Below are 108,759 nucleotides of genomic sequence, written 5' to 3' on the forward strand. Positions count from 1 at the left end.
GTCTCCTTCCCCGCCGCTCGGTGCGACACCCGCAGCCGGCCCCTCACCCACTCGAGCTCCCGGGAGAGCCGGTGAGAAAAACGGCCAACTCCTAACGGCCGTCCCCCCGCGCGCCTCTCCCGACACAGGGCGCGTGCGCGAGGGCGGAACCATTCCCCGCCCTCCGCCGCGTTCGCAGCCAATGAGCAGCCGCCGTTCTGCAAACGCAGCGGGGGGGGCGGATCCTGCGCTGGGGTGGGAGGTGGTCGCGCAGGAAACGCTTCCCGGATGTGGGGGGGCAGGGGGGACTGTACCATTACGCGTCGAATGTGTGGGGGGGAGGCTGGACGGAACCACGCCAGCGTCCCGGTCGCTGCGGCTGGCCCGCGCGGGGGGGGGAGGCGTGGGCGGGGCCAGCTCGAGGCGGTGGCGCTCACGTGACTCCGGGGGCGGGGCGGGGCGGGGCGGCGGCGCTCCGAGGGTGCGCGGAGGCAGCGGGGCGAAGGGACCCGTTGAGGAGCGGGAATCGCTGCCGCCGCTACCATCACCCCATCTCTCGCTTCACCGCCGGATCGCCGCCATGGGCAGGACAGCAGCGCTCCCCCTCGCCGCCCTTTGCCTGGTCTGCTTCTACGGGCTGGCCGCGGGGCTCAGCGGCAACGCGACGGTTGGTGAGTTGCCTCGCGACCCCCTTCCCCCCCCCCCCCCGCCTCTTCCCCGACAGTTGCTGACGGGGCAGCCCCTCCCGCGCTCGCGCCCCGCCCGTTGTCCGGCCCTGAGGCGGGGGGGAACGGGACGGGCTTCGCGCACCGATGCCGGCCGGGCGGCCGACCCTCCGTGCCCGCCGGGGGCGGGGGGGGCACGCGTTGCCCCCCCCGCCCCCGGCGGGCACGGAGGGTCGGCCGCCCGGCTGGGGAGCCGCCCTGCGGCTCCCTCACAGCTCGGCCGCCAACGCCGCTCTCGGCGCCTTGGCCGCAGCCCGCTGAGCTTTTTGGCTCCCTTCTCTCCGCCGCCGTCTCTTCTCGCTTTCGTTTCTCCCCTCGAGGCGTTCGTTGTCCTGACGCTGTTGGACCCGCGGGTTCGCCTCATCTTTCTTGAGCTGTTCGCTAAAGCGTTTACGTGGCCGAGAGCCGCGAAACGTGCCCCACACCCCCCTAAAAAAAGAAACAAAAAAAAAAAAAACCACGAAGGAAAGAAGTTGTTCTGGAAGTGCTTGAGTGTTTTTTGGCCGCATTGCGTAATGGCGCAGGGCGCCGCTGTCCCGTAACCTCGGCTTCAGCCCTTCTAGATTTCCTCTTCGGCTCTACCAGCGGCAACGTGATGTAGGCCGATATCGGGCGCCCTATCGGAACCGTGAACTAACTGCTGCGAGGACTGCTGAGAGTCAGAGGTTAACAACCTCTCCCGTGCAGCGAGAGAGGGCACTGTTGGTCCAGCGGGACAGACTTCTGTTAGCGTTTCCAGGTTTCCTTCTCAAGTGTAAGGGGAATATCGGAATTTGCCCCATGTAAGGGCCAGTAAAGCAGACAGGTTTATTTTGGGAGCAGACGTGAGCTTGCCCACGCTTAGGAGCTGAGTTCATGGTACCAGAGTAATTTTTTCAGTGAAGAGTAGGCATTTTCTGGTAGAGAGCTGGGGAGCTTGCCGTTGCCGTTATCCCCTTTAAAGACCCTAAGAGAGCGTTTCACCGCAGGAGTAGCATTGGGAGAACATCTGACACCCTGAAGTTAAGAGCTCATTCTTGAAGCCGTTTGCTGTGATAAAAACGTCTCCTGATCCTTTACTCTTGCAAATCTGCTCCTCCCCCGTGCTAGTCTGGGGAAGATGTTTTGAAAGTAAACCAGAAGTTCTAGTGCACCTTGTATGAGCTGGCTGCACTGACTGTACTCCTGTCTGCACAGAAGTACTAATTTTTCTGATATGCTAATGAGAAAATTAGCTAATTTTTCTATGTACCAGCGAGGAATTTACAAAAGTGAACGTTGTTCATTTGTCAGAAGTGAGCGTTGTGTCTGCTATGATCGTTCTTCAGCTGTATACCCAGAATAATAAATTACCTTTTTTTTTTTTTCCTGAAGTCTGTTACCCAGAAACTGTCCTATAGGTCTTGAAGTGGTTTAAGTGCTGTATTTCTGAAGGGAACAAGGCAAGTCTGTTGCATACCTCACTGATGCTAACCGACAAAGGTCTCTTCGTATCTTCTTTTGTTTCTTGAAAGTGAAGAAACAGCACTGGTATTTCCAGCCTGATCCTACCCTAACTAAGAGAAAGGCCAGGGGGATGCAGGCTTAATTCAAATTATCAGAATACTGAAGTTAGGTAATGCATTTGTAGCTCTTATCTTGAGATGTAAATTACCACGCTGATTGCTAAAGATCTGTGAATAGCAGCGTTCCCTTCACTAGGGAGCAGAGCAGAGAAAAGTGAAAGGTCATCCAAAGGTGCCTGGAGTAGGTGGGTATGATGTGAAATGTGCTGGAGAGTGTGCGGCTTAAGGAGCTGTGGGTTGTATGTGGGTTTTCTGAGTATGATGGCTGTATGAGTAAGTCTTAATTAAAACTAATGCAGTAAAATTGTAGATTGGGAGAATATCTTGCTTGATCCAGGTAGTGGATGTGTTGTCACTGTGGTTTTAAGGCAGAAATGTTTGACAGGGATTGACATAAAAAAGCAATTGGACTGGTTAGGTTGCTGGCTTCTGCTGTGATCAAAATATGAATAGATTGATTTTTTTTTTCTGCTCTCCTCTATATGCATTTGTATACAAAGTCCTCTAGGTTTTTGTCTTTATTTCCCATACTTTGGTTGCTTTCTACTGTAGGGTTGTTTATAGCTGGCTTTATTACCTAAAGGAAAAATGTAATCAAAAGGAACAAAGCTCTTACCATCTATGGTTTCAATGAACTTCTGCAGAATTAATTTGGTGGACTTCAGTAGCATCACTTGGAGTAGTATATCCTCTATTATCTGATTTTACCGTATTTAGAGGTTGCATGAGACATAATCTTGGTGTACATGTCGGGTCTGGTGTTGGAGTATCAGTAGTGTCTGGAGGGAGATGTATTTGCATCTTGTCAAATGCATTCTAAAGTTGTAGCTTTCAGTTATAATTAGTTCAGTAAGGAGGATTGTGCCTTAACCTGGGAGATGCACATATGGGAAGGTACAGATCTAAGTTGTTTCTGTGGGTGAAGTTGCTCTTTTGACAGTGGTAATTTTGTCCTAATCAATGCTTTTTTTTTAGGCACCTGTGAAAGCCTTTCTAACTGCAGTTCGTGTATTGGTAGTGACGTAGATACATCAGGCTGCAAGTGGATCACATGTGATGAGGGTAAGGAGGACTACATAGTGCAGATTCTTACTGTGCCACGCAGAACCTTAAACCCAACTAGACCTACTTCATCTATATTAATGTTCATTACACAGGTGTACTGTTCTGTCTGGTAACCTAATGGAGTGTTAACTCATAAATTGTATCTGTTGTTAAACATTTCAAGTTCTTACATGGAGACAGATGACCATGTTCAAAATAATCCCAGATTTTTAAGGCTTCTGATTTAAATCTGTGCTGTTGATAAGCTAATGTGTCCCAGATGGTTCAGAATGTTTTTACAATAAACTAGTCACTTGTGTTTGCTGTTAAGGAGTCATGAGTAGATTTTGACATGCTGGCACGTCCCTTTTCCTCAGTCCCTTTTGAGGTTTTGTCATAGATGTGGTCACAACCACTATTGCTGAACTGAAGTGCAATAAGGAAGAGGTGTCCATTAAATAAGATTAGTTAAGAGTAGTTTTCCTAAAACTAAGAATTGCAGCCCACTGAAGGGAACATGACAGAGCCAAAGAAGCAATAGCTGTTCTCATTCAGAGCTTTGTTTTTCCCACTGTAGGAGAGTTGGATGTAAATACACTTAAGTGACCTCTGTTACTCAGTCCTGGAGGATATGAAGTTGCTTTTGACAAAGTCATACAAAGATGACATAAGTAGTCCTTAGGTGGATTATTTGTACTACTTATGTGAGGTGGAAAGAGAATAAGAGGACAGAATGGCTTGACTGTAATAGGGATTTTGATTGTAGTTGACCAAAAAAGTTATATGTGAAAGCTAAGATGCTTTGGAACTAATGAAAAGAATTTTGAATGTAACTTGTCCAGTACAAGAGTGTCCTTCAGGAAACTCTTTTTCTGAATTCCGTGCATGTTGTCTGACCAACAGGCGCATACTACAAACACCCAAGAGATCCGTGTAACTTGTTTGAGGGAGAGGTTGAAATTTGAGTCAAGGGAGAAAGGTGTGCAGGCAGAGAATAAAAAACTGATGCCTTCAACAATTTCAAGGTCAAGGGTCTCTTTGAAAATGTGGAACTAAATCTTGCTTGCATGTAGGAATTTTAAGACAGTAAGATTATTTTTTTTTTTATGATCCACCATACAGATGAAAAATGTTTAACTTGAAAAATGCTACAAATAGTAGAAACTGCCTAATTTTATAGGCTATGAAGAAAAGATACCAAGCTATACTGTTATTGCAAAATGGTGCATAACAATGTGTAAGTATTGCCTAAGTGTTGATTTGAGTGGTAGACTTAACCATAGTGAAAGAAAGCACTAAATCTTTTATAATTTCTAGTTATCAGTATACTGAAGTCCTGCATATTGAAGTAGCTTTAATATTAGCCTGGCTAGAAGATAGTGTTTAGCTCGTCCTGTGAACTAGTATTTAGGAACAATGTCTCAAGTGCTTTAAAGGTCTGCTGGTGTAAATATTCTTGTCTCTTCTTTTCTGATAGATGAAATGTGTGTAAATGAAACAGAAGGAGATTGGAAAAGTCGCAACTGTACAATTGAAGAACAGTGTTCTTGTAAGTATTTAGATATTCGGCTTTCACGTTGTTTAATGTGAAGCAGTTGCATTTAAAACTCCTTCATCTGTTGACCTTTGTTTATATGCCTTCTACAACTTACCTAAGCATGTACAAGTATGTAAATAAGCCCTTTGCTTCCAACTTAAGCCTACGTTATTTGATACTAAAATACACAATTGCATTGTGCGTTCAGTTAACTGTTTACTGTCACTGTTTCAAAAAGCCTGGCATATTTTACTAGACAAGTGCCTGGCTACTGCCTTGGTTTCTTAGATTAAAATGGGTGACGTTTCCTATTAGATATAGCAGATCCTAAGGAACTTGTCAGCATCCTCAGGACAGTAAGCTGTCACATTCGGGGAAAAAAAAAGTTTCACCTGCTAAGTCCATTGCTTCATCTGAGATGCAGTAAATAGCAAAAACTTAGGAACTTCCCAGTTTTAATTGTTAACTAGCACAGCTCTTCATGCAGTCCTGAAGTGCAGGATCTGGGTTATAGAATTGCATATAGAATTGGGTAAATCCTTCATGCTAGGAACATGCTCAGGTGCATATCTACTTCAGTCTTTTCATAAACTTATGCTTGCTGTGCAAAGCCAATTTGCAGAATATAAATAACTTAGACTAAACCTTGACTAAACCTAAACTTTTGTGAAAGTCCCCCAACTTTAGTTTTTTCTGAAAGGTAACAAGGAGTGGACTTTAAAATAGGATTTTCTGCTTTTAAGATCTAGAACAGCAAATGAAAATTCTTAATACTCTTGCCTAGATGCGTTCAACAGTGACGCTGAAGAGGCTGGCTCACGCCAACAAAGATGAAACTTCCATGCTGCTATGGGCTATCTTGTGGTAGTGGCAGCCAGTCAGAAATAATTCTGCTTGACTTAGACTTCTGTGTTATTTCTAAAATTGTGACAATCCCTTCTTAATCAGGAGTGTTAAAGGTACAATTTTTCAGTGTTTTCCAAAGAGAGCATGCTGTTACAATGCCTTGTTCGGTATCTAAGAGTAGAATTTCTGCAGTCTGTTCCTGTTAAACTTGTGGTGGTGTTACCAGGTTGTGTTTTAGCTTCTGCATATTTGAGGAAACTTAATTGTCACCTTCAGTAGAGGATCTTGGTTGGCGTGAGAGGAACCTGTATACCTTACCAGCTCTTACAGTGTCATGGCTCAGCAAGCACTATGTTTGGGGATTGACATGGACAAACATTAAGGTGGACCTAAACTGACTTGATGTGAGTGGGACCTGAGAGAATGTAGATTCTGATATATCCACCCTACCTCTGTGGAAACGGTTGACTCTGGTTTCCCACCATGCTGTATTGTTTCAAGATGTAAGTAAACACATGTAAAGGACCCTGGGCATTAAAGGCTTCAGGAAGTTTGCTGATGTATCAGTGTATGATTAAGCAACACTTTAGGTAAACTGTCCATGTGTGATTAATTCAGTTAATACAGTGCAGGAGGCTGCACATTTGTTGGTTTGTTTTGTTGGTTTCTGTTTTACAGCACATGCTAAAGCTGAAAGCAACAGCTCTCAGAGCAGAAAGATTTAGCTAAACTTCCAAATTCTTGAGGATGCCTGGGTTTTCTCCCTGTGCTGCTTCAGCTGTCTAACCGCTCTGATCTCTGGTTCAACTGGATAGGTTCAATTTTAGTTGCAGTGAGGCTGGGAAGCAGTACTGAATACCTAGCTTCCTATTGTGTAGAGCATGCACAGTTAATGCTTCTACAATAGGACTCTCCTCCCTTCTGTTTGCTTTGAGGAATCTTGAGTTGCCAGTTGAATGCTGGACTGATTGGGCTGCCTGTTCATGTATTCGCTCATGCAGCTTTTGCTGTTAGTGTGGTGAATTGGGCATTCAGCTGCTTTGCAATTTCAGTCCAAAACTACGATAGAACTTGGTGCTATATGAATTCCCTAAAACTCAGCCTGCTCGTGTTCCCTTTTTTTTTTAAGTTAAATACTGTCATTAATCTCTTTAATGTAACTCTCTTTTTTTTTCATAGCTCCTACAGTTGTTCTTTCCAATGCTACTACTGCGTCACCTTCCAATGCTACTACTACGCCGTCTTCCAATACTACTACGCCGTCTTCCAATACTACTACGCCGTCTTCCAATACTACTACGCCGTCTTCCAATACTACCACAGCCAGTTCTGTTACCACACCTCATCCTACTATAGGTAATATAGTACTGCTGAACATAGAATGGCAATAAACTAGGAACTGGTGAATAAAATAAAGGGCGAGGGCTTTTTCCACAGATCACTGCAGTGGCATGATTACTAAACATCTGATGTATGGGATAGATAAATGGTCCCAAGGTTTGGAAGAAGTGGATTTTATAAAACTCTAACAGAAAAAATGCTTTTTTCCTATATAACTAAGAATTGGCTCAGTGGTAGTTGTTTGAATTGGATTAGTCATTTCCACTAATCATGAGTTCTTAAGGGGTTGATTTTTTTTTTTTTTGTTGCCCAGTTCAAAAATGTCTGTTTTCACATGTGCTGCCATCTTAACAGTGAAGTTCTTAAAAAGGGGGGGAGGGTGGGGGAAATCTCATCACTAAAAGCATCTGCTGATGGGAGATAACGAGTTTGTACTTGATTAGGCTCAGAACAGCCTACTGTACAGGAGGATGATGTTTAGCTTTGAGTAAACTTACAAATCTTGGCACTTGTCCCAGGCACATAGTGGAACACAGATTAATTTTCAGTAATACTGATCTGGGGGGGGTGGTCAGAGACCCAATGTTCTGACTTGATAATGGAAGAGCTTTTAGGAGACAGTCTAGCTACAGGTGAGTATCTGCTTATTCCAATTATGTCATTCACAGTTAGTGTTTTGGGGATGGGGAGAAAGAAGATGTTTTGCTATCCTGTAAGTGTTTTATCTCCTGTCTAGAGATACTGCATTAAGTGCTTTTTTAGTACAATAAATACTGATTCTAAGGGCTGTTTAATGAAAGTCCTTTGCCTTGATGCATATTTTCAGTGGTCTTGAAGCAGCTGTCTTGATTCTTGTTCAAATACCAGCGTTTATATGAGTGCTTGAAAGAAAAGTGGGTTTGTCTGAATGAAGAATCACTGCCTGATCTGTGGAGAACCTTGAAGTATTTGGCTAACAATGGTATGCAAGTTTGATAAAAAAACCCTTATTGCAGAAACTTGGCTTCAAGCCATGCAGCTGAACATCTAAATTGTGTGGGGTACAGTCTGAGGTCAAAGTTTATCCTTGTTTAAGCAAAACAAGACAAATCATTTACATGAAAACTTCATTGCTTGCAAACTTTGCTCTTGAAGCTCATGGTATGTACATACTGTCTTCTCTCAAACAGCTAACATCACCAATGTAACTACACATGCTCCTCAACCTACAACTGCTGTAACTCCAGCTGCCAGAACAACCAGTATTCCAGGTAACTGCTACTACTAGCATAATTAAAGCATAAAATACTCAGAAAGTAGTGTAGCTTTAATAAGTGTTATCTTGAAAGACTTAATGAGTAACAAAATTGAAGTAGTATTGGTGTATCTGTTGTTGTCACTTTTAACTTGAAGGCCCATCTAATTTTGTTGAGGTTATGTATGTATGTGGCAAGGTAATACCCTGAGAAACAGAGCTAGATAGCGAGACATTAAAAGTCAGAAACCTGTTGGTGAAACAAAATCAGCTGGCCACTTTTAATAGTGTGGCTGGAAGTCACTTGTTAACTCGGTTATCTTTGGGAGGTGGTATTTTGTTTTTCAATTGCAGCATTATAATGGGATACCTATTGTAAAAAAAAAAAAAAAAAAAAAAAGTAATTGGGCTACAGTGATGGGAATAAGCTGTAGTATTTTATTTCAGCATCAGTCCTGAATGTGCTATTTCATGAAAAGCTCTTATGAAGTAAAGCCCTTTAAAACTAGCCATCAACAGATGGCTGTAACTTCCAGATTTATAAGTGTTGTGTCTTCAGCTGATTTCTTTAAGTGTAACTTGACTTTAAACAAAAAAAACTGGAGCAAGCAGCAAAGATTGGAAGATGTGTCTTGAATGTGAGCACATCAATAATACAGTTCTCTGTAAAGGAGGAAAGCTTTGGCTTTTTTAAGTACAAATAGTCCAGCTGGGACTTGTTCAGTAGTGAGATCCAGAGCAGTTTGGCTATAAATGACTCTAGCCTCGTACAAACAGTATTCAATGAGAATTTCAGTATCACCAATCTAAATGCAGCTGCTGACATGTCTTTACTTTTGATTATTTTTTATTTTCTTACTGGTGTTTGGATGTTTTGTGTAATCTTAATACAAGGAAGTCAATACTAAAGTCTGTAAAACTATTGGGAGCATTGTGCATTCACGAACTCTTATGTGGTGTTCAACAGGTACAAATGCTACTGTGACTCCTGCACCTTCTTCGCGCAAATCTACGTTTGATGCTGCGAGTTTCATAGGTGGAATTGTCCTTGTTCTGGGTCTGCAGGCTGTTGTTTTCTTTCTGTACAAATTCTGCAAGTCAAAAGACCGAAACTATCACACACTTTAGGACCTGCCACTTTATAATGGACTAGTAGCCCAACACGTGTAGTTCACTGAACCAAAATATTTTCTGTTGCTCATTGAAGACAGCAGTTCGTAATATCCTTTAAATCTCTAAAAGAAGACTTTAAAAGAATATTTTTGCAACATTATACTTGGCAAGAGGTGATACGAATCTCTTCAACAGGATTACTTGCAATATGCTGCATGGGTTCTAATGGCTGTCTTATTTTCCTTTAGTGGCTGCTGCTGTGGGACTTTTTTGTTTTTTGATATGCCAAATGTAGACTTTCAGAGATTCTTATTCAGTGGCAACACTGTCTTGAGTAGACAATCTCATGATGACTTATTGTGAAGGCTAATTTAATCAACATTTGATACAGTATCCCTTCAGTTTTATCAAGATGTGAATTATTGGTGACTGACTTCAGGGAGTGAAATACCATTTTACTAGCTTGTGGCTCTTACAGCGTGCTGCTAGAAAGATGAACAAAATTGTAGAAGTAGGTAATGTCTTAACAGAGTAACATAACCCATACGCTTTTTACACAAGAATAAAGGTTGGCTGGTAAAATATTGCATTCCAAACAGAAAACCTGTGCCCTTTCCAGTTAATGTTGAGGGTGGAGAGGGGTTGTAGGGGTAATCCTTTAAAAGGGGAAATGAAGACTAGTGCCTTAAAAGATTGAAAAACAGTAGGCTGCAAAAGCATCCCACCTATCTGAAAGATAAATAAAACTATTAAGTACTAGCTTTACATAGGAGAATGGAATACATGTGACTTGAGCATTCCGGTTTAAAAACTTTCTACACTAAATAACTGTCCCTTATTGACTTTGTTTGAGGGTGAGGGAGCATGGAACAGTAGTGTTCAGCTACAAACAGAAGCTTTAGGTTGTTTATCTCTTGTTCTGGCCTTCAAAGACCAACCATAGAACTAGTGATAAAATTCAGTTCACTCCCTGTATAAAGAGGCAACAATTTACACTTATACTTGAAATACTGGTGTTTGGTAAATCTTGAGGTTTTTCTTATTCAAATGGTTCTTAAACTTGTTGCAATTAATTTCAGGGGTTTGGTGGGTTTTTTTTTCATTTTTGCCCTCCTCTATCTGTGCTTGCTGAAGGAGCAATTAAGGATTCAGAGGGTCTGATTATTTGATCCTAGTCAGGGATTGCTGTACTTCTGGGGCTGCTAGGGCTACATCTTTTTTCTTTCCCCTCCCCCCTTCCTGGCATCAGCTTTGTGTCACCCTGCAGTTAACTGGTTAAGGAAATCTATTAGGCCCAATAGTTTTTTGGTTTTGTTTTTTTTTTTCCCTTGGCCAGATAAGTCATGTGATCTGAGTATCAAAGGTACGTCATATGCAGTGTAGATTGACTTAAGTGCCTGTGAAAATAAACCCACAGGAAAAATGGAAGTAAAGATAAAATCAAGTGGTGGATGTAGCACATAATACATAGTTTTTGATGATATCCCTTGATCATCAGTTTCAGGATAATCTGTAGTACTCTTACTAGCTCTGATTTGACTGGAATTTGGCACCCAATACAGAATGTTAGTATTAATGCAGATAATAGTCATGGCAGTGGAACTTAAATATGAAGCAAGTTAAGTGCACTTCAGTTGGAAACTTAAAAGTGCACAGCATTGCTTTTTTGTATTCTTCTAATTTGAATGACATTGTTTCCATTGTGCTGCATAGAAAACTCAAATTGCTGCAAAATACAGGTAGTCAATCAGCAGTACTGTATCTTTGAGTTCGTTAGCTTTTGGTTTTCTAAACAAAACTAAGACAATCAGCTCAGGTTTATTAAAACAGCAGAGTGAGCAGCCAGTTTCCAGCAACAGTGTGTGTGTGGGTTAGATGGTATATCCTTGGCCTTATTGTGAAGTCACTTAATCTGTCCTTTCCCTATCTGAGAACTATTTTATTACATTTATTTGTTTAAAAAGATATCCATGAGCTCGTATTCTGTACTTTGAAGTGAGCAAAACATTCTTCTAAAGTGTGACAGACTTCTCCTTCAGATCAGCAAAGCAAACTCTATGCCTAGTGTATACTTTTTTTTGGCCTCAGAGGGCTATCTTTTGGGAAACTTGCAGAAGAGTGCTACAGAACACTTCATAATGTGGAAGGCATTGCCACAAAAAAAGTTGTTGCTCTGTAAAATGTTGCTAAAATGCTTGTTCATGAGCTGTGCTGATCCCGATTTAGGTGGCTGATAAAGTATGCTGGTAAAGCAAACTAAAAAATAGTTTTTAAAGTGCCTTAAAGCTGCTTAATCTTTTGCCTCAAATTTTGTTTAAAAGGGTAGAAGGGATACCTTGCCTTAGTTACTAAATTTTTCTTGGTGCCAGCAATTGCTACTTTCAAAGACTTTAGGAAGCCCAGGATCTCTGACACATAGAGACACCGATCTGAAAAACTCAAGCTTGCACTATATCAATTTAGTCATGTTCTGGAAGGCCTGCACCACGCACCACTTTCTCGTTAGCCTTGCCAACAAGGTATAATCCACAGTTTGCGGAGTTGTGGCTGGGATTGTTTCCCTTTCAGTTGTTTGGGGGGAGGGGAGTCTGGGTTATACATCTTCACCGTGTGCTTGGCTGCCTCACTATAGAAAGTAATTACTCCTTTGTGAAATGGCAGTATCAGCTGATCTGTGCTGTGTACTAGCAAAAAAACCTGAAGTAACAACTTGCAGTTTTTCTTGGCCTTGTGTTTTGAAGTGGAAGGTAGCTCATAGATCTGTAGTTGTATTTGCCCCTAAATCAATTTTAGGCCCTGAACTGTAGTGACTCTTCAAGTTATCTGGCTTTTTCTTGAAGCCAACTTGTGCAAGTATCAAGCTGTTATCTTACGAATGTTCTCTGCAAGTGTTGCTGTAAAAGTTTGTATTTTGTCTTCAGTGGAAGAAAACTGAAACAGTTGTAATTGCAAAACCAAATGGATAAATAAAATCTGTTGAATGGGATTCTACTTGTAAACTTTCTTTAATGTGAGCAGTCCCTGAGGGGGCTGTCTGCTGACATTCTGGAGATAAGAGCTGCTTTCCATAGGAATTGGGAAACACTGTAGGGAAAGAAGGAGAATGAAAGGTATGAGGAGTTAAGTTATCTCTTCTAAAGAGGGTATTAACTTTGCTTTTAGTATGCATAACAATACTGATTCAGATTTAGAATTGTCTCCAAAATAATTCTTTTAGGTCATGTTTTCCATGTTTAACCCCTTTTCCCCTTAAAGCCAAAGAACAGCAAGGTATCTATTAAGTGTTCTACTTGCAACAACCTGTAAGGTGCAATGATCCTCTTTCCAATAGCAAAGCTTATAATACTGGGTGTCAGTCTATAGGGTGGAAGAGGGACTGCAATCTTGGTTCCAGGGAGGCTGTTAATAACCGCTACGTTGTAGCATCTTTTCACATTAAGATCTTTGACCTTCATGAAAAAGGTATTGCTCTGAGCCTAATTTCTTTCCTGATTGCATGAGAAAGCGGAGGATATTTGCTAGGGAATAACTGTCAGTATGCTTGAACAAGAGAAGAGAGGGTGTGCAATTCTGGGGTTGCAGACTGACTAAAACGATAACCAGCTCTAAAGGAAGTAATCTCAGCAGTTTCACATCATGATGTGGATGCTGTTGGAGGTAGTGAATTTGTCACTAGGTAGTAGTGACAGTCTCATATTATGGGAAATGGCAAAAACTTTAGTAGTGTTTCTGGAAAGGCTGTATGGAAATGAAGGAAATGGAGAGCTTCCTAATGTGCCTAAAATTGCTATGCCTTCCAGAAAATCATCTGTTTACTGCACGCAATCAAGGACTGAATTAAGTTTTTGTTACAATGCAGCACTGAAAGCCTCTGCACGATTGTTTCTCTCTATAGTACCAGTCTTGTGTTACTGCAGTTCTTTGAAGGTAGCTGTAGGTATAGCATTCATTCAAAAATCATCTTTGAATTTTGCTGTATTACATTGAGTAACACTTAAAGAAGTGTTTTATCAAGAAGCTGTAATGAGCCTGAGACAGCCCCTTTTTACTGTTGCAATGGCACATAAGTGCCTCATATTTATGATATTGTCCTACTTCCAAATTGGCATCTGTTTCCTGGAATGTGCTAGAATCACATTTCATGGCTTCTGTAGTGAGAGCTGACCTTGGATAGTTATCAGTCACCTTTTCAGTTGTTTAAGACATACCTTAAAAATAACTCATGTTATTTGATAACTGATTCCACAGCGTTCTGAGTATGTTGTGACTCGTTTTGATGTAGCAGCAAGCTTGAATGAAATAAAGCTTGTTTCAGGTTTCAGTAATGGTAAGGGATGTCAGCCTTATTCTAGGAATCCTCTGTCTCTAAATACTGCAGCATTTCTAACAGAAGTTAGAGTTCCTTTAGCTGGTGTTTAACCGATGCAATATTGTTAAGGGTTGCCCAAATTTAATTCTAGGACTTAATTATTTATAAAAAGAGTACTGAGGTATTTGATTATTCATGTTCACTAGCCTCTGGATGACGCTGAAAGGCACACCGGTTAGCATTCAAACTCATCAAAAGCTGCAATACAACTTGATGCATCTCTGAAAGACAACTTTGAGTCTTTTATTGGCCAAGCTACAAAAGCAAGCTTTCTTCCATGCAAGAGAAATATAGATAAATCTATGCTTCCCTCCACCCCATTTTCTTCTAGTTAGTGTAGTGTTGTGCAAGGAGCAGCCCTTCTTCCCTGTTCTAGGGGGAGGGGAGAGAAGGTACTAGGGAAGGTGGAGACACTGATGCGTTTGATGAGTCATCTTTAAACAGGCATGAAAAGTTCAGTGTACAGGCAGCAGCCTCTGGGGGTGAGAGCACTGCGGTGGGCAGGATGCAGTGGTGGTCAGGGCTTGTGCTAGGGAAGCAGTTAAAAAAAAAAACAACCACCAAAACACAGAACAAAAAAACCAACCCCAAACACCAGACCCGCTGCTTTTGCTCTTAGCACTTAGCTATGCTTTGCACCATCATGTTCCTAGGTTACCACAATAAAAGGAAGCCTTTTCGTTTTGACCAATATCCTTGCCTTTCTGTACTGTGTTGCAGTGTCAGTGAGGGGAGGATGTGCAGTGCTGCTCTTGCTCAGAAGGATCTGCATCACCCAGTACTTAAAATGGATTAGCAGATTAACTGACTGCAGCTGGTATTGGACACTGCATCCAAATTTGTTCAAGTACATATGCACAGCATGGAGTATTACTGCCTCCCTTTGATCTGTATATAAGTTGTCCTTCTCTTATTTCAAGGTTGCCAGTTCAGTGGCATTTTCTAAAATGCCCTGGACTGATTTAGGTTTACTTCTGGACCAGCCTTTGTTTCCGTAGCTGCATGAAGACAGTAAGAAGAGACTTTTCATTGAAGTGTGGTAATAGCCTATCTGCCATTCTCTCCTTCCATCTGCTAGGCACCTGAAAGCATAAGTAACACATAGAAAGAGTCACCAACCATGACATGGTACTTTTTTTTAAAAAAAAAAAAAAAGGAAAATCTTTCCTGGATCACTGCTAACTAAATACCTCCCTCCTGACCACTTTCTTTCATCAATTTTTGGGACATTGGGAACATTTTTTTTCCTGTTTGCTAGCCATACCTACTGTTCACCTTGCTCTTAAAGATAAATCTTCAAAGAGATTTGGCATCTTGTCCAGATGAAACCTGCCTGGGTATATATACAAACCACAGCTTGCAAACTGGCAAAGAAGTTGCTCCTTTTGCAACCGTATCAGCTTATTGCCAATGCCACTGTTACTTACTGTCTTTGGTCTTTGAGTGTTTCCTCCTCTTCCCTTGCTGCTTCTTGGGTCAAAATTCAAAGGATGCCGCTGGTAATCCCCATGCTGAGTGAGTGCTGAAAGCTTGTTACTCTGGACCTGAGCTGCAGAACCTGGAATGTTATCAACACCACAGAGTTAAAGCAGAACTCGAGTAGACGTAAGAGCTGTTGTTTCTGACCTCTAAGCAGAATGTTAGGGTGAAAAGAAAAAGAAACACACACCCAAAAAACCCAAACCAAATTGTAAACACTCAGCATATAGTACTAATAGAATAATAGATTGCTTAGTCTGGAAAAAGTGGTTCATGGATGATCTTGACACAAAATAGAACAAAAACTATTTGCAGATAGTTGCAACTATTGGCAAAAACTATTTGCACCTATCTGCAATTTTTGCAGCTCACCCCAGAGCCTTTTCATTCATAGTAATGAGTGTACCAGCACTCATTTCTCCAGCAGGAGACACCTCAGTAAAGCAGAAAATTCTTGCTGCCCCAAGTCTGCTTCATTATGCGTGACTATTTTCCCCACAACTTTCAAGATTAAAAGGTGTGTGGGAAGGCGGGTGTTAATGCTCTGTTCCCAGTGACACTAGCTTCCCTAGTGAGTTCCAGTCTTCGTCTTTGTAGATTTTGAAAAGCAGAGATGCAGCCACTTAATGCCAACCCTTCAGCCGCTAAAAAAATCCCCACTGAATCAAATGCTACGCTTGCTATTGGCCATAATGTGATTTAACCCTGATGTGCATCTGTGTACAATCTGGTGTTGCTATACCACTTCTTAACCCCATGTTAACCTTTCCCCACTAACTTCAGGTAAAAAGGTGAAGGTATTTTTGCTGTGTAGCCCTAATCCTGAACTTACTGAGCCAGTGTTCTTCCCGCTTCTCAGATACGATCCAAGATGTTTCAGACCACATTGGTTAGCTGTTTCTGGCATTATTTCAGGGTGCATGTCCAAGGGACTCTGGCCAGGAGAGCAGCTGGCAGCTGCCCAGAGTGCACAACTGCCCAATCTGGTCAGACCGCGCTCAGTGTCCATGCATCCTGAAGCAGAGGCTTGAGAGGCCCGACTACAAAAGCATCACATGAACCCAGAAAGAAGTGCAGCAACTGCTTTACATCACTGAGACAGGCCATGACTCTGCCTTTCAGAGAGAAGAGGAAGAAGATGTGAAGATAGAGGAGAAGGAATGGGGAAAAAGCTAGAGGATGTGGGTCAGGCTGCTAACCCACAGATTATTCTTACAAATTGATGAAATCCTGGTCTATGTGGGCAATTCCTGGAGTTGACATGACCCATTTAAAAAACACCTTCACCTTTACAGTCAAAACAGGCCTATTGCAAGTAACAGCTGCCACCCCTATACAAATAGTCTGGCCAAACACTAGTAGGTCTGAAGTCAGGTTAGTGACAGAGTGCAACTGAGATTAACAGAAAAGACATATCTTTACATGATACAAGTCTGGATTGCCGTATGAGAAGTACTAGTATTAATGCATCAAAAATGATAGCTATTTAATATTGACTTATTACCTGGAAAATGACTTCTTATACCTCTCGTACTATGGGACGACAGCTCTGCAGTCCTGCTTCTACATTTTTGAAAGAAAAAACAAAACAAAAAAACCAGCACCAAACCTCACAACATCGATTTACTATTACAGACATAGGAATAAAAAAAATCACAAGTAAAAAGATAGCTACAGTACATTGCAGAGTTCTAAAACCTAGTTTCAGACTAGGCGTGTATGGTTTGATGGAGCTCCTGTGCTGAGCGTAGAGAAATCCAAGCTCCACAGCCAGTTTTTCCAGCTCTGTATCACGTTTAACAATGGTAACTCACTGCAGGAAAATAAAATAATAATTCATCTCCTTTCTGTCACAGCTTCTTTCCTTGTGCTCAGTAGCATCGATGTGACTTACAAGTTTTGCACCAGCTTTTCCCCTGAACTTGATTGGTTTAAAGCCAGAGAAACCAAGTATATTTGTGCATTAATTAAAGATACCTCTCCGTTCTTTATTTCCCCATGTTTGGTTCAGCAGTGTGCTAATGAGCATTTCTCAGTTTTCTTTGGCAGGAATAACTAACATTTTCCAGCAGAAGGGAACTATAATTAAATTTGTAGTACTTTATATTCTTTATGGCATAGAAATGCACCTTGAAAGATCATCGGAGTTTTTTCCTGCTTACTTAATTTACTCGGAATTTATGTATCACCCGTCAATTTTGCTGCATGAGTTTGTCAGACTGACAGTAGGATTTTGATACCACAGAGAAAAGCAGCAACTTCAGGCAGGTAGGAGTAGAAATCCCTAATCAAGCTTTTTAAGCTACATGAATTACGTAAGCATTATGTTAAAAAGTTACCTAACAAACAGCTGAGAGGAAAGATTTTGTTTAAGGTTTAAGTTCCATCTAATTCAGTTAAGGGCTACAAAACTCTCACTGCTGTTTTGAGACCCTCTAAAGATACCTGCAATCATAGCCAGGTATCTAATCGAATTACAAGGGTACAGTCGTGTTCGGCTGCCCCACATGATCGGTAAGTAAGCTGTTCCAAGACGAGAGCCACTAATCAAGCCTGATTTCCTACCACTTGTGATCTTTTGTTTCCTAATTGCCTCCTCCCCTAAATGCAGCTCCCCTGATATTTCCCATGGTATCCCTACAAAGCAAAAGACAACGCGAGTTATGGTTTAAAGTTACTAAATTAGGAGTCAGTGTTTCTTGTGCTGCCTGAACAGCTGCAGTGGAAGAAGGCATATGGCTTTTGAGTTGTCTGACTTTTCTTCAAGACTGCTTTAGGTCTTTCTCCTCTACCTAAATGCTTTCACTACAGAGGAGGTCTTCTCCTTCATATCTGGCTTAATTGCCTATTGCTTCAAGGTTAAGGAGGGATTCAGAGACATGGACACATAGCAGAGAAGACTTATTTCCCCAAGAAAGCGGGTTGCAATGGACAACCTGTCTTTACCTGCAGTCGCATTCCTCTGGGAAACTGCAGCTTCCAAGTCATAAACTTGACACTGCAGTTCATCAGCCTGCTGGAAGGCCTCCCGTTTTAAACTGCACTCTTGGGTTAACTGGCTTCTTACCTAAAAGGTGGTAAAAGGATTAATGACAGCAACAAAAAATTCATCATCTGACAGATCGGCCTCAAAGCAGGAGCCTCGATTTAAAGGAAAATGTGTTGTTGCCCTGTGAGCTCTTGTGAATGAGAGGCCATCACTTCTTGCTGGTTGAAATAATCCATAATTACAGCTTTGCTTATATATTCCATTAGCTATAATAATCCGTTAGCTTTGCTAAACATATCCATAATCCCTCTGAATGCAAAATACAGCACAAATAGTGGAAATTGACATTCTCATTATTGTTTAATAATCTGCATTTCAGGCATTGCTGGAGGAAGATAAAAGCAACACAGAGGCCTTTTCTCACTGTTCTCTGCATGTAACCCTAATTCGACAAGACCCTACCTCCATTTTCAGGGTAGAAGTGTGTGGGAAAAGCAGCAGCTCTTCCCTCATCTCTCTCACGGACTTTGTAATTTGTTAACTAAGTTTAAATAATAGAGTTTGTTAGTGTCAATAACCATGTAGGTGCTAGCTGCAGCTGGAACTGTTGTGTGGCAATGAAAACCTACACACTCCAGTTGCCATTTTCCTTCCTGTTCTCCTTAAAGGCTGATCCAGATGTTGACATCTCTGATCTCTGAAGGGTTATTTTGTAAACACAGCAAAACAGTTCGGAGCCCCATCAAAGACAGATACCAATGAAATCAGTGGTCTTTTGTGTCTGCACCAACTGCTATAGCTGTGTTAAAGTCTCTCATATGATTTTGGTTAGAAAACATGCTAGCAGCCTGAGAAATTATTCCCAGCAAAATGGCATTTGTCATCTTGACTCTGGAAAACAAATGGCCCCTCTTTCACCTTGATGCTTTGGAAGCCTGAAGACAGAATATACTTTGCTTAGTTTATAGGAGAGGCATTCAGGTACATTTACGAAGCTTTTTTCTCTCCAGACGCAGAAAGCAAGGGCAAGGAGACTTCAGTGGCAGCAAAGTTGTCAGTTAGTAGATGGATTCATCTAGTTAAAGTCTAATCAAGTGGTTTCCAAACACTATTTTGTTCTGCAGGCTACACTACAAAAGCAGCACTGCACATTTCACAGCCAAGAGCCCGCTCTACCAGCTGTGCTAAACACAGAGACTGTATTTACCTGGCCAAATCAGTTTTTAAATTGAAGTGGTTAAATCTCTTTTACAGGAAGATAATCTTAAGAGCGGATCTGGTTACTCAGTTACACTAAATCAATGATTAGCAGTGCAGTAACAGATTTAAACTCAATATATCAGTTCAGTACAATGGCATCAGTTTAGTGAAAACTAATGCCATTTATGTGGCCAGACTGGATTAAAGCAGTTCCCTTCCCAATCCGTTCATTTAGTAGCCCAGAGTTTGGGAAACAGTGGTGCAATGTATGGGAAACAGAGGTGAGGGCAGAGGGTTTACGTCAAATGCAGAGTAGATGAAGCAAAAGGACAGCAGTTTGTCAGCTCTGCAGCACTGGTGTCAGAGCCCTGCCTGGGAAATGTCCCAGGGAGAGCCAGGAAAGCCACAAGCGCTGCAGACCTGGGAACAGCAGGGGGGCAGAACCTCGGCGGGGCTCCAAAGCTCCCCATTTAGTCTGGTGACAAGGATGGCAGTTACAGCAGAGGCCCAGGGCAGACCACTGGGAGACATCCCAACAGGGGATGCGTGGCTGGCCAAAGCCTCCGGAGCCACTGAGCCCAGCCACTTGCTGCTCTAGCTGCTGTGCCCCCTGATTGCCCAGGGGTGCAAGCATATTCTGTCAAGGACCGCACACCCATTCCCAGCACCAGCATCATACGTGAACCCTCAGGCAGTTTGCCTCTAAAATAAGGAGAATAATACTCATTTTCTAGAGCAAAGGTACCAAACCAGGCTCAACAGGAAGGTCCTGGGAAGCAGCAGAAATATGAGATGTCACCAAAAGGTGGAACATGGCCCTAAGCGCCCAGCAGGCAGGGCCCAGCACAGTGCTGAGGCTCATGCTGCAAGACCCTCATCCTGAGCACTTGGAGGGCTACAGTGAAGCTCTGTGAAGCACAGACAATGTTAAAACTTGAGACAACTCTCCAGAAGCACTACCATTTCTATTTTTCAAGTCTGCATTATGAGTTTACCTGCTGCATTTCTTTTGATGAAGATGGCATATTTTAGAAGATTTTTCAGCTTCCTTGGTTAAGCATTTCACTTTCTGCTCTTTTCTTTCATCTCTTCAAGCATCTTCTCTGTGGTTTTGGTTTTCATCACACTGAGTATTTGTTTCTTCTTGGCTTCTTGTGTCTTTCTCTGTACTACTTCCAACAGCATTTGTTTCTACAACATACAGCCATGAATGTTTCAGACTTGGACTACTTTCCTCCAATTCCCATACACATCTTTTTAGATTTCCTTTTAAACCCTGATGACCAGTCCTCAGAGGTCATGCCCAGCTGAGCTGAATGAGGAGAAACCCAATCTCACATGGCTTGGCACTGGAGATAATGAAGTGTTGGTAAACAAATCTCAATTATCCTATGATCTTATGAAAGGACCAGAGTCAGACCTAAACCGAAAGAAAATCTGGGTTGTGGGAACAGGGAGCGCAAGGGGAGGGTAAGGGGGAGAAAAATGCTGTATTTACATCATTGCTTGTTAGAGAGAGAAGCCTCAAAACAACATTCATGCGTAGAACTCATTCAATTGCAAATAAACAACAAGGCAGTTGCTTCCAATTTCCTCCGTCTGCTGTAATTTGCGTTCTGCAACCAGCCTCTGGTCTGCATGTGGAACTTGTTTTTAAAGCAACGTATGAACAAGGAAAGAGAGGGGGAAAATAAGCACAGCTTTTTCAGATGTTGCTGGTTATACTTGGTTTGTAGAGACAGCCAGTAAGTATGGCTACATTTTACTGCCTGTACCACGATTGAATGCAATGGTACGACAAGCCATGCGTATCAGGTCAAACCCTCCTCTACAGCAAAGGGTTGTGGAATAGAGTTTGCTGTTTGTAAACACTGTCATCACAATCTGTACCAAGGAATGAAGTTAGGAAGAAGAGAAAGAACCAGCAGCTGATGTCAGAAACTCAAGAAAAACAAAAACAACAACAACAACAGCTGCTAGAAAGATGGTAGATGCAGTGGGTCTTTTGGAAGTAAATTGACAGCTTGTCAGTGAAGAAAACCAATTTATCAGCCAAAGGCAACTCCACGCTGCTGAAAAATATGAACACAAATAGCTAAAAGCAGTCACAGCCCAAACATTTTCCATTCGGGAGCTCTCTAAGCCTTACTAAGGTTGGAGTTCCATAGACTGCCAAGCTCAGAATGGAGCAATTGAGCCATCGGATGTGACTTTTTAACATCACGTTTACCTGAATTACCCTTGTATTGGAATGGGCAAGTTGGTTTGGCTAAACCGTATTTCCCAGAAAGGCATCTGGTCTTGACGTGAAGATACTCAGTCATATTGTCATTTCCACGGTTAATCACATTTTGAAAACATTGTTTCTGATTTCCCATTTTCAGTTTGTCTCGCCTCAACTTCTAGGCACCACCTCTTGAAATACCTTTCCCTAAGAACCCTTTAATATCTGCTATTCTCTCCCAACAAAAATCTATGTAGACTGTAATCAAGTCACTCTTCTTTCATCTAGGCTAAACAAATTGAGCCTTTTAAGAGCCCTCTGCTAGAAAGCATTTCCTGCGGCTCCCAAATCATCTTCGTAATACTTCTCTGCACTCTCTTTTTTTTTCTTTGTCTTTTTAAAGTAGTACACCCTGGAATCAGCAGCAGTATTTCAGTGTGTTGAGATACAAACCCATTTTTAATGGATCTATCTGCACTATTCCCCTTTTTATAAACTAAAAAATTGCAGCATCCATCCTTGCAAGTACCACACTACGTGGCCAGTCACCTGCCTGTTACGATCCCTGTCCTGTCCAGGGATACATTCACCCTGTTCCGTAGGAGTCCTGCTTTCTTCTCGTTCTTCGTCTACTCAGGCACTGCAATACATCTCAGAGGGATAATAACCAAGTGACCGAGCTATCTGTATGATTCTGTACTCCTGCTCTGCCCGCATTGTTATTCACTAAATGTGCCTTATCAAATCCACTAACGTTCCTCCCCAAATATGTCATCGGCAAATTTTATAATCTATAATTTTATATTTATTTCCAAGCCACTGACAAAGATGTTCAATACTGATAGTTCTGCTACCAGCCCCTGCAGAAATCCATCAGAAACCATCTTCATTTAATGAAAATAGCACATCTTTACATGTCAAAAAAATCTAGCTCTCAATCCATTTAGCATTTTTATTGATATTGTGTAATACTAACATTTAAAATACGAAAGTTATGTGCTGCTAACTCAAGTGTTACAAGGCCCTTCCAAATATGCATTACATCTCTAGCATTATGCTTATCTATCTAACTTGTAATCTTATCAGGAGAATGAAATGAGGTTGGTTTGACAAGGCTTATTTTCCATACAATCGTGTTGCTTGGCATTAAGTATATTGCAAGTGAAGGGTGTGCTTTTCAGTTTGACTTTGAGGAATGGGCTATTTCAGCATGTGTAGCCATGTGTAGAAATGAAAGGGAACTTGCTGGGGCAGTGATATATCCATGAAGGTGTTCAGATGGGGAAAAAAACCAAATCAAACCATGTAATGAATTTGTTCTGGATTTAATGACAACACCCCTGAATGTCTCCTTGAAATTTAATGATTTGGTGGAAGACTAATAACCTCAAGATCTGCAATTTATTTTTTTTATCTGCAGAATAAAATATTAATACTGTCTTTTCCTCAACTCAAACATACATCCAGCCCTGTTGATCGTGTATATAAATGTAGTGCCTGTAGCTGTCATTTTGGTACGTGACTCAAACTTTATCCGAGATGCTACAGTTTTTTCCCTCGTTCTCTCTACCTCCAATGGTGAAAACACTCAGATGAACATGTTGTTTCAATGACGTAAAAAACGCATCCAGCTTCAGTAACTGTGTCATGTGGGCAGTTTTGAATCCATTTCTCTCCTAGAATAACAGCAGGCAAAATCCTCGTTAAAGCAAGTGAGATGGAAAGGAGAATTCTACTTGTTGCACTGATGAATCAGGACCTGTTGGATTCAGATGCCTGTTTCTGTAGCTGTTTCTTTAGCTTGTCATTGTCTGCTTGAGATTTTGCAAGAGCTTTCCTTACAGACGTGGGCTGACCCTGAAATGAAGTCACCTCTTGTTCTGCCATCATTTTAGCATTCAGACACTCTTTTTTGTTTTGACGAGCTTCCTGTAAACAGAAAGCACATAACAGAAACAGTGATGAGAGCAGTGATTTCTCTTTCTTTTATATAGCAGTAGTGGGGTTCATGAAGCATAAATCTCTCAGACATTCTTAGTAAAGTGGGGTTCAATTGTTCCTATTTTCTAATAAAGGCTGGACCCATTTTAAGGCGAAGTGGGGAACAGGATGGACAAGAGGGGTCCTCTACAGGGGAAAATGTCAGATAATGTTTCATATGGGTACAGCTGCCCATCTTTAATTATATCCACATGTCAACAATTCAAGTTCTTGCGTGCAAACAATGTCAGAACAATGTAAATCTTGATCTTTCCTATGCATTACAAAGACCTGTCCATCTGCTAATCCATTTATTCCTTCATTATCTCTAAAGTAAAAACGTGTGTGATGAAGCTTGTTTTCCTTCTGGGCAGGGTCTTTTTTGTTTGTTTTAAACACAAACACAAACATGTATACACGTGTTGCTATGTCAGGCATGGACTTAGCAGCCCTCTCTCTTTTCCAAGCCATTTAGACTGGAAAAAGCAAGGTCCATGATCCTCTGCACTTGGAGTGGAGGACAGTGAAATACAACTTCTTAGATCTTCAGGATCATTCCAAAGTCAGACACAAGAAAGCTCTGTCTGAGCAAGATGAGTTAGTTTCTAATTTTAAAAAGCCAAATTTTCCCATTAATTTTTCTGTTTCAGACTTCTCTTTTAAAGCCTGTGAAGATAGCTCTTATTTCTTATTCAAATCCACAAATTTGCAATAATTCAATCCATCTTTGACTGATCTGTTTAATAAAATATTCTAATGGTTTAGCATCTCGCTGATATAACTGAACTAAGTGTATGCACATCCAGATTTATTTGGGTTTAAAGCACACAAACCCCATTTCGTTTTTTCACTCTTTTTAAGTTAACAAGTATGATCCATTCTGCCTTTCCTTTGCTTGACATGTGCAGCTAATTAACCTATATAACAATCAATAACCTGTTTGTTCCATTCTAATCAGCCTCATTTAAAGCAGTGAGGCACTTTTCTTTCCATCCATCTTCACTTTAGTTTAATTTAGTCATTTTTGTGCTTCATCTTGTATTTCTGTAATTAAATTTATAACCTCATCCTGTGTTCTGCTTTGTTTAAGCAGATACCAATTGAAAAAAAAAAACCCTCAGCCACCTCCCAAGCCAACAGTCTAGTTCATTTTCACTTCATGTCTGCCTCTCTTTCGTATGTTTTGGTCAGTTGTGGAATAGTTGATTTTGATACAACGTCATAATTAGTCTTCTGAGTTAATAACAGAATTAAGAATACTATAGGCTACTTGTACTTCCTAGACTCTTGTTTCAAGGGATTTGTTTCACGCTCTTCACATTTAAAGACCACCCTTATACCCATAATATAGAGGAGAAAAATGTTTAGAATTTGTACCCAAAATCTGCGGTTACGATGAGATCCTGTAGACTCACTGAGTAATAGTGAGCCTGCCCAATCTGACCGTTAGCTTTGCAGAAAATTAGACACTAATAACAGATGAAATGGTAAGGAAATATCACCTTCTCAGCATCTCTAAGCTTTGCAGAGAGCTGTGCCTTCTGAGTGATTTGCTTCCAACAGTTCAGAGCCTTGAGCTTACAAACCAGCTTGCTTAGCCTGATGTTTTCATCCCGCGAGAGCTGCAGCTGTTCCTGCAAGGGAGACATCGGTAAGAGTAGACCTGCAAAGATTACTTTCCCCCAGGAAGAAACGTGTGGTTTGGAAGTAAATACAGTTGTAAAAGCATGCAACTATTTCTATTTCATTTTAATTATCAAATGCTCAAACTTTGCAATTTGAAACAGTGCAGCCTTTGGCAATAAATTTCTATTACTGTGTCTCCAGGGATACAGGAAATGTGACCATTGCCCAGAAACCAGGAAAAAAAATGGAAGAAATTTATTCCAAAACAGCAAGCAGGTGAACCCCTCTGAAACGAAGCACTGTTAGTGGTGATAAACACTATTATGCCAAATGGGGATTCTGGTTCATAACACATTCAGTAACCTGGTTCACCCTAATCACAATGTCCTTAATAATAACAAAATTAGTGGATTCATGAGAAGTATAGTCATCAGGTTTTCATCTTCTTTGTTCAAAATAGCAGACTTCCTCCTGAAAACTGTTCTTAAGGCAGAGGAAAGCAGTTTCATTATGCAAAAATCATAGAAACAAGGGTCACAGAGGACGGCTGGAGGTCCTGGCCCTCCTGGCAGAGGTGTCTCTGCACAGACGCTCTACCATTCAGTGTCAACTCACCTTCTTACCCTTGGTGTCCCATATTAGTTTTATCTGCAGCTGGGCTTTGGCCTTCCTGATTTCATCCCTATGGGTCTGAACGCTGGTACTCTACCTTTGTTGCCTGTCCACGTTTCCACTACTTGCAATTTCTCTTTTTGTATTTTAATCCTTTAAGAAGCTCCTTGCTGAGTCAAGCAAGGCCAAGTTTCTGCTAAATTCCCTGGTCTTCTTGCATAAGAGGGTAGTTGGTTTTGAAATCTCTTTAAAAATCAACCAGCTTTCCTCAGTACTTTTCCCCTCTTGGCAGTTTCCCAGGGATTCTGCCTAGCAATTCCCTAAATAAGTCCCAGCCTGCTCTGCTGAAGTCCCAAGTCATAGCTCTGCAGCATAATTTTGCAACCTTTCTCCTGATCCTGAAAAAATTTCATAGTCACTGCAGCCTCAGATGACATACATCTGTGATGATATTCCCCACCAGTTTTTCTCTGTTTGAGAGCAGCAGAAGTAGGGATTTACAGCAGCTGGCTCCTCTAGCATTTGTATTTAGGATGAGACTCCGCCTGGCGTACTGTGTCCATCTCTGGAGTCACCAACATAAGAAGGACATGGACCTGTTAGAGCGAGTCCAGAGGAGGGCCACAAAGATGATCAGAGGGCTGGAGCACCTCTACTATGAGGACAGGCTGAGAGAGTTGGGGTTGTTCAGCCTGGAGAAGAGAAGGCTCCAGGGAGACCTAGCAGCCTTCCAGTATCTGAAAGGGCCTACAAGAAAGCTGGAGAGGGACTTGTTACAAGGAAATGTAGTGATAGACCGAGTGATTGGCTTCAAACTGGAAAAGGGTAGATTTAGATTAGATATTAGGAAGAAATTCTTTAGTGTGAGGGTGGTGAGGCACTGGAACAGGTTGACAGGTTACCCAGAGAAGTTGTGGATGCCCCATCCCTGGAAGTGTTCAAGGCCAGGTTGGATGGGGCTTTGAGCAGCCTGGTCTAGTGGGAGGTGTCCCTGCCCACGGCAGTGGGGTTGGAACTAGATGATCTTTAAGGTCCCTTCCAACCCAAACCATTCTATGATTCTATGATTGCCTAGGAACTGCCTAGGCTTTCACAGTGCCGTGTTCCCCTTCCGTTAGATTTCCAGATGGATAAAATCTCCATGAACACCAAGGCCTCAAATCAAAACCACTTTTCTTAGCTCTCTATAGACAGTCCCATCCAATTTATCCTCTGGACCAGGTAATCTGTAACGGATCCCCACCACAGTCATCAATCACTAACATTCTTCCCTCCTCTGACCTTGACTGATAGGCTTTCAGTAGTACATCTCCATGTTCATACAAGAGCTCTGTGTGGGGAATGATCTCCTTAAACAGAGTGTAATTCTCACTCCTCTTCCGCGCTGATCCTTCTTAAACATCCTGTAACCACCCATGACCATGGTGTGCACCAACTCACTGAGTTTCCATGACTCTGCTCAAACCATAGCCCTTTGGCTGCACATGAGCTCCCTGCCCTCCTTGTTCATTGCCTCAACACACTGCCCTTTCCAAGTGGGGATTGGAAATCTCCCTGCAGCCTTCTCACACATGGACCTCTTCCGTTTCCACTGGTTCCTCATTTACTTCTGTCTTTCCCCCTCCCCCAGGTTCATTGGGGGTGTGGAAAGCCCTTCTCACTCTGTTAGTGTTAGATTTATATCCTGCCTCACAAGGTTCTCTGCTTGAGAGATCTGCAGGCATATTTGCTTTAGACAGAAGTATTTAGCCATTATCCATTTGATCTCATTTATATTCACTGACTGACTATCATAATTTTAGTACAAATTAAACTTTGCTGAGGAGGGATATGTTTGACTATGAAAGGGATTGATTTGGAAGTTGTAGCCTGGAAATTACTTTCCAGGTTTTAGTTTATAATTCCCAGAACATCAGTTTTGGGGACACTTTTTCAAAACATAAAGCTGAATAAATTTTTGATTCTAAGTAACTCCCAAGTGGAAAAAAGGATTCTGTCCCCGTTCTTTTATGTGACCAGTTTGCACAATAAGAAGATAAAACTCCCATCAACACATTTATCAGGGTCACTGAAACATCACTTTCTCTTTCCCCCACCCAAAAAAAGGGACAATGACAACACATGAGAATGCTGACATTGTAAGTTCAATGTAAGCATGGCCAGCAGGTCGAGGGAGGTGATTCTGCGCCTCTACTCTGCTCTCATGAGACCCCACCTGGAGTACTGCAACCAGCTCTGCAGTCCCCAACATAAGAAGGACATGAAACTGTTGGAATGGGTCCAGACGAGGGCCCCAAAGGTGATCAGAGGGCTGGAGCACCTCTCCTATGAAGACAGGCTGGGAGAGTTGGGGTTGTTCAGCCCGGAGAAAAGAAGGCTCCAGGGAGACCTTGTAGTGGCCTTCCAGTATCTGAAGGGGGCCTATAGGAGAGATGGGGAGGGACTCTTTATGAGGGAGTGGAGCGATAGGACAAGGGGTAATGGTTTTAAATTGAAAGAGGGTAGATTTAGATTAGATATTAGGAAGAAATTCTTTCCTGTGAGGGTGGTGAGGCACTGGAACAAGTTGCCCAGGGAAGCTGTGGATGCCCCATCCCTGGAGGTGTTCAAGACCAGGCTGGATGGGGCTTTGAGCAGCCTGGTCTAGTGGGAGGTGTCCCTGCCCATGGCAGGGGGGTTGGAACTACATGATCTTTAAGGTCCCTTCCAACCCAAACCATTCTGTGATTCTCTGATTCACATTTATACTTCTTCAGATCCAAGTTCAAGTCTCTGTTGTTCACCTGTGTAGAAAGCATGGTGTTAGTTTCAATCAGAACAGACTGAAAGCAGACTTCCTAAGTTTAGAAACAAATTCAGTTCAAATACATGCAGATAATCAGGGTCTAAGATCTGGGTTTGGTCCAAAATTTCTGCACTTGGAGCATAAACACACAGGCAAAAATGATTGATTCATGACAGCCTGACAAAAGAGTAGCTATTAACAGAGTCTAGTAATGGACCACCTCCATGCTCTTCACTTAACCAATGTCCCAGATAGAATGCAATAATTTGAGACATCTTCAGCAAGCTTAACCAGGGTATTATCCTTGTGTTCAGTTACTGAGACACATATGTATTTCCTTACTTTAAACAAATGTTCTTTCAAGTCACCATTATTTTTAGTGGAGCCAAAATTTTTCTTCAGATCAATCATATTGTCAGCTCCTTCTCTTCTCACTTCACTGATGATTTCAAACACTCGTTGCTCAATGCTAAGGCGATAGACATCCAACTTTCCCTGCAGTTACAAACAGAACCCATAAGAGATGGAGTGTGCACGTATGGGGTGACAACGTTCATATTTCAGAAGTCTTTCAACTACAACCAGATGGTCTTTCTTCATAATTATTTCCCAAGATTCGATGTATCGGGAAGTTAGAGCAATATTCTTCTTGCATCCAGGCACTACTAGAAGTGGAATTTCAGTTGCATCATTTGCAGGCAACTTATTGACAATCCTGGGAAGTATGTATCTAATGGAAGCAGCAGCACCATGGTGAAAAAAAAGGCTTTCAGTTGAAAACTGGACTCACCCTCAGGATTGGAAAAGATATCACAGTATTCGTCAAGTAACTATTGCTCTGGCCACAGACATTAATGGGCTTGTGGACCATCAATCAAAACCTTGGGGATCCAATGCAGGTAGTTGCTCTATAATACACGTGGTCACAATCAGCTCAGTTTTTTTTCAGGCTAGGTTGGGGTATCTTATTTTTGTAAGTAATGAAATATGTCACCCAAAAGAAATCAGTGGACCACTTGAAAACAAAGGCATTGTTAGAGTGAGCAATACAATTACACAGTGGACATAAAGTTTCCAAGAAAAATAATGCAGAATATTGCAAACTGAAGTATTATATCCAAAAAGTTCCCTCCACTGTAACTAAAAAGAGCTTCCATCACTCTCTCTAATGTGGTAGCTGTTCCATAGAGAATACGCCTCCTCTCTTGGAAAAGGTACACTATTTTTCTACCAGACATTTTTACAAGATGCTTCTAGCAGCAGGAGATAAATGATTCACTCATTCATCCACCTGGCACACTGCAGCAATTTATTCCTTTGAGTGCTACTCTTGTTGGCAAATTATACCGCAGCACAAAAGAGACCGATCAAGTACCCCCTCTTATTCTGTACCTACTTTTAGACAGACACAAGTCACAAATAGGTTCCGCGCTAATGATTCATATTCATCCTGTACTTATTTTCCAATCTTCTCTTTGAGACCAAGATTTTCTTCCTCTAAGTCAGCGAGCTGGGATCTGAGAGCAGTTATTTCCATAATCATCCCATGGCACTGCCCCACAATCTGTCACAGCAGAGAAAGTGAATGAGCAAAGCTAGGGACGAGCAAACACCATAGCCTAGGAGCAAACGATCCAGAGCTCTGAATATGTTGCGTGATACCTAATTATACAGAGCAAGAATATCTTCCTAACTGAGTGGCCTGATGAAAATAATCCATTGATGACAGGGAATAACTCACTTTGTACATCTCTGTTGGTTTTAGAAACACGTGTTCCCTGGAAACACTAGGAACAATTGTGGCAGTTCACAACCAATATTTGAAAGTTTCGTATATGACCTTAAACAGACTGGTTTTGGTCATCAGGAAAGAAACATCTTCTCACCAGTAGGTGTGAGAACTGACAGAAGGAAGTACATGCAGAGGGCAGAGGAGCAGAAGGATTAGGGAGCAGGATTAGGGAATCTGATTTTAGGAGAAGATCCCGTGCATGGCTCTGCTATGTCGGTGAGCCTGACCTCTCACAGCATGATCTCCCCTGCCTCCAGAGAGAAAGTCAGAAGAATCGTGACCAGGCTTTGTTCAGTAAGCTGTGAGGTAATGCATTTATCAGAGCAAATATGCTGTCCGCTGATAAGGTTGTACATACAGACCATTTAATATATGATAAAAACAATTATATGTTCCATTTCTTGATATTTGACAATTAACATACCCTCAGAAAGGGCACGCAGGTTAGCACAAACAGGAAGGTATATGGTAGAAGTTAAAAAGATTTAAATGACAGAATTTAAATTTCACATAGGTAGGTCATTGCTAGATATAAATGTTTGGTCATTTTCATACCACTAAACAGCATTTGCAACGAGATGAACACAACGGAGAAAAGCTAAAAATCATTCTCCGCGTATTACGTTATTCAGAGAAGAAATAGGCACAACTGCAGACCGTAGGCACAGCCAACAGCACAATCTGCTTTCAAGGTTGCCTGGCACCTCCGCATGCCAGATCCAAGTAGTAAATGCTAATAATGTCAATGGATTCTTGCTTAAATTTTCAGTGTCAATTTTTTTTTTTCTTACAGCAAACATTACTGAGACGCTTCTGAAAATGAATGCTGGGGAAAAACACGTGTATTTTAGCCCTGCTGAAAAATTCTGGTGATATTCATTCAGAGAAGTACTAGTTTTCCTCTGTTTTGTGTGTCTTTTTAGTAAAATCAGCAAAAAGTTTGTCAAATCCTAAGACTTCATTGGAGAAAAAGAAACATCATTCACGTACATTCCTTACAGACCTTTTCGTTTTCAAACTACCTGCCATCCCATTTTGGTTGATCATGCCTGAACCTTTCCCATGGTTTCTAACACCTCCACTGAGCAACTGACCTTTCTCTTCAGACTTGCAGTAGCCTCTGTTAATTGCTTTAGGCCAGTGAGAAGTGGAACTGGGAGGAACTTCTGAGGTTAAAGCAGAGCCCAGAGAGAGCAGGCAGCTGCCCGGGGTGGTTGGTCACAAGGGATGAGCTCTGTTGTACTCAAGGGAAGTGGCAGAAGAGACAGGGATTTGGTGGCAATGGGCTAGCAAGGTGGAGGTGGGGAGAGACTCCACTGCCCATAGGCTCCAGGAAAGTCCTACCGACTCCTCCTGTATCTTTCCACACAGCTGAAACCTTACACGTGTTTCTCATTGTCTCTCTCACTCCAGTCTTCCCAAACATATGGACAGGACAGTGAAATCAGGGAAGAAGGGAGGTTCCTGACAAGACACTGTACAGAAAAGGATATAGGGGCAAAAAAATGGAGAGAGCATGAGAAAGTGGGGCAAGAAACTGATAAGAAGCCCAGAGAAGAACTCAAATCTTGTAGTCAGTGATGAGGACAGATGAGAAAGGGAGCTCAGGAATGAAATACAAAATGCAGGTGTTCCAACACTGCTATGCAAACATCCCTGAAACCCAAGCAGTCTTCTCCGTAGTGTGGGTTTCTGTAGAAGCTGACAAGCCTCTAGCAGTGGAGTTTGTGTTGATGGTGCCAAGCCTTCAAGTCAGCTGATAGATGACATGGATATCACATGATTTCACAAGATGGCATTTCTGATTTATTGGCTGGGTTTACTTCTTTAAAAAATTCCACCCACACATACCAGCTATCCTAAAGAACGCAGCGGAAGCTGCGAAGTCAAATACTCAGAACTTAAGAAGAGTTGGTTATGCAGCCACGACATAGCATAGCTGGTACCTACATGGCAGTATGGCCTCCATGCCTGACGCACTTCTATTTCCTATCTCAATGGTTGAATTGCCATGGGAGAATGTCGTGTAGGAGGAGAGATCCATCAGTAGGAGTTTAAGTTAGAAAGTTACCAGTACGTCATCCATTGTGAACATGAACCACAGAACAGCAGGCCGCTACATTTGCCTTCAGGTTATCTTTGTTTTACAAGTCCTTCTGGCACGACTCCTGGCATTGAGTGCAGAAACAAGAGCCCCAGAGCCACCCTGCCTTTCTTCTCAAAGACTATCACCATGTGTCTGCACAGTGGGACTCTGTCCCAAATGAGACCACTAAGTACTACCAATCGATAGACCCTCATCACCAACCTGTGTCAGGGCCACATCGCTTTGGTTGCCACCTCCTTCCACTGCGCGCAGCTCCTGAAGCAAAGCACAAAGATGCACGGTGACTATGCTTGTGTAGCCCAACTCTACTTCAACAACTTCCCAGCCTGACAGCTTGACTTTATTTTTCATTTAGCAACTGCCTCCCATCCAGAGAAACCACCTTCCCCTCTTCTTGAAGAGCAGAATCAACGTTCTGAGCATACTTGTTCTTTTTGGTAAAGTAGACGGTGCTGTTGGCGCAGGATATTTTCATAAAACATGGAGCAGGTCTCAAAGTTGCTGCGCTCTCTGGCAAAGATGTCACAGCCCGGTATGGTGAGACAATGTTGTAAATGGCTTTTTTTAAAAGTAACCTAGAAAAAAAAAAACAAAATAAAAAACCTTGCAGGTCGCCTGAGTCATAACCGCTGCTATATACAGCATACATCAAAATGAAACATGGTCACCTTATTGTAAATTAAATACTTCTGCAATATCAAAATGAAGCAAAACCAAAATTATTCAATGTAACCGTTTTTGCCCAATCTGCAGTTTCACTGAACTGATGGAAAACAGATTTGTCATTTTTTTGACTGGTTCTAGCTGCAACTACATAAAGTACTTTTTTTCCATCTGAAGCTGAATTTTCAGTAGAGAAATGAAATCACCAGCTCAGCAACTGCCTGGATTGCAGTTGGGCCCCAACATCTCTTCTCTCAAAAAAACATGTTTTGTGTTTTTTAACCAGAAGTGGTCATATTTTCATAAATATTTTCTTTAAATTTCAGTGGAAAAAAAAGCCCTAAAAGTACTTCCTAACATGGTGGTGGACATTTGATTTAGCAATGACTCAGGAAGAAGAGTTCCCACTCCTGAATCCGTGAATAAAGTCCTGCAATCCTGCATTGCAGTTGCAGGTAAACCTCCCGCCCTAACTCATCTTCGCATTATTACAGTCCTGAGAGCTGACATAAACCTGTCAGAAGGCAGTAGGGCAATACACAAGTTTGCTGCCAACACTGCTGTTACAAACCAACATAATCTGAATCTAAGCTCTAAGCTTAAGAAATGTGTTTCTCTTTCAGGTCACTGATTAACAAGAGCCTTAATAAATAAAGCTGTAAACATGATTTAGCTGTTGCTTACATAGAAATGCAGAATATCTACCTCTGTATCTGATTCTTGGTAGTTTTCCATCAGCCTTTGAACAAATATTTCAACTATCTGTGGTCGTACAACTGAGAAATTTTCTTGCATTACCCTGTGTTTCCAGAGCTCTGCAGGAACAGAGGGAGGAAAAAAAAGGGAAAAAAAAAACCCCAACAGAATAAAACCACACATCAGTGGGTATCGCTACCACAAAATATTGATCCTTCAGCAATCCCTGGGATTTGACACTGGGTATGCTTTATAGCTTAGGGTTTCTCAGCTTTCCTAAAATGTTTACAACAAAAAGTAAATGTCACTGCAAATAGACTGCAAAGCCTGTGTTGAGCAGCAATATCAAATTCGTTCTGGTATCAAAACCAAAATGCAATTTCATTACAGACCAGTTCTGTCAATAATGACCTGGCCCACAATTGTGTATTAGAGTTTTCTGTAAATAATGAGTAAAGAATATGGCTTTTGTGTGAAATTTAACATTTCTGTGCATTAATTATTGCTGCCTGCAACCACAACCAGTGGCAGAAGGGCACATTTTTCTTCCCTTTTATTTCCACTTTTTCTTTGTTTTACTATTTGTGCCTGTGAATACCCAAATTGCCCAGATCCGTGCAGTAATTGTACCAAGTAACATCTAACATAGTAAAAAGTCTGACATTTAAATTGCACTGCTAGGCCTAAAATATTAACACTGCAACACAGAGGAGCAGAGAAGTAATTTCCTATAGTTTTTTTCAGGCTGGCTGAAAACTCCAGGATAATTAGTGTTCACCCTTGTTTGCACAATTGTTTTTGCAATGATTATGGCTAAACACTCACTTTGTAAAGAGAAAGGGAACTCTTAGATTTAGGGAATTTGAATCTGTTGAACAGACGGAATAAACAGGTCAATGCAGGAAGGCATATGGAGTGTCGGGACACAATTCTTCACGGCTTCCAGCTAGGTCTATTTCTGGAATTTCTCACAATGGGGTCTCCAAAGCAGATGAGAGTTTCCCGAGGGTAAGCTATTTTTCATCAGTGACACCTTCCCCATGATTCAGCTGATCCCTGGCCTCCAAAAGGATGCACAGGGCAGTGGGGAGCTGAGGGCAAATGTGCTGTCCCCTTCACACGCAGGACAAGTCTTTGCTGCCTTTAGGCACCGAGGCTACTTTTCCCACTCAAGACTGGGGCTCCCATATTTCTCAGGAAGGGTATTTTAATTCCCCTTACCAGCAGGGAGACTGCTCTCTTGTCTGGCTCTTTCTGATGTCACTAGAGTCGTCTCCTGGTTAATTTTCTTCTGCACATCATGGATCATGTGAATTTCTAGGCTTTCCAGAAGCTTTTGAAGCTAGAATCAAGTTTAATACTCAGCTCTTACTAAATCTCTATACTGCTTATAAAGCAACTCGCCAAATAGCAAAAGCTAGCAGACTAAACCAAAGCAATTCTCTTTCCCTTCTTCCCTAAAATACAGTACTCTTAGATACAGTACCAAGGTTAATATCATTTGGGGGTGACTGTGAGCCAAGTGCTGTGCCACAGATACTCCGGATAGAAGCAGGTTCCCTTGCTGCTTTGGGCTGTCCCAGGACCCAACCCGGCTCCACGCAGCAGAGGTGCCACTGCAGAGCCTCACAGGTCACCCACATCTGCCCAACTTCCCCCCACAACAGCCCCCACAAGCCTCCGCTGGGACTTCTTTTATCAGAAATTGCAGGAAAAAAAGACATTGTGTGGTCCCCCGCAAGGCCCATAATTGGCCTCTCCTTACATGCTCCTCTGGGGGGGAGTACATGCCGAGTGCTCTAACGGGCTCTCCAAACTCCTCCTCTGTGCCCGCTTGTCTGACTATGGCTTTCATGGCTGGGTACAGGATATCTGCACTAGAATCACCAAGACATGGGTATTTCAGACATTCTCTCACAAAATCACTGTGTTTGCATTCGCTGACCTTGGACCTTAACTTTCCTTTTTCTTTTTCTTCCCCTGCCCCTGCCCCTGTTCCTAACTCATGTAGAATATGATTAAGTCTCAGCTCACTGCATCAGCTGCACTTGACATATAAGCGGGTCAGGGCAGTCTCTTCTTCACTGGTCCTGCCTTGTTACATAGTTCGGTAATTTCTCCAAGTTCATAATAATATAGAACTAAAACCGAGGGGAAGGAACAAGGGGTTGACCAGACAAAGCAGGGAAATCTGGTCACTGGAAAGAACTTGTCTATGACAGTCACTCATAGACAATAGACCAAGAAACTCCCTCCACCTCCTCCCTCTGCTCTCCTTCCTATCTGATCATGGGTTTGCTAAGTGCCTCTGAGTGCTAAGTGCCAAGGCAGACACGCACTTTGCTCTTAGAAGCAGAGGAGCCATTAGCAAAGCTTATATACCTCGTTACATTTTATTGCTTTAATCACGCTGCCTTTTAAACCCTTGGTGGTGTGACACAAAGGTTAGGACAGAGCTCAGAGAGGGAAGCAGGGAGCTCTCAGCTGTGGAAGGGGAAGGGTGGAGATGTGGGAGAGGGAGACACGGTGGGATTTTTGGGTACGGTACGTCCCAGGTGCTTTAAAACAGCCCCCTCCTTACTGCAGGCAGATCTCCTGCTACGAAAGAGCTGTTACAGGTGCCACTAGAGAATCTTCTCCCGCTCAAAGGCCAGAGTAAGCAAAGCCAGGGAGCTCACCTCTCCTCCCAGGAAGCAGTAACTGCTAAGCCCGATCTCAGGCACCACCACAAGAAAGCTCGGGGTGCAGAAGGGCCGGGAGATGCTGAGGCCAGGGATCTCCAGCAGCTGCCCAGCCCCGTGGGTAGAAGCACAAGCTGTTGTTCGCTCTGCACAGAGAACTTGCACCCCTGGCTCCCAGCCCTCCTGCAACCCAGTCCTGCTCTGCCCCGGGGCTGCTCCTTCAGCAGAGTTTATAAATTAGTTAGAGGCAAAGACAGTGTGCCCCCAGCATTGGACTGTGCCCCTTCCCTATCTGGTGGTAATGCATGGGAGGTAACACTGGATATAGATAAATGGAGACCAGAATGGAGTAAATCTGATACCAACTCTTTACACACACATAAATTTTCTGTGATGGATTCCGATTTGTCGATCTAAAATGCCTTGGCCTTGTAGGGACAGGCACACTGAGCAATTGCTCCCTCCGCACTCCATTGCACAACAGTGTTTTCCAGTGCCTTCATGCACGGATTTCACCCTTACTGCATCATCTTGCTCCTTTCACTTCCTTTCTTGTGGTTTCCGGGGACAAGGCTTTTTAAAAAGCGATGTTCCATTTTCTGCTTTCAGAAGGGCCTCTCTGATGGAAATCTTCCAATATTTTATTCTTGACTGCTCAAAGTTGAGCCAAGTAGGAGGGTTAGGAAGAATTCTGCTACAATTCATCTAACAGGCTTCCAAAATTTCCATTTATTCAAGTACCGTATTTAACATTGTTTATGGAGCCTGAAATACAGAGGAAGGTCACACGACTGAGAAGAATGCGCTTGGAAAACATCATCAGCAAACAGTCTGAATAGAAATCGAAAGAGGGGAACAAACAACTGTACTGAAACAAAGAAGCAAAAGGTAGCTCTCAAGCCGTTCGAGAAAAGCAAAAATGCTAGGTTAATTATAAGCAAAAATAAAGAAAGATAGAAATTAAAAAAAAAAAAAAGGAAAGTGAAAGAGGGGGACAGGAGGAAAATGGATGGAGAAGGCAGAGACTTTTCTAATTTTTCCTCTTTTCAGTCACTCTGAGTATTCTTGCATCCAAGGTAACTTACCCATATTGCTCACAAAACTCTTTGTAGAGAGGAACTGTATTGATATCCTCAGTCCTCAGTTTGAGATGGCCCCATTCTGCCTTTAATATTTCTAGTTGCTTACATGGTATCAGAAAAGATCTCAGCAAGTTATGTGATATGACTGGATCATGATGCCTTAGCAAAAGTTTGCACATCTTTTTGCTGTTCTGCAACCAGTTAGCACTTGAGTCGACCATTTCTGCCAAATTCCGCTGGAGGTCACAGGGAAATGTTTTGCTTCAAAAAGCTATGACAAGCTTTTCACATGCTTTTCTTTGCTTAATCCAATATACAGTGGGACAAGACGCGTGACAGGCTATTGCACAATCAGAACTTGCAATGGGTCCTTACACCAGTGTTCTTCAGAGCATGGTGCAGGGAAACCCTGGGCTAGTTTTTGATTGCGGTGAGTACTCGCACACAGCAGAGATGGGGATAAAATCACACAGAAGTTAAATCCCTTTTTTTTTGTTGCTGCTTTCCTCAAGTGAATCGCTTTCAACAGCAACACACGCTGCTTGGTCTCTAACTAAAGTACTGTTACAGAAATCAAACCCTCAACTCAGATCTTGAGGGAAGCAGACCTTAAAATTACTAAATTTGTCCTTTCCATCCATTTGACCTTGCAAATCAATCAGTGTATCTGTTTTCCATCACAAACAGTTTGAAACTCTCCCCATTCCTTGAACCAAATCTTTGTGTAGTTTCTGGCAGGCTTTAGGAGCCCCCAGCAACCATTCCACACAAACGCAGCCACAATGCAAGTACTTGGAGAAGTACAGCCTGGAAGTACCTTGCCTCTCCTTGACTAGATTCAGTTTTAGACAGTGGCCAGGCTGTTCCTTTCCCCTTTGTACTGAGGAGCTCTTGATAAAGGAAGAGCTGGACCTTCAGTGGGGTGTAGGGAGACGTCAGGACAGTCTCTGTTTTCTCCAGAAGTCTGGTGCACAGGCCCACAAGGGGCATCACTCTCTAGGGATCTTGGGATCTATCTAGGGCTTCTCTCAAGAGCACACAGGATTTATAGGAGATGTTTTCCCCTTTGCTTCTCACCAGATGGACAGGAGTAGGTGAGGTTATTACAGCGTACCTCAGGTCTAGGTTGCTTATATGCACAGAGATTTGGTTGCAAAAACTAACGGGAGTCCTACACAGAAGCCAGTACAGTCCCAAACAAACTGAGTCGTCAGAGGTACCTGCTTGCTCTTAGCTAACGAAGCTTGACAGTCAGCGTGATCTTCCACAGCAGAGCTGTAGCTGCTCTGCCGTACATCCTCCATTAGAAACTGCATTGCCACCAGCTCCCCATGCGTAACTCTTCAGTCTGCATCACTCAGGCTGCACAGGCACAGCTGGAGAGGGAGGGAGAGTCTCTGAAGGTCTGCTGCGCGGAGCTCAACCAGTAACAGCAAATCTCAGATGACTGTCAGCACAGGGGGGTTTGTGTCATAAACACAAATAGATTTCAAACTTTTAGCACCATGGTCCTAAAGCACATATGCCTGTGCATAAAAATTATTTGATTCTCTAGTTCTAGCACACTAGGAAAATTATAAGCTTAGGTTCATTATCAATAAAAATGCTCTGCTCTCCTTGAAGAAAGATCAAATGTGAATTAATTGGTAAAATGGGCTTTTGGACAGAAAAGGGGGAGATGTTTTTTTTTCAATTCTATTCTTTACAAAACAAAGACAGGAAACAAGATAGTATTTGTTTTCCTCCTGCATCACAGATTCATCTTGTCTTTATTTCTTTGGACATAAGCACAAGGCTGCTGTCTCACTGTACCTGCATGTTGTAATTTATATTAATGGTGTTATTGATAGTGACTGGAAACAATCCTCCATCCATTAGGAATGTCCTCCAAGGAAAATGCATGAGTGTCTGAAAGAATAGAGATGACTGTTCATAAATAAGAACAACATTCAATTAGTTATGAGAGTCCCATCTAATTTGATCAGGAAAAGGCAACTCAGAGGCCAAGCTGCTATTTGATATGTGATACACTCGGCTCTGACTGAAAATAGGCCGTGTGCTGGAAAAGAGAGAAGCATCTATTATCACTCCTTGGGAAAGAAGCAATAAGTTTCATTCCAGAATACATTTCCCACAAAGATGCTCTGCTACTTCTGCCTCCACAGAATAGCTCCCACGTCCTTACCTACTTACTGTCAGTCATTTATTGCTGGTCCTATCTCAGAGGCATCAGGACATCTTATTCATCAAAGACATCTAGATTTTGCGTGCCAGTACAAATCCTGTTTCTCAGTTATGCTAAGGAGGTCCTATGTGTCGTTGTCACCTAAATCAAGGCAGGGGGAGCAAAAAATTGTATTCCTGTAACTCATTGCTTGGGAAAGGCATTATTAAAGGTGAAACAGTAGTATCTGATATTGGATAATTAGCAGGATGGAAGAAAATGAGCAAACATGAAGTTAGAATGATTATTTTAAACTGCTTATTACCTTGGAATACGCTAATATCATCAGCAAGACTCATCTTTACTTCCTTTACCATTACGCCAGCTTTCTTTTCCCGCGTCATTCAAGGTGCCTCTTTAGCACATGTGTATCTCATTCAACATTATTTAGCTCCATGTGACCCTATAGCTAAGAAACCACTAGACCTAAATATCATGCACACAACCATGACAGACACGTTGGGCAACTAAAACTGCTGCCAGGTGATGAGAGAACTCAGAAGGGTAATTGCCAAAACTGAAAGTTAGTAGAAACAGCAACATCTGTTATACAGAAGAATTCCATTTTGGTGACATGAGTGTGATTACATTCCATCTCAAATTTTTATTACTCACTCCTGTAGAGAACGTTTTGTAGAATTCCTAATGGTGAATCAAGTTAATAAGCTGTGATCATGGGATTCTTTTTTTAATTAGCTATTAGTGGTTCTTTACACTATGGTAGGGAAGGAGTAAGCACACCAGCAAGAACCACAGAGGACTTTGTTCTCCAAGGAGCTTGGTGCAAACAGAGGAAGAGCGCCTCGGGGGGGTGAGCTTTACTCACCCGGCAGCTTTGCCGGTCCAGAAGCTGTGGGAGCCTTAGCTGTGAAGCAAATGCACTCTGAATCGTAGAGTTACTCAACGGAGGCAGCGCATGGTGTATCCTGTCTGTAACACTCTGGTAGGCTGAAACATTCCCCGAGGACAAAAATCTCTCTCTGTAAAGGCAAAAAAAAATGTTTGTATTAAAAAAAAAGTAAGATGACTTCAAAATTCCCCAAATGGTTGATAACAAAATTAACTGCTCCTCATTATAATCCAACATGGGAGCGAGTGATAAGGATAGCAGCAGATATGGCAATTAAAACAAACAGACACAGGTGCATCTGACGGGGGACGTTTACAGCAAAACATATGCCTGTGCTAACGGAGAGGGATGCTCAGGTCGCTAATAGACTGGATAGTAATCCAGGAGCTCTACTACTTCCTATTCCAGATATTAGGATAATTTCCTATACAAAGTGGGAGAACCACTAAAGATTTTCCAAGTTTTCAAAAGTGCTTGTGAAGCTTTGGAACCTAAATTACAGGATGCTTGAAGTCCAGAGCTAGGTCTAGCAACAACGCTCCCCGCTGATTTTCATGAGACCTGTTCTCACCCAGCGAAGGCTGGGCCACACAGACGCACCAGAGCCCGGCTGAGCAGCAGGAGCTGCTAAACCAGCAGAGTGCTCTTCCAACCAGAGGTGTATGGCGCTTCTGGGGCCCAGCTGGCTCCTCACGCTTGGATTGCATTATGCTCTGCAACCCCACACATAAAACTACTTTTACTGCACTGTATTCATCATGTAAATAAGTTACTCAACCAAGCTTAGCTATGACTTTGTCATTTCATTGCAGTCTCTTTTTCACCCTCCATTCTCCTGTACTTCATTCACATGCTTTTAAAACAAAGAGCCCCTGATCAACTGGTTCTTGCAATATAAGAAGCAATCTAGGCTGCAGCTCTTTCTGTAGTTGAATGGCAACTCAAAGGCGGGGATCTTGTTCTTTTGTTTTCGTCAAACACTCACAAGCACTTCAAAAAATGACGCGCGGGTTCTGTCGGTTGCAGGACTAACAAAGGGATTACAGGCACAAATAACAGCTTCTGGGATCAAACTTGGCAGAGAAGTTCAGAAGAGATTAAATGTGATTTAGTGTCACAGTGGAAGCCCTGGTGTGGAGAAAATGGAAACTAATTGCACTGGCAATAAGGAAAAAGAAAGATGAAGATGAAAGAAAGATGAAAGATACAGCATTTCTCCTTACTTCCTGTTAACGCACAATTCCTTATCTGAGGAAAAATTTGCCCTCGCCAGTTGTCCCTATAGTATTTTAATCATGAAAACACAGAAATAAAAGCACAAGGTAGTTTGATCTTCTTGCGAGTCTCCAGAAGAATCTTCAGTCTACAAATCTGTACAATCACAGCTCCACTGGGTAGCCCAAGAGTGGTCATACTGGGTCAGAGCAAAGGTCCATCCAGCTCAGAGTCCTGCCTCCCACAGTGACCAAAAGTGGATTCATTAGAAGATTACAAAAATCTCCAGAACAAGCATATGCTGATATTTCCCACAGATATTCTCATGGCCTCCAAGAATTTGTAGCTCAGGAATTTGCTCAGCCAGAGGTGATTGTAAATGTTTAATAATCCTTGGTAGATTTGTCTGCCACGAGCCTGTGCAGTCTCCCTCTGAGTCCTATGAACTTCTACCACACACCACATCCCTCAGCAAGAAATCCCACAGCCTAATTACAAACCATGTGCAAGAATGCAAGAACAACCTTTTTTCTTTTTTGTTCAGAGCTGGCTCCCTGCTGTTCACCTGGGATGCACCTTGTGCTCAAAAAAACCATGAGAAGACACTCCTTGTTTATCCCCTGCCGCTGACTGATGGTTTTACAGAGCTCTTCCCCAGCTGTTCCACCCAGCAGCCTTTCATCATCCCTGTGGCTCCTTTGGGAACCTTTCTGAGTTCTGTCCTTTCTCAGCTGGGGACCAGAACACAGATTTATTCAGCAGTGTAGTAGTGGTTTTATTTTTGTTCTCCTAAAAGGAATCAATTTGAGTTTGTTTTTTTTTATTTTTTATCTCTACTGAGCTGAAATTTTGACAGAATTATCAGTCATAACTCTGATATTTCATTACTGCATGGTAATGGTGAAGTCAAAGGCTGTCATTTTATACATTGGGATTGTTTTTTTTTTACCAACACAGTGAACTCCATCTGCTGTTTTATTTTGCAGTCACTCTGTTTTGTAAGGTCCTTCTCCAGCCAGCCCCATCCTTGGTATGCCCACACCCTGGGTGTCTCAGTATCACGTACACACTGTACCGCCTCAGCTTCAGTCCCTTTTCAATGTCACCTATGAGCACCTGAACAGCCCAGGAGAAAGTTCAAACTTTTGTGAGAAGCCACCGGTAACCTCCCTTATCCACCACAAAAGCTGCCCATTTACAGTCTTCTCCTTCCTAAATTATTTACAAATGTGACCACCTCCTCGCATATCCAGCGGCTGCTCAGACTCCTTAAGAGCCTCTGTTGCAGCTATTAAAGCTTTCAGGGAATCCAGACAAACTGTATCAACCCCTTACCCATGTTTGTTAACACCTTCAGAGAACCCCAATATCTATGTAAGGCATGACTGCACTTCCCAAAGGCAGTGTTGACTCTTCCCAAATACATCACGTTTGTCCGTGCATCCACTTCACTGCAGTTTCTGCTAATTTGAACACTATGGATATCGGGTTAATCAACCTGTGATTAGCCAGATCACCCTTGCGGTCCTTTTTAACAACTGCAACACATCAGACACTTCCAGTCTTCAGGTATCAAGGTTAAGCAAGAAGCTTAACCTTGCTTCCGTTGAGCAAGAAACTACACACCATAGCTAATGCTTTGGCTTTTTTGCAGAAAAAAAAAATAATTAAAAATTCTTGAGTTCTCACAGAATTCTTGAACATTGTCTGGTCTTGACAACTTGTTCATCTTCGTTTCAGTCTGCTTGTCCCATCACTTTCCCTGGCAACACTTCCACTTGCAGCAGCTCCTCTGATTCATCTCCCATAAAGAAACGTTTTGGTGTGGGAACCTCCTCAAGTTTTTCCACAAGGAATGAAGAAACAAACAGATCACTTTTAAAAACGTGTGCTGTCAACTTACCTTCACTGAACGCTCCTGATCACCTACTGGCCCTACGGACTCTCTGGCAGGTTTCCTGCTCCTGGTATATTTGAAACAAGTTTTATGATTAGTGTTGATGCCTTCAGCAAAATTGTTCCTCAAAATATTTGCTGGGCTGTCTTGAATCCTTTTACATTTATCCTGTCACGGTTCATGGTCTTTTCTATTTTCTTCATTTGCATGAATGTTCAGCTTTTTGAAGGACGCCTTCTTGCTTTAATAATCTGTTTAATCCTGCTGTTTATCCATGCCAGCAACCTCTTACCCTTTCTTAAGTCTTTCTTCACATGTGGTATGAATTTCTTGAGTGCCTCCAGTATGTCCCCAAAGAGTCTCTATGCCATCTGCAAGGATTTAACTCCCCTAGCTAATCCTTCTAGTTTGTTTTCAGTAAGTATTCTCATTTTTATGTAGTTTCCCATTTTGAAGCTGAGCTCAGCTATGGTGATATTTACTCGGCTTTCACTGTTCCTTCAAGGATGTTTTATGCAAGCACATCATGGCTGCTTTTAGATAACAGCTCTTTAACTGCAGCATTTTGAACTCGGTCCTGAGTGTTACTCAAAAGCAAGTCCAGGAGTTGTCTCTCTTCTGGTGAGGCATCTACAGAGGGGGGGAGAGTCGAAATTTACTTTACTTTTGCATGTCCTGCCCTTGTTTTGGTTCTGCCAAGGTTATTCCACTGGGTACATTCAAACCATGCTGTGACTACTATTGACAGACAACATATGGGAGAAGATGGGGAGAAAAGGGAGACAGTTATTTTTCAGAAAGTCCTGAAAAGTAGATCTTAGTTGGTTTTCTGTGGTGGGGTAAACAACATTTTACAGGAGGGTAAACCTAGTAAGTCCTGTACCTGCTTATTAAATAGTCTTTGATAGAGGAAAATATAAAATTAAATGTAGATCCTTCGGGAAAATAAGAACATGAACTTCTAAGTCTACCTCTGTAGCAGCTACCAGCCTCCCTGATTTAGTAAACTACGAATCACAATAAAAGGGTGATATAATGCTCAGATAATAGGACAGCTGTACTCTGACATGATGTGTTGAGATCCCTCAATGAAGCATGTAAGGACTCTCACCACTTTTAGGTAAAGGAAAATTGGTACTTTTAGTGAAAGGAAAATTTCTACACTTATAGGACACATTTCATGGTCTTGGAACAGATACCATAGACAAAATTTAAATTAATCTTTCTTACTTTTTTTTCTGTTTTTTTTAATAAAAAAGCCTCTTTATGAATAAAAAAAAAGCCTCTTTATAAAAAAAGATGCCAGCCCCATCCCTAAAAGGCTCTAATTCCTACCGTAGTTGATGTCTGATTGCTGCATCAAACTGTAGAAAGATCACTTCTCTATGAGCAGCTAGCAGCTGGCTACTTCACTGGGATCCAGTGGATTATGGAGGCTGTCAATCATTTTCTGTATCTCTTGAAGTTCAGTCCCTGGAGTCCCAAGAACAGTAAGTTTATCAGACAAGGTTTCAGAAGATACACATAAAAATCTCTCAGTTCAGTAAACTCTTTTTTCCTCCAAGAGTTTTGTACTTCATGACTTTCTTCATTTTTCCTCTTTCCCCTCGGAGGCGGAAGAAGAATGCATTTATATCCCCTTCAACACTATAAAAACAGGCTTTAAGAAAAGAGATTATGGCAGGTGGGGAATTATGAGGATGCAGTAAGGTCAGGGAGGAAAAGGCATAGGAATGAAAAGTTACAAGCATTTCAAAAGAATGGTTCTTTTATTATCCTTTCCTATTAAAAAAATCAATTATTATAAAAGATGAACAAGGACTGTCTTTCCATTATCATATCTGGTTGGACTAGATGATCGTTGTAGGTCCCTTCCAACTGAAAATATAGAGATTAAATTTGTGAGACAGGAGCAGAATCAGGTCCTGACATGGCATTGTACTTACTTCAAAGACCTAAACTAGTTATTGCGTGGTAGGGAATGACAGGGACAACTTAATCATAGAATGTGTTGGGTTGGAAGGGACCTTTAAAGGTCATCTAGTCCAACCCCCCTGCAGTAAGCAGGGACATCTTCAACTAGATCAGGTTGCTCAGAGCCTCATCCAGCCTGGCCATGAATGTCTCCAGGGATGGGGCCTCCACCACCACTCTGGGCAACACATTCCATTGTTTCACCACCCTCATTGTAAAGAACTTCTTCCTTAATGCCTAATGTAAACCTGCCGTGCTCTAGTTTAAAACCATTGCCCCTTGTCCTATCCCTACATGCCCTTGCCAACAGCCCCTCCCCATCTCTCCTGTAGGCCCCCTTCAGGTACTGGAAGGCTGCTATAAGGTCTCCCTGGAGCCTTCTCTTCTCCAGGCTGAACAACCCCAGCTCTCTCAGCCTGTCTTCACAGGAGAGGTGCTCCAGCCCTCTGATCATCTTTGGGGCCCTCGTCTGGACCTGCTCCAACAGGTCCATGTCCTTCTTACACTGAGGGCTCCAGAGGGCTCCAGAGCTGGACATTTCTCCAACTGCTTTCAATAAAATACTACTGGGGGTCGATTTTGCAAGTTAATGGATGTTTTTCTGCAGAAGCCCTAAAGTTTTTTTATTCCCTTTAAGCCTAGCCAAAAACTTCCTGGAGCAATGGGTCCCTACAAGTCATTACCCTTACAAAAGCACCTGCTCTTACTTGGTGTTTGTAGGAAATGCATGCACAGGGCTTGACTGCCTCCCAGGGCACGGCCACTGCAGACGTGATTTAACTTGAAAGCACCTGTTATAGAAACCCAGTGTTCTCTCTGTCAGGCTGCAGGGGCTGCCATCTTTTAAGGAAGTTAAATGGTCTGATGTGGGGGAGAAGGAAATTATTCCACGTCAGCAGCAACAAAAATGATCCTTCGGTCAGGAGCAATGGTGTTAAAATATCTGTGCAAAATGCGTTACAGAGGCAGCAGAGTACTGAGGACTCCATCTTGTTTTATTTTCTGTTTTAAAAGCGTGGTAGCCAGGTACACATTAGACGTCTGAAATTGAAATACATCGTACATAATATTCCTCCTACATCTGGTTATGTGGATTCTCACTGATCACTGAGCTGAGTCTTCTTGATTGTTTCAAAGCTCATTAAACATGCTAATCTACATGGGCTTTCTCAGCCATATACAAATGAAGTTACTAATATGCACTACAATGAGCGCATACCACAGAACAGGGAGTGCCTTTTGTTAGAGAAAATAAGCCCACTTCAAAATCAAACGTTCACAAGCACAGTATTAAAATAAAAGCTATAACAAGTATTTATGATTCACTGAGTCCTTTCTTCCCTTCCAAAATTAAATTTCAAGAAGATAAATTCAGAACCAACAATAAAAATCTTACTCACATAAAAAGAAAAATACATAAGGGATAAAATCTGGAGACATTAAAAGACAAAGCTAGTCTTTTATATATTTTTCTCAATTCTTGAAGAATTTAATATTTTTATGCAATTGTCATAATCAATTTTTCATTTTTAAGAGATGCCAGGACAGAAGTGAAGCTGTGCAGGTAAAGTTTTTACTCCTGAGTTGCGTCTGAGCAGTGCCAAATGTACAGATATAGAATCATAGAATAGTTCGGGTTGGAAGGGACCTTAAAGATCACACAGTTCCAACCCCCCTGCCATGGGCAGGGACACCTCCCACTAGATCAGGTTGCTCAAAGCCCCATCCAGCCTGGCCTTGAACACTGACAGGGATGGGGCTTCCACCACCTCTCTGGGCAACCTGTTCCAGTGCCTCACCACCCTCATGGTGAAGAACTTCTTCCTAACGTCCAGTCTGAATCGTCCCATCTCTAGTTTTGATCCATTCCCTCTAGTCCTACCATTACCCAACATCCTAAAAAGTCCCTCACCGGCTTTCTTGTAGGCCCCCTTAAGATGCTGGTAGGCCAATATATAAACGTGGGCATGAGAACAGTCCAGCCATGCAGCACATACCTCCACAGAGGAGAACGTGTGCATAACATGCCAAGTTTTGAAACCCCAGCTCACTATACTGTGGGAATAATCCAGTGGCTGAAAAGCCAAATGCCAAGAACACTTCAACACTTGGGACAGGATTAGCTCATCTGACTTTAGTTGCCTAATTATCAGGCACTAAGGTTAATTGTGCTCCTGCAATCTTGGGCACCTCTAAAGAGGGTTTCATCCCACTTTGAACACATTTTAGCTTGGGATGAGCAACTCCTCTGGAGATGTCTTTGTAACGGTGTCCAGAGAAGGCATCCAGTCACAGCAGAGGTACCTACCCAGTTGTTAGATACCAGTAGCCATGTACTAACTGGTAGCCACTACAGGTAGACACATCCCACTCCTGCAGTACAGTTTAACATGAACATTAACATTAACAGCAGGTCAAAGCCATTAGGCGAACCAGTACCATTTCTGTAAAAATACATGTTCATGCAGGACGACACACACCTCAGCTATTTGATCCTTTGGAAAGAGAACCAAGCAACAGATTTACTAGAGGAACCAAGCCTGCCTTTTTTAATCTTCTGGCAAAGACAAAATCATCATGGGCTGACAGATGGCTTAACAGACACTTGCTAGATGCGGAAGAGCAATTTTTGGACTATGTTCTCTGTTCTCTGCCAGAGCAGACCTCCCGAGCCTTGTAGATGTGTTGCTTTTCTGTGAGTTTGTGACAGATCTGTGATGCTGTGGACATGCTACCAAAACCCAACAGTCTTCCAACAACAGAATGGAGCAGGAAAAAGAAAAAAATAAGACTGGAATTTAATCTTGATTTTATTCTTCAGTTAACATCAATCGCATGTTCATGCTCCTTTTGTCCCTTTCTCACCATCAGCATTTCATACTTTTTTGCACCTGGAACCATCTATCTTAAGCACACAATACTTGTTACGTACCAATCCTGTCAGTCCCTCCCCAGTCTGGGGTCAGAGGCTCTGGGTTTAAGGCACAAAAGCAGTTTGGGGAATTTCCTAACTGAGCAAAAGCCAGGAAATACAAAACCACATCATGAAATGCGCCAACAATTTCTAGGCTTAGGTGGAGAGCTCTGAGATCAGCCTGCAAACAAGACAAATGCACAAAGTAAACGATCCAGATGCTCGTCTCTAAGCAAACATGCCAAAGTAGCAAATACTTTTGCTTCCCGGGCCACAACCACTCCTGGGCACTAAATGAGACCTCCCCGGGATGCCACCAGGGCTCCCAGAGCAAGGTCAAGCCCTGGATTTTGTTCAGGCTCAGCATATCACTCCCAGCTGTCACCATCCCACCTGGTGTTACAGCTTCTGGTTCAGAATCTGCTTCCCCAGTGTCTCCTACAACCCCTTTTTTCAGTGTTTATATCTACCCAAATAGATAGTCATGGCCAGGCAGTCCTTCCCCCTTGCGCTGCAACACCTCCAGCTCCCGCACCGCCAGGGCCAGCCCAGGTACCTCCTCTCTCCTGTCTCCTCTCCTTATTTCAGCAGAAATAAGTCAGAGGACATAAAGGTCCCAGCCTGCCACTTCTGTGTACGCGGGGACAGGGACAAACCTTGATAAACTGGTGGGATGGGGAATGCTTTCACAAATAGGAAGAGGCAGCACAAATGGCTGGGGTTTAATTACTTTTGATCATTAAAGACCTTTAGATATTTAACTAGAGGATCCTTCCTTTGCTTTTACGGTTGTTTCTACCTCTGAACCCAGAGGACCAAAGGTCTCTCCTCCCTGACAGACACTCCGCCACCACCCTTCATCAGTGGCAAATGCTAGCTGCATCCAGATTAAAATCACTGATGTTTATTTCTGCATCTCCAATAACAAGAAAAACTGTAATGTACATGAAAAGATGTGCGTGGCCTGCCACCCAGAACAAAATCTCTTTTAGCATTAGCAAATACTGACCTTCTCTGGAAGCATTTTGAACATGATCAGCACTTCAGTGGGGTGAGGGATGAACCACAAGTTCAGGAAGGTGTGTCCATCTGGAGACAGCAAAGAGCGTGGTTGAGGATGGAAGGATCTGAATTATTGCAAAAAAGTGAGAGGTGTTTAGCATTTTGAGGATTCCTTCTGCCTGTCACTTTCCAGAAATATATATGTTTTTAAGTTTGATAAAACTGTTCCTTGGACATAAGATTCGCCTTTATGATTTGGAGCAAGTGTATTTTAGACCTAACATGATTTAGCTTTGAAGTGTAGAATACCGGGTAAAGGTTTGACCTCCAAAACCTGCTGAATGTGAGAGAAATTTGAAAGAAACTTTCTTAAAGCACCTGATCTGTAAAGCAGGGATGTGAGCTGCTGTGCTGAGGGCATTCAGCGTCCCTTCCTCTGGGAATACGCTTTTGCTGGCTAGAACAGGAGACAGGCAGGGCAAAGCAGCAGGCAGGTATTAAAAATCTATACCATTATTTTAAAATAGGATATGCAATTACTAGTAGGCAGCCCACTTTTTTTTTGCCAGAAGATATGAAAATACAACATTTATTACATGAATAATGTATTTTCCTGTTTTTATATACAATGTGCCATTTCTTGTCTTCACATACATGAAGATGAAGTATAATACGCAGCTAGTACATTCTGAAATAAAAGATAAATATTCAGCTTGGAGATTAAGTTCAGCTCTTTCTGAAGTAAGTTTTGCAGGGCTTTTAATTTATTTTTTTTTCCTTTTGTCTGAAAAAAAACCCCACAAGGCTGAATGCAAAAAATAGACCTTTGGTTTGGGTGGGATGGAGTAATGAAAGGTTAAATACTCTGTGTTGTATGCACGGAAATTATATTTGGGCAGGGTTTGTTTAACCAGCTGTGCCCTACTGACTTTTGCACTAGAATGATAAGCACTAATTGTACCTAAAGAAACCATATAAGTGACGCTTTTTCAGGGTGAGATTAGTATTCACACTCTCCATTTCCTCCCCTTTACATCACAGTTCGTAAACGATACCAGCGGGGAGAGAGCAACCGGGGTTTCCTCCAAAGGCAGAAGCACACACACTTTCCAGATGTGCTTCATCTTTACAGGCTTCAGCGGAAGAGGACTGTGGGCAGCCTGCCACAGAGGCTCTATTTCCCCACCTCACCACAGGACGTTAAGGGTGGCTTCTCCGTAGCTGCGTTTGCGAAGGAGTCACACACTGTGTCACCCTGCTATGATGTGGCACCTACCTTCTTCGGCCAGAAAATGAGGACAGTCCACTGCATCCAGATAAGCTGCTGCCTACCCTGGCAACACATGAACGATTTGCAGTGCCGTCTCCCAAGAAAACACAGTTTAATCCCAAATAAAACAGATTTTCTACATTGTGTAAAAAAAAAAAAACTAAACCCCCCCCAAACATCCCAGAGATGCTATGTCATGCTCACAGAGTGACTGCTGCTTTTAAAACATGTATGGCTAAGAGCTATGACCTAGTTTCATACGCCAAGTCCAGGAACAAAGGAAAAGGCTGGGGGAAGGGAAGAACAGGATGGCACCACCACACAGAAACCACAGCCCTACATTTTCCTTTCTTCCTGCTTCTAACATTTACTTTTAAGACGGCAGTCACTGCAGGAATCTTTTATACTGCTACGGCTTAGGTAAGGCAGCAAGGGTGGGCGCAGGGTTTGTATCCACAGCCTTTCCTGCTGCAGCTGGACTGTATATAACATAAAGACAGCAAAATGAGGAAGGGCAGGGGGTTCGTCTGACAAAATGCGGATGTTGACAATACGAGCACCCCCCTTGAGTTGCCAGAGAGAGAAAGAGGCGCTTCCAGGACACGACCCGTCTCATCCTAAAGCAGGAGTCTGGAATGGGTCATTCCTTTGAAGCACCTGCTGATTATCAGGGGAGCCTAGTCAGATACAGGCATCTCAAGTTAGGTGGGCTGTTCTCAAACTTTTCCCATCGATGTTAATGAATTATAGGCTTATGGAAATACATACATATATTTGCAGAAAGCTCTTTATTATAACTATTCCAATTATCGTTTCTTCCACTCTTCCCCAAGAGTCTCTTCTTTCCTTTCTTCCTTTCTTCTTTATTCCATTTGTTTTTTCTCTTTTTCCCCCTCTTCACTCCAAACTATCTTTTTCCCTCCCTATATTTCCTCTGCTGTAACCAGCCACCTTCCCCCCCACACGCACTGTTTGTTCCAGCCAGATGCAGGTCCTTCTCAGAGGAAGGGAGAGGGAAAGCAGGACCTGCTCACCCCCGAAACCCTTGGCAGCCACAAATGCGTACTACAAGATTAGTTCAGAAGATAAGAAAGCAATTGAATTAGTGTCCCGCTACAACCCTCTAAATGCAGGCAAGATGGAAGCTAAATTTCTGCTTTCATCATAACTAATTGACAGTTGCTGTCTACAAGGTGCTTCTTAGCTTCAATTGAACAACAACAGAAAATGAAACATTAACTGGTAATAACTGATTAGCGGGGACAAAAAAAGGGCATAGGGGCTGAAAGGGCAGGGGCCATTTTTAATTAAAGCCTTTTCTCCAGCTCCCTGCAGCTCCCTTTCTGGCGTGAACGTCAAGGGGCAGGTCGATGCAGGTGCAAAGGGCGTGCTGCAGCCATCCCCGCTGTTGCTGCTGGCCGGACACCTTCACGTCTGCCTCCCTCCGTCAGATAAGGATTTGCTCCTGGTTTCCTTTCTACATCAAATGCAGAAAAGCAGCATGGTATGGTGAGTGATATGAGTGTGGATGGGCCGCAAGCTGCTGGACACAGGCAAGTGGTGAAGCACAGAAGGAGAAAAGGCAACCTCAGAAAATTCAGGGCTACTTAAAGAACAAAAGGGCATATATTTTCTAGGCTGTTTCATTGTTTCAGATGTTCCATTTTAAAGAGTAAAAGGACAACCTGTAACTGCTTATAAGTTACTATGCTTATATTAGCATTTTGGAAGTGTAATAGTATAACCCTATACAGTATTATAGGGTATTGAAATATTTTCTTGCTGTTGAAAAGTTACAGGTCCAAAAGGCACGAACCAATATCTGATTAGGGTGCACAATGCTAGGACTTGCTGCTCTCTGTGTTGAATGTTCCAACAGAGGCAATGCTCTTCAAGACCTTCTCTGTCACAAGATGCATGCTCCTGAAACACACCACGGCTGTATTCTTTGCTTGACGTCCCCATGACACCAAGAGTAGGAGGTAGCGCATAGCATGAACTGCAGAAGCATAGGTTCTGCAGCTGAACTCAGTTTCTCTGGGCAAATAAATCATATTTGACCTAGTCCTTGCTAACAAGCTAGGATGGCAACCAAAGCAGTTGCTATGACATGTAACCATGCTTGGTCCTGACTCCCAAATGAGTTCAGGGCAGAAGATGGACACTGTGTGACCCACAAACCCCCAGACTGAAACAATCTGGCATGGGGGGTAGCTTCAGCTTGAAACCTAAGTATACTAAAACATTTTGCTCTAGGATTACTAGTATCTCTTCTGTTACTGTGTCCAGAGAAGGCTCCTTCTAAAGCGAAGAGCAAATGTGTTATGTATGGCCTGTGCACAACTTTTTATGATAATGTGCAAAATACTATAGAACTAAAGCATCTCAGGGCATCCGAGACAGCAGTACCTTAGACAACATCCAATAAAAGCAGGTAGATAAAGGAAGAAAAATGGCCCATGCCATGGGCCTGTGATGGGGTAACTCCCCAGCAATTACTAGCAAGACAAAAGGTAGCCCAAGACCGGCGTAGCTCCACAGGCCTGCAGCTGGCATGCAGTTAAAAAACAGGGAAGGGGTGATGATGATAACCTGCTCAGGTATCTTGTTGAGTCACATTTTATGACTTGTGCTTGTAACTACGCTCCCAACCTTTGTAATCGGAACTAAAGCTTTTGACTGAACTTTAACAAGTGGGGGCTTTTATGTTTACCTCTGAGCCTCTCTGTTGCTGGGAACAAGGTGACCAAGAGCAAAACCAGTGTCCTGGGTGACTGCTTTCACATCTAAAACCATCTGCCTGCTGGTGCTAACATGAGGAGTCCAGACGCTTATGGAGAGTCAGCAGAAGGGCTCACCTTCCTAGTCACAAGTTTTGAGGAAGGAGATCCTTGTGACATGGCCAAAAAAATGTCCCTTCTGAAAGGAGCAGATGACACAGGGTCATCCCCTAGTCTGTCGTGTGCTCTTCCTCTCCTTTCTTAACTTCTGACAAGTCACAAGCCTACAACTTATTAGCAGGTTTTGTTTAAATCTTAAATAAATAAAATTTAAGGGTAAGACAACCCTCACTGCCTAGGCTGTCATTAAAGCAGAAGATTTACATCCTGAAAATGAGATTATCCATTTCTTTCCCCCTTACATGCGGTGTTGGGAGTAGAAGCAAGCACACTTCTAAAGTTTTCCTTCTTTGTATGCCAGCTTTTGCAGGCAGCTCTGACTATGCACATTCTACATCCACCAGCATTGCCTGAAAAATGGCAGAACACACTGCTCGGGGCACTTTCAGACTATCATTCCCCTTACAAACATGTATTCACCTTTGCTTCGTAATACACTCTGACTGAAGATGCTGGCCCCCAGGAACACGCTTGCAAACATGAAACAAACCTGGGATCAGGTGCAAGGTTTTTCTTTAAATCTTGCTCCTCTTTTTTTCCTTGAGGTAGTCCAATTATGAAGTACTTGTCTCTGATGACAGGGAAATCACCTAAAAGGCTTCTTAGGCTATTGTAGTACCCCATGAGCTGAGCTCTCAGGGCATGCTGGGACACACGCTGATTCAGCCTGAAAAAGAATAATTAAAATCTGTAGTGTTGTGCAGGGCGTCATCTGTCCAGATACACTCTACCTTTGTTGAGGTTAATCTCCTTCTGTATGGACAACTTTGGCACCTTCTACAGCAAAATTTACAAGCTACGATTCTTCTGTAGCGTGACAACCAGCAGGATAAAAATCATGAAAGTGGCATTTAAGAACCAAGGTAAACTTTAGATTTAGTGCTTTTCATCACACAGATGTCTTTACAATGCCTTGGAAATATCTGCAAGCTAATACAGCAGCCGCTTTGTGGGAGCTGTTGATGCTTACGTTATGATAAGGAAGCAGAAGCAGGAAGGAGGTAAGTGAGATCATGAGTTAACTGCAGAACTGGTAATGAGACGGTGTGACCCTGAGTCAGATTCCATCGTCACTGAGCTGCACTGAAACTCTGCTCCAGCCCCTGGCCACAAGCTGCCTCCAGACCCATGGGTCTGGCCTTACCTACTCACTTGATAAGCTGTACCTGGGCTGAACGCAGTCTCCATCTGCAGCGTGACACAAATCTACGTCATTTGTGAAACACGGCGTACTGAAACAGCCGCCCTACTTGCAGCTTGCTCCTTGCCACACTCTTTCCCAAGGCTGCTCGAAGGCACCTCTGCACAGCTGGGCATACGAGGAGAAGACAGACCTGGATGCTGGCCACATGCCAGGTTTTCGCCCAGGCTTTCGACAGAGTGGATTTAGAACATCCAGCTCTTAGGTGGCTTCAGAACAGGCTACACACTCCAGTAGAAAGGTAACACATAAACCAGTCTAGTGCGATATACCAAGTACGGTCTGTTTCTCAGTGAAAGCAGACAAGAAATAGCTCATTTCCCCTTTTTATTTTTTCTTTCTTTATTGGCACATGTGCCCAATCTCAATATATTGTGTGCAAGACAAAGGTCCCAGAAACGTAAACTTACCTGGGAATAAAAACCGTAAAATACTGAACAATGACATAGGAACACAGGATTAAAAAAAAAAAAAATCAACTCCCCCTCTGTTTGAACTTCTCTTTTTTCCCAAGTTGTCGTACAAACTAGATGGAATTCACAGGCTAGTACATCCCACTCGTTCATTCTCTGATCTACTGCACGTTATTTCCACTGCAATTTATCACTCATGTCAACAATGTTTATCTGGTATTTCTGATGAAATACCAAAAAAGCATTGGTGTTGTGCGCCTTTACTTAGCATCCCATCATCAATCCTTTCTCCTCATAAAGAAACCAAATAGTTTCTTTGTGGTTTTACTCATCCAGCAACATGGTTTGTACTGCCTGTAATATTATCGTACTAAACCACTGAAAACGTTTTTCTTTTCTCAGCTTGCAAAATGGCTTACAGGTATAGTCATAATATTCTGAATAAGGAAGTACGTAAATTCATGTTATCAACATGAAAAAGATGCCCTCAGAACAAGAGTTATGTTTAAAACATGATGTGCTTGTATGGAAATGTCTACACTAGATCTATATTAAACATCTATTAGACATACAGTAAATGTCTATGTCAGATATACTTACTTATGGCAATATTCAACAATAACATCTCTTTTGAGTTTCAGCACTTCATCCTATAATGAGACAATATTTTCTTCTTATTATCATGCATATAGGGCTTATATGTACTGTGAATCTAACAAAACCAAAACACTTGTAACATTTCCTATTAATATAATTTTAAAAACCCTACCAGATTATGTATAGTATTACAGACATCTAAACTATGAAATTCCAAAACTTTAAGGAGGATAAACATCAAAGATTTCAACGAGTATGTCAGACCCAGTAGACAGTTAATGCAATCTTGTACATAAATTCAGAATTATTTTATTCAAGTATGGTTGATGTAATTTTGTTCACAAATTCTGTAATATTTCCTAAAAGAGTCTGCAGCTAGGAGTTATTCCTTCATACACTCAGCCTACTGAGCTGTCAAGAAGCTTATGAGTACATTAAACTAAATAATTTATGCTATTTCAAAAAGAGAATAGCCATTAAGGATTTGTGTAGAAAGAGTTTGATTTTACGACCTGGTAAATTCTTAAAGGCCATGCCTAACCTATAATGTATTCAGCATAAGATACAGAAGTTTAATACAGGATCCATGTTCTCACCTTTAGGCACTGGATAAAGAGGAATTTGCAAAAGGCAAAATTTATACCTATCATGGTATCTTTACAATTATTACCTTCTAAAATTAAAAAAGTAATAAAACTGCTGGAAATGTTTATTAAAGGAGCCAGCCTTCCTCATATAGTGTCCATCTCTAGCTACCACCACTGTTGGATGCTTCATATGTAAAAGCCCAGAACATTCTGCACCTATCAGCGTAACTATAGCCAGAATTTACCTCCTTACCTAGGCTGGAAATGGTTTAGGATTCCCGTTAGCATCCACAACCTTTACTTAGCCACATGTCTGCAGATTGCTGCTGCTTTCCATGCACTTCAGGGCCACGAGCCTTGCACATGGGGGATGGCACAACGGGAGAAGGTTCCCTTGAGTCTCCTACTGCTGCTGGTGGAGCTGGGCCACCATCTGCGGCCCCGCGCCTGACCTGCACGCCCTGGCCACGTCCCAGCCTCCTTCCCTCCACCAAGGTTTCCACACCTGCCACCAGCTTACCTTTCTCCCTAAAGTAACCACAGAGTAACTACAATGCTAACTTAAAGCTACCACTTCGCCTGTGTGCCAAAACCCAACAGTCTCTCTTGAAAAGGCTAAGGAACCTCCTGACGTACTTACAGGGCTTTGCAGCCCGCTGCCCAGTGCTTCTCTCTTTTGAGTGAAAGTGTTCAGCATCCTGTCTCGGGGTCCCCGTTTCTCCAGCTGAACGGAAATGAAAGCTTCTGGAGGCCTAATGAGGGAAAAAAAGCATGGAAGCTAGGAAGAGTCACCTCTGAAGAGGTAAGCTGATAACTTCCTTCTGAGCCACTCAAATAACGTCTTTAGATTAGACATACCCTCTGCAACAATGTTGATTTTACTCATTCCTTATCTACAACAGGTAAAAATACGCTGGATCTTGTGGATCGGCTACCAGAGATGAGGTGAGCTCTGGGCAAAGTCTCCCAGTCTCCATATTTTTAATTTCAGTGGAAGCAAAATAAATGATGAAAGAAATAGTGACAAATTAAAAAAAATTAAAATGTACCTCCTCATACTGGCATTAAGGTAGTAACAGGAATGGGGAGGCCGCCTGGGCTAAGCTGGACATGTTGAATGCCTTTTTATTTATACTTTCAAATTGCAGGTTTTTCAATTGTCACAGAGTTTTCAGTGCTCGTATTCCAGCTGATCAGCACTGAATAATATACAAAATTGCTCTAACTGCGCCTTGCCAGTACCTGGCTAGTACGCAGTACCCCATGTAAAAGCCAGGAAATCAGGCTGGGGAGATAGTAAGTGGGCGTACAAGCACTGAGATCAAGTTTTGTTCTACAGGAAGAGCAAAGTCATATTTAATGGCCTTATCCTGGCCTACTTGTTATTCATTAGAATTTTGCAATGTTTTCAACTGTAAACTCACTGATACTTAGAAAGTCCTGTGAGGTATCTGGATTTCCTCCTTTAATGAACAGGTTATCTCCATGGGGTTTGATGGGAAGCCAGAGTCCCATCGACAGGGTACGGCGAGACAACCCTAGAGCTCAGACCACCAGTTCACACTGAGAAACAGGGCATCTGGGAACATGCCCTTAGGATCGAGACCCCATCACTATGGTTTTTCAATGCACAATGTAAAGCAGGTAGTGCTCGGGATTTGCACGTGCACCAGACTGACCCCTACCCAGTGCAGGGGGCTTGGCCAGTCTGTAATAAATACTTTTTGATGGTACAGAGTAAACCTGGAGAACGTCCAGGAGAAAATGAAGCGGCCGGTGTGGTTGGTTGCAGCAGCTGGTCCTCTGTTTCACTCCCCCAACACTGAATTTCTTCCACTTGCTGAACCGCTCTGACTTGTTAGACTTACATTTCCTTCCTAAAATATCATGAATATCAATTCTGTGCTTGCTCTCATAAAGACTGGCAGCTCTTCCTACTAAATCAGTGCAGATTTGCAATTCTGTGTGCTTTCATTTACCCTAGCTTTATGATATAATAATTCACTGGGATCATTGAAAGTCACAGAAAAAAAACATTTCTCATTGAGCACAGGCATAATGAAACTGTAGCAGCAGCAGAGTCAGACAACATTCTCGACATTCAATCATCTGCAAATAAAATATGAATATTCCCAGATATTCACACTTTCAAATATGTATAAATAATTGTATATCTAGATCACTTGTCTGGAAAATCAGTTTTCTTCCCCACAAACACAGAATACTACACTCGTGCCTCCACATTGCCTATTTAAGTGGCTCCTGGTATGAAGGAACCTCAGAAATTTCTGCATATTGATATAAAAATTATCCTAATTTCCAAGTAGGAACAAACGGTTCTTTTCCAAGTTCTTGAAGTCATATTTCAAAAGTGGCACAGGCACTTTGAAGGCCAGAGGAGCTAAAAAAGCATAGTAATTCCCCTGCAAATCAAGGAGAGCTACTGTCCTTTGCATATAGTGGGAAAGAGAAAGACTAAAATGGGAAAAAAAAGCCAAGTTTTGAGAGCTGAGTTCCTTCTCCCAAGTACTAGCTTCGCTGGAGTTTAATGCCACCTTGCAGATCTATCTACCGAAAAACACCTTTCCTCTGTTGTAGTGGAAAATGGACTTCTTGCCCGGAGAACGATTCTTCCTGCTCAGCTGAGCACAGGGAACATAACAACATGCATTAAAAAACAGTGGTCACCAACTGCCTTAGAAGTAAATGGGCAGACATGAGCAGTGTCTTTGTTCCTGAGAAATGTTTCAGCCTATAAACAAAGTCAGTATAGAAAGGTTGGGCACTGAGGTTACAAATACATGGGAGTTTGCCGTTCTGAAGGTCCTAGACCGGTATCAAACAGGCTGGTCTGCATGAGGGCTCATTGCATGGTGAGACTGGGTTGGTTAAGCCTGTGCCCTTCATGGCACAGCCCACGGGTCTTGGCTATCAACCAACCAGACCATGGCGAGTGTTGCAGAGCATACAGCTCCCTTGGCATCACGCAACCAGCTCTCCTCCACATGGGGTGAAGGGAGATGCCACAGGCCTTGGCCTGTGTCGGGTGGGCAACCATACCACCCACAGCACTTATGAGTCCCTCAGTACAGACACAGTCTGTGACATCCTGCAACCATCTCCCTTTCCTGTGTAAGGAGGTTATACAAGATATTTTCCAATTTTATATGTTATTCTGGAATAACCACATGCATAACCTCCTTATCACGGCCTCTGTTGGTTGTATTAATGGTCCTCTGTGTGTGAATTTGATTAGTTAGCTAATACCCACTGGCTGTAAATCAGCAAAAACTGATCCAGAATGGATGCAGCAGCCATTAAATGATTAACAGAGCAGAGGAGACATCTGAAAATGAAAAATACAGTTGCTGCCATTCTGTGGAAAAGAAACCATTCAGCATATAGACAGTACAAGAAATTCAAATGTTTGGAAGATCAATCCTTTTCAACTGGGGCATGAAGAGCTATTTCCAGAGTAAGACTGCTCATGGTTATCAGCAGAGACACACAACTGCAGCACTTTGTATGGCAGTGCAGAGGATCAGTTTGGGAAAGATACAGAGGTTGCTCAGTTCCACTGATTTCAGCGCTGCAGGATCTGATTAGAAATGAAGACGGGGAATCTCAGACTTCTCTGTGACAGGGAATGGAAACCAGCCTCTGGGATGAACTAAACCAGCTCTGGGAGGCTGCACAGCTGGCCATCCAGCTGCCAACACCTGGGTGCCCACCAAGTGGATGCTGAGTGCAGCAGCTCCCTGGGACACGGCCCGTGTGCTGCCAAAAGTCGCATGAGATCAGTGCTGCGAAGGACTCCTGCTCAGCAGCAAGCAGACAGCTCTGACCGCACAGTACTAAGCCTTTTTTCTGGTGGGCCATCAGGATATCAGTTTGTTTGGGCCAATGGATCTCAGCTGTACAGTGCAGATTCACTGTCCTGCTCATGTTGGGACAGGATGCAAAGCATGCAGTGGTGAAGCAAGCTTGTTCTGGTGCAGCTGGCAGTCTCTAAGGTGAGTGTTGGCCCTAGGACCTCCCTTACATTCACCTCTGGTGTAAGGAAAGAGAGCGTATAGGACACTGCTCTAGGAACGGCAATTCATGCTCAGAAGCTTGAATTGCATAAGGCGTCTTTCCCTCTCCTCCTCACACTGCAGCTCTGAGTGACCCAAAATGAGACAACGGGGAGTCATGACAACATCTATTTTTCATTTTTAAACTCAGAAAGAAAATTGGTGTCACACAGGAAACGTTTCAGTCTCATTCCCTTACCTGGTTCAACCCATCTCTAACAACTTTTGAACCCTCTGACTAATTTTAAATACATTTGACGTAAGAACAGAGGTCTCAAGGGTAAAAAGCTCCTTCTGTTTTTGCAAAATCAGCATCCAGCTAGTGAGGAGAACCCCCTGCTCAGGGAAAAGGCAAGGAGAGTTGACCCCTAGCCATTTTGCTTGGCTTGCTTAGCTCCCAGGAGGCAGTGGCCAGCTGGGTTCCCAGCGTGACAGCCAGGCAGTCAGCATGCACAGGGCTATGAACCGGCCACAAAACCGAGTGCTTCTTGCCCAGCCAGACAGCAAAACACAGGCACTTCCCACACTCAGGAATGAGGTGAGGATACTGCCTGGTGGCAAGGGACTGAGCGTGGGGAGCATCAGGGATGCAAGAGGGGGCTGAGGGGGGATGGATGGGGTGTGCTAAGGAACATGGAAAGAGATGTCAATATAAGCACAGAGAAGGCAAGACAAGCCCTAAAGAGTCTCTATTTGCTTATAAATTCAAAATCGCTTACGAGGTCACTTAGCTCATTACTGTAGTGCAGCTGTCTCTGGAAGAGACACAACAGCTGCATAAGAAAATGCAATACGGAGCCCTACAACAATTTAGCATGTATGAAGCAAGGGCAGCTCCTGAGCACCATATCTTAAACACAGGATGAAGAAAAAAAAAAAAAAAAAGGCCAAATATAAGATGAGGAACAGTAATGGCTTGGTGACCAAGCCGGTAGCTTTTGGACCAACACTGTGGCATCAGGCTAACATGAATGTTTCCCATTGGAAATAGTGTTGACCTTACTTCTGTTTTCAGAAGACAGGGCAAATGAAAGCAGCAGGAACTGATGGTTTCGCCATCCCAGAAGAATGCATGTTTCAAGGTCAGGTTGTGATTGCTAGCCTTACTGCATACCACAGGCTATAAGATTTCACCCATGCCTTTTGAATCCAATTCATCTCCAACCTCCTTCAGTCCTCTCTTGAGGTATATTTTTAGCTATGTTTCATCACTTACACAACTAACAGACTTTAAATAAATCACCGATGTGACACCATTTATTTTTATGTCATATGCTAATACACAATCACTGCAGTTCCTGCAGTCATCGGTGATGCTGTTCCAAGTGTTGCGCAGGACTGCCATCCAATTGATTATAAGCAGAATTAACAGATGCCCTCTTTGGGCTAAGTCTGACAAAACCCATTATTACTAGTGCAATGTGAGGAAGAAGATGCTGCTAACCTTCATGCCCAGGGTATGGGGAGGCTGGACCAAGTAACAAAAGGAGGCCTGCTGAACAGCCGCCAAAAGAGCATTTTTCTGAACGACCTGACAGGCCAGGATAAGTTGCACGTTCCTTATTCCAGACAGACACAAGAGCTAAGAAGAGGGAAAACAATGTGTTAGGCATTTCCCCTGCCATTTAAAAGACGGGTTACTTCACAGACATTGCTCTCTGTCTTGTAGTACTTCCACAGCTTAATTTAATGAAGGGGAGAGTATTCCATTATATTTGTACACGTTGTTATCATCGAAACATGACTAAATATAGAGATCAAGGAAACATTTAATTAATTTGTATTTAGTGAGTTGTATTCTCAGCTCTACTCTGTAGAGCAGGACGGTGCCAGCCCGTGCAGCCAAGTGCAAACAGGCTGGGAAAAGAGTAGACACCAAATAAAACATATTCGTTTCCCCTGGGCAAATTTTTAATTACGTGCCACCCTGCTGCAGAATACAGGTTATGACTGAGTTAATGGCAAGAAGGAGACTTTGTGGAGAGCTTTAAAGAAGGAATCTTCATGGCCTGGCAGTTTATGGTACTGTTTTTATACACTTGTACAAAGAAGAAAGGACTAAGTATGCAAAATAGCATTGAAGACTAAGGTTGTTTTCTTTCATTAGAGAACTCTCTACGCCAAATGTTGTTACTATGTGTGAATACAGCCACACACAGGCATCCTGCTTCATTTAACAAAGTTCCTCAGACTAAACTCTGCTGACTTAAAGGGTTTCACCCCAGTAAGGATTCCTGGATTAGGCCACATTAGCAATCAAATTTTCAGTGCAATTTTATGAAGTTAATTATAAAACAGTAGACTAAATCATATTAACACTCAGAGAAAGACAAACAGTAGAGAAGTTTATAGCACCCAGCAAACACATGACTGATGCCCTTACATACTCTGGCAAATAAATAATAACGTAATACACAGTTTTTGCTTATTCTGCAAATTAAATCATTCACCTACATAACACCATCTCTTGTATGGAAACTAAACTTTCCAACATGACTGTCGATTTCTTGAATGCTTAATGTAAGCTAGATGGAATATATCTGCAATAAAAGCAAAATTATCTATAAACATGGAGTATGACACAGAAATAAGCCAAACTGAGGATGAAAGGAAAATAGTGATAAATTCAGAAATATTTCTCATTTCTTTCCACCTTTAAATGTAGAACACATAATTCAAGTCCCTAATTTAGTGATATTAGGATGTTGCTTTAGTTTTCAGAAGTAGTTTTGTAAGAAAAAGAATATATTCCGTGATGTTTTGTGGCTGACTTCACAATGACTCATTAGCTCCTCCTAGATGAGCTTGGTCTCATCAGTGAAAAATCTGCTTGTTTGGTTTAATCATGCCTTGTTTCAAGTATTGGTTCCTAATTTGCTTTTATTTGTGCTGCTGGACTGTCTTCTGGGCTTTGATATCCATCATTGCCCTGATTAAATTAGGAGCTGAAGTTTCATTCCAGGTTGCTTGCAATTGCTAAACTTGTTTGGAACAGCCCAATTTTCACATCAGGCTAGAACGTATGCAAGGGAATAGGAAGCAAACAACAGCATGGGACTGCAGATGGTATATGTACAAGTCGGACGGGAGCCCTACCACCTGTGTTAGCCATAGGGAGCGACTGACAGGATGCCCTCCCTGAATATAGTAGGATAATTCACAGGTTATTTCCTTTCTTCCTCCTAAACCTTAATCTAAACTACGCACAAACACACACACAAAGTGGTGTATTTAGGAGTGTGTACGTATACGCACATATTTACCAACTCTTAAAAGAGTAAATCAAGACAACTGTAAAATCTACTTGTTCCAGACATTTTGCCCAGGGGAAAAGGGAAGATCATAAATAGCCTTTTCCTTGTGCAGAGATTAGGTCTAGTAGTCAATGAGTTGAAAAAAAATAGACCACAGATGTCCCTTCATGAAGTGCAGTGTAACTCTAGGAGAATAAGCTTTCTTCTTGTTCAGAATAAGGAGTTTATTCACAACAGTTTTTGAGGTCCTGTTTTGCAACCTATGGGGTTTGGGACAATCACTTTCAGGCCAGCCCTGTTAGGCAACCCTCACTTTGAAAGAAAATGCACTTTAGCTCCAAAATTGCCCGTGTTCCACACAAATTTGGTGTCTCCTCACTTTCACCGCTCAACAGCTTTAAATTAGCATTATTCAATCCCAGGCTCTACACAAAATCATGCAGAATTTCACATTTTCTGCCTGAATAATTTTATGTATTTTACGCACTGAAGTTTTTGTGGCTTCTATGTGAGCCTAAGCAGACGAAAGGCTTGATCCCATCCAATCTAAAGAGATTATGCCCCGTGAAACTCAAAAAAAGTTCATTCTACCTTTCAACACAGCTGTCATCTTCCAGGAGAGATGTAATGAATAGTGGTGGGAGGTGATCTGCTTTCTCCTTGTGAGATGCAGATTCAAAGAGCACGGGCTTCAGGTACAAATGGAACTCCCCAAATCCTGCTTCCATTGCAAAAGCCTTATATAACCTAGAAACAAAAACACAGGGATGCATTTGAAAAATTAACTTTCTTCCTGCTGTAAGCAATGCAGAAACCCACATCCATCAGGTTCATTTCAATGAGACATCTGCATTCAACTTAAAGCACTTCTTGGCATCTGAAATAGTATGATGGATATGAAGCAAACAAGTATTGTACCCAGATAGCTGATGGTTGCTCAGTATCACCCATCTGATTGACACAGGCAGCACTTACAAACAAAGGACAATAAGTTGTGAGTCTACAATGTCATAAGGGCAAATCAAGCAAAATATGTTAACTGTTCCTATTTAGAAAGGACTGCATTTGGCAGAGACATGAAGAGTATTATTTTAGACTAGAAATTGGGAAGAGGACTGACTGCCAGAGAGGAAGCTTCAATAGATAAGCAGAGCTCATACACATTATTAATATTAAAATGATGAGTTGATAGCTTAAGAAACATTTATTCTAGAAGCCCCCAGTATGACACAACCCCAGTACAACCCCCCTAATATAACAAATTATGAGGGCAGTCCATCAGCAGACAGTAAACACATGGTCTAGATGCAACCACTAGCTCAGGAAATCTTTAAAGCACCTAGTGTCAGAAGTTGGGCACTATCCTGCTTTTTGTATTCCCTCCCTATGCATCCATCCCTGCACTCCTTCAAATGCACGACCACAGAAACACTGATCTGGCCTGCGATGCCTCTTCTCATGTAGTATAAGAAGATAGTAAAAAGAAAGACTTTGACTTTTTGATACTGACTGCAAAGGAATAAGATACTCCCTTGCTTCCACCTAACATCTAAGGCAGGTGTTTTATCAGTCAAGAAATCAGTCAAGGTCACAGAGAAGCCATGTTGTGAGAATGTGATAAAGACACAAATAGGACCTAAAAGACTTAGTTCTTTAAAATCAGGGAGCGTTCCCTGCCTGTGAAGTAAGGGAAAGAAAAGGGGAGGAGACAAAATAATATATGACAGACACCGTGAGCATCAATCAATAATCATATGGAACACAGCCAAAATCAACTCTAAGGTCTTAAAACAAAGAGCTCTGGGTAATTATTATAAATGTTGCTCTGTTAGTTGACCAGTACAGACATATGAATAGTCTGTACAGAACAAACATCAGCAAACAAATCAGCTTATTAGTACTGTGCAAAGGGGAAAAAATAGAGAAAAAGGAAAGATATTTAAAAGGTGACTATGTCAAACAAAAACAGAAAGAGGCAAAATTCATACTAAAGCTGCACTGTCTAGCTCTACTATTCTACCAAAGGATGTCCCTTTTCATGAGATGGTAGAAGACAAACACTGAGGAACAAAGACAAGCAACAAGGGCTGTGAGGAACAGTACACACAACATAATTGTGGACTGTTAGATGTAAATGGCCTGTCACCCTGGGAATGGAGAGATAGGCAAGCAGTGAGAATAATTCTGGCAGGTCTCCCCCAAAAGTCTGATAGAAGCTACGGTATCAGGTAGAGGAATCCTCAAAAGTAGTTGCACTCACTCCATTTTACTCTGCATAGCAGGAAAAAAGATTACTAACCTTTCTGATGTTTCAGTCTGAATCTGAGTCTCTAACAGTTCATGAACTTTGAACTTCATCGCATCTAAAGAAGATAGATATAAAAATAGCCCCTCAAAATGTCACATTGAATAAACTATATATGTTTATACTGGTATTTAGACTGACTTAACCATCTTCTATTAAATGAAGATAATGTTATGGCTAATGGCCTTATACACATATCATGAAGTCTTACTTTATGTCATCACTTTCCTCAGAATTCCCATCCTTTACTGGAAAAATGACAATTTATTGTTACTTTTCAGGGATTTCTAAGTACGTCACCTCAGATGAGTATGTCCTTTTAGCCGTGTTCCCAAAAGAAATGCAACCATGTGACCATCTGGTCTGCTCAGCTGTCTCCTCTGGGTAACTTTTAAATCAGTTGGTGAAAATTAATGAAATCTGACACAGAGACAGGACTTTCAAGATATTAAGTTCCTACAGGTTTCATGAAAAACGCTGATTGGATATTGATTTTTCAGCTAAGTGAAAAGTTGCAGTGTAACCTTTCTCCTTATAAATTACTAGAAAAATGTATGTGCATGTATGTATGTATGTGTATGAGTGAAGGAATACAGAGATAATTCAAACAGCAGAAAAAGTTTAACTAGGATCTGTATTTCAGTAGAGAGCTGAGTATCCAAACAAGGAACACAAATTGCCAAGAAATAAGATCTCCTTGCTTCCTGGAATTGCTTGGGTTGAAATAAATTAACTTCTCTGTTAGTTTGCCCAAGAAAGTTCCAGATGTCAAATTATAGCTGTTCAAGAAGTTCTTCTTTTAATGGAAAAGAGTTGTGACAGAAAATTAGGTTTTCCACCAAACTCAGTTTGAATGGTCCTAGCTCACGTATCTTAAAGGCGGCTAGGTTTGCAGCTGCTGAAAATAAATGCTGCTGACTTTTTGATACGGAGTCTAAATTTTCAAGAAGAAAGTTAGAGAAAGGGTTAAGAAGAAGAAAAAATAACCACGACTGGAATGTCATCTATCCAGCACACACAACTTTGCTATTGCAAGCAATCACGTCCCACATATCCTTTTCATAAATGAATCAAGCTCCATTTTTAAACTTAGTTTTCTACCCTTTGCTCTTTCCCTTCCAGAACTTTGTTGTCTGATTCTTAGAAACCCCCTTTTAATTTCCAGCTTAAACTTATTCACAGTGATTAGATCCATTTGTTCTGCTGCCAAAATTGGCCTTTAGCTTAAATAGCTCCTCTCCATTCCCAGTCCTTATCTTCCTGCTGTATTTATAGAGAACAATCTTATCTTCTCCCAGCCTTCATTTTGCTAGGATAAACAAGCCAAGATATTTCATTTGCTTTTGTAAAATGCATTCTCTATTTCCCCTCAGCATGCTATTAGATCATCTTTGCTCCCATTCCAATCTGAATTTATCTTGCCTGAACACAAATCTCTAAATTATACTTAATAATCCAGGTGAGGCCTCACCAGAATCATGTACACGGCATCAATACTCCCTCTCTTTCTACTGTTAATAAAACTCTTTGCCTGATTCAGAGTGAGATACTACAGCTTTTCCCCCCAACGGTTACAATATGTTGGCAGCTTACAATCATCCAATGCCCAGCTATACACCCAGTTCTTTCTCCTCCTCTGTTGCTTCCAACTAATAAGCTCAAAGTTCACAGGAGAATTTCCTATTATTATGTGTAACCTTAAGCTTTGTGTTATTGATGCTTATCTCCTTTCTACTACTCCAGTCCTTAGAAACGTGAGGTCTTCCTGTAAGATATTCCATTTATTTTCCATATCAGTTTTATCTGCCAGCATTACAATGTCCTGAATTTAATAACACCCTCTTATGTTTTTTACTCAGATCATTAATAAAAACGTCAAGTAATATGCAGCTGAACAATAGGAACTTCACCAATAACCTGCCTCCAAGCCAGCAGTTCAACACTATCCTTTGTAGTTTCCCCATTAGTTCAGTCCTTATCTTCTTCGTCTTCCTGTACAGATTGTCATGTTCTCCAGCTGATAACTCCCTAAATGCATGACACTGACTTCCTTTGTGTAGATTATTTCATTATCATTGTAAGGATCAGCATAGCCAGAACAATTTTTATGCTTTCCTACCTCTGGTGGTGAACAAAGCTTGTACTTCTTATGTGCCTTTTCTTATATTCCACTAATCTTCATAAGAAGGCAGTTAAAATAATCGTCTGTGTAAAACTCTGCAGAAGGCGGCACCTTTGTGTTCTTTTGATCAGTGAACTCCTCCTGCTCCTCCTCCATTTGACAAAATTGCACTATTTTCACTGGGCCTCTCCTGTTAAGCGTTGAGGACCAGCGTGGCCTCAACTTTCGAAGCTAAAGAACATCTGAAACCCCAGGTAGACTCCATCTCCACATAACCAGAAAACATATCTCCCACAACACAAATGGAGGCATTCTTCCTCTCTCTGTGTTTTTTTTCACCTATAGTAGGTGGTCGATTAAAAAGAAGTTACTTTTTCCCTACAAACCACACCTCTCTGAGGTCACCATCGCTAAACCAGCGGTACTGACCCACTAACCTGGCTAACCGCGCACTCTCTGTCACCACCTCTATCAGCCGATGGTGGAGCGTGGCAAGCTCCAGGAACGTGGAGAAGGAATCCAGGATAAAGAGCTGGTTTTCTCTGACTGTCTTTTTTTCTTCGTCTGCGCCCACCTCTAATTGTGACAGAGCAATCTCTTGCACCAGCACAGGGTCTTCTATCAGTACCTCGGCAAATAACTGCAAGGAAAGGGGAAAAAAATTTAAAAGGAAACGCAGAATCATTTATTTATCAATGACAAAGGTTCTTTAAAGACTTTAGGAGGCCATTCTCCTTTTTGTTTTTCTGGAATAAATCATGACTGGAGTTGCTTCTGACTTCTAACCCGTGCAAAGTCAGAATTGTGCCCACCCTGACCTATTCTTTTTGCCCATTGCTTCAAAGGTAAAGACACTGAATCTATAAACCTGGATTTACTCAACAAAGTTTATTTTATTTATTTTTGATATCTAACACAAGATATTCACCTTTTTTATTATAATCAAAATTCAGAAGGCTTTTGGATGTATACACCTCTCTAAAGCAGGGGCTCTGTAACTTGCTTCACTTATTACTAGCTGAGGCCATTCCTCCTCTAAAGAGCGTGCAGATCCCAGCACACGTGCCACTATACATATGATGCTTCCAAAATGGGGACAGCAAACTCATGTGGTCACCTAACTCAGCAGAACTGGACCCCTTTTCTACTGGGATGGTGGAAGCCTCCAAAAAAGCAGATATCCCACGAAAGGAAAATGATCAAAAGCTGCAGCTTGGTAACATGGAGAGCTGGAAAGACTACAGTCCGTTGACTGTTGTGCTGTGGAAGTGGTGGCAGGGACAGTTCCTGGATCTGTGTGCAGGAGAAGATGCTCCTTGTCTCTAGCTGTCACAACTTGTACAACTGTGCCACCCTGCTCGTGTCAGATGGGATAGATGTGGCCACTGCTGTAGCTGTGAAGCTGACTGACTGGCTTCACACTTCACTGCTTATGACCAATGAGACACAGATCATGAGGGTCATGATTTCAACACTTGCTATTTGCTACACCTTCACAGCTACACTGAAAAAAAAATAATTGAAAAGACAACACCCCAAAGCTAAGTGTCAGAAGTTGTGCAACTTTATTTTGTCCCTCTTCCCCAAAGTTTTACAATGTGCTTTTGTAATTCTATGACTCTGAATGGGTGGGACAGGACAACCCATCTTTATGTGCTTCTTCACAGAGCTGCTACAAGGAGAATAGCACCTTCCCTGTTTCCAAAGAGGGCAAGAAAAGAGGTAATAAGCTTAGACTGTAGCAAGGCATATCTGTGCTAGACTTTAAGGAGAACTTGCTAAGGTGAAGCTGGTGAAGCTGGTGAAGCACTACAACAGACTGCTTGAAAAAGTCTATCACATGGTAAGTTTAAGAACAGGACAGCTATTTATTTTACGGGAATAACACAAGTATAGCTGATCCTAGCTTGGGGTCAGCAAGAAAGATCTCACATTTTCCCAGGGATCATTTAGTTTTGTAATCCCAGAACTCACTTTTCTTTTTATACGGCCTCTCTGATATTTCTACATAGGAAAAGCACCTGTTCCCAGGCTGGCAGCATCTGTATCTCACCCCTGGGTAATTTTTTTATTATGAAGATGAAAGATGCTTAGGAAGTCAGATGAGGAATAAAAATCAGATCTTGTAAAACCATCCTTAGTGAAGGGTCGGAAAAACATGAAAGAATGGGGTCCTGGGTCACAAAAGAAGCAGTCCAGGAAGGACAGAAATGTTGATTTTAGCACACCAAGTCATAACAAAAAACAATATGTGATCATGTAAAGACTGCATCATCATGCCTATGCAAAAGGAAACCAAATTAAATCTGCTTTGGCAAAGGCAAATTTCCTAAAATTTAAATGCTAGACTTTTATAGCCTTAGTGTCTTCTAAACATTGCCTGCTTGCATGTGTTTGTCTCATCTGCAGTTTCTGTTGGAGGAAGAGGAATCCCCTGAGATCTGCTCAAGCAGCTTCCTCTGCTGCCTCCGGTGAAGGCAACACGAGTGACAGTGCAGGCTAACTGCTCCTCCTACTCACTTTCAATGCTCACACCCAAATCAAACATAGATCACCTAGACCAGAGATGTTATTGCAGGGACAGTGGGAAGTCCTAATTTTCCTCAGGTTATAGATATACCAGGACACACAGAAACTTCAGATAATGCCTTCCTACTGAACATAGAATCATAGAATTATTTAGGTTGGAAAAGACCTTTAAGACCATCAAGTCCAACCGTTAACCTAACACTGCCAAGTCCACCATCAAACCGTGTCCCTAAGCACCACACCAAACATTTTTTAAATACCTGCAATAACTTAGTTTATATTAGTCTACGCTGGCCAAACTTGTCAGGAAAGCATAGCGTATCACTACCTAATGAATGTTCCCAAACTTGAAATGTATGCTCTAAAGCATAGCTGTAACACAATCTTGTAGAGAAAACAGATAAATCTTTTCTTTTCCATTTCTTGCTCTCAGCAACAACTAAGCTGACTAATTAAAAAAAAAATCAACCTAATAGAGATATCCAGCAACAATAATTTCATTCACAATAATTAGCATTTATCAAAATTATAACCAACTAAATTCAGAGTCCTACACCAGGAAATTGTGGACATTAGAGTCCATATTGTGGACATAGAGTAATAACCGGCTCCACTTATAACAATATTTGCTTCAATTTCCAGTCTTCTTTTTTTTGCAGATTGTACACACACACAAACACAAAATCTGGAGACTCACTATGATTTCATGGCAGTTTAAGTCTGTATGTTTTCCTTCTCATTAAGCTGATTGTTCCTACTTTATGAGATCAAGAGTTCTATCTTTCTGTGATCATTTACAGAAAAAAATCTCGTTTTAAAGGTGGATGGAATGCATCTTCATCAATCATAAGCAAAGAATTGCATCAAGAATCACATAGCTAGAAAGTTATCCAGCAAGTATAAATGAACGAGCAAGATGACATTCTTGGGCATTCTGCTTTAAAGAGTCATTACAAACATAAAAATGGAACTTACATCCTTTTGAATCTGAGAGTTGTAAAAAGTTTCTGGGTTTTCCATAGTTCGCCACTCATCAACTACTGGCGGAAGTACTCATTTTTCTAGATTACTTGCTTTACTGGCTGTTTTTGGTCTGCAGATGCTGTAGAATTCCTGGTAGATATGCTCAAGGGCTTTGGGGATCAAGCACACCAGACCAAGAGAAGGGCGAAACTCCAGCAGATAAATGTTCTTCGAAGTAGAACTTAAAAACAACAAAGAAAGAACAAATAGCTCTCAAATAAGGCTTTTATAAATTGTGTGTATGAAGAAACCTTGCAATTCCTTAATTTGCAAGAATAAATTGCAATGGCTTTAGTGCACATCAGAAATCAATCATCAAATCTGAAAATAGAACTGAAGCCTTAATAAACGTAATTATGTTGGAACACATCTAAGAAGTCTCATTTGCTAATGAAAACAGAAGATGTTTGAAATTATCTTTCATTATCTGACATGTCTTATTAACTGAATTTTCATGCCTATTATGCCCGCCCATTAAAACTGCACTTGCAAATAAGCCCTCAGATAACCAACACAAAATCAGAATGTGTGTCGGGTTAGGAACATAAACCCTTGGCATAACCCGCAGTGCCGCACAGCTGCAGGATGGGGAACATGTGGCAGGTCTGTACTGCAGGTAATATGTGGATTCCACGTGTGAACACAGAGCACAGGTGCATCCAACCTGACAGTTGTGCTGTAAAGAGTAATCGGCTGTGGCCAAAGGGCAGTGAAAGTCGTGAAGCCAGGTCAGGCTACTGATGCAGCGAGTCTAAAGCGAGGCTAACCTCAGCACCCACTTTCATCATGACTGTCGCATAAATAATCTGTACCCATGGGAATATTAATATCCCAGTGCACTGCAAGATGTAATTTTCAAATCCATTGTCATGAAAGGGCAGTGTAAAGGCGGTGGAGGAGGAATCAGTTTTCTTCTTTAAATGTTTTTCTGGCTAGCTAAATAGCATGAGACTAAATAACACGAGGCACTCATCTATTGCTTGATTCACCTTACGACTGTCATTTTTTCAAATAGTCTTATTTTCAGGTGCTGAGTCCCAAATTTTTACAATCAATCACAGAAACTAGAACAGAAAGAGGTACTCTCCAGAAAAATAAAACTGTACAATTACTCACCGGCTAGTGATAAGAGAGATAAGCTGCTTAGTAACTACATTATAAGGAAGTCCAGATTCACTGATGCCACGTCTCTGACCTTCCCGCCAAATCTTGTGGAGGTATTCCCTCTGGGCATCTACCTAAAAGTCAGCAATAAACACAAGTGACATTAGACAATAAAATTCACACATATCCAGAAATCAAGGCAAAACCAACTATTCTTCATCTAAATATGAGCTGCAAAATTTTCCATTTTTATATATATAAAATTTTTCAAGTCAATTATATATGTACCCACTCTAGATTAATTATTCCTGCTAAAAGGATTCTGAATCTTTTATATTCCTTCAGAGCTATATTTAAACTCCAGTGGTGCTGACAAGGCTCTGTTTTTATTGCTAGCAATATGGCAACATTAGTGGCAAGAGCAGCACAGCAGTAGCCTCTTGTACCAAAACCCAAACTTCCATTTGTGGACTAAAAGAAAAGTTACAAAGGTTAGCTAATCAAACTTCCCAACTTGCAGCCTGTGAAATAAAAGCTCAGAGAAAGGAAATAGCTTGTGGTGGAGGAAAGATGAGGCAGATTTTTAAAAATTTTTTTAAAATGTGAGAATTTCAAATGTAGGGCTTTAATTATTAGCACAGGAATTCACCGCTATCTAGCTGAAGTATACTGCTTTTCAAAGTGCACTTCAGAGTACAAGCTTTATTTATATTCTTTTTAAAGTATCTTCTCTCTTACTATAAACAGAACTAGTTCCTTATCCACTGCATTACAGAACAAATATAGATTATAATTTTATTTAGCTCCCACACCTCTCAACTACTATTTTTAATTGTCTCAAATGGTAGCAGAGGTGGCTTTAACATGACATATGTTTCCTGCAATCTTTCCAAGATTTTCTTTCTGACATTGATGAAATGATCACGGAATCATGCAATCACGGAATTTTTCAGAGTTGGAAGGGACCTCTAGAGATCGTCTGGTCCAACTCCCCTGCCAAAGTAGGATTGCCTAGCGCACATTACTCGGGACTGCATCCAGGCGGGTCTTGAAAGTCTCCAGAGAAGGGGACTCCACAGCCTCCCTGGGCAGCCTGTTCCACTGCTCTGTCACCCTCACTGTAAAGAAGTTTTTCCGTGTATTTGAACAGAACTTCCTATGTTCTAGCTTGTGCCCATTACCCATCGTCCTGTTACTGGGAACCACTGAAAAGAGTCTGGCTCCATCCTCCTTCAACCCACCCTTTAGATACTTGTAAACATTAATAAGGTCTCCCCTCAGCCTTCTCTTCTCCAGGCTAAAGAGTCCCAGCTCTCTCAGCCTTTCCTCACAAGGGAGATGCTCCAGTCCCTCAATCATCTTTGTTGCCCTTCGCTGGACTCGCTCCAGCAGTTCCCAGTCTCTCTTGAACTGGGGAGCCCAGAGCTGGACACAGTATTCCAGTTGTGGCCTCACCAGTGCAGAGTAGAGGGGGAGAATGACCCCCCTTGACCTGCTGGCCACACTCTTCCCTATGCAGCCCAGAATTCCTTTGGCCTTCTTGCCAACAAGGGCACTTTGCTTGCTCATGGATAATTTACTGTCTACCAAGACCCCCAGATCTTTTTCTTCAGAGCTGCTTTCCAGCAGGTCCACCTCTAACCTATACTGGTGCCTGACATTCTTCCTCCCCAGGTGCGGGACCCTACACTTGTCCTCGTTGAATCTCATTATGTTCTTCTCTGCCCAGCTCTCCAGCCTGCCTAGGTCATGCTGGATGGCAGCACGGCCCTCTGGGGTGTCAGCCACCCCTCCCAGTTTGGTATCATCAGCGAACTTGCTGAGCATACACTCTGTCCCCTCATCCAGGTCATTGAATACGTTAAACAATACTGCTCCAAGTATTGACCCCTGGGGGAAACCACTGGTTACAGGCCTCCAACTCGACCCTGCTCCATTAATCACAACCCTCTGAGTCCTGTCACACAGCCAGCTCTCAATCCACCTCACTGTCCCCTCGTCTAGTCCACACTTCCTCAGTTTCCTAAGGAGGATGTTATGAGAGACAGTGTCAAAAGCCTTGATAAAGTCAAGGTAGATGACATCTGCTGCTCTGCCCTCATCTAGCCAACCAGTTATAACATCATAGAAGGCTATGAGATTGGTCAAGCATGATTTACCCTTGGTAAATCCATGTTGACCACTTCCAATAACTTCCTGCTCCTGAACATGCTTGCATATGACATCCAGAACGAGTCGCTCCGTTACCTTCCCAGGGACGGAGGAGAGACTATCCAGTCTGTAGTTCCCTGGGTCCTCCTTCCTGCCCTTTTTGAAGACTGCAGTGATATTGGCCTTCCTCCAGTCCTCAGGCACCTCTCCTGTCCTCCATGACCTTTCAAAGATGATGGAGAGTGGCCAAGCAATAACATCTGCCAGCTCTCTCAGCACTTGTGGGTGCATCTTGTCAGGGCCCATGGACTTATGGATGTCCAGTTTGGCCAAGTGGTCTTCCTCTACTGGGGAAAACTCTTCCTCTCTCCAGACCTTCCCCCTTGCCTCCAGGGCCTGGTATTCATGAGGGACAGCTTTAACAGTGAAGACTGAAGCAAAGAAGGTATTCAGTAGTTCTCCCTTCTCTGTGTCTTCCACCACTACGGCGCCCGTCTCATTCGTTAGTGGGCCTACATTTTCCCTAGTCTTCCTTTTTCTATTGATATACTGAAAGAACCTCTTCGTGTTATCTTTAACCATGGTGGCCAAGATGAGTTCTGCTTGAGCTTTGGCTCTTCTAATTTTCGCTCTGCATAGCTTCGCTACATCTTGGTATTTTTCATAAGTAGCCAACGCCCTTTTCCAAAGATCATAAACTTTCTTTTTTTTTCCTGAGGCTTTTTTTTTCCTGATAGCTTTCTGTTCTTGTGCTTCAGGCCTTCAATTTACACAGCATCCATAGACTTCATTGTTAAATTAGTATTGACCCATTTTAACACTTTAAACCCATGCAGGCTATAATCAAAGCTTCCCATTCTGAATTTCACTTCTTACTTTCCCAAGATGGATATACTGTAAATTCAACGTACTTGTTGGTTTACTATGTCCCTCAGCAGTTGGAGATGAAGTTGTAAACAGATGCATTCATCTTTGTAGGTGTTGACAAAATATTCAAGCTTGAGATCAAACTGTGGATGTTTATGCATGATGTCAATTATTGCTTGAGCCAAAGCAAATCTTTCCTCTGGGTCCAGAGCATGTTGGTAAGCTTCAAAGTAAACATCTAGAAGCTGAAGAGATATTCAGAGATTTAGAAATGTTTATTCACCCAAATATTCATTCTTTGTTGGGGAGAGATTTCTGCACACAGAGTTTGCCACCTGTATCAAACCAACAGTGACCCTGGATGGCATCTTATTTCTGCCACAGGATATTACTCAGCACTTCATCAGAAGGCTCAAGAACAGAACATAGAATAAACTGGCCATACAAGAAATTTCTTCCAAATCTTGCATAGTTAACATGTTTGGGCTTTTCCACTGGAGCATGAGGATTTTTATTCTGTGCATTTTTCCCTTCAAAAAGTAACAAGACAATGTATTTACTGCTTTAAAAACACCTACTTCTTTCCACTCTAATCCGTTCTCTGTTTCTTTTCCAGCACACACACTGGTTTTGTATCTTTGAAAAACTCAATTTCCCCCAACCTGAAACCTGCAGACTCATCCAAGACTCTCTGTTATCTCATTTGGCAATGACTGTCAGAGTTACTTTATATTTTTTGGAGAAACTCCAAATTAATTGAAGATGTAATTAAAGATGTACAAAGGTGCATGCCCTCTTCAGGCTCCTCCACTGAGAATAGCTGTAAAGTTTTATTTAAATAAAAATTTTCATTACACATACCCACAGCCTAGGACAGAAAAAGAAATGTGGCAAGCATGACAGCACGTGAACTCTTGAGATGACATTGTAGTACTTTTTGGTCAGACGGCAATCAGGGGATTGAAAATATGAACATCCAGTGCTCTTGCTTCTGGACAAATCGGTCATGTTAATGGTTATGTCAATATGAAATGATCTAGATCTGGCTGTTTTGCATTGACATGGAAGTAGAAAAGCATCCATGTTACTTTCCATACTGAGACCAGAAGACTGTGAAGAGGAAGATGTAGAAGGGCTTAGGAGGTAACTCGGTAGCTGAGATTCAGATTTCAATGGGAACAGTCAAGTTCTCTGATTTACACCTGCCTGACCTGAACTGTCCTGGAGGAAGCTAAAACAGTGCTTGTGCAACAAGCCATAAGCAAATTTTATATTGGCTAAGCTAAGCTGTATCAGCTGCTGGACAAAGGGCTATTATTTTCTCATTCAGAAAGAACTCTGTCCCAGCTGGAAATAAAGCTAGTGAGACCCGCTTCCATTTCATTTCAGCTAAAAGCAAAAGACCTCCAGCAGCAGCACATCTGTACATCTAATCCTGCCTAGAGTGTTGGGTTGTAAGAGTGGTTCAAGAGTATACTCTTTGATGGTTTTGGAAGAGAATTAGTGCATTGTTGCTGTAGAGGTTTCATTCTTCTCTACTGGGAGTTTTTATTCCAAAAAGAAAGCAATTTTCCTTAAATGGAAGGCCCGTGATAAAAATAAAAGGTAGATTCACAGAGGTAGCATGATAGTACAGTAATGGAAAGCAAAGTGTATTGGGATGAGAACAGAAACTTAGTGAACTAGGCAATTAGAGAGTATTTTATACAGCTCTGTAACACAAAGCCCCTCTATGAAAACGGGAGAGTGGCCTTAGGAGATTTCCTAAACTACATACAACTATTTTAGTTTAAAAGGTTTTCTATTTAAAGCCTCTTCAGTGGTACACAGGAGATGCCCTAACACCCTCCAGCATTCCTATTTTGAGACCTGCCCTGTGTTACTCCAGGACTGAGAACAAAACATTTCAAGTGTGTGAAGGTGACCTCAGTTAGTGCCATTTCTCCCTGCTTCTGAAGTGGACTATCTGCTCCTTTCCATTTCCTGACACTTACAGCACTGGCCTTGGGACTGGTGAGTCCCATAGGCAGAAATACGCCTCCAAGCTCCTCTGGGTCCCTTCCTTCTGGGTCCCTTCCTCTGGGTCGTCTGCTCTTCACCATTCAAGACTGAAGTCTTTGAGCAGAAAGCCTGTATACTTTCATGTCCCAAGGCAAAATAAAGACATACGACTGGATTCAGAGAGAAGAAGGAGAAAGCCCACCAGATATGTGGCAGCCCTTATGAATGGCAAAGCTAAGGATCTTTTAATACGCATTGTTAGTGTTGGGTTTTATTAACTCCATGCTAAATCATGGATTTTTTTGCTCAAATAGAACCATTTGGGTTGGAAGGGATGTTAAGGATCATCTAGTTCCAAACCCCCTGCCATGGGCAGGGACACCTTCCACTAGACCAGGTTGCTCAGAGCCCCATCCAAGCCGGCCTTGAACATCTCCAGGGATGGGGCATCCACAGCCTCTCTGGGCAACCTGTTCCAGTGTCTCACCACCCTGACAGTAAAGAATTTCTTCCTAATAGCTAATCTAAATCTACCCTCTTTCAGTTTGAAGCCATTACCCCTTGTCCTATCACTATAATCCCTGATAAAGAGTCCCTCCCCATCTTTCCTGTAGGCCCCATTTAGGTACTGGAAGTCTGCTTAAGGTCTCCATGGAGCCTTCTCTTCTCCAGGCTGAACAACCCCAACTCTCTCAGTCTGTCTCCACAGGAGAGGTGCCTCCAGCCCTCTGATCATCTTTGTGGCCCTCCTCTGGACTCACTCCAACAGGTCCATGTCCTTCTTATGTTGGGGGCCCTAGAGCTGGATGCAGTTCTCCAGGCGGGGTCTCACAAGAGTGGAGTAGAGTTAAACAGATTAACTAACAAGGAAGAAATAAATTTATCATAGAATCATAGAATTGTCTAGGTTGGAAGGGACCTTTCAGACCATTGAGTCCAACCATCAACCTAACACTGACAAAACCACCAGTAAACCATCTTGCTTAGCACCATGTCTACCTGTCTTTTAAATACCTCCAGGGACGGCAATTCCACCAGTTCCCTGGGCAGCCTGTTCCAATGTTTGATAACCCTTTCGGTGCAGAAATTTTTCCAAATACAGAGTCACATATATAGGTTTTATTAATAAATGGATTATTTTTTTATGCTGTAACATACAAAATATCACTCTGGTTCCCTCTGACAAAGGATAATCCAAATGATGGGCCTAGCCAGATGCAGACTGAGTCTCTCCTCCCTGGGCTTCACAAAGATGCAATGATTACAATTCTAGTGACAGCCATAAAAAGCTCCCTGCACCAGCCCCAGAAAGCAGGGACAGCCAGGACTGCAGGGAAATTTTGCATCTTGGACTTCCTGGTGGCCCAGGCTCCTCCGGGTTGGACCTTGTTCTTCCTAGTCTGCATGTCCTCCATTCCCTTGCACGCAAGCAGGGGCAAAAAACGCTCTGCAGTTTTGCTTTGGAGATGGCCTTGTCCTTCCCAATTATCTTTTCCAGTGGTGGATGACTCTCCCTAAGGCCTTGCAGAAGTGCTTCCAGCAGCTACAGCGGCTGCTGTCTGACAGTAAGAACATGTCTCTCTCCTGTTGCAAAAGCCATTACATGCGGTCCTTTAGACCAAACTCACAGCACCCAGCAGCTCCAACCCCCTGCACCCAGCCCAGCACCAGGCTCACAAAGCTTCTGAAACCCACACCACCACCCACGGCTGCTGGGCTCTGGCATCCATGTGTATACACAATGGGAAATGCAGTTGAAAGGGAACCTTATACAACCTGAAGTGAACTGATTGCAAATCATTGTTTTCAAGACCAAGAAAAGTTTCTGTACCTGGCATTTTTTCTCCAAGAGAGCAGTTTCACAGGTCCAGAGGTCAAGCAGCACAGCACATCGATCCACGGAGGCGTGCGCCCAGCCAAGGATGTCCCTGCCAGTGAATTGCTCACAACTTACATTGCCTAAGACAAAAAAAAAAAGTAGAAAACAAGCAGATGCCAATCAGAGGAATTTCCACATGCCTACAGTCCCAGAGCTTGCGGTAATTCTTTTTATTTACAGCACAGGTTTCCGTTTTTTGCTTGCCAGGGAACCCCAGGCCAGGAAAAGATTTCAAGTCCCTTAAGCTTTGGAGGGCCCAGAGTATTCTGCAAGGCAAAGAACAAGCGCACCAGGCATTTGGTTTAAACACATCTCTTCCATCATCTTTTAACAAAGATTGCTTGAGAGGCTGGAGTTCAAAAGACCCACATCAAGAGATAAAGCCAGAGAAAGCACAAGAAAACTAGGGGACGTAAGTAAAGAGAAGCTTAATTTTTCACAGCATCAAATTGTGTTGGGATCATCTTCACCTCCTCACCTTCACTCTCAGATCAAAGGAAAGCAGCACAGACTACTCAAAGATAAATTTTTACAAAGAGGTGTAGTAGAGCAGAGCGCTGACCCAGGGGAGGGCTTTCTTTTCAAATGGCTTGCTATTAGAAAAGACAGTCTTCATACTTCAAAAATGACTTTGAAGGAAGGAAAAAAAAAATCACTACAAATGTTTCTATACTAGCAACCCATTAGAAACCCTTAAAGAAATGATGCTTTTGGTTTCTTGGTTGTGATGCTATCTAAATTAGAGCTAATTTTGACAATGAATGATAAATCAAGTGGAGTGAGTCTGAATTGTTTAGAGCTGCAGAGTTAAAAATCAGCCACGGGGTAAATAGGAGAGGCTTCAGCAGCTACTTTTCAGCTCCAGACTTTAAGTGTCTTATTTTTCAAAAGCTGAACAAAAGAGTTATTTGAAGTCCACAATCACTGGAGAAGTCAGCATTAAAAGTGTTTGGGTCCATCACACACAGAAAGAGACCATAACAAGAAGGAGCATAAGGAACTAGGACAGGTTGTACATGATCAGTCCTCAAGTGCTGTGTGAGGGTGATAAGTGATCTTCATTATCTAAATGAAGATATCTAAATGATCGAAACACAAGAACTGCTATACCAGACTCATTCAGTAGTCTGCCTCCTGTAATGACAACATCACAGTATGGCTGAGGTTGAAAGGGATCTCTGGAGGTCATCTAGCCAAACCTCCTGCTCCCAAGCAGGGTCACATAGGGTGGGCTGCCCAGGACTGTGTCCAGTCAGATTTTTAATATCTCCACAGACCTCTCAGCAACCTGTGCCAGTGTTTGACCACCTTCACAGTAAAAAAAGTGTTTTCTTGTGTTCAGATGGAATTTCATGTGTTTCAACTTGTGCCCAGTGCCTCTGGTCCTGTCAGCAGGGACCACTGAGAAGAGTCTGTCTCCCTCTTCTTCGTTCCCTCCCACAAGGTATTTATACACACTGATTAGGTCCTTCCTGAGCCTTCTCCAGGCAGAACAGTCACAGCTCTCTCAGCCTCTACTCATATGAAAGATGCCACAGAAAAAGGTCCACAATGAAGACCTTCAGGTGACTTCAAAGGAGGTCCTAGCAGGCATTTAGGCATTCATAAGTTTGTAAAGGTTTTTGGTCATCTTAATCCTCCTCTCTGCCCTGCATTCTGTATCAGAACGTTAAATTTTAGGGAAGCACACTAAACATCAAAAACATCCTATCAATACAGAAAGTAGTTCCAGTGATTTAAGAGATATTTTGTGCAATTTTCTGAATATCATATGTGTTTGTGCCATTTACTCACTGTTTTCTAAGGCCCCCCCCCATACTTTTTACAATTACAAGCTTCTTCTTCCTCACTATTCCAGAAGTACAGCTGCTCTTTTTAGAAATCTGCCTCGACCCAGTTCTTACTATAAAAAAAGGAGCAGAAAAAAAGGAAGTCTAGAATATCGAATACTTTGCAACTTATTTACAACTGAGAAAAGTTTAAAAGTGGTGGGAGGTAAATCTAGTTCTGCAGAAAAGCAATCTAATACATTAATTAAAAGACGTTCAGAAACAATTAACATTTTTCTTTTCTGACTCTCTCTCTCTGTGCCTTGAAGATGTGCTTGCTCATTATATTACTTAACTGTATCAGTAAACGTCCCTTCTGTGTTATTTTCCCCTCCAGGATGACTTTGATGTCTATGACCCTGAATAAGTGCAAAACTGTGACATTAACAACATATGACAAGCAATTCCACATGCCCAGTTAGGTCTGTGTAACACATTCATCACTTAGCTAACTAGGAGGATAAAGAAAGGTCCAAAAAATCCAGTCAGCACTTGGTCTTGCAGAAGTACAGCAATGATTCAAGAAGTCATAGGATCAGCCTACCTTGAAAATGGCAAACCAAATTATCACAGGTCTTTTGGACCTGTAGACAGACCTGTAGATATCTTACTTCTATCTTTCTCAATGTACTGGCTGGCCACAAGCAGCAGCTGGTTCTCAAGCTCCTTCAGGTCCTCTAAAGCCACATCATATATTATGTAAACCCCTCGCTTGTCCTGTGTGTGAATATAACCTTCTTCACTACTGTGAAAGTCGTCATGGTTTTCCACCTCTGCAAATTCCATGAACTGAGCCCTGTGGACCTATGCCATGAAAAAGAGACACAGAGATACAAGCAGTCAGGTCTGCAAGGATCGCAATTCTGTATAATCAATATACCTAAGGGTGGACCTGGCCAAGGAACGTGGTATTTTGGTACAAGCAAAGAACAATATAATAAAATATTGCCAAAATATTATTTTTTACAGGTAACACCTACACTGTGGCTTCATTTATAATATCATGGAGTAAGACAAACTGTATGAAATTACTATTGTGCCTCGTTTTTCCTTCAGGCATATAAATTCACAAAAGGCACCAAGAAGCATCAAAATGAGAAGACTGGCTCTTGAACTAAGGTAAAACTTTTTTCCCTTTTTCCAATTTAGCTCAAATTCTGATATTCAAATATGAAGTCAACATTTTTTAAAAACTTCTTGGGTAAGTTACACTTGCAAGATTTGGAGGTAAGTTCGCACACACAAAGACTTTAACACTAATTAAAAGGAACGCCTATTGACTGATGTCCCAAATTGCTGTGACATCAGCACTTGTTCAATAGAATAGTTTAACAATTACCTTATCTTTCTAAAAAAACATCAGCATCTATAAAAGAGAATCATCTACCTTGGCAGTGAGTCACTAGTTAACACCCCAGGCAAGAATCCAGTACCGCAGTCAGCAGAATTGTCCTTAGCTTTCAAAATATTCTGTTTCTTGACTAGGGGTGTCACAAAGGGAATTACGTACATCCATCTCTTGGTGTATAATTACAGAAGTTAATCTCCCAGTGTAAATAAGTACTTGGTACAGGGGTATAGCCATAGAAGCCTTTAAAAATGGTTCTTCTTGTAAGAAGCTAGCAAGCAAATACAAGCTCCTCATTTTCCACTGTTTGTTTTTACTATTTCCTGGTATGCAATGCACCTTTGTTCTCACTTCAGTGCCAAATAATGATGCACAATGTGTTGGGACTTCCTCCTTTCACTTGCTCTTCTAATATCTGCCTTTACAAGATCCTCAATGCTGCCCAAACTTTACCTGCTAGCACCTCGATGCCTCAATTTCTATCAAAAGAAAGGATGGAAGAAAGGAAAAGGTATTTGCTTTAGTCATGGAAATCTTAGTCAAATTTAATCGTACTGAGAAGAACAGCTTGCCAGCTTCACAGATCTATGCTGTATCAGAATTCATTCTTTACCATAAAGTTAATGAGGCAGGCCTGAAAAACTTATGCTTTATTTGAACATCTTATTAGATAAGCCTGGTCAGATTCCTTTTCTTTTTTTGATATGGTGTTCTGCACTCGCTGTTCTTCCCTTATTCTTCCGACCAGAATATTTGTTTCACTGCTCTTAGCGATGGGGTGCAGAATTTCCTAAAGGTTAAATCAAAGCCCTTTACAGAACAATTAAATTCAACTTGATTTAAGTAAATAACTGAGCAAGTACTGGGCTGACTTCACCACACTAGGTAGAAAGGGGGTTTAGTTCTGTTTTTAAAAATCCTTACAGAGAACATTCATTGAAATATCTCCACTTTCAAGCTCTTGATTTTTTTCAGGTGATTTCTGGTCTGTCCCACTCCTAAAAATCTCAGTCAAGACTCCTGCATTGTGCAGAAGGGGCATGTGACTACAAACCAAAACTTTCTCCTTGTTGTGTTTGTTTTGGGAGTCATATTTTAAAGAGACTGCCCAAGCCTTCTAAACACTACTTATGCCTATAAAAAACATTAATACCCAGTTATATGTCTATAGCAACAAATCAAGTAACTGCATATTTATGCGTGATGGTTTTTGCCTGCAGGTTTTGTATTTCCTCTTCTAGCTCTGCTCAGGTTTACTGGGGCTTAACAAATTCCTTTTGGGTTATAAAGCAAAATTTATGCACCTACATATATTCTATTTACTTTCTTCCAAGCTGAATCTCAACAGGGGACAGAAAAGAGTTTTATTTAATTCTTTCCTTTGAGGGTGGCAGAGCACTGGAGCAGGCTGCCCAGAGAGGTGGTGGAGTCTCCAACTCTGGAGACATTCCAAACCCGCCTGGACGCGTTCCTGTGCAACCTGCTCTGGGTGACCCTGCTCTGGCAGGGGGGTTGGACTAGATGATCTCCAGAGGTCCCTTCCAACCCCTACCGTTCTGTGATTCTGTGATTCTGTGATGTAATGCATTGTTTTGCAGGGCCTTCTGTTATTGGAACTCACGCCTCTGATGATCTCCATCCCAAGCAGTCTGCTAGGGAGAGTGCAACGCTGCCTCAGAATCTCAGTTTCAGATACATGGTGAGCTGAGCCTTCACACGGGCTCACAGCTTACAATGTGGAGAGATTCATAACATGGGTACACCTCCAATTTTGGGCATAGATTGGATGCTAAAAGTATTTTTTTTAAAATGCCATATGCTTTGGGTTTATAGCACTAGCCAGAGAGTATGTTAGATAGGTCTCAATTAGTTTGCCAGTAAAATGGCTTTATTATTGTTTCAGTTCTTGAGAGACAGTCTGTGCAATATATTAAAAAAAAAAACACCACCACATTAGAAACTGTTGTTAAGGAAATACTGTTGCCCCTACTCCTAAATTTCTTGCCAATTAAACTGTAATGGGATTAGTAAATATTTATCTAAGCTTTAGTTGAAGTTCAAGTGTATATATCCATGTCCATGTATTAGTCCAGGGGAAGGAGTGGCCACTGTTAAATAACATCTCTCTCATTGCTTAGGGGTCTCTGAAGTATTTCACAGTTAATCGTCAGAACAGAGAGTGCTTAGATGGAAGGTCAGGATTGATCTTTGCATCATTTCTTCTACAACAGAAAAAAAGGGAATGAAAATAAATGTATATTTTGCATAGTTCAGAAAGAGAGCTCGTCACAATGCCTGCTTGCTGCAAAACTGACGCCTCCCATTGGAAAACATAAACTTTTAAATTACTTTTTCTGACTTAAAAATTTGAAGATGCTGGACCACTCAGTTCCATATCTCTTAAGTGGAAAATCACAGTTTTCTAGTTCCAAGTAGATTTTCATTTTGGAATTTTAATTGATTAGATTTTTAAAGGATAAATGTGTCCATATCAGAAATAAAAGTAAAGATACCTTAAAAATATCATCAACTCCGTGTCCTCCCCACACATTTCACATTTCAAAGAGGTTTAGATTTTTTTATGTTTAGAGACATAAAAATTTTTTCTGGTTTTGGTTTTGGTTTTTTTTTGGGGGGGGAGGAGTTGAAATCTTCACATAAGCAACAAATGGGGGCAGGAAGCCTACTTCCTTTTTGGTTCTAGCAACAAGTCTTCCATGAAGTGGCTTCCGCGTTTGGTTCTGTATTTTTTTTCAGAAAAAGAAACACCAAACAAACAAGTTTTTAGTAAATGACAAATAAATGTGAACTCAAAATGTCAGAAAAACTATTAAAATACTATCGTGCTTCTTCAGGCTTTCTACATGAGAACTTTGAGATGAGTGTTAGGTAGCAGAACTGCAAGGAAATTCTACAGCTCAAAAGACAAAATGCTATATAACATCAAACCACTAATCTCAGCCTGATGTATTGATTCTGTTCAGTATTTTTTACCAAAAAAAAAGTTGGGGAAACCAAAGTTTGATAGGCCTTAGGAATTTAATTTGAATTATTATTTTTCCAATCTGTGAACTTAAGCGTAATAATTATACCACTTCAGACACATGCCCTCATACAAGGTCAAAAACCAGTAAGTCCTAAACTAAATCTAAATAATACACTTTAGAATTCATTAGTCGTTACTTAAACAAGAATTTACATAAATTGCAAAATGCCTCAGATATCTCAGGAACATCTACTCTGTGTGATAACCCTACACTTACAAAGGTCCTAGTTTAAGCACAGCCAGCAGCATCAGTCTAAGTAAATGTTTATCTGGCAGGCAGTATTGACATTATACTTCTATGTGTCTGAAGTTTCTCAGAGGTTTGCTACAGACGACTGGTAAACACGGGTATTTCGTCTGTTAAGGTGAGACACGTGGTTCTCTGGGGTTCCTCAGAGACATCTGAGGAACAAGCTACACTGAATCCCTCAGATGATTCAGTAATTGATCACAACATAGCTTGCATGGAAGAGAGAACTGGAGTAGGTAGTCCTGTCGAAGCACACATTTTGGGAGACTAAAGGCTGGGTGGTACCTCACCTTGTAGACCGCTGGCGTGTAGTGAATATACAGCTGTGAACTCAAGCCACCAAAAGCACCAGTTCCTCCTTTGGCAGCACTGACCCAGGAGGTGTCTTCTGCACTGGGAATTAGGTGGCCAGCCTTGAAGGAGAGGCCGGCGGTACTGATGGTCAGGCTTCTCTCCGCAGACCTGAAGTAGTTAAGGATTTCCAGGCACACTTGCTGAAACAAACCGGAGCAAATGCACAGTTGCGTTTTCAGTTGGATGACAGCTCCCCTCTTAAAAAAAAAATGAACTGTCATCTCTGCAGATTTTATGTTGAGGTTTTTTACCTTTAGCTCCCGGAGTCCCAGGTGACGTAAGAAAAGAAGGGACAAGTAGGCTCCTCTCCTCACCACGTGCTCCTGATAGGCAGTCGATACGCCCTCTTCTAATCCTAGCAGCTGCAAGCTGCCCGTATAACTATACCTGTTTTCCAGACAGGAAAAATGTAATCAGATTTTTGCAACTCAAGGAGATTTCTAAACCTTTCCAAAGTAGGCAGTTCTGCTATGTCTGTTGTCTAAGAGAAGGCTGCTGCTGCCTATGGGACTGACTGTCATGGAAACCTGTGGTATGGAATAATGAAAAAGGATAGCGCTACTGCTTCTGTCAGAGAGAAACAGTAGCTTGATATGATTATTCTTCCTTCTTTCAGGTTTTATTAAATATATACATACATATATATACATATAAACAATTTTTTACCCTCTTTCATTCTTCTTTCTGAAGGATGCCAGAGGCTTACTGGAGCTGAGATTTCCTACATCCTCCCCATTGTAAGCCACAGCTGTGTTATTATCCTCAGTAGTTAGTTCCTATTTCCAACACACATAGTTAAAAATTGGTGTGGTAAGTATGCACACGATTCTTATTTGACAGCTTTATGCATAGGCTTTATCAAAAGAAAAGGAAAAGAAAAAGAAAGGAAGTGCCATACTGGATGAGATTCATAATCCAGCCAGCAGTGAAATTATCATGGCATATAGCTCCACAGTATTTGATTGCTTCCAGTCTTTAGTGTTTTATCCTCATAGAGGCAGTCCCTGTGCTGTATGAAAGAGCTATCCCCATTCCAAAGACAAGACCGCAGCAAGGGTCAAATCAAGGAATTTTCCAAAGAAATTCAGAACACCTGGTTCATCAGAACTTGAACCCAGCTATGGCTAGTGACATGTCTGACCTCCTAGTCCATCCTTTTTCCTCCTGCCACAAAAGAAAAACTGATTTCTGGGCTCTGGCACCTCATAGGCTAAGCATGGGGCAAAATCATAGTGTGGCAACAAAGAAGTAACATCAGGCTAGGCTGCAGAAAAATTTTACTGTGATGTATACACAACACCCCCAACACAAGCATATATTAAATGGTTTAGCTAACATTCTGTATATTAAATTCAATTATTAAATTCATTACCTGTTTTTTTTTTCTCACTTCTTTCCAGCACACTCATCAATGTATTACGAAGAGTAGCAGAAGAGTAGCAAGCAGGAAAACAGCTCTACCTGCCTTGTTATCAGCTCCATCGAGGCCTTCTCATGTGCATCAGGAGTTAGTCCAACAACATCAGTGAAATTAAACTCGCATTAGTACTAGCGTAAATGAGAGGATCACTATGAGTCACACAGTATTTATTAATTGTGGAACATCATGGACAGTGATTTACCAGGCGTTATCCAATTAATTTCCTCAGACAATCAAGTACATAAGAAAAATTTGTCCTCTTAACCCACTTCTCTATCCCAATTGATTTTAACACTTCATTTGAACTTGGATGGTGTAAGTTGTAACCCTTTTCAGTGTGTTAAGGGGTTTATAGCATTGATTTTGGCATAGTTTTTTCTGATTAGAGAAAATTCTATAAATGTATCTTCACAAATTGGTGCTTGTCAAATTCACCCTGCTCAACATAAGACATCCTAACAAAGTTATTCATAGAAGTGACACAGATAACCTCAGGACTACATTGGCTATTCTATAAATTTGCAATTTGACCTGAGTGTTATTGTCTCCAAAAATTCCTTCAAGACGTACAAACCTTGATATCAAACTGTCAAACAAGGAATTTTTTACATAATTGTTGCAATGATAGATTGTATGTGTTAACTGATTTCTCTATCCTTACTAAGCATGATGGTCCTCACTCCTCCTGCCCTCATTGACTCCAAAGGTCTAATTTCTAATATTTTAGGAAAGCTAGGTCCTTCAATCTCTATTACTTAAAATAATGTGAGGTCAAATAGAATGAAGATATATTTTCCTGAATCAACAGCATTTGTTGTACATCTCTTAAATATCACAATACTTATATGGACTAAGCATGGGATGAAGCATTTCCACTAAAAATTTCCACTTTAAAAAGCTACAGACAATGCTGTCTGAAAAATGCCAGCAAAATGAGAGAAAAAGGTAGCAACTGAATTTTTATTTTAAAAACACAGGGATTTCTTTTGTGAAGGATCTAATTCTAGCTTTGTTATACCATCATGACTAGACTGTTTCAAATTTAGGTTTTTAATTAACCTAATGCTGCTGAGATCAGTCATGTCCCTTGCCTTGCCCCCAGACAGGTAGTCTTTCCCAACCTGGTCGTGGACTTAGTGCACTTGAGAGAAGATGTAGAGTGCAATCATGTTTTCTTTCCTTTTTTTCATTAATCATCATGTAGCTTGCATGAGTCAACCCAATGGTTTTTTTTCCTGAAGTTTTCATTAAGTAATCAAATATTTCCTGGGCAGTGTCAGCCTGAGGCAGGAAGAACTGTATGTTTTCACACGTGGGAGCTTTTCCTGACAGAAAAATGTGGGTTTATTTTTGAACACGGAGTTGGTATCAGCCTTGGGGCCAATTAATCAGCAGGAAAGAGGGAATGGGGAGAGACTAAATGCTGTCCCTCTCCCTCTGTTCCCTTTCCCCTGCTCCTTTATCACTCGCTGCCCTGCTTGGTCCTGGCCAAGAGCAGGGGTGCAAGAACTTCTCATTAACATTGGGGCTGCACCCAGCTCCACTAGCTGAGGCCTTTCCCCTTTAAAAAAACAACAGCGGGGCAAGGACATTGTTCAGTCCTTTCTTAACTTGCCACCAGGGCCCACTGCTGCGGTCGGGCAGGCAGGCAGCGGTAGAGTGAACCAAATGAAACACGGGGCTGCAGATACAGGAACTTCTGGGATGTAACAGTTCTGTGTGTAATGCTTTTATACTTGTGAAAGCAGCAGCTGTGAACAACTTCTGAGTCAGAAGGCCAATAAAGAACTAGGGAATCAAAGCCATCTTCCTCAAAGGGATACCTTCAAATTCAGAGGATTAGTCACAGAGCTCGCCACATAAGGCACAGCACAGTTACTACAAATTCCCCAGATACCAGCAAGGCAGGTCCTACTTCTCATTCACTACCTTGCCAGTTAGGCCATTTGTGTTTGGTTTTTTTTCTCCTCTACAAAACTTGAAGATCTCTCACAGCTTCTGCTCTCGCAGCTTCTGAACATCCGTGAGGCCATGCCCACAAATGCCGCTTCCTCCCCAAGAGGAGGAACTTGCTATCACACCTGCCCCTGCACAGAGCAGGCATCTGCTGTCAGGTCCACAGGTGTTCGGCTGCTGGACAGCCTCCAATAACCAAGACATGCCACCGACCTTCCTCCCCTGTCCTCCATACCCACATGCTAACCCATTCCCTAATACCACACTCTCCAGTAAACGTTTGGGCGCGCTTCTATCTCTTGTGGCCAAATTTGCACCCCAGCTCTGCTACAAGCACATACGCATGTTATTTTTAGGTCGGTGCAACCTCACGCTGCTTGTGCTATGACTGGACTGGTGGCTGCACAGCAGCTAGTGAGCCCCAAGCAGGAGAAGACATCATGTATGCAGCTTGGGCATGCAACCGTATGTTGCAGCTGGGCAGGTCCTGCAGCAGCAGCAGGAGACTGAATTGTGAAAAAGGGGAACGTTGGTATCCAAACTGAAATCTGTTAGAGGAGCCCTCTGTCAGAGCTGACAATGTGAATTCACTTTTGTTCATCATTTCCCCTTCTAAGTACCTGGTGGAGCTTATAGATCTCCTTCCAGACGTGATTGTAGCTCTGCTGTCCTGAAGCGTGAGTAGAAACATCAGAACTTGACCGCGCAGGATGTGGTTTGAACAACACTGCCACGTGTTCCTGCAGACCCTCCATCACCCTCTCCATGTCGGAGACCTTGTTTCAAACCACACGAAATACAGACAAAAGATTCACAAGGCAAATGAGTCAGCGTGCCAGCCCCCATCCCGCAGGGAGTCTGGGTCAATTCAGGGCATCTAGTGAGGGAGCCTCTGCAGCACCACTCGTTACTGCTTCTCCTTTATTTGGGAAAGTTGTCTGCTGCACCTTCTCCAAGGTGAAAATGCAGAAACAGATTTGCCTGTCACAGCATATGGAGGGAATGCACCAGGTAAGAAAGAACGCAAAAGAAGTTTTTTTCTAACTGAGATTTATGGAGGGGAGGGACTACTGGATAATCCCTCTTTCCTTTCCTGTTACCCTTCACCCATAAGGAGGTGTACGTGTTTCTTGACCAAAACCCAAACATATCATATTTGGTGAGCAAGCCACTATGGATAAAACAAGGGGAATTATCTTTTCTTCATTGTCTCAGTGAGCTGCAGAGCCATTTTTACTTTCGTTAGCGGTGATGACAGCTTTTGCTCGAGCTTTCCAGAAAAATTACATGCTGTGGCAAGATTTGAAAGAATGGTTTCTTTGTGAAATATCTGGCATGGGTAAAAGTTCTGAAAACAGGGATCATAAAAGAAAGCTTATTTCAGTCCTAAATAAAAAAAGAAGACTGTAAATGGCAAACCTCTCTACGAGTATCCTCAAAATCAAATCCATTCAATTATTTAAAATATTGTAAAGCCAACTTCCACTGCAAAGTCTACAAATCTACTTTCTGGTTTCTGCAATTTAAAACAGTTCTCTCTCCAATGCTTTGTGAGATCCATGAAAGTAAATAATGAATGTTAAATGGGAACCAGGGAGACCAAATATATACAGACTACTATACAAATATATACAGCCAAAAAAACAGGTTAAACGAAATTATTAGTAGTAAAAAAGTAATTTTAAAAATACATATCTAATGTTGCAGTACTTTTTTTAATTGCCACTTGTATCAGAAGTAGAATTTGAAGAACATGGTCATGCTTTAGCAATTATTGGCATCAGTAAAATTCCGTTGCTATGAATTCTAGCAAAGCATTGACAGGAATTCTAAGGGGATTAAAATCAGGAGCTTTATAGGACTCATCTTTATCATCTTTTTTGAACAAAGATGCTGAAAAGTCAAAACAAATGGACCCTTGCTTAACACAGGAGGAAAAAAAATAACCATTAAAAGGGGAGCGGGGGCAGGGAGAAAGCAGCCTTTAATAAAAATGTAAATTAAATATAAAACCCTATTGAAATTATTTTTCTATTCATTTCCCCAGCATTTCCTTCATTCACTTTCTTACTGGATGGATGTCAACGCCTACTGCTTCTCTACTAAACACCATTACCATCCCATGTTCCATTGCCAAGCACCTTTGTTCCCTTAGAGTTAAATTTCTTTTCAGGCTTGTTAGACACTGAAACACAAAATCAGAAGCCAGGCAGTGGGAAGAGGCTTGGAGAAGGCTTGAGCAGGTTGGGAAGCCAGGAGCCTCCATTTTCCCTTTCCCAAGCCACAGGGCAGTTTGCTCCAGCACAGCCTTATCATCTTCCTGCCTTCAGCCCAACAGAAGCTGCTTACTAGGGCTCCCTGTCGCCGTTTCACACAGGTCGGCTTCAAGTGTAGGCAAAGCAAGTAGCCACCTAAAGAGTATACAGGAGGCTGATGGGATCCTAAGCAATCCTGGGACAGCTGGAGAGAAGAGCAGCCACCATCCCCACATGCAGTCCATGGCTACAACAGAGCACCGAGGGCTCTACCCTGCTGAACTGGCACTGTCTGCTTCTGCCTGTTTCTGGGCGATTTCATGTTGTTTTGGTTGCTTTTTTAACACCCTCCCCCCTGTTCTGCCCCATGCCATCCACAGTCCCCATGCAGATGGAAAGCCTCCTCCTACCCTCTCCAGCTAGCATCCCCGAGGAAGGCAGCAGCCCCCACAAGGCTGTCAAATCAAGGCTTTCCCACAACTTGAGCCATACACATCATCATTTGGGGCTCTGCGACAGCCCATTACCCACTTTCTAGACAGCAGGGGACCTCCAAGCCTAAGGACACTGCTATTTGGATGGACTGCAGCAGTGGTTCCTTGGTGAGAGAAGACCAAGGAACCTGGTGACACATAAGCTGGACACATGGCTTAGGCTGCTCTGGTGTACCCAACACCACTCGGTACTAAAGGAAGAAAGAGACAGCTCACCAAGGACTTTCCATTTGGCAGGAATGAGATTAATGACAGAAGAGGGCACATAGGGGTACGACAACTCCATAGCTTCAGAGAAGGGAATTATTTTCTGGATCCTGCGTAAAACTGGGAGCTGAACTACAAAGTGTCCTTATTGTTCATAGTGCTTCAGGCTCTGCTGGGGGATAAGAGGCAGCAATCTCACCCTCTGATAACCAGAGCAGTTTTGGTGTCTGAGATACTTACACAGATCCAGTCCTATACGAGCAGTTCACCATCTCAATTAGTTGCATTAGTTCTCCTCATCCTTGAGAAGCAGAGAACTGTTAGACCAGTTTTACAGATGAGGATACCAGACCTGCTAAAATTTCACTGGAAAAATGTGGCAAGACCCCAGTACACCTGACCAGCCTATCATGCCCTGCAGCTCATCCACACATTTGCAGGAGGCATGAATGAGCAGAGCTTACTGGGAATACGCAAGTCAGACCTGCAAAGTACATTCAGTGAATGAGATGCAATTAGGACAAAGGAATACTACTCTTCACAGATGACCACTATTTGCAAGACAATGATGTGAGGAGTTAGGGGTGCCTCAGGCTCATTGTGGATGCAAAGCAGGCCTGATCTGTGAATGCACGTTGCCATTTCTCCAGGGAGGCTGGATGGCAGAGTTTCTCCTGCAGGACATCCTCAAAACGGCCAAAAATGGCAATGTATCACCAGAATCAAGAGAACCTGTGAAGCTAGAACCAAAATAGAGAAATATTCAGTAACCTCTCACTGGGGCACAGACAGTCTGTACATTGTGCCCTAGCAAGTTTGAGACTTGTACTTCTCTATAGGAGTCTTTTGACTTGGTTTTTGAGCACAGGTCTGAACCTTGGTCACATTAAAAGAAAGCTGTTCTGAGCAATCCCTTTGACACAAATTCCAGGGCTGATTTTGACCTGACTTAGGTGAACTTCAGAGCTTTTGAATATTTATGCAAGTGTTCAAGCTGCCTTTTGAAACCACTGAACTGAAAAAGAGGTGGAAAAATATTTCTATCGCACCTTAGTAATAAATCTTTAATGAATACGGGCATATACACATGATACATAAACCTGAAGCAACCTTTCTCTAGACATTTCAATTTCCCTGGAAGTGTCCGATAAAGAAATTAAAATCCTTTAAATTAAATCACTTTAAATTATATTACCTTTACACATTTTGAATGAAGGTCCATCAGTTTATCCACTTTTTTCCATTGTTTCAGTTTTATCAAAAGCTTTTGCTGCCAGGGATCCACTTTAGGCTTAATCTGGTCAACATAAAAGTAACCACAAAATTTATGAATGCTTTTGGTATAGAAGGCAATATTTAGTAAGAAAAGTGCAATACATTCACTTTTTATTTTCAACAGATACGAAAAGGTGCTCTTGACTATACAGAAATATAGTAGTTTGATAAGGCCTGAATTATGAAAAAAAATCACCCCTCTATTTGTCAAAAGAAACATTTAGACTTTAATTGCTGAAATGTATCCTGCTACATCCTGAAGACTGGTAGGACTAACAGAAGTGAAAAAGCAAAGTTCCTCATAATTACCTTTAAAAAAGGGATCCAGTTGGCTCTTTTTTTCAAAGCCCTGGCCAAATCTAGCATGCCCCAGTTCTCTGACCTAGAAACCTCTGCGTCATAAACTGGAAACTTTCTCATTGTCTGCTCTTTGCAGAAGACGCTTCTAAATTTTCGGACAACCTAAAGCATAAGAGGAGATGGTGCTGTTATAAATTGCCCAAGCTGGATATTAAATCCTACAGCAAAGTAATACTGCATATTATCACCCAAAATAAATAAATAAATGGGGTGATAAAGTGGCAAAGGAGACATTCTGATCCTGTGTTTTCTGTCCTTTCCAACAGCCACAATGAAACTCTCCGCTGTTAACTCTGGAGCCTCCAAAAAGAAGACCAGGATTTTCAAAAGCACTTACTGTCTTTCAGTCAAAATCAATGGCAAATTTATTATCACTGGCTTCGGTAGGAATAGCATTAGCCTAGAAGGTGTACTTTGAAAATCCTGTTCAAAAATGAGTAAGCTACTGGCAGCCTACAATGAAGGTAATTTACATCATTGCCTAGTTGTGTAAACATGTCTGCTTGTGCTTATCTCGGATATTTCAGTGAGTTCAGCTGGACTAATCAAATGTTAATTTGATGAGAGACTTACAGACCAGTTTATGCAACCCAACCTTTGTCCTTTTCAGCTATACCACCTGTTCTCATACAAGGTGCTATTTGTAAGGCAAGCCATGTATTTAAAAGCAGTATGTTATTTCTGTTTAACAGCTCTTTTTGACCTTGGACACATGGTGGAGATTTTCATTTGGATTTGCCTTTTCAATGTCAGAAAAGACGAAAACCAGCGTTTTTCTGCTGGTAACCCCTGAGCTGGGGAGGCTCGGTGAGGTCCTGGGTGATGGTGTGTCACAGCCGACCTCTAGTGGAAGTACCACAGCTCGGGGAGGCACCAAACAAGGGCAGGAAAACTCGAGGAAAACGCACAAAAAGCACGAGCGAGAGTTGGGAGAAAAAAGGTATGGACTCGGGGCCATGATACTGAAAACAGAAATGTCAGCAATTACTATAGCTTAGTGAGAGTGAGCCGGGCCTTCCTGCTGCTTCCTGTCAAGACCAAAAACACCCACAATCTTATTTTTCCGTGATGCAAAACACTGACTTATAATAAATGGAACTTCCTTCCATACTTTAAAAGACTCTTTTTTTTTTTTTTAATATTTAGAAGTACATTTCAGTTACCAGGGAAAAGAGTTCCATCTCATCAGTGGAGTTCTTGAGATCCTTAAGGTTGTAGCCAATACCAAAGTGAGAAAGTAGAAGCTGGAGCTGAGGTTTCAGCTCCTCGGTTTCAGTGCTGCGCTGGGGCAAAGTGAATCCACTGTCCTTGTGGCAGGATTCTGCAAAAAGCCATAATCAGACCAGCTGGAGAACATCAACACTTAAAGTGACATGACTGTAAGATGACTGTAAGCAATGCTGTCCATGTCCTTTGCTTTGCATCCACACAATGATGTAATTTCCCTTTTTTTGTCCTGAATCAGAAATACGTCAGAAAATGGAATGTGGTGGGAGGGGGGAATCCACACCTTACAGATTTTTATTATTTTCATTTTTCTTTTAAGAAAAGGCCTTCTGCCAGATGCTGAAAGACTAACAGCTATTGCAGGTCAGAGTACCTCCATGGTCCTTGGAGGAGTGCCTATCTTCTAGCATGAACAGGATGCCAACTAACAAATCCTACTGCCTGAACAGAGTCCTGGTTCAGGGGTGTACAACATTCTTCTCACACACACTCCTCCCAAATCTTCACATGCCACAAGAACTTCAAGTATGTTACTATTTCAGGGTTATCACTCCTCCAGTATCTGATTCTGGCCTGATGCTGCTATCACAAACTTCTGAAACAAGGGTGTATTGGGAATGGCTGATTTTGGCCTGGTAGCAGTGTTGAGCAACATAGTACCCATTTTTAGAAGAACTGAAATGTTTTCTCCTCCTTCTTTACCTCATCTCAAGCTTGCTTAAGGCTTTGAAGGATATCAGTATTCCTTCATCCTTGAAGAGCCAAAACTACTGTGTTCCTGTAAGTTTTGTTATATTTTCTTCTCTTTTTTCAGCTCTTTGACAGATATATTTAACACTGGGGGTTTGTTTGGTTGGTTGGTTTGTTTTTGCCTTAGGCCAAGCCATAACAAACATCAGCACTTTTTCTGCTACTACTTTCCCAAAGTGTCAACTGATTCTCCTTTACCCAGTACTGGTGGGTACTGCTGATACACACAAATATCCTAATAGGCAAGTTACAGGTTGCTAAAGTTCAGCAGAACTCTTGGGGTTTAGTGGAACTACATCTAATCTAATTTATTATCTCACTGTCTCAGCAATAAAGGGCCATCTGCGTCTCTATTCCATGCTTTACTTCAGCTTTGGTTTTAATGTCTTGTTTAATCATTCTGTTGTTTCATCTATGATCTAGACAGCAGATGAATGAAGCTTATGATGGTAATATGATACTGTTCCTCAAATATTAGATAACTAGATATTGAAGATCAAAATGAGCTAGAGCACTTCTGAGTTGCTTTTTAATACCAATAAGTGTCTACCACATGGCAAAATGAATGGCTCAGGTGAACTCTATAACATATTGGGGGTCTTGTGCCCTTCTCCATACATTATTAGTCCACTGTATGGGAGATCATGGATCATTCCTCCTTCTCCTATCCCGCTCATGTGAGAGAAACATGGCCTGCTCAAGGGGCTCCATTTGGAGAGAAGAGTTTAACCCTCCTCTCCCCACTCCTTAACACTGGTAGTGTTGTACTCCTGGGGCAAGTCTGACACGCCTCCCCACCATGGGACCCCTATGGGCCTACAGAGTGAAAGAGGGCTGCACCAACACAGCCAGTTAGACCAGTCAGAGCTTAGTTAGACCACTAAGGGCTAAAGGCCCCTTACCTGTCCCAGGTAAATCCACACTTTCCGTAGCACTCTTCTCCATCAGTTGCCACTGGTTTAACAGTGCTACTCCAGGCCAGGGCTGTGCCCTGCTCCCCTGTGCAGACCCACAGGTACACCGCTTGTGGTAGAGGTCTTCAGTGGAGAAAGAAGATGTGGAGGACAAGTCACAGCCCCTTTTCGTTCCTCCACCCTGGCCAGCCCATTTCCCGATTGCAAGGAGAAGGCGTACACCCTGCCTTGTCCCCAGGAGAGAGGGGTTGTGCTTTTCCAGAGACAATCCTGTGAACTCCCCCAGTTCCACACTGTTCCCACGCTGTCTGTAAAAGCATGGGTTAAATCACGGGGTTTAAACACTCTTGGAGAGGAATGCTGCCTTGCTTGCTAAGTACCATTCACATAGGTAACTCTACATAAGCAACATCACTCCCTCCCTTGCTTCAAAAGGAAAGAGAACTTGAAAACAACCACAAGGACATTTCTTTAGAGATACTCCGGTATTAGTCTTAAAACAATAGCTTTCTTCTCTTAGTTTCTCCAGAAACAGGCCACCCACAGAAATATTTTAAGTAATATTTTTGGAGAAAGTTGGAAGGGTGAGTTTCAGGGTTTGGCATAACTGGGACAAAATCCTGGATTCTCCACTGAGTTGATCCCACAAGGATCCTTCTGAACCGCCTGTTTCTGCAGCCTGGGGCACAGTAAGGCCAGAGGACTGACCAACACAGATTCAGGGCTCCACACTCTGGAATTTGGACACCAGATTTCCAGGATTTTTGCTGACTTTAAAAGCCACACTCGGAATTTTTCAAGCTTACAAACCAAGGATGTCAACATTTGCACTGCTGACCTTTCTCAAAGAATATATACATCAACAAATGCATTATGGCCTTGTGGTTTTAAAGGAAAGCCAATAATTTCTCACCATTTTTTCTTAAAACTCTTGAACAGGGAAACACATCAATATTAAAAATATCTGAATTCTTGTCAAAAGGACTTCTTAATTTGTCCCATTTGTCTTAGACCACATCAGGACATTTCTTGTCAGCCACATTTATTCTGTGGGAAAGAAGCAAATGCTGGAGAACCTAGAGATAAAAACATATCTGTTGTTATTCTCAGTCACTTAGAAAGCATACAAACTATTCAGTTGCAAATTTAGTAATAAAATACAAAAGATAAAAAACAAACCATAGTTATCCGTTGTGTATAATTCCAGAAATTTATTCACTGTCAATGACTTATAGCACTTATATAATAAAATCATTAAAGAAACAAGATAAAACAAGGAAGTATTCAGATCTGTTTTCAAAAGGTGACAAACAAAAAAATGCTCCCCAAGTCTAGACTATTCACTGAGATGACTCAGCCCCTTGATAATGTCTGCTCTATTAAAATATCATCACAGTAATAATACAGAAAAAAAGGCTCTCCAAGCTTTCTCTTTCTCATCCCGGATCTCCTCAAATCCAAGCAGCCCAACACTATCTACACTGCACCCAGGGAGCTCATTATTCCACTTACCTAAATTTGGCTTTAGTGTTGTACTATTTCCTTTCTAATAAAATCAGTCTGCTAAAAGAATTGAAAGTCATATGTATGCAGTCTAGCTCATTATCTACAAACCTCTAAATTCCTTTTATATTGAATTTGATCTTCCTCAGTTTACTTTCTTATCCAAGTCTTGAATGTTTCATAATCGTATTTCACTGTTCAAAAAAATGCTCATCTTACCTGGAGAAAACGGTGAATGCCCTTCAGAGAGTGTAGGTGACACACTAATCACTGGGTGTAAATCATCAGATCTTCCTGTGTCACTACATTCACTGGATTTGTTTTTCCTGTCAGGAAACTTTCCTTTGCCACTGAAAGTCTTGCAGCCCTCTGAACTGCATCATTGTACTCCTCCATGATGTGACTAATTCGCTTCTGTTTATGTATATAAAACAGACACTGTCATTTTTGCATTTCTGCATCTTTTACTCCCATTAGCTAGAAGGCCATTGCATTTCCACTGAATAAGCAATTCTAGTTTGAGAGTAATCTTAAAGGTTTGTTTCCTCCTAAATGCTTACGAATGGTATTTCCAACCCAATGAGGAAAAGGGAATTTCAGTCCAAATAGTGAATCTCTCTGAGCAGCTCATACTGACCATTAGCAGATAGCTTAGACTGAATGCCCAGAGGCAAATTACAGAGATAAATTACCCTTAAGGTTAATAGCTTTTTATTTGGGTGGGAAAAAAAAAAAAGCCATTGTTAACACTTCGCTTTTCATGAATGGCTACTGTGCTAGACATATACATGCTAGATCCTAAGTTTTGGTTCCTACCTGATAGAGAGGATAAAGCTGCTCAATAACACTGCTGTGTGTACAAAATCTCTTCCATCTAAGCATGTGCAAATATTTACTCTGGACTAGCTGAGTAATTCTGTCTGTAAAAAACTAGAATAAAATCAGAATTAACCGACAAATCACGCATTTGTAAACAACGGCAGCTTAACATTATAGGAAACTTAAGCAGTGTATACATCATCATTAGCATCAGAGAATAACATCAAAACAACCACTAATCAGTCATCAAAGACCACTGTGCTGTTATATTTATCCATGAAGGGTACTCCCCCTAAGTTGTCCCAGTGGAAGTATTACAGTGGGAATGAAAAAAAGGAGTTAATTGAAGGGAAATGACATAATTCAGTCCACTGGACCTAGAAATTTGAACACCACTTTAAAAATGAAAATAAAAATAACCCACAACACAGACATACTGGAACAGCACAAAAGCACCAGGAAACTGGGAAAACTTTGTCCCAAGCCCATCTGACCTGGCTTAGATTCCTGCCCTTTAAAGAAACAGAAGAGGAAATTTTCACATCGTACAAGGAAACTGCCAGCACTAACATTTTCGTGCCGGTTTTCAGGAGGGAGTTTTTATTTTTTCAAATGTGCACAGTGCAACCTGCTGGGCCAGAGGAAAGCTCCTGGCTCTTGGCAGCAAGCGGGAGCCCCACCTGGTGCAGCAGCAGAGGCAAGTTTGCTGCTGTGTGCTCCCTTCTCCAGCAGCTCTCGAACTCCCTCTGCATGGCATCAGCCGGAATAACAAGAGGTTTTGCTTCTGCCACCCGCAAAAGGAGCACAAGGTGAATAGATCTCTTTTTCAGGATACTAAAAAAAAAAAACCCAACAAAAAAAACACAACAAAAAAAAGTGGTAAATACATAAAAATGTTTAGGCTTTGAATCTAATTGGTATTTGTCCCATAAACAAATGCTGCAGAGCCAGGTCCACATTATTAGTCAAATAAAAGAAAGGTTAATGTGCAAACAACATTACAACCCTTCCCATTCTGTCTTTACAGGCCCAGGTTCCAGAAAACATATCCCTTTCTCTGATTTTAATTTTCAGTTACTACTTGGTAAAGAGCAAAGAGATTTTCTTTCAAGGCAGTGTATATTATAGCTACCTACCTGTAAGCCTTTCTTTAGTATTACCTCCCTTTCTTTTCTGAAATAAGATGCATCTTTTGGAATTGGAACAGAACTGCAGGAAAAAAAAAAAGCTCAACAGGATGTTACATACCAGCTGGTATAAACCAAACGTTTTTCAGGCACAACACAACTCAGATGGTGAAGTTAACGGTAAGCAAATTTAATGGTATGAGAACCCTACATTAAAGGAACGGAATTTATTTAATTTGCAGACATTTTTTGGAAAACTGTTTTCTTCCACCTCCATTTTTTAGTCAAAGCCCTTAAAAAGTCCATCTGGATGCTTGTCAGTTCTATGGGCACATATTTCAATTCACAAGTACGCATTGGAGCTCCGTGACAAGCATCCTTGACAGTTTAGACAACTCCTTTCCTAATATGTCCATATCACAGAAGGAGGGGTTGAGAAAACCTCTGGAGGAGAACTATTTTTTAATTCTCATGCATCCATATACTAACAGCAAGCACACATTACAAAATTCTTATTTAACTGAATAAAATGAATGCATGCAAATTAAAAAAATAGGTGAAAACTGGACCACTAAAAAAAAAAGGCTCCCGAGTCTTGTCCAAAAGCAATACACAGGAAACTCTGATGGAACACTTTAGAGCCCTAAAGAGGTAGGAGCGGGAGAGGTTTTGTGATCGTCTACCACTTCCACTGCTCTAAGGCAGGGAAAAGTAAATCTGTTTCCTAAAGATGTTTGTCTATCCTCTTCTTAAGGACATCCAATCCAGGATGGTCAGCAACCTCCTAGTCCAGATACTAGTGTTGAATTAACACAATCGCTGGAAAGTTTGAATTTTAGCCCATGATTTTCTGTCCTATTCATAAGTGAAAACAGAAGTTTATTCCCTTTGTCTTTACAGCAATCTTCCATGTGTCTGAAGACTTACAACTTAGAGAAAATGGAGCGGAGATGTAAGTCCAGTTCCTTTTTGTCTCAAGTGTCCTAGTCAAGTCTTCTTGACCCCTGTTTTCCTCCAAATATTCTCCAGGTGGTCTAAAGCTTCTTTGAAACATAATGCCAAACCTGGGTGCATTGCCATAGCTTGCATCTCCTCATCACTGAGGAAAGTAAGAGCAGCTGTTTTATATGTGGCCATTCTGTTTATACATCCCAGCATTACGTTTGAAGCTACTTCCTCTTCACTGTAAGAGAGAAATACTTGACATGCTAGGGAGATTTAAAGTTTTGTTTGTGATACATACATGAAATCAATTTAGTTTATGTTTCAACATTCTTTTTCATTTCAACCGTAATTCTGTGGTAGACACACAATGAAAAAGCTGCTATTCCTGGCTCCCATGAGTGTATTCAGGTCTTGAAATCGAACAGTTATATAGACACATGACTTTTGTATCACGACCAAAAAAGAAAAAACCCAAAAAGATACGATGCATTACTATAATCTCACTCTCTCCCTCATTCCCCAGGAAATTCTTGTTACCTGTATGCCTTACTCGGTATTCCCTGGAGTATCCTGTTGTCTTCAATTTCTGCCTTCAGCTCTGCCAGCTGTGCTGCTAGTTCTTGTTCCAGCTGCTGGACCTTCTCAGAAGAAGAGATATGGTATACTTCATCCATTTTGCCTATTTCACTTTGGCAGACCAAAAGACAAAGACATCGAGAAGAAGCTCCTTACTCAAGAGCAAATCATTTGTGAACTCTGGACCAGAAAAAGTGTCCATCTAAAAACCCACGAATTCCCATTCCTATATAGACAATATATAATATGTAGCAACTTACTAGAGAATTGTTTATTCATCATCTCCTTTAACAAGAAGACTTTTCTTTTAATATCAGAAACAGAACTGGGTGAATGTGATTTTTCCCATTTTGATTGCCAGGCTAAGGAAAATAAGAGAAAAAGTGGTTTGGGTCAAAAATTTTCAAGTATCCTCCTGCACCCCACTAACAAAAGCCATCTCCTCCCTCCTTCACCCAGTTTCTTTCAGACACTTCAGAAATTTTACATAATTAAACATTAAATGTGATGTGCTGAAGAAAACATTTTACATAAGGACAATTGAAACTTTTTCTTTCATTTTTTCCAAAACAAAATATGCTGACATTCAAAATCTATTTTCTCCCCATTTTTCTCACTTGAAACTATTACTTGGAGTTGACTAGAATACAAGGAATGAAAGAATTTGCAAGAAATGCCACTTTTTTGACAAATGTACTGTCTGCAAATAATCCACTAATACCAAACTCACTCCATTCTAATGGGAAATACTTGCTTTGTGAGAATTTCTAAAGTAGCCGTGCTCTCTTCCCAACATCTGGAATTACAATTATTCTATTCACTTGTCAGTGAGGGGCATAATGAATTAGAAAGCAATGAAAAAAAAAGAGGAAATTGTCTTTCTAAGGATGAAGCAAGTCATTGCAGAAAGATTTGGGGTTTCTTTCTTGGGGACAAGACAGAGGTGACCTCATTTGTAATCAATGACAGAGCAACCATCTGTAGCATCTGTTTCTCAGTGCTTTGCAGAATCTGTTTGGCTGCTCTGGGAACATAGTTTCTCCTTTTTTCTTTCATGAGAGACCATTGAAACATAACAGCTGTTGGTCCAGCCACAGGTCTGACTTGACAAACACAGGACATGGTCAAGAGGCTGAATACAGCAGTGCAGGACGTACCTTACGGGGGCTCGTCTTAGTTGATGGTATCCCAAGGTCTTGGGCAAATCCTTGTCTCTTGTTATGGTACGGCCCTTGCTGATAATAAGAGCTGAAAAGAAAGCAACTGTGGGAAGGAATCAGAGAGCTTGTATCTCTGCAGCTGAATTTCGCAGCTGAGAAAAGAGGAAATTCAAGTAAAAGAAAATAAAGTAAATTAAAGTAAAAGAAACACCAGGGGTCAGGAAGACTAAAATTAGAAAGGAAATGTTACCTAAAAAATCAGACTAAAAGATTTTACCAAACCCAGCCAGGGATCTGGGTGAAATCAATGAAGAGCAGCCAGTATATTCATACGCTACAAACAGATGCCTAGGTTAGACTTTGAACTAGTGACGCAAGATATGAAACCTGACGCTATAAGCATAATATAAACAAGGTAGAATAGCAACCACACCTTGACAGCAGGGTATGAGATGCTTTGGAAAGACTGAATTTATGGTAAAGGTGATGGGATAGTCTGGTATTTTAATGGATTGGCATTTATGAATGGCTAGCACAGGTAAAAGGTCAAAGGGAATCTATTTACATTAGATTTACTTACTTTGGGGAATGAAGATAAAGATTTTTATTAGATTAGTACTAAAAAACCCTAAACCTGCCATGCTCTACAAACGTCTTCAATTACTGACTGAACCTAGATGGTATTTCAGACAGTTGTGGTAAGTGGTGAGAACATTAGAGAAGTGATCATGATCTGGGTTAGAATGGAAGAATAAAACCAGACATGTATGCAAAGTGTTATAGTCCAAAAGAGCTAATTTAGAGAAATTACTAAAAGTAATTAGAAAACTCATGCAACTAATGCCTCAAGGATTTTAACATTGAAGAAGCTGGAGAATCTTTAAAGCAATGGTAAAAAGCTAACTGGAACTTGCCTGCAAAATAAAAACAGGGGGAATACTTTGTAAGTAAGGATAGTGGAGCCCACCAAAAAGTCACCAAGAGTAGGCACAGAGGGGAAAAAAAATTAAAAAATCAGAGGGCTGGAAAGTCTAGATCTAAAGCAAGAAATACCAGTTACATTAAAAATTGTTAAGGAAAATAAAGAGTAGGCAGTTCTTTAGCTATATAAGTAGGGAGGAACCAAGAGAAAAGAAAAGATGCCACTATGCAGGCAGTGGAGTTCAGATAAAAATAATTCAGGTATGGCTGTAAAACTAATGGGAATTATTTAGCTCAGGTTTTTGAGAACATGGAAGTAAAGTTAGGGTAGCAGAGTGACACCATGGGAATATGAATTACCATTTCCAGGTATAAAGCAAAATTTTTGGCGAAACAGTAAAGCTGCCCGTAAATAAACTCAGGTTGCAAAAAGAAGTCATCTTAAGTACCAGCAAAACAAAACCCTATAGTAGTCTGTCTTCTTGAAGCACAGAGCACTGAGCCCCGCTCTTCCTAGTTTGGGATCAGGGAGGCTACTCATCACGGGGAAGTTACGGTAAGCATGTTCTCAGGACAGGCACCCACATTTAGGCCAATGCACAAGAGGCTGACACAAAAGCAGGAGTTAAAATGGTTGTATGCAGGACAATGCACAGGATTCCCAGGCTGTCAGCAGCCCAGGACTTACCCCGTACTTTTGAAGATTTTGAAGAGCTAACCAAGGATCCCCAGGAATCCAAGGCAAGAGCTCCACATTTCATCAGCATTTATCTGGCCAAACTCTTTGTACAGGATAAATAGCTCCATTTAAGCTCACCGATCACACCAGACTCCCTTTGTAATCAGTAGAGAGAACCAGGAATTTGGGATAAGATTCATCTGACTTGTTTAAGCTGTTACCTTAGGGTAACACTTTCAGAAACACATGCTTCTCTCTGCTGATGGAAGAGAGACTATGGGACCCACACAGGGAGCCCGTGGAGACCTTCAGGTAAGCACCAGAGCCACAACCCACACGACGTGCAGAACCTTCAACAGGCCCCAGCAGAGGATACGGCAGAGGTAGCCTTGCCCACCCCAGTGCAGGCAAGCTGAGGAAACCAGAAAATCCTTCATCAGAAATAAAAGTATATGCTTTATTATCCCCACTTCCCTGCTTTTTTTCTGCTATACAAATCATCGTGTGTTTGTACGGTATTCTTATTCTGGGAATGTCTTTTGGTCCACATAACCATCTGCACTTAGTTACATTAGCCAGTATCCAAATCCCAGTGAGATCCTGCCCTGATTATTTTGCTGGGAGTGTTTTTGCCAGCTTCTATTCCCAGAACACACTGGATTTATAGCTATGTCCAACCTCCAGCTTTGCTGGTTAGAGGATTGTAACACACATGCTCTAACTGAATGCCTTTTGTACTAGGACAAAGTCTTTCCAGCAGGCTTAAGTAACAAGCCATTAATTTGTACTAGCATATTTCATTAGCAGCAGGAAAGTGAGCTATTGTTGGATACAATTTGATGGTCTGTATTTTTAATTATACTGTTTGACCTACATCTTTTGTCCAATTTCCTTAATGTCTAGCCATAAAATATGACCCTAGATTCAAATACTAACAAAACCTGTTGTGGCAATTTTGCATAACTCAGCGTAAAAGAACCCAGATTTTGAGTAAATAAGCCAATTACTCTTTTTTTTGGATCACTGAGTGGTTTTATCTGCTGTCCTTTATAGCTAGATTCAAAACATTCGTAAAAAAAAATACAGTTTTGTCTGAGAAGACAAACAAAAACATCTAAGATATAAATCAAAACAAGGATCTGTAAAAGAGTAGAGCAAGCACTTATTCAGCCAAAACATATTGTTCTTGTGAAGAAGCCTGCTCTGACCACTGCGCTTTCTCCAAACGTACATTTATGGAGTTCAAGGCCAGAACTCTTTTGGAGCGTAAAGACGTGAAGCATTCAGATCCCAGCAAAACTCACTGCGATCTGCGTGCCCAATTCTTGCAGAGCTGAACCTCGCCAGCTTTTGTGCACAAGGCTAACTTCACCACTGCGATTTCTACAGAATTATTCATCGCTGCATATTTATTTGAAGTCTTATGTGATTGACAGTTAATGTAATGTGCCAATCAATAAATGCATAAGCTGATCTCCTACCCTACAGACACCCCGCCCCTCCAAGATACAATCTGAAAACAAATTTTCTGTGTTTCTTCAAGTGAGAAAACTTGTTTGGGATACACTTCCTTTGTATCTGGTTTGACTCCCTCAGCCCATGCTGAAGTGCATCTGCTTTGCTTTAGTGTGTGAAAACACATGCATTAGAGAAATAAAAGCTCCAGAAAAAAAGCAGCACAAAAAAATTATTAAAATACAATGAAATCTTCCAAGTTAAAATACAAGTGATATAGAAGTTAACTAATGTCAGCTCGAATACCACCCGTTCATATTTTCCCTTCTCAAATCCCAGCTTGAGGCTGGGAGAGCAAGGCAGCTTTTCCACCTCCCCATCCTGCTCCAAAGCAGGCAGAGATACAAAACGCCTGGCTGCCAGGAGGACCGGGTTCAGCAGTCTTCCCTTTCCCTCCAGCCACTCGCCCCACAGAAAGGCAAACACAGAAGCTTTACTCCGGACAGCCCCTGTCAGCACGTGCATTTTGAAGACTGACTATTCAATGCTTCCATCGTCTAAGCACTAACCCATCCAGTACCTGGTTGACCGACCCAAAGCCGCTGCCCTCCACCACAGCCCCTTGTCCGAGAGAGGAGCCGGAGCCCTCCTTCTCCAGCTCCAGCACCAAAATGGCCCCTTCTCTCTGGGTTTCTATAGTCAACAAAAACACCAGGTCAAGGCACAGAGGGAGCAGGTGATTGATGTGCCAGCTCCCTGCCCAGGCAGGCCCAGCTGTCCCTATAGAAACCCCAAACTATAGGATCTTCGATGTCCTCTCAGCTCCCAGCTGCAAGCCTTTGGCGCTTCTTGCTCTAACTCCTGCCCCTGCCACTGTTCAAAGCCATTCTATCAGTTTTTATGCATTTGGGGCAAATTGCTGACAATTTTTCTCTCTCAATCCAACAGCTGATGGTTTTTGTCTAGGGCTTGGTAAGGCCCTTCTTGCTTGCTCTCTCACACACAGATACAGAGCTTCAGAGATTAACTACCCCTAGGAATGGCAAAGGCTTATCTCATGGCAGCACAATACCTACAATCTGAAAATGTTAATAGCAGAAATGCTTACTTTTCCTTTTGTCTCCAGTATCAGCAATCCCAGTGTCCAGAAATGCGTAAAACTACATCAGAAGCATATCTGTACCAGGAAAATAACATGTTTAGAACCGTGTTTACATGTTTTTAAACATACAACGTGCCTTTCTAAGTCAGAGATAACCCATAAGTAAGATGGGTAAGAACCCATACAATTTAACAGTGGAGGAAACCTATCCCCACATATCAGCTGAACAACCTGGTCCTCCACAGTCCCAATAAAGATGTTGAGGCTATATAAACTCTGCCCCACTCCGACCCCTAAAAGCTCACACACACAATTGCTGTCAAAGATTGTTAACGGTCTATTCTAAATTTAAATCAACTGTCTGAAATTTTTCCTAATCCTTTGTCTTGAAGGGTGCCAGAGAAAAATTATTGATCCAAAGACCAAACTTTCCATTAGGACCATACATTGTTACTAGCCTTTATTCAAAACCCTTGACAACACAGCTGGCCTCCAACTTTTATTCTTAGCTGCAAAGGGGCTTAAGAAAACCACTGCATTGTCTGTATATCAGAGATCTGCAGCAGAACTTCACTGATACATCCCAAGGAAGATATTTTTTCCTGATATGTGCAAACACGTAGGAAAACCAGTATCAGTCAGTAACCTCAAGACAAAAATTTATCGCAACTAAACAACCAGTGTTGATTAGAAGTCACTGTTATGTTTTTTACCATATGTACACAGTTGGGGTTGGAAAACAGCATACTCACCATTAGCATAAAGACACATTTTGCAATGTATGGAA

At 41.8% G+C, this 108,759-nt stretch overlaps 4 protein-coding genes across 5 annotated transcripts; 1 reads left to right on the plus strand and 3 right to left on the minus strand.

Annotated features, from left to right (window-relative positions):
- The first annotated feature begins 409 nt into the window (after window positions 1-409).
- Window positions 410-12,349, plus strand: CD164 (CD164 molecule). The gene is made up of 6 exons (XM_063329809.1): window positions 410-650; window positions 3,224-3,310; window positions 4,770-4,841; window positions 6,855-7,031; window positions 8,186-8,266; window positions 9,218-12,349. Exons 1-6 carry the CDS (start codon window positions 560-562, stop codon window positions 9,376-9,378), a joined length of 669 nt encoding a protein of 222 aa, XP_063185879.1. The 5' UTR covers window positions 410-559; the 3' UTR covers window positions 9,379-12,349.
- A 10,178-nt stretch (window positions 12,350-22,527) lies between these two features.
- On the minus strand, window positions 22,528-26,156 carry LOC134513318 (coiled-coil domain-containing protein 162-like). 2 transcript variants are annotated; one of them, XR_010070378.1, is made up of 3 exons: window positions 25,846-26,156; window positions 25,107-25,238; window positions 22,528-23,553 (listed from the first exon to the last, which is right to left on the minus strand). XR_010070378.1 is itself a non-coding variant. In XM_063329810.1 (2 exons), exons 1-2 carry the CDS (start codon window positions 25,251-25,253, stop codon window positions 23,377-23,379), a joined length of 324 nt encoding a protein of 107 aa, XP_063185880.1. In that variant the 5' UTR covers window positions 25,254-25,291; the 3' UTR covers window positions 22,528-23,376. The 2 variants fall into 2 exon arrangements, 1 of the variants encoding a protein (XP_063185880.1); XM_063329810.1 differs by lacking the exon at window positions 25,846-26,156 and having other exon boundaries at window positions 25,107-25,291.
- Window positions 26,157-31,948: 5,792 nt separating this feature from the next.
- On the minus strand, window positions 31,949-38,964 carry LOC134513748 (coiled-coil domain-containing protein 162-like). Its single transcript, XM_063330911.1, has 7 exons — window positions 38,869-38,964; window positions 37,652-37,884; window positions 35,651-35,762; window positions 35,107-35,227; window positions 33,895-34,004; window positions 32,952-33,101; window positions 31,949-32,781 (listed from the first exon to the last, which is right to left on the minus strand). Exons 1-7 carry the CDS (start codon window positions 38,962-38,964, stop codon window positions 32,692-32,694), a joined length of 912 nt encoding a protein of 303 aa, XP_063186981.1. The 3' UTR covers window positions 31,949-32,691.
- Window positions 38,965-56,973: 18,009 nt separating this feature from the next.
- LOC134513749 (uncharacterized) lies at window positions 56,974-90,970 on the minus strand. The gene is given in 13 exon segments (XM_063330913.1): window positions 56,974-57,220; window positions 64,611-64,766; window positions 66,319-66,382; window positions 68,876-69,086; window positions 71,951-72,179; window positions 73,115-73,236; window positions 76,165-76,365; window positions 79,953-80,080; window positions 82,441-82,633; window positions 86,764-86,967; window positions 87,079-87,214; window positions 87,494-87,603; window positions 90,824-90,970. Coding segments are annotated over 13 exon segments (2,148 nt in total).
- Window positions 90,971-108,759: the final 17,789 nt, after the last annotated feature.

This window comes from Chroicocephalus ridibundus, chromosome 3 (genome assembly GCF_963924245.1).
Source record: "Chroicocephalus ridibundus chromosome 3, bChrRid1.1, whole genome shotgun sequence".
In the NCBI taxonomy this organism is placed as follows: Eukaryota; Metazoa; Chordata; class Aves; order Charadriiformes; family Laridae; genus Chroicocephalus; species Chroicocephalus ridibundus.

What these genes read in the sequence shown, in the direction of transcription:
- CD164 (XM_063329809.1), top strand. Translation starts at nt 560, where the DNA reads ATGGGCAGGACAGCAGCGCTCCCCCTCGCCGCCCTTTGCCTGGTCTGC. An exon ending in AATTGAAGAACAGTGTTCTT is followed by an intron (nt 4,842 to 6,854) that starts GTAAGTATTTAG and finishes TTTTTTTCATAG; the next exon opens with CTCCTACAGTTGTTCTTTCC. An exon ending in CACACCTCATCCTACTATAG is followed by an intron (nt 7,032 to 8,185) that starts GTAATATAGTAC and finishes TCTCTCAAACAG; the next exon opens with CTAACATCACCAATGTAACT.
- LOC134513318 (XM_063329810.1), bottom strand. Translation starts at nt 25,253, where the DNA reads ATGTCTCCCTTGCAGGAACAGCTGCAGCTCTCGCGGGATGAAAACATC. An exon ending in AGCTTAGAGATGCTGAGAAG is followed by an intron (nt 23,554 to 25,106) that starts GTGATATTTCCT and finishes TTCTGTTTACAG; the next exon opens with GAAGCTCGTCAAAACAAAAA.
- LOC134513748 (XM_063330911.1), bottom strand. Translation starts at nt 38,964, where the DNA reads ATGCAGTTTCTAATGGAGGATGTACGGCAGAGCAGCTACAGCTCTGCT. An exon ending in CGTTAGCTAAGAGCAAGCAG is followed by an intron (nt 37,885 to 38,868) that starts GTACCTCTGACG and finishes TGTGACCTCCAG; the next exon opens with CGGAATTTGGCAGAAATGGT. An exon ending in GAGTTTTGTGAGCAATATGG is followed by an intron (nt 35,763 to 37,651) that starts GTAAGTTACCTT and finishes TGGTGATTCTAG; the next exon opens with TGCAGATATCCTGTACCCAG.